At 52.4% G+C, this 138298-nt stretch overlaps 5 protein-coding genes across 8 annotated transcripts in view; 4 read left to right on the top strand and 1 right to left on the bottom strand.

The window, feature by feature from the left end:
- Positions 1-17913: 17913 nt before the first annotated feature.
- Positions 17914-33142, top strand: LOC137358228 (NF-kappa-B essential modulator-like). Of its 3 annotated transcripts, XM_068024112.1 has the most exons (13): positions 17942-18026; positions 21485-21619; positions 21968-22102; positions 22633-22694; positions 23562-23636; positions 24704-24857; positions 25420-25538; positions 30163-30315; positions 30700-30790; positions 31420-31560; positions 31744-31886; positions 31997-32061; positions 32416-33142. In XM_068024112.1, exons 2-13 carry the CDS (start codon positions 21551-21553, stop codon positions 32580-32582), a joined length of 1374 nt encoding a protein of 457 aa, XP_067880213.1. In that variant the 5' UTR covers positions 17942-18026; positions 21485-21550; the 3' UTR covers positions 32583-33142. The 3 variants fall into 3 exon arrangements, with proteins under 3 accessions (XP_067880215.1, XP_067880213.1, XP_067880214.1); XM_068024114.1 differs by lacking the exon at positions 21485-21619 and having other exon boundaries at positions 17914-18026; XM_068024113.1 differs by lacking the exon at positions 21968-22102.
- Positions 33143-41703: 8561 nt separating this feature from the next.
- LOC137358229 (selenide, water dikinase 1-like) lies at positions 41704-48201 on the bottom strand. The gene is made up of 8 exons (XM_068024115.1): positions 47940-48201; positions 46413-46516; positions 46055-46162; positions 44322-44476; positions 44054-44144; positions 43839-43938; positions 43298-43510; positions 41704-43175 (listed from the first exon to the last, which is right to left on the bottom strand). Exons 1-8 carry the CDS (start codon positions 47950-47952, stop codon positions 42949-42951), a joined length of 1011 nt encoding a protein of 336 aa, XP_067880216.1. The 5' UTR covers positions 47953-48201; the 3' UTR covers positions 41704-42948.
- Positions 48202-49559: 1358 nt separating this feature from the next.
- On the top strand, positions 49560-65195 carry LOC137358243 (immunoglobulin superfamily member 3-like). Of its 2 annotated transcripts, XM_068024138.1 has the most exons (6): positions 49560-49946; positions 51806-52219; positions 53779-54189; positions 55429-55845; positions 56142-56250; positions 65052-65185. In XM_068024138.1, the coding sequence occupies exons 1-6, from the start codon at positions 49889-49891 to the stop codon at positions 65089-65091; spliced, it is 1449 nt and encodes a 482-aa protein (XP_067880239.1). In that variant the 5' UTR covers positions 49560-49888; the 3' UTR covers positions 65092-65185. The 2 variants fall into 2 exon arrangements, with proteins under 2 accessions (XP_067880239.1, XP_067880240.1); XM_068024139.1 differs by lacking the exon at positions 56142-56250 and having other exon boundaries at positions 65052-65195.
- A 635-nt stretch (positions 65196-65830) lies between these two features.
- On the top strand, positions 65831-80212 carry ndufb11 (NADH:ubiquinone oxidoreductase subunit B11). Its single transcript, XM_068024338.1, has 3 exons — positions 65831-66062; positions 67852-67982; positions 79935-80212. The coding sequence occupies exons 1-3, from the start codon at positions 65868-65870 to the stop codon at positions 80062-80064; spliced, it is 456 nt and encodes a 151-aa protein (XP_067880439.1). The 5' UTR covers positions 65831-65867; the 3' UTR covers positions 80065-80212.
- Positions 80213-122959: 42747 nt separating this feature from the next.
- Positions 122960-138298, top strand: part of LOC137358373 (caM kinase-like vesicle-associated protein) — a 32114-nt gene continuing 16775 nt past the window's right edge. The window contains exons 1-6 of the mRNA XM_068024313.1: positions 122960-123067; positions 123700-123831; positions 124273-124347; positions 124876-125014; positions 128396-128516; positions 132665-132740. Of these exons, the coding sequence (XP_067880414.1) occupies positions 122973-123067; positions 123700-123831; positions 124273-124347; positions 124876-125014; positions 128396-128516; positions 132665-132740 (638 nt within the window). The 5' untranslated portion in view covers positions 122960-122972. The remainder of the gene's footprint in view (positions 123068-123699; positions 123832-124272; positions 124348-124875; positions 125015-128395; positions 128517-132664; positions 132741-138298) is intronic.

Raw genomic sequence — 138298 nt, 5'->3', positions numbered from 1 at the left:
TGGGGAGTGTGTCAGTATTTACAGGGGGGTTCCCGGGGAGTGTGTCAGTATTTACAGGGGGGTCCCGGGGGAGTGTGTCAGTATTTACAGGGGGGTTCCCGGGGAGTGTGTCAGTATTTACAGGGGGGTCCCGGGGGAGTGTGTCAGTATTTACAGGGGGGTCCCGGGGAGTGTGTCAGTATTTACAGGGGGTTCTGCGGGGAGTGTGTCAGTATTTACAGGGGGGCCCGGGGGAGTGTGTCAGTATTTACAGGGGTTCCCCGGGGAGTGTGTCAGTATTTACAGGGGGTCCCCGGGGAGTGCGTCAGTATTTACAGGGGGGTCCCGGGGGAGAGTGTCAGTATTTACAGGGGGGTCCCGGGGGAGTGTATCAGTATTTACAGGGGGTTCTGCGGGGAGTGTGTCAGTATTTACAGGGGGGTCTGCGGGGGAGTGTGTCAGTATTTACAGGGGGTTCTGCGGGGAGTGTGTCAGTATTTACAGGGGGGGTCTGCGGGGAGTGTGTCAGTATTTACAGGGGGTTCCCGGGGGAGTGTGTCAGTATTTACAGGGGGTTCTGCGGGGAGTGTGTCAGTATTTACAGGGGGTTCTGCGGGGAGTGTGTCAGTATTTACAGGGGGGTCCCCGGGAGAGTGTGTCAGTATTTACAGGGGTGTCCCCGGGGAGTGTGTCATTATTTACAGGGGGTCCCCGGGGAGTGTGTCAGTATTTACAGGGGGTCCCGGGGGAGTGTCTCAGTATTTACAGGGGGGTCTGCGGGGAGTGTGTCAGTATTTACAGGGGGTTCTGCGGGGGAGTGTGTCAGTATTTACAGGGGGGTCCCGGGGGAGTGTGTCAGTATTTACAGGGGGGGTCCCCGGGGAGTGTGTCAGTATTTACAGGGGGTTCTGCGGGGAGAGTGTCAGTATTTCCAGGGGGGTCTGCGGGGAGTGTGTCAGTATTTACAGGGGGTTCCCCGGTGGAGTGTGTCAGTATTTACAGGGGGTTCCCGGGGGAGTGTGTCAGTATTTACAGGGGGGTCTGCGGGGAGTGTGTCAGTATTTACAGGGGGTTCTGCGGGGGAGTGTGTCAGTATTTACAGGGGGGGCCCGGGGGAGTGTGTCAGTATTTACAGGGGGGTCTGCGGGGAGTGTGTCAGTATTTACAGGGGGGTCTGCGGGGGAGTGTGTGAGTATTTACAGGGGGGTTCTGCGGGGGAGTGTGTCAGTATTTACAGGGGGGTCCCGGGGAGTGTGTCAGTATTTACAGGGGGGTCCCGGGGGAGTGTGTCAGTATTTACAGGGGGTCCGGGGGAGTGTGTCAGTATTTACAGGGGGTCTCCGGGGGAGTGTGTCAGTATTTACAGGGGGGTCTGTGGGGAGTGTGTCAGTATTTACAGGGGGTCCGGGGAGTGTGTCAGTATTTACAGGGGGGTCTGCGGGGAGTGTGTCAGTATTTACAGGGGGTTCCCGGTGGAGTGTGTCAGTATTTACAGGGGGTCCCCGGGGTGTGTGTCAGTATTTACAAGGGGGTCCCGGGGGAGTGTGTCAGTATTTACAGGGGGGTCCCGGGGGAGTGTGTCAGTATTTACAGGGGGTTCCGGGGGAGTGTGTCAGTATTTACAGGGGGGTCCCGGGGGAGTGTGTCAGTATTTACAGGGGGTCTGCGGGGAGTGTGTCAGTATTTACAGGGGGGTCTGCGGGGAGTGTGTCAGTATTTACAGGGGGGTCTGCGGGGAGTGTGTCAGTATTTACAGGGGGTTCCCGTGTTCCCGGGGGAGTGTGTCAGTATTTACAGGGGGGTCCCGGGGGAGTGTGTCAGTATTTACAGGGGGTCTGCGGGGAGTGTGTCAGTATTTACAGGGGGTTCTGCGGGGAGTGTGTCAGTATTTACAGGGGGGTCTGTGGGGAGTGTGTCAGTATTTACAGGGGGGTCTGTGGGGAGTGTGTCAGTATTTACAGGGGGGTTCCCGGGGAGTGTGTCAGTATTTACAGGGGGTCCCGGGGGAGTGTGTCAGTATTTACAGGGGGTTCCCGGGGAGTGTGTCAGTATTTACAGGGGGGTCCCGGGGGAGTGTGTCAGTATTTACAGGGGGGTTCCCGGGGAGTGTGTCAGTATTTACAGGGGGGTCCGGGGGAGTGTGTCAGTATTTACAGGGGGTTCCCGGGGAGTGTGTCAGTATTTACAGGGGGTCCCGGGGAGTGTGTCAGTATTTACAGGGGGTCCGGGGAGTGTGTCAGTATTTACAGGGGGGTCTGCGGGGAGTGTGTCAGTATTTACAGGGGGGTCCCAGGGGAGTGTGTCAGTATTTACAGGGGGTTCTGCGGGGAGTGTGTCAGTATTTACAGGGGGGTCCCGGGGAGTGTGTCAGTATTTACAGGGGGGTCTGCGGGGAGTGTGTCAGTATTTACAGGGGGGTCTGCGGGGAGTGTGTCAGTATTTACAGGGGGTTCTGCGGGGAGAGTGTCAGTATTTACAGGGGGGTCTGCGGGGAGTGTGTCAGTATTTACAGGGGGGTCCCGGGGGAGTGTGTCAGTATTTACAGGGGGGTCTGCGGGGAGTGTGTCAGTATTTACAGGGGGTTCTGCGGGGAATGTGTCAGTATTTACAGGGGTTCTGCGGGGAGTGTGTCAGTATTTACAGGGGGTCCCGGGGGAGTGTGTCAGTATTTACAGGGGGTTCTGCGGGGAGTGTGTCAGTATTTACAGGGGGGTCCCGGGGGAGTGTGTCAGTATTTACAGGGGGTTCTGCGGGGAGTGTGTCAGTATTTACAGGGGGGACAGTGGGGAGTGTGTCAGTATTTACAGGGGGTTCTGCGGGGAGAGTGTCAGTATTTACAGGGGGGTCTGTGGGGAGTGTGTCAGTATTTACAGGGGGGTCCCCGGGGAGTGTGTCAGTATTTACAGGGGGTTCTGCGGGGAGTGTGTCAGTATTTACAGGGGGGTTCTGTGGGGAGTGTGTCAGTACATACAGGGGGTTCTGCGGGGAGTGTGTCAGTATTTACAGGGGGTCCCGGGGAGTGTGTCAGTATTTACAGGGGGTCTCCGGGGGAGAATGTCAGTTTTTACAGGGGGTCTCCGGGGGAGTGTGTCAGTATTTACAGGGGGTTCTGCGGGGAGTGTGTCAGTATTTACAGGGGGTTCTGCGGGGAGTGTGTCAGTATTTACAGGGGGTACTGCGGGGAGTGTGTCAGTATTTACAGGGGGTCCCCGGGGAGTGTGTCAGTATTTACAGGGGGTCCCCGGGGAGTGTGTCAGTATTTACAGGGGGTCCCGGGGGAGTGTGTCAGTATTTACAGGGGTTCCCGGGGAGTGTGTCAGTATTTACAGGGGGGGCCCGGGGGAGTGTGTCAGTTTTTTCAGGGGGTGCCCGGGGAGTGTGTCAGTATTTACAAGGGGGGCCCGGGGGAGTGTGTCAGTATTTACAGGGGGTTCTGCGGGGAGTGTGTCAGTATTTACAGGGGGTTCTGCGGGGAGTGTGTCAGTATTTACAGGGGGGGCCCGGGGGAGTGTGTCAGTATTTACAGGGGGTTCTGCGGGGAGTGTGTCAGTATTTACAGGGGGTTCTGCGGGGAGTGTGTCAGTATTTACAGGGGGGTCCCGGGGGAGTGTGTCAGTATTTACAGGGGGGTCCCGGGGGAGTGTGTCAGTATTTACAGGGGGGTCTGCGGGGAGTGTGTCAGTATTTACAGGGGGGTCCCGGGGAGTGTGTCAGTATTTACAGGGGGTTCTGCGGGGAGTGTGTCAGTATTTACAGGGGGGTCCCGGGGGAGTGTGTCAGTATTTACAGGGGGGTCTGCGGGGAGTGTGTCAGTATTTACAGGGGGGTCTGCGGGGAGTGTGTCAGTATTTACAGGGGGTTCTGCGGGGAGAGTGTCAGTATTTACAGGGGGGTCTGCGGGGAGTGTGTCAGTATTTACAGGGGGGTCCCGGGGGAGTGTGTCAGTATTTACAGGGGGTCTGCGGGGAGTGTGTCAGTATTTACAGGGGGTTCTGCGGGGAATGTGTCAGTATTTACAGGGGTTCTGCGGGGAGTGTGTCAGTATTTACAGGGGGTCCCGGGGGAGTGTGTCAGTATTTACAAGGGGGGACAGTGGGGAGTGTGTCAGTATTTACAGGGGGACAGTGGGGAGTGTGTCAGTATTTACAGGGGGTTCTGCGGGGAGAGTGTCAGTATTTACAGGGGGGTCTGCGGGGAGTGTGTCAGTATTTACAGGGGGGTCCCGGGGAGTGTGTCAGTATTTACAGGGGGGTCCCCGGGCAGTGTGTCAGTATTTACAGGGGGGTCCCCGGGGAGTGTGTCAGTATTTACAGGGGGTTCTGCGGGGAGTGTGTCAGTATTTACAGGGGGGGTCTGTGGGGAGTGTGTCAGTATTTACAGGGGGTTCTGCGGGGAGTGTGTCAGTATTTACAGGGGGTCCCGGGGGAGTGTGTCAGTATTTACAGGGGGTCTCCGGGGGAGAATGTCAGTTTTTACAGGGGGTCTCCGGGGGAGTGTGTCAGTATTTACAGGGGGGTCTGCGGGGAGTGTCAGTATTTACAGGGGGTCCCGGGGGAGTGTGTCAGTATTTACAGGGGGTTCTGCGGGGAGAGTGTCAGTATTTACAGGGGGGTCTGCGGGGAGTGTGTCAGTATTTACAGGGGGTACTGCGGGGAGTGTGTCAGTATTTACAGGGGGTCCCCGGGGAGTGTGTCAGTATTTACAGGGGGTCCCCGGGGAGTGTGTCTGTATTTACAGGGGGGGCCCGGGGGAGTGTGTCAGTATTTACAGGGGTTCCCGGGGAGTGTGTCAGTATTTACAGGGGGGGCCCGGGGGAGTGTGTCAGTTTTTTCAGGGGGTGCCCGGGGAGTGTGTCAGTATTTACAGGGGGGGCCCGGGGGAGTGTGTCAGTATTTACAGGGGGTTCTGCGGGGAGTGTGTCAGTATTTACAGGGGGTTCTGCGGGGAGTGTGTCAGTATTTACAGGGGGTTCTGCGGGGAGTGTGTCAGTATTTACAGGGGGTTCCCGGGGGAGTGTGTCAGTATTTACAGGGGGTTCTGCGGGGAGTGTGTCAGTATTTACAGGGGGTTCTGCGGGGAGTGTGTCAGTATTTACAGGGGTTCCCCGGGGAGTGTGTCAGTATTTACAGGGGGGGCCCGGGGGAGTGTGTCAGTATTTACAGGGGGTTCTGCGGGGAGTGTGTCAGTATTTACAGGGGGTCCCCGGGGAGTGTGTCAGTATTTACAGGGGTTCCCGGGGAGTGTGTCAGTATTTACAGGGGTTCCCGGGGAGTGTGTCAGTATTTACAGGGGGTCCCCGGGGAGTGTGTCAGTATTTCCAGGGGGGTCCCGGGGGAGAGTGTCAGTATTTAAAGGGGGGGCCCGGGGGAGTGTGTCAGTATTTACAGGGGGTTCTGCGGGGAGTGTCAGTATTTACAGGGGGGTCCCGGGGGAGAGTGTCAGTATTTACAGGGGGTCCCCGGGGAGTGTGTCAGTATTTACAGGGGGTCCCCGGGGAGTGCGTCAGTATTTACAGGGGGGTCCCGGGGGAGAGTGTCAGTATTTACAGGGGGGGCCCGGGGGAGTGTGTCAGTATTTACAGGGGGTTCTGCGGGGAGTGTGTCAGTATTTACAGGGGGTTCTGCGGGGAGTGTGTCAGTATTTACAGGGGGTTCTGCGGGAGTGTGTCAGTATTTACAGGGGGTCCCCGGGAGAGTCTGTCAGTATTTACAGGGGTGTCCCCGGGGAGTGTGTCATTATTTACAGGGGGTCCCCGGGGAGTGTGTCAGTATTTACAGGGGGTCCGGGGGAGTGTGTCAGTATTTACAGGGGGTTCCCGGGGGAGTGTGTCAGTATTTACAGCGGGTTCTGCGGGGACTGTCTCAGTATTTACTGGGGGTCCCGGGGGAGTGTGTCAGTATTTACAGGGGGGTCCTGGGGGAGTGTGTCAGTATTTACAGGGGGGTCTGCGGGGAGTGTGTCAGTATTTACAGGGGGGTCTGCGGGGAGTGTGTCAGTATTTACAGGGGGGTCTGCGGGGAGTATGTCAGTATTTACAGGGGGGTCCCGGGGGAGTGTGTCAGTATTTACAGGGGGGTCTGCGGGGAGTGTGTCAGTATTTACAGGGGGGTCTGCGGGGAGTGTGTCAGTATTTACAGGGGGTCTGCGGGGAGTATGTCAGTATTTACAGGGGGGTCCCGGGGGAGTGTGTCAGTATTTACAGGGGGTCCCCGGGGAGTGTGTCAGTATTTACAGGGGGTTCTGCGGGGAGTGTGTCAGTATTTACAGGGGGGTCCCCGGGAGAGTCTGTCAGTATTTACAGGGGTGTCCCCGGGGAGTGTGTCATTATTTACAGGGGGTCCCCGGGGAGTGTGTCAGTATTTACAGGGGGTCCCGGGGGAGTGTGTCAGTATTTACAGGGGGTTCCCGGGGGAGTGTGTCAGTATTTACAGCGGGTTCTGCGGGGACTGTCTCAGTATTTACTGGGGGTCCCGGGGGAGTGTGTCAGTATTTACAGGGGGGTCCTGGGGGAGTGTGTCAGTATTTACAGGGGGGTCTGCGGGGAGTGTGTCAGTATTTACAGGGGGGTCTGCGGGGAGTGTGTCAGTATTTACAGGGGGGTCTGCGGGGAGTATGTCAGTATTTACAGGGGGGTCCCGGGGGAGTGTGTCAGTATTTACAGGGGGGTCTGCGGGGAGTGCGTCAGTATTTACAGGGGGGTCTGCGGGGAGTGTGTCAGTATTTACAGGGGGGTCTGCGGGGAGTGTGTCAGTATTTACAGGGGGTTCTGCGGGGAGTGTGTCAGTATTTACAGGGGGTTCCCGGGGGAGTGTGTCAGTATTTACAGGGGGGGTCCCCGGGGAGTGTGTCAGTATTTACAGGGGGTTCTGCGGGGAGAGTGTCAGTATTCCCAGGGGGGTCTGCGGGGAGTGTGTCAGTATTTACAGGGGGTTCTGCGGGAGTGTGTCAGTATTTACAGGGGGTTCCCGGGGGAGTGTGTCAGTATTTACAGGGGGGGTCCCCGGGAGTGTGTCAGTATTCCCAGGGGGGTCTGCGGGGAGTGTGTCAGTATTTACAGGGGGTTCTGCGGGAGTGTGTCAGTATTTACAGGGGGTTCCCGGGGGAGTGTGTCAGTATTTACAGGGGGTCCCCGGTGGAGTGTGTCAGTATTTACAGGGGGTCCCCAGGGGAGTGTGTCAGTATTTACAGGGGGTCCCGGGGGAGTGTGTCAGTATTTACAGGGGGGTTCTGCGGGGAGTGTGTCAGTATTTACAGGGGGGGCCCGGGGGAGTGTGTCAGTATTTATAGGGGGGTCTGCGGGGAGTGTGTCAGTATTTACAGGGGGGTCTGCGGGGGAGTGTGTGAGTATTTACAGTGGGGTTCTGCGGGGGAGTCTGTCAGTATTTACAGGGGGGTCCCGGGGAGTGTGTGAGTATTTACAGGGGGGTCCCGGGGGAGTGTGTCAGTATTTACAGGGGGTCCGGGGGAGTGTGTCAGTATTTACAGGGGGGTCTGCGGGAGTGTGTCAGTATTTACAGGGGGGTCTGCGGGGAGTGTATCAGTATTTACAGGGGGTCTGCGGGGAGTGTGTCAGTATTTACAGGGGGGTCTGCGGGGAGTGTGTCAGTATTTACAGGGGGTTCTGCGGGGAGTGTGTCAGTATTTACAGAGGGGACAGTGGGGAGTGTGTCAGTATTTACAGGGGGGTCCCCGGGGAGTGTGTCAGTATTTCCAGGGGGTTCTGCGGGGAGTGTGTCAGTATTTACAGGGGGGGGTCTGTGGGGAGAGTGTCAGTATTTACAGGGGTTCTGCGGGGAGTGTGTCAGTATTTACAGGGGGTCTCCGGGGGAGTATGTCAGTTTTTACAGGGGGTCTCCGGGGGAGTGTGTCAGTATTTACAGGGGGGTCTGCGGGGAGTGTGTCAGTATTTACAGGGGGTTCTGTGGGGAGTGTGTCAGTATTTACAGGGGGTTCTGCGGGGAGTGTCAGTATTTACAGGGGGTCCCGGGGGAGTGTGTCAGTATTTACAGGGGGTTCTGCGGGGAGTGTGTCAGTATTTACAGGGGGTTCTGCGGGGAGTGTGTCAGTATTTACAGGGGGTCCCCGGGGAGTGTGTCAGTATTTACAGGGGGTCCCCGGGGAGTGTGTCAGTATTTACAGGGGGTCCCCGGGGAGTGTGTCAGTATTTACAGGGGGGTCTGCGGGGAGTGTGTCAGTATTTACAGGGGGTCCCCGGGGAGTGTGTCAGTATTTACAGGGGGTCCCCGGGGAGTGTGTCAGTATTTACAGGGGGAGCCCGGGGGAGTGTGTCAGTATTTACAGGGGTCCCCGGGGAGTGTGTCAGTATTTACAGGGGTTCCCAGGGAGTGTGTCAGTATTTACAGGGGGGACCCGGGGGAGTGTGTCAGTATTTACAGGGGGTTCTGCGGGGAGTGTGTCAGTTTTTTCAGGGGGTGCCCGGGGAGTGTGTCAGTATTTACGGGGGGGCCCGGGCAGTGTGTCAGTATTTACAGGGGGTTCTGCGGGGAGTGTGTCAGTATTTACAGGGGGTTCTGCGGGGAGTGTGTCAGTATTTACAGGGGGGTCCCGGGGGAGTGTGTCAGTATTTACAGGGGGTTCCCGGGGGAGTGTGTCAGTATTTACAGGGGGTTCTGCGGGGATTGTGTCAGTATTTACAGGGGGTTCTGCGGGGAGTGAGTCAGTATTTACAGGGGGGTCTCCGGGGGAGTATGTCAGTTTTTACAGGGGGTCTCCGGGGGAGTGTGTCAGTATTTACAGGGGGGGCCCGGGGGAGTGTGTCAGTATTTACAGGGGGTTCTGCGGGGAGTGTGTCAGTATTTACAGGGGGTCCCCGGGGAGTGTGTCAGTATTTACAGGGGGGTCTGCGGGGAGTGTGTCAGTATTTACAGGGGGTCCCCGGGGAGTGTGTCAGTATTTACAGGGGGGTCTGCGGGGGAGTGTGTGAGTATTTACAGGGGGGGCCCGGGGGAGTGTGTGAGTATTTACAGGGGGGGCCCGGGGGAGTGTGTGAGTATTTACAGGGGGGTCTGCGGGGAGTGTGTGAGTATTTACAGGGGGGTCTGCGGGGAGTGTGTCAGTATTTACAGGGGGTTCTGCGGGGAGAGTGTCAGTATTTACAGGGGGTCCCCGGGGAGTGTGTCAGTATTTACAGGGGGTCCCCGGGGAGTGTGTCAGTATTTACAGGGGGGGCCCGGGGGAGTGTGTCAGTATTGACAGGGGTTCCCGGGGAGTGTGTCAGTATTTACAGGGGGGGCCCGGGGGAGTGTGTCAGTTTTTTCAGGGGGTGCCCGGGGAGTGTGTCAGTATTTACAGGGGGGGCCCGGGGGAGTGTGTCAGTATTTACAGGGGGTTCTGCGGGGAGTGTGTCAGTATTTACAGGGGGTTCTGCGGGGAGAGTGTCAGTATTTACAGGGGGTCCCCGGGGAGTGTGTCAGTATTTACAGGGGGTCCCCGGGGAGTGTGTCAGTATTTACAGGGGGGGCCCGGGGGAGTGTGTCAGTATTGACAGGGGTTCCCGGGGAGTGTGTCAGTATTTACAGGGGGGGCCCGGGGGAGTGTGTCAGTTTTTTCAGGGGGTGCCCGGGGAGTGTGTCAGTATTTACAGGGGGGGCCCGGGGGAGTGTGTCAGTATTTACAGGGGGTTCTGCGGGGAGTGTGTCAGTATTTACAGGGGGTTCCCGGGGAGTGTGTCAGTATTTACATGGGGTTCTGCGGGGAGTGTGTCAGTATTTACATGGGGTTCTGCGGGGAGTGTGTCAGTATTTACAGGGGTTCCCCGGGGAGTGTGTCAGTATTTACAGGGGGGGCCCGGGGGAGTGTGTCAGTATTTACAGGGGGTTCTGCGGGGAGTGTGTCAGTATTTACAGGGGGGCCCCGGGGAGTGTGTCAGTATTTACAGGGGGTCCCGGGGAGTGTGTCAGTATTTACAGGGGGTCCCCAGGGAGTGTGTCAGTATTTACAGGGGGTCCCGGGGAGTGTGTCAGTATTTACAGGGGGTCCCCGGGGAGTGTGTCAGTATTTACAGGGGGTCCCGGGGAGTGTGTCAGTATTTACAGGGGGTCCCCGGGGAGTGTGTCAGTATTTACAGGAGGTCCCCGGGGGGAGTGTGTCAGTATTTACAGGGGGTCCCCAGGGAGTGTGTCAGTATTAACTGGTTGTCCCTGGGGAGTGTGTCAGTATTTACAGGAAATCCCCGGGGAGTGTGTCAGTATTTACAGGGGGTCCCGGGGAGTGTGTCAGTATTTACAGGGGGTCCCGGGGAGTGTGTCAGTATTTACAGGGGGGCCCTGGGGAGTGTGTCAGTATTTACAGGAGGTCCCCGGGGAGTGTGTCAGTATTTACAGGAGGTCCCCGGGGGAGTGTGTCATTATTTACAGGGGGGCCCCGGGGAGTGTGTCAGTATTTACAGGGGGTCCCGGGGAGTCTGTCAGTATTTACAGGGGGGTCTGCGGGGAGTGTGTCAGTATTTACAGGGGGGTCCCGGGAGAGTGTGTCAGTATTTACTGGTTGTCCCTGGGGAGTGTGTCAGTATTTACAGGGGGTCTGCGGGGAGTGTGTCAGTATTTACAGGGGGTTCTGCGGGGAGTGTGTCAGTATTTACAGGGGGTTCTGCGGGGAGAGTGTCAGTATTTACAGGGGGGTCTGCGGGGAGTGTGTCAGTATTTACAGGGGGTACTGCGGGGAGTGTGTCAGTATTTACAGGGGGTCCCCGGGGAGTGTGTCAGTATTTACAGGGGGTCCCCGGGGAGTGTGTCAGTATTTACAGGGGGGGCCCGGGGGAGTGTGTCAGTATTTACAGGGGTTCCCGGGGAGTGTGTCAGTATTTACAGGGTGGTCCCCGGGGAGTGTGTCAGTATTTACAGGGGTTCCCGGGGAGTGTGTCAATATTTACAGGGGGGGCCCGGGGGAGTGTGTCAGTTTTTTCAGTGGGTGCCCGGGGAGTGTGTCAGTATTTACAGGGGGGGCCCGGGGGAGTGTGTCAGTATTTACAGGGGGTTCTGCGGGGAGTGTGTCAGTATTTACAGGGGGTTCCCGGGGGAGTGTGTCAGTATTTACAGGGGGTTCTGCGGGGAGTGTGTCAGTATTTACAGGGGGGGCCCGGGGAGTGTGTCAGTATTTACAGGGGGTTCTGCGGGGAGTGTGTCAGTATTTACAGGGGGTTCTGCGGGGAGTGTGTCAGTATTTACAGGGGGGGCCCGGGGGAGTGTGTCAGTATTTACAGGGGGGGCCCGGGGGAGTGTGTCAGTATTTACAGGGGGTTCTGCGGGGAGTGTGTCAGTATTTACAGGGGGTCCCCGGGGAGTGTGTCAGTATTTACAGGGGGGTCTGCGGGGGAGTGTGTGAGTATTTACAGGGGGGGCCCGGGGAGTGTGTGAGTATTTACAGGGGGGGCCCGGGGGAGTGTGTCAGTATTTACAGGGGGGTTTGCGGGGGAGTGTGTGAGTATTTACAGGGGTGTCTGCGGGGGAGTGCGTGAGTATTTACAGGGGGTTCTGCGGGGAGTGTGTCAGTATTTACAGGGGGTCCCGGGGGAGTGTGTCAGTATTTACAGGGGGTTCTGCGGGGAGTGTGTCAGTATTTACAGCGGGTTCTGCGGGGAGAGTGTCAGTATTTACAGGAGGGTCTGCGGGGAGTGTGTCAGTATTTACAGGGGGTCCCCGGGGAGTGTGTCAGTATTTACAGGGGGGGCCCGGGGGAGTGTGTCAGTATTTACAGGGGTTCCCGGGAGTGTGTCAGTATTTACAGGGGGTTCTGCGGGGAGTGTGTCAGTATTTACAGGGGTTCCCCGGGGAGTGTGTCAGTATTTACAGGGGGGCCCGGGGGAGTGTGTCAGTATTTACAGGGGGTTCTGCGGGGAGTGTGTCAGTATTTACAGGGGGTCCCCGGGGAGTGTGTCAGTATTTACAGCGGGGTCTGCGGGGGAGTGTGTGAGTATTTACAGGGGGGGCCCGGGGGAGTGTGTGAGTATTTACAGGGGGGGCCCGGGGGAGTGTGTGAGTATTTACAGGGGGGTCTGCGGGGGAGTGTGTCAGTATTTACAGGGGGTTCTGCGGGGAGAGTGTCAGTATTTACAGGGGGGTCTGCGGGGAGTGTGTCAGTATTTACAGGGGGTACTGCGGGGAGTGTGTCAGTATTTACAGGGGGTCCCCGGGGAGTGTGTCAGTATTTACAGGGGGTCCCTGGGGAGTGTGTCTGTATTTACAGGGGGGGCCCAGGGGAGTGTGTCAGTATTTACAGGGGGTCCCTGGGGAGTGTGTCAGTATTTACAGGGGGTCCCCGGGGAGTGTGTCAGTATTTACAGGGGGGGCCCAGGGGAGTGAGTCAATATTTACAGGGTGTCCCCGGGGAGTGTGTCAGTATTTACAGGGGGGTCTGCGGGGAGTGTGTCAGTATTTACAGGGGTTCCCGGGGCGTGTGTCAGTATTTACAGGGGGGGCCCGGGGGAGTGTGTCAGTTTTTACAGGGGGATCCCCGGGGAGTGTGTCAGTATTTACAGGGGGATCCCCGGGGAGTGTGTCAGTATTTACAGGGGTTCCCGGGGAGTGTGTCAGTATTTACAGGGGGGTCCCCGGGGAGTGTGTCAGTATTTACAGGGGTTCCCGGGGCGTGTGTCAGTATTTACAGGGGGGGCCCGGGGGAGTGTGTCAGTATTTTCAGGGGGTGCCCGGGAGTGTGTCAGTATTTACAGGGGGGGCCCGGGGGAGTGTGTCAGTATTTACAGGGGGTTCCCGGGGGAGTGTGTCAGTATTTACAGGGGGTTCTGCGGGGAGTGTGTCAGTATTTACAGGGGGGGCCCGGGGGAGTGTGTCAGTATTTACAGGGGGTTCTGCGGGGAGTGTGTCAGTATTTACAGGGGGTTCCCGGGGGAGTGTGTCAGTATTTACAGGGGGTTCTGCGGGGAGTGTGTCAGTATTTACAGGGGGGGCCCGGGGGAGTGTGTCAGTATTTACAGGGGGTTCTGCGGGGAGTGTGTCAGTATTTACAGGGGTTCCCCGGGGAGTGTGTCAGTATTTACAGGGGGGGCCCGGGGGAGTGTGTCAGTATTTACAGGGGGTTCTGCGGGGAGTGTGTCAGTATTTACAGGGGGTCCCCGGGGAGTGTGTCAGTATTTACAGGGGGGTCTGCGGGGGAGTGTGTGAGTATTTACAGGGGGGGCCCGGGGGAGTGTGTGAGTATTTACAGGGGGGGCCCGGGGGAGTGTGTGAGTATTTACAGGGGGGGCCCGGGGGAGTGTGTCAGTATTTACAGGGGGGTCTGCGGGGGAGTGTGTGAGTATTTACAGGGGGGTCTGCGGGGGAGTGTGTGAGTATTTACAGGGGGTTCTGCGGGAGTGTGTCAGTATTTACAGGGGTTCTGCGGGGAGTGTGTCAGTATTTACAGGGGGTCCCCGGGGAGTGTGTCAGTATTTACAGGGGGGGTCTGTGGGGAGTGTGTCAGTATTTACAGGGGGGTCTGCGGGGGAGTGTGTGAGTATTTACAGGGGGGGCCCGGGGGAGTGTGTGAGTATTTACAGGGGGGGCCCGGGGGAGTGTGTGAGTATTTACAGGGGGGGCCCGGGGAGTGTGTGAGTATTTACAGGGGGGGCCCGGGGGAGTGTGTCAGTATTTACAGGGGGGTCTGCGGGGGAGTGTGTGAGTATTTACAGGGGGGTCTGCGGGGGAGTGTGTGAGTATTTACAGGGGGTTCTGCGGGGAGTGTGTCAGTATTTACAGGGGGTTCTGCGGGGAGTGTGTCAGTATTTACAGGGGGTCCCTGGGGAGTGTGTCAGTATTTACAGGGGGGGCCCGGGGAGTGTGTTAGTATTTACAGGGGGGGCCCGGGGGAGTGTGTCAGTATTTACAGGGGTTCCCGGGGAGTGTGTCAGTATTTACAGGGGGGTTCTGCGGGGGAGTGTGTCAGTATTTAGTAGAGGTGGGTGGGTGGGCACATTCCCCTGCACCCTTTAACCGGGGTGGGGGTGGAAATGTCTTCCTGCATCGTCCTGTTGTCGGAACCAGTAACGAAAGTGAAAGTTCGGATGTGACTGCATCACTCGGTCTCTGTTTGCACCTTGGAAATCGCGACCGGGCCGCGGGCTGCCCCAAGGAGAGAAGCGGGTGAAGGACACAGAGTTGCGGGGTCGGTCAACCGAGGGAGGAGCAGGTAACCTGGGGGGGGGGCGGTGGTGGGCGAGAGAACGGGCGCCCGGAGCTGCTGCCTCGGCCATTGAGAAATTTCCAGCCCCGGATACATTGTAGCGCGTAATTGACACAATGTGTCTGTTTCTCCCGGGCAACGTTCTATCCCTCCCGGGCAACGTTCTATCCCTCCCGGGCAACGTTCCATTCGTTCGGCCGCGTGTTATTTGCAACATTTGACCCATTTCTTGCTCTCTCTCTCTCTCTCTGTGCCTCCTGCTCCTTCCGGATTGCCTTTTCTTTTTGCTTCTGTCTCGTTTGCAGGCCTTCTCTCCCGCGCCCGTCCTTCCATTCTCTTCCCCCTTTTGTTTTGTGTTGCAAGTTTCTACTGAGTTTTAACGGGCGGGGGGGGGGGGGGGGGGAGAAGAAAGAAAAATCCCCAAAGCAAACGCCTTTCCTCAAATGGAGACTTGCTGTGTGTGTGTGTGTGTGTGTGGGGAGAGAGTTGCTGTGCTGGAATAGCTGTTGCAATTGCCCTTGGTCCTCTCCTGGCAGGCATTGGAAAGATTGCCAGCGATGCTGTTGACCTCCCTCACATCCAGTTGCACCCGCCATCTTAATATGCCACCCCTCCGGCTGTCTCGTCCCCCTCGCAAGTGCTGCTGTCGACACGGGGGCCTCAATGGGCCCATGTTGTCAGTATTTTAACCCTATGTGTGGGTGTGGGGCGGTGCATGGTAATATTTCCATTCCCTAATCCTGTCCAAATGCCCCTTGTTACCGATTCAGGCGAATTGGGGGCAGGAGCTGGCCACAGGGCTCCTCGGCCAGGCAATAAGATCATGGCTGGACTGATGGTAACCTGGGCTCCACAGTTCTGCTGACCCCCGATAACCTTTCACCCCTCCCCCCGATGCTTGTTGTTGGAGCTGCACCCATCCAGGCAAGTGGAGAGTATTCCATCATACTCCTGACTTGTGCCTTGTAGATGGTGGACAGGCTTTGGGGAGTCAGGAGGTGAGTTACTCGCTGCAGGATTCCCAGCCTCTGACCTGCTCTTGTAGCCACAGTATTTATATGGCTGGCCCAGTTCAGTTCCTGGTCAATGGTGACCCCCAGGATGTTGATAGTGGGGGATTCAGCGATGGTAATGTCATTGAATGTCAAGGGGAGATGGTTAGATTCTCTCTTGTTGGAGATGGTCATTGCCTGGCACTTGTGTGGCGCGAATGTTACTTGCCACTTATCAGCCCAAGCCTGGATATTGTCCAGGTCTTGCTGCATTTCTACACGGACTGCTTCAGTATCTGAGGAGTCACGAATGGTGCTGAACATTGTGCAATCATCAGCGAACATCCCCACTTCTGACCTTATGATTGAAGGAAGGTCATTGATGAAGCAGCTGAAGATGGTTGGGCCGAGGACACTATCCTGAGGAACTCCTGCAGTGATGTCCTGGAGCTCAGATGATTGACCTCCAACAACCACAACCATCTTCCTTTGCGCTAGGTACAACTCCAACCAGTGGAGGGTTTTCCCTCTGATTCCCATTGACTCCAGTTTTGCTGGAGCTCCTTGATGCCATACTCGGTCAAATGCTGCCTTGACGTCAAGGGCAGTCACTGTCACCTCACTTCTTGAGTTCAGCTCTTTAGTCCATGTTTGGACCAAGGCTGTAATGAGGTCAGGAGCTGAGTGGCCCTGGCGGAACCCAAACTGAGCGTCACTGAGCAGGTTATTGCTAAGCAAGTACCGCTTGATGGCACTGTTGATGACACCTTCCATCACTTTACTGATGATCGACAGTAGGCTGATGGGGCGGTAATCGGCCGGGCTGGACTTGTCCTGCTTTTTGTGTACAGGACATAACTGGGCAATTTTCCACATTGCTGGGTAGATGCCAGTGTTGTAGCTGTACTGGAACAGCTTGGCTAGGGACACGGCAAGTTCTGGAGCACAGGTCTTCAGTACTATTGCCGGAATATTGTCAGGGCCCATAACCTTTGCAGTATCCAGTGCCTTCAGTCGTTTCTTGATATCACGCGGAGTGAATCGAATTGGCTGAAGACTGGCATCTGTGATGCTGGGGACTTCAGGAGGAGGCCGAGATGGATCATCAACTCGGCACTTCTGGCTGAAGATTGTTGCAAATGCTTCAGCCTTATCTTTTGCACTGATGTGCTGGGCTCCCCCATCATTGAGGACGGGGAAATTTGTGGAGCCACCTCCTCCAGTTAGTTGTTTAATTGTCCACCGTTCACAGCTGGATGTGGCAGGACTGCAGAGCTTAGATCTGATCCGTTGGTTATGGGATCGTTTAGCTTTGTCTATTGCATGCTGCTTACGCAGTTTGGCATGCAGGTAGTCCTGTGTTGTAGCTTCACCAGGCTGACACCTCATTTTGAGGTATGCCTGGTGCTGCTCCTGGCATGCCCTCCTGCACTCTTCATTGAACCAGGGTTGGTCTCCTGCCTGGATGGTAATGGTAGAGTGGGGGATATGCCAGGCCATGAGGTTACAGATTGTGGTTGAGTACAATTCTGCTGCTGCTGTTGGCCCACAGCGCCTCATGGATGCCCAGTTTTGCATTGCTAGATCTGTTCGAAATCTATCCCATTTAGCACGGTGATAGTGCCAAACAACACGATGGAGGGTATCCTCAATGTGAAGGCAGGACCTAGTCTCCACAAGGACTGTGCGGTGGTCACTCCTACCAATACTGTCATGGACAGAAGCATCTGCGGCAGGCAGATTGGTGAGGACGAGGTCAAGTATGTTTTTCCCTCTTGTTGGTTCCCCCACCACCTGCCGCAGACACAGTCTAGCAACTATGTCCTTTAGGACTCGGCCAGCTCGGTCAGTAGTGGTGCTACCGAGCCACCCTTGGTGACGGACAATGAAGTCCCCCACCCAGAGCACATTCTGTGCCCTCGCCACCCTCAGTGCTTCCTCCAAGTGCAGTTCAACATGGAGGAGTACTGACTCATCAGCTGAGGGAGGGCGGTAGGTGGTAATTAGCAGGAGGTTCCCTTGCCCATGTTTGACCTGATACCATGAGACCTCATGGGGTCCGGAGTCGATGTTGAGGACTCCCAGGGCAACTCCCTCCCGCCTGTATACCACTGTGCTGCCACCTCTGGTGGGTCTGTCCTGCCGGTGGGAGAGGACATACCCGGGGATGGTGATGGCGGTGTCTGGGACATTGTCTGTAAGGTATGATTCCTGACTATGTAAAAGTCAACCACATTGCTGTGGGTCTTATATGTTTCATTGACCATCTCCCCGTTTCCTCCTTCAGGTTGGCCACTTTTTTTTGCGGACCCACCCACATGTCTCGGAGTCAGGGGGCGTCACTTGCAGCGATGGTTCAGCCCAGCGGGAGCCTGAGCAACGACTCGGAGGCGACTGGCGATGAGGGGTCGCTGGGCAACCGGCCGAGGGGGGCCCTCAACATGACCTGCTCCCAGGGGCCCGACCTCAACAGCCTGGGAGGCGCCCTGCAGCTCAACCGCGACCTCCAGTCGGAAAACGCCAACCTCCGAGGTAAAGTGGGGGGGGAGTGGTTGAAATGAACCTCGAGCGATACGTGGAGTGAGGGGGAGAAGGTGGGGGTCGAGGGAGGTGAACAGTGACCTTTATTGAATGGCGGACCTGCCCCTTTAAAGGGTGAGGTCTTTTGTCAAGGTGTAGCTAACAGCTCTGTCAAGGTGTAGCTAACAGCTCTTGCTGTTCTGACAGAGGCGATTCGACAGAGTAACCAGGCCCTGAAGGAGAGATGCGAGGAGCTGCAGCAATTCCAACTGAAAAACCGGGAAGAGAAGGTATTCCTGGCCCGGAAGTTCCAGGAGGCCAGAGCCCCTGGTGGAGCAGCTCAGGGCAGCGAACAGCGACCTGCAGAGACGTGCAGAGGGAGAATATGAGGAGGGAAAGGTACCTACTGTCTGCTACAGCCGACACCCTCCGCTACAGCCCCTCTAAACCCTCCGACACCTACACTCACCTCCCCCCCCCCCCCCCGCTACACCCTCCTATCCCCTCTATCTCCATCCCTCCACCCCCCTCCTACATCCTGTACCAACTCGACCCGCGCCACATCCTACTGCCCCTTACACCCTCCCTCCCCCTTCCCGTCCCCTCACCTCCCCTCCCTCTTCCGTCCCCTCACCTCCCCTCCCTCTTCCCGTCCCCTCACCTCCCCTCCCTCTTCCGTCCCCTCACCTCCCCTCCCTCTTCCCGTCCCCCTCACCTCCCTCCCTCTTCCGTCCCCACCTCCCCTCCCTCTTCCCCGTCCGCTCACCTCTCTCCCCCGCAGCCCTCCCTCTTCCCGTCCGCTCACCTCTCTCCCCCGCACCCCTCCCTCCTCTCTCTCTCTCCCCCGCACCCCTCCCCTCCTCTCTCTCTCTCTCCCCCGCACCCCTCCCTCCTCTCTCTCTCTCTCCCCCGCACTCCCTCCTCCTCTCTCCTCTCTTCCCCCGCACCCCTCCCTCCTCTCTCTCTCTCTCTCCCCCGCACCCCTCCCTCCTCTCTCTCTCTCTCTCCCCCGCACCCCCCCCTCCTCTCTCTCTCTCCCCCGCACCCCTCCCTCCTCTCTCTCTCTCTCCCCGCACCCCTCCTCCTCTCTCTCTCCTCTCCCCCCGCACCCCTCCTCTCTCTCTCTCTCCCCCGCACCCCTCCCTCCTCTCTCTCTCTCTCCCCCGCACCCCTCCCTCCTCTCTCTCTCTCTCCCCCCCGCACCCCTCCCTCCTCTCTCTCTCCCCCCCGCACCCCTGCCTCCCTCCTCTCCCCCCCCCCGCACCCCTGCCTCCCTCCTCTCCCCCCCCCGCACCCCCCCCTCCTCTCTCCCCCGCACCCCTCCCTCCCTTCTGTCTCCCCCGCACCCCTCCCACCTCTCCTCCGCACCCCTCCCACCTCTCCTCCGCACCCCTCCCTCATCTCTCTCTCTCTCCCGCACCGCTCCCTCATCTCTCTCTCTCTCTCCCCCGCTTCGCTCCCTCCTCTCTCTCTCTCTCCCCTGCACCCCTCCCTTCTCTCTCTCTCTCTCTCCCCCGCATTGCTCCCTCCTCTCTCTCCCCCCCGCATCGCTCCCTCCTCTCTCTCTCCCCCCCGCATCGCTCCCTCCTCTCTCTCTCCCCCCCGCATCGCTCCCTCCTCTCTCTCTCTCTCTCCCCCGCATCGCTCCCTCCTCTCTCTCTCTCTCTCTCTCTCCCCCGCATCGCTCCCTCCTCTCTCTCTCCCCCCCGCATCGCTCCCTCCTCTCTCTCTCCCCCCCGCATCGCTCCCTCCTCTCTCTCTCTCTCTCCCCCGCATCGCTCCCATCCTCTCTCTCTCTCTCTCTCCCCCGCATCGCTCCCTCCTCTCTCTCTCTCTCTCCCCCGCATCGCTCCCTCCTCTCTCTCTCTCTCTCCCCCGCATCGCTCCCTCCTCTCTCTCTCTCTCCCCCGCATCGCTCCCTCCTCTCTCTCTCTCTCCCCCGCATCGCTCCCTCCTCTCTCTCTCTCTCTCTCTCCCCCGCATCGCTCCCTCCTCTCTCTCTCTCTCTCTCTCTCCCCCGCATCGCTCCCTCCTCTCTCTCTCTCCCCCGCATCGCTCCCTCCTCTCTATCTCCCCCGCATCGCTCCCTCCTCTCTCTATCTCCCCCGCACCCCTCCCTCCTCTCTATCTCCCCCGCACCCCTCCCTCCTCTCTATCTCCCCCGCACCCCTCCCTCCTCTCTATCTCCCCCGCACCCCTCCCTCCTCTCTATCTCCCCCGCACCCCTCCCTCCTCTCTATCTCCCCCGCACCCCTCCCTCCTCTCTATCTCCCCCGCACCCCTCCCTCCTCTCTATCTCCCCCGCACCCCTCCCTCCTCTCTCTCTCTCTCCCCCGCATCGCTCCCTCCTCTCTCTCTCTCTCCCCCGCACCCCTCCCTCCTCTCTCTCTCTCTCTCTCTCTCCCCCCGCACCCCTCCCTCCCTCCTCTCTCTCTCTCTCTCTCTCTCCCCCGCACCCCTCCCTCCTCTCTCTCTCTCTCCCCCCGCACCCCTCCCTCCTCTCTCTCTCTCTCTCTCCCCCGCACCCCTCCCTCCTCTCTCTCTCTCTCTCTCCCCCGCACCCCTCCCTCCTCTCTCTCTCTCCCTCCCCCGCACCCCTCCCTCCTCTCCCTCCCCCGCACCCCTCCCTCCTCTCCCTCCCCCGCACCCCTCCCTCCTCTCTCTCCCCCGCACCCCTCCCTCCCCCGCACCCCTCCCTCCTCTCCCTCCCCCGCACCCCTCCCTCCCCCGCACCCCTCCCTCCTCTCCCTCCCCCGCACCCCTCCCTCCTCTCTCTCCCCCGCACCCCTCCCTCCTCTCTCTCCCCCGCACCCCTCCCTCCTCTCTCTCTCTCTCTCTCTCCCCCGCACCCCTCCCTCCTCTCTCTCTCTCTCTCTCTCCCCCGCACCCCTCCCTCCTCTCTCTCTCTCTCTCTCCCCGGCACCCCTCCCTCCTCTCTCTCTCTCTCTCTCTCCCCCGCACCCCTCCCTCCTCTCTCTCTCTCTCCCCCGCACCCCTCCCTCCTCTCTCTCTCCCCCGCACCCCTCCCTCCTCTCTCTCTCTCTCTCTCTCCCCCGCACCCCTCCCTCCTCTCTCTCTCTCTCTCTCCCTCTCCCCCGCACCCCTCCCTCCTCTCTCTCTCTCTCTCTCCCCCGCACCCCTCCTCCCTCCTCTCTCTCTCTCTCTCCCCCGCACCCCTCCTCCCTCCTCTCTCTCTCTCTCTCTCTCCCCCGCACCCCTCCTCCCTCCTCTCTCTCTCTCTCTCTCCCCCGCACCCCTCCCTCCCCCGCACCCCTCCCTCCTCTCCCTCCCCCGCACCCCTCCCTCCCCCGCACCCCTCCCTCCTCTCCCTCCCTCCCCCGCACCCCTCCCTCCTCTCCCTCCCCCGCACCCCTCCCTCCTCTCCCTCCCCCGCACCCCTCCCTCCTCTCCCTCCCCCGCACCCCTCCCTCCTCTCCCTCCCCCGCACCCCTCCCTCCTCTCTCTCCCCCGCACCCCTCCCTCCTCTCTCTCCCCCGCACCCCTCCCTCCTCTCTCTCCCCCGCACCCCTCCCTCCTCTCTCTCCCCCGCACCCCTCCCTCCTCTCTCTCCCCCGCACCCCTCCCTCCTCTCTCTCCCCCGCACCCCTCCCTCCCTCCTCTCTCTCTCCATGCCCCCACCTCTGCACATCCTGCCTCCGTGGCTCGCTAGTTTGCTCACTCGGTCTTGCCATCTTGTCTCTCTCTCTCGGAGTTTGACCACTCTTGCTTAACTCAGTGCTTGTGCCCGGGTCGAGTTCTATTAACTCTCCCCCTAACCCTGCCCCCTCCTCAAGGCCTGGGTCCCCGGGGTCTCCACCCCACCCCGGTTTCTGACTGGTTGCTTTGTGCCTGTGCAGGCGGCCGGGCTACAGGTTGGCAGTGCCAGGAGCTCCCTTGCCTCCTACACCACCATCAGTCAGAGCATGTTCGCCAATGTGGTCGGCCAGGGCCTGGAGGAGGGGCCATCGGATCAAGTGACGGGTGGAGCCCAGGTGAGCTGGCGTATGGGGCGGGGGCAGGGTGGAAGGTCTGAGATGTGGGTGAGATTTGACCCGGCCACATCATTTCCCCGGAAACTCCACGGGGAGGGGGGGGGAGGGGGGGGGGCGCCACAGCGGCCACCATTGCTCCCTCTAGTGGCCAGGGTTGCGAACTGCATCACCAGCCCAGACAACCTGGATGAGATAGGGCACTCGGTGAGTGGCACACCCTGCCCCCTCTTCCTTCTCTCCCTGTATCTTTCCACTTCCTCTTTTTCATTATTAAACTGAACAAAGGTGTGTTTCCCCGCCTGCTCCCCCTCACCGGCACTCAGTCTCGCTCCGTGTTGTTCGCTTCAGATCGAGGGTAATGAGTTCCTGCTGCTGCTGAGGGCTCGGAAGGAGGAGCTGGAGGAAGTCCTGAAGACGTTGCGGGCGGAGAACCAGGAATTGCGGCGCAAGCTGGCGGTGGCGGGGTCCCTCGTTGTTATACAGGTGGGCGGCCGACTTCTGGAGAGAGGAGATGCCCAGTGCCTCACACCCCCTGCCATCCCCTCGATGACCCCTCCATCGGCCCTCGCAGGTTCTGTCCAGGGAGCGATGGCACAGTATATTGTCACATAAACCCGTTGTCTTGAAGTGTAGATATTATAGCACGTCAGGGAGCCAATCCAGCACCTGGACTCTCGCACTACTCCCGACAGCGCGGCGCTCCCTCGGCACTGACCCTCCGACAGCGCGGCGCTCCCTCGGCACTGACCCTCCGACAGCGCGGCTACCTTCGGACTCTGAGGGCGGGAGTGACCCCACGGAGGCACGGCCAACACACTTACTCCAGTGAGAGCTGAAGGAAGAGAAAGAAAAGGGAAAGTTGGGGGTGGGGGGGTGGGATTTTGACTTGTTGATTTGGGGGAGGAGAGGTAATGCCTGACCCAGTGTCTCTGCGACTGTTGTCCGCACCGAGCCCTGCTTGTGTCCAAGGAGACCCCCGCCCCCCTCCGACACTAACACACCCTGTCTTTCAGGAGAGGAACGAGGAGCAGGGACCAGAGGCACAGCAGCAAGCAGCAGTGGCATCCCCAGTCAGGTACATATCCTCAAAGGCTACCGGCCTGTGTCCCTATCCGCCTGTTACTCTCTTCTTGTGTGTCTGTCTCTCTTTATCTTTCTCCAACTCTTGTCTCTCTCTTCCTCCCTCTCTTCCTGTCTGCTCTATCTCTATCATCTGTTCTAGCACGCTCCCTCTCTCTCCTCTCACTCTATCTCTGTCTCACTCTGCATTTCTCTCACTTTGTCTTTCTTTTCCTCTTGCTCTGTCTCTCCCTTTCTGTCACTTCCTCTCGGTCACTCTCTGCCTCTCTCTCTCACTCTCTGTCTTTATCTCTGTCTCTCTGGCGTCACAGTTATTTTGGGAAAATGTACGTTTTCACTGATCCAATGCGTAACATTATATGCTCCCACTGCCGCCCTGAAACAGATCTGAGTGGATCGAGGAGTTCCGATTTTCAACTAGGCCAGGGTCTGTTAATTGCACATCATTTGTGTTGAGCATTAACTGAGGATTCACTCGTGCTCCTACAAATAGGAACAGACTGAAAACTGTGGTGGTCGGGTTAGGAGTACATGTTTGTAATGTGTACCTCTGTAGATAATTAAAAGTGCGTGCCCTTGATAACAGAGTGTCTTGCCCGGCCATTTCAGAGGGCAGTTAAGAGACAACCACATTGCTGTGGATCTGGAGTCACATGGAGGCCAGACCAGGTGAGGACGGCAGATTTCCTTCCCTGAAAGACATGAGTGAACCAGATTGGCTTTTTTTTTTTTAATTCCAGATTTATTGAATTTAAATTCAATGGGATTTTAAACCCATGTCTCTGGGGCATTAGTCGGGGAATCTCGATCGCGAGTCCAATAAAGTAACTCATTGCCGTCTGCTTCACCCTCCCGCCCACAGCTCAAGTCCGGCCAATACAGCTGTCGAGATCAAACTGGAGGACGGGATGAGCAAACTGAAGATTGCGGAGAGCGAGTGAGTTTGAGATCGGTGGGGGGGGGGGGGCGGGGGGTTGGTGGGCGGGGGGTTGGTGGGATATTCAGCTACAGGGGGCTTCGCATCCGAGCCCAGATCCTGCCCTCACCCGACAACCGAAGCTCCCCAACTCGTGATTTCCTGTTGTGATGAGGAAGCTGGGCTGATTATCTTTTTCCTAAACCCCTCCACCTGACCACCCCCCCCCCCCACTTTTCAACAATGTGCACAGCAAGATCCCAAAAACAGCCAATGAGTTGCATGACCGACTATAATGTATTTTCCAGTTTGAGGTTGGTCGAGGGATACATATCGGCTTCAGGACACCAGGGAGAGCGCCCCACTTCCGCTCCCCCCCCACCCCCCACAGGCTCCAATAGCGTCCGTGGGATCTTTTACATCCACCTGAGAGGGCAGACCGGGGCCTCGGGTTTGACGTCTCATCCTGAAAGACGGCAACTCCGACAGTGCAGCACTCCCTCAGTACCGCCCCTCTGACAGTGTGGCGCACCCTCATTGGGAGTGTCGGCCTGGATTATGAAGGAAGGTTTGTACAGTTGGGCCGAATGGCCTGTTTCAGTGCTGGGAAGCTCTATAATTACTGGCTGACGAGTCAGAATTGAATCATTTGGCGACGTAGGGAGACTGGGAGAAGCTGGGATTGTTCTCCTTCGAGCAGAGAAGGTTAAGGGGAGATTTAATCGGGGCGTTCAGAATCAGGAAGGGTTTCGATGCAATAAATCAGGAGAAACTGTTTCCAGTGGCGGGAGGGCCGGTAACCAGAGGGACACAGATTTACGATAATGGGGAAAAGAACCAGAGGGGGAAGACGATTCCCGTCGCTCCATCCATTGGCCGCCGTGCCTTCAGCTGCCTGGGGCCCTAAGCTCTGGAATTCCCACCCTAACCCTCCCGCCTCTCCCTCTCCTCCTTAAAACCGACCTCTTTGACCGAGCTTTCGGTCGCCCGTCCCTGATGTGGCTCGGGGTCAGAAGTTGTGACTATTTGCGAGCGCCTTGTGCCGTTATAGTTGCTGGATAAATGTGAGTTGTTTATTCTGCCTGTAGGAAATCGGACCTGCAGCACAAACTGACTTTGGTGCAGACGCGAATCGCGCAGTTCGAGCAGTCGCAGGAGAGGCTCAGACGGCAGGAGGCAGAGCTGCAAGAACAGAAAGTGGCCAGCGAGCAAAAGCTGCAAGGCCTCAGCAAGCAGCTCGAGGTGAGGCAAGTGGCCCGGGCCCCGGGAGGAGGTAGCACAGGAGGAGGAGAGTACTACACCGAGTCCCGTTTCCCCAGGGCCTTTCACCGCTTCCAGACGTCCCAAAGCGCCTGCTGTAGCAAACGTGGCAGCCAATTATCACACAGCAAGATCCCATAAACAACAGGGTAACAAATGCCACATCATCCGCTTTGGTGATGTCGGTTGAGGGATAAATATCGGTCCCAGGACACCGTGGAGAACTCCTCCTGCTCTTCCAATAGTGGCCATGGGATCCTTTACATCCACCTGAGGGGGCAGGCGGGGGCCTCGGGTTTAACGTCTCATCTTGAAAGAGGCAGCTCCGACAGTGCGGCACTCCTTCAGTACTGACCCTCCGACAGCGTGGTGCTCCCTCAGTACAGAGAGGAGTGTGGGATACATCAGAGTGTTACAGTGATGGGTGTGGGATATAACAGAGTGTTACAGTGAGGGGTGTGGGATATATCAGAGTGTTACAGTGAAGGTTGTGGGGTATATCTGTTGAATATTATCGATTGATAGAAGTTGTGCTGTCTTGCAGCAAATGACTGAGGACCAGGCCTCTCTCAAGGCACAGGTGACGTCTCTCCTGGCCGAATTGCAGGACAGCCAGAACAGTCTGGAGGTGAAGACCCAGCAGTGCTCGGAGATCGAGCAGAAGTGAGTGTGGCACCACGTTTAGATTGAGTGTCTGCGCCTGTCCAGGGCGGCACGGGTAATCCATTGGGGAGAATCGGAACAATGGGGGGAAGGGGTGACAGCTAATCCCTCTTCCCAACTCTCGCCATGGTAAGACGAAGACAGTCCAAATCCCCATCTTTGACATGGCCAGCACCCACCGGACGGTGCGTGCTTGAACAGGATGATCGACCATGGGGTGAATCGCAGTGGATTTCGGTCCCGCTCTTCCCCTGGACGTTCGCTGGCCCTTCACGCCGGTCGTTGCTCATTGAGCAACAGTTGCATTCATATAGCGCCATTAACGCAGTAACAAGTCCCCAGGTGCTTCATAGACCAGACAGAACTTGACCCCAAGCTGCATAAGGAGATCGTCGGGGATAGGCAGCTGAAAGCTTAGTCAAAGAGGTCGGTTTTCACAGAATAATACAGTGCAGAAGAGGCCCTTCAGCCCATCGAGTCTGCACCGATGCATTAAAACACCTGACCTGTCTACCTAATCCCATTTGCCAGCACTTGGCCCATAGCCTTGAATGTTATGACGGGCCAAGTGCTCATCCAGGTACTTTGTAAAAGGATGTGAGGCAACCTGCCTCTACCACCCTCCCACGCAGTGCATTCCAGACCGTCACCACCCTCTGGGTAAAAAAGTTCTTCCTCAAATTCCCCCTTAAACCTCCCGCCCCTCACCTTAAACTTGTGACCCCTCGTAACTGACCCTTCAACTAAGGGGAACAGCTGCTCCCTATCCACCCTGTCCATGCTCCTCATAATCTTGTACACCTCGATCAGGTCACCCCTCAGTCTTCCCTGCTCCAGCGAAAACAATCAATGTTCCATCCCAGGCAACATCCTGGTGAATCGCCTCTGCACCCCCTCCAGTGCAATCACATCCTTCCTATAATGTGGCGACCAGAATTGCACACAGTACTCCAGCTGTGGCCTTACCAAAGTTCTGTACAACTCCAACATGACCTCCCTGCTTTTGTAATCTATGCCTCGATTGATAAAGGCAAGTGTCCCATATGCCTTTTTCACCACCCTATTAACCTGCCCTTCTGCCTTCAGAGATCTATGGACAAACACGCCAAGGTCCCTTTGTTCCTCGGAACTTCCCAGTGTCAGGCCATTCATTGAATACTTCCGTGTCACATTACTCCTTCCAAAGTGTATCACCTCACACTTTTCAGGGTTAAATTCCATCTGCCACTTTTCTGCCCATTTGACCATCCCGTCTATATCTTCCTGTAACCCAAGACACTCAACCTCACTGTTAACCAATCGGCCAATCTTTGTGTCATCTGCGAACTTACTGATCCTACTCCCCACATTGTCATTTATATAAACGACATAGATGACTAAAAATAGGGGACCCAGCACAGATCCCTGTGGTACGCCACTGGACACTGGCATCCAGTCACTAAAACAGCCGTCTGTCATCGCTCTGTCTCCGACAGCTAAGCCAATTTTGAATCCATCTTATCAAGTTACCCTGTATCGCATGTGCATTTGCTTTCTTGATAAGTCTCCCATGTGGGACCTTGTCAAAGGCTTTGCTGAAATCCATGTAAACTACATCAACTGCACTCCCCTCATCTACACACCTGGTCACATGCTCAAAAAATTCAGTAAAATTTGTTAGGCATGACCTCCCTCTGACAAAGCCATGCTGACTATTCCTAATCAAATTTTACCTCTCCAAGCGGAGATAGATTCTCTCCTTCAGAATTTTCTCCAAGTTTCCCTACCACTGACGTGACGTGAGGTCAGTAGTTCCCTGGCTTATCTCTACAACCTTTCTTAAATAGTAGGACCACATTAGCTGTTCTCCAGTCCTCTGGCACCTCCCCCGTAGCCAGAGAGGAATTAAAAATTAGGGTCAGAGCCCGTGCAATCTCCACCTTCGCCTCCCACAGCATCCTGGGACACAAATCGTCCAGACCTGGAGATTTGTCCACTTTTAAGCCTTCCAAAACCTCCAATACCTTGTCACTCCCTATGACAATTTGCTCAAGAACCTCACAGTCTCTCTCTCTCTCCAAGTTCCATATCTACATCCTCTTTCTCTTGGGTGAAGACAGATGTGAAGTATTCGTTCAACACCGTACCGATGTCCTCTGGCTCCATCCACAAATTTCCCCCTTGGTCCCTAATGGGTCCTACTCTTTCCCTGGTTATCTTCTTCCCATTGATATACTTATAGAATATCTTGGGATTTTCCCTACTTTTACCAGCCAGAGCTTTCTCATATCCCCTCTTTGCTCTCTTAAGCTCCACCCTACACTTTCTGTATTCCACTAATGCTTCCATTGATTTGCTCTCCTTGTATTTGCTAAAAGCCTCTCTTTTCCTTCTCATCGTACCCTGAATGTTTCTGGTCATCCATGGTTCTCTGGGCTTGTTGCTCCAACCTATTACCCTAGAGGGAACATGTTGGGCCTGTACCCTCCCCATATCCTTTTTGAATGCCCCCCACTGCTCTTCTGTAGATTTCCCGACAAGTAACTCTTTCCAGTCTACCATGGCAAGATCCTGCTCATTTTACTAAAGTTCGCTCTCCCGCAATCCAAAACCTTTTTTTGCAACTTGTCTATTTCTTTCTCCAGAACAAGCTTAAATTGTACCATGTTGCGGTCGCTATCACCAAAATGCTCCCCCACCAACACATCAACCACCTGTCCGGCTTCATTCCCCAGAATTAGGTCCAGCACTGCACCCTCCCTTGTTGGATCCTCTACATATTGAGCTAAAAAGTTCTCCTGTATACATTTTAAGAACTCCACTCCATCTAAGCCCTTAACACGATGACTATCCCAATGAATGTTGGGAAAGTTGAAATCACCTAATATAATTACCCTATTGTTTTTACACACCTCTGCAAATTGTGCACATATTTGCTCCTCAATTTCCCGCTGACTATCTGGGGGTCTATAATAAACACCTAGCAATGTGGCTGTCCCTTTTATATTCCTAAACTCTACCCATAAAGCTTCATTTGATGCCCCCTCCAAGATATCATCTCTCCTTACTGCAGTAACTGGGTCCTTAACTAATATTGCAATGCCCCCTCCTCTGTCTCGCCTGAAGATTCTATATCCCGGGATATTGAGCTGCCAATCCTGCCCCTCCCTCAACCATGTCTCCGTGATGGCTACTATATCACAATTCCACGTGTCAATCCTTGCCCTTAACTCATCTGTTTTACCTGTAATACTCCTGGCATTAAAGTAGAGGCCTTCTATCCTGGTCTTACTCTTCTGAAACTCCCTTGAAGCTTACTTCTGCTGTATTCCCTCTGACTTGTTTGCTTTCCTGTGTTTAGTTGTGTCCCTATTCTGCTAGGAGTCTGCATCCCCTCCCCCTGCCAAATTAGTTTAAACTCCTCCCAACAACACTAGCAAACCATCCAGCAAGGATGTTAGTCCCCCTCTGGTTCAGATGTAGACCATCCCGCTTGTACAGGTCCCGCCTTCCCCAGAAACGGTCCCAGTGGTCCAGGAATCTAAAACCCTCCCTCCTGAACTCCCTGAATTCTTGATGCAAGACCTCATCCCTCTTTCTACTTATGTCATTGGTACCAACATGTACCATGACCTCTGCCTTATCACCCTCCCCCTTCAGTATGCCCTGCAGCCGTTCAGTGACATCCCGGACCCTGGCACCAGGGAGGCAACACACCATCCTGGAGTCATGTTGATGGCCACAGTAGCGCCTATCTGTTCCCCTAACTATAGAATCCCCTATTACTATTGCTCTTCCTCTCTTTCCCCCTTCCTGTACAGACAGACTGCTTGTGGTGCCAGAAGCCTGGCTCTGTCCGCACTCCCTGGAGGAACCAGCCTCATCAGCCTCCAAACTGGAATACCGATTTGCAAGCGGGACCCCAGGGGACTCCTAAACTACCTGCCTGATTCTCTTGGACTGCCTGGTGGTCATCCATTCCCTTCCTTCAAGTCCCTTCAGCTGCGGTGTGACCACCTCTCTATACGTGCTATCCACAATGCTCTCAGACTCACGGATGCTCCACTGTGTTTCCAGCCGCCGTTCCAGCTCTGAAACCCCGAGCTTCCAGGAGCTGCAGCTGGACACACTTCCTGCGCACGTGCTGGTCCCGGGGACTGGAAATGATCCCGGATTCCCACATGCAGCAAGAGGAGCAAACCACAGCTTCAAGCTCTCCTGCCATGACTAAACCCTTTAAATTTAAAACTTTAGAAGATAATAATTTAATAAAAACTAAGTCTTGCTAAAACAATGACTTACAATTCAATCCACTTTGAAAAATACCCACCAGGACTTACTCACCAGTTCAGCTGTGCTCTTTGGAAACTCTCAGCTCCCCTCACTCTGAGGACAGGTAGGAAATTAAAGGAGCTCCTCGCTCCCTCCTCACCGAACTTCCTCAGTCACCAAACTTCCACTTTAACACTCTAATGCAACCCAAGTCAGCACTCCAGTGCAAACAACTGGGATTTATGGGATGCTTGCCACCCTGCAGGGGTTAAACGCTGTCTGCAGGACACCGAAGCTTTGCGGCCACTCTCTCTCACCACCCTCTCCTCCACTGTTCCCCCACCCCCTTCCTTGGATTTCCGCCCGCGTGCAGGTGCCGGAGGACGGAGGAGAAACTGCGGGTGTTGGAGCAGGAGATGGAACTGCAGAAGAAGCAGTCCAGTGTGACTGTCGATCAGCTGCGAATCGCGGTGCACAGCTACGAGTCCGCACTCAAAACCGAACGGCAGAACGCATCCGAAGACAAGTGAGTATCGTCGGATTCCTGAAGGGATTAAACCTTCCCCCCCCCACCCCCGATTAGATTCCAGTCTGTAACTCACTCCCGGGTATCTGTTATTCTATATATAAACCCCCTGAACCCCTCGATTAGATTCCAGTCTGTAACTCACTCCCGGGTATCTGTTATTCTATATATAAACCCCCCAAACCCCTCAATTAGATTCCAGCCTGTAACTCACTCCCGGGTATCTGTTATTCTATATATAAACCCCCCAAACCCCTCGATTAGATTCCAGTCTGTAACTCACTTCAGAATAGCTGTGATTCTGGGTGATATTCTGTACGTGCTGCCCCGGGGAGCGTTCAGGCCTACGAGACTAGATTACCGTGTCATCTCTCTGATCGACAGACGGAAGCTTGCACAGCTACAGGCCGCCTACCATCAGCTATTCATGGATTACGACGTCATGGCAAACAACGTGGATGGCAAGAACAACAAAGTAAGTCCGAGTTCTGCTCCCCCGCCGACATAGAAACGATCACCATGTAGCCGGAGGCGGTGGGCGCACAGCAAGATCCCAGAAACACGGCCAGTTTCCGGCGGAGTGGGGGTTGGTGTTAGATCAAGGGAGCAATTCTAGCCCCTGGTCATCACTCCTTACTCACCTTCTGCCTGTGGTTGTAGGTAGACTGGGCCCCCTACCACAGGGCGGATCTATTAGTCATGAAAGGGGGTGCAGTGTGGATTCACCTGAATGATACCCGGAGGTGGGGAGGGCTAAATTCCGAGGACAGCACCTTAAAATTCGCGCCAGGGGTGATTTCAGGAAGCACGTGTTCGCACAAAGGGGGAGTGGAAATCTGTAACTCTTGTGCCCCAGAAAAGCTGTCAAGGCCACCGGGGAGGGCAGAGTGTAGGGGGTGGTTGGTGGGTAATCAGTTGAAAATTTCAACACTGAGATGGAGAGATTTTTTTGTTCGGTAAAGGGGTCAAGGGTTACGGGACCGAGGCGGGTGAATGGGCCTCCTCCTGTTCCTAACGCTCGGCGTAACGGTTTGTCCGGCTACCCCCTCCAAACCCACCCAAAAGGCGATGCTCACCATGCGCGTGGGATTGTTCCTGCTCCAGATTCAGGTGGACGAAGTCATGCAGCAGCTGAGGGAGGCGGAGGACGCCCTGGTGATGAAGCAGGAGCTGATTGACAAGCTGAAGGAGGACGCGGAGAGGATGAAGACCGAGCTGGAGACCATTCCGGTCCTCAACGCCCAGGTACGCAGTGGCGGAGGGCGGTGGCGCGAGGCGAGGGGGGGGTATGCTTGGCGTGGTGAGTTGAGGGGGTTTGGGGGAGAAAGAGGTGTGCAGGGCTTGTTGTGTGGGGGCGGGGAGGAGAGAGAGCAGGCGCGCCTCGTTCCTCTCTCTCTTTCTCTGAACACGATGTCTTTGTGTCGGCAGGCGGAGGTTTTCAAGGCCGATTTCCTCGCTGAGCGTTCAGCGCGCGAGAAGTTGCACGAACAGAAGGAACTCCAGCAGGAACGGCTGCTGGTACTGCAGGCGGAGTACAATAAGCTGCGCGCAGATCAGGAGGACGCCGCACGGTAGGTCTGCCAAGTACCTGCCAAGGTCAAACCTGCCCTCCGCGCACGCTCGTGACCCACTGGTGTTTCCCTTCCGTTTAAGAACCCTCTCTTCTTTGCCCCTTTCTCAGGGCACATATCGAAGAAATGCAGAGGCGGCACAACGACAGCCTCCGCGCACCGATGTCCAGCCCAGGTGAGTGCTCCGGATACATCCTGACCTGTTCTGCAGGGGCCGGGGAGTGCGCGGGGTGGGGGAGAAACTGCTCGGGCAGACCAAGGAGGCCTCTGGAAGAGTGTTGGGCAGAGGGTCGGGTGGGGGAGGGGGTGGTGGGGAATGTTCTGCCTGGTGTCCTGGGTCCAATATCTATCCTTCAACCGCTGATCCGGAGTCATCATGTCCCTGTTCGTGGGATCTTGCCATGTGCAAATCAGCTGCCGCGTTTTCTACAGCCAAGAAAAAAAAAAGTCCTTCGTTGGCTCGGAGGCGCTTTGGGATGTCCCGAATTGCAGAGGGGCTGTTTGTTCACTTTTTCCTCCCCTTCCACAGGCAATTATGTCCAGAGTGGAAACACGATCCCGTTCAACGCTCCCGCTGAGCCGTCGTCCCGCCGCAGCATCCCGGATGAGCAGCCAGACTTCCGCTGCCCCAAGTGCCAGTACCTGGCGCCCGACATGGACACGCTGCAGATTCACGTCATGGACTGTATCCAGTGACGGGCTGAGGGGGCCGCCCCCCCCCCCCCACCGTTCCTCGGCACAGAGAGCGAGCGAGCGAGCTGGCTGAAGAGTTTGATTCCTTCGAAGAAAAAAAATGCTTCCTCATCAAAACTGACAGGACCGAGGCACGCTTTGAGATCGAAGACGCACCGTTATGCCAACAACGCTGTCGCGAGTGGGCCAGCTGGAGAACGCATGGAGGGCTGAATCTTTTATCGAGCAAGCCAGTCGCTTTCTTCCGTCCTCTGGGTTTCTCACTGCGGACACAAACATCTCACTTTTGCGATTTCTGCTCTGCATTTTCCCTTGCCCCACTGACTGCGTCAACTTGCGGTGGGGCTTCAGTCAGGTCTTTACTGGAAAGCACTGTGAAACCCAGGGGCCCCTTGTCCACACACCAACTCATACCATTGCAACAGCCCCTGCTGAGAGTAATTAGTGTTCAACTGCAGACTTAATCTCAATCAGCTCTGTAATGTCTCACTGAAAACAGCAACTGAACGAATGAATGTTTAATATCTCACAAATATTCTTCTAATAAATTGATCGGAAATATTCCTGTGCTTGTACATTGGGGTGATATCTGTACACTGACTGGTGTCTTAGTCCCTCTCTCTCAGGGTGATATCTGTACACTGACTGGTGTCTTAGTCCCTCTCTCTCAGGGTGATATCTGTACACTGACTGGTGTCTTAGTCCCTCTCTCTCAGGGTGATATCTGTACACTGACTGGTGTCTCTCAGTCCCTCTCTCTCAGGGTGATATCTGCACAGTGACTGGTGTCTTAGTCCCTCTCTCTCAGGGTGATATCTGTACACTGACTGGTGTCTCAGTCCCTCTCTCTCAGGGTGATATCTGTACACTGACTGGTGTCTCTCAGTCCCTCTCTCTCAGGGTGATATCTGTACACTGACTGGTCTCTCAGTCCCCTCTCTCTCAGGGTGATATCTGTACACTGACTGGTGTCTTAGTCACTGTCAGGGTGATATCTGTACACTGACTGGTGTCTCTCAGTCCCCTCTCTCTCAGGGTGATATCTGTACACTGACTGGTGTCTTAGACCCTCTCACTCAGGGTGATAACTGTACACTGACTGGTGTCTCTCAGTCCCTCTCTCTCAGGGTGATATCTGTACACTGACTGGTGTCTTAGTCCCTCTCTCTCAGGGTGATAACTGTACACTGACTGGTGTCTTAGTCCCCTCTCTCTCAGGGTGATATCTGTACACTGACTGGTGTCTCTCAGTCCCCTCTCTCTCAGGGTGATATCTGCACACTGACTGGTGTCTCTCAGTCCCTCTCTCTCAGGGTGATATCTGTACACTGACTGGTGTCTCTCAGTCCCTCTCTCTCAGGGGGATATCTGTACACTGACTGGTGTCTCTCAGTCCCCTCTCTCTCAGGGTGATATCTGTACACTGACTGGTGTCTCAGTCCCTCTCTCTCAGGGTGATATCTGGACACTGACTGGTGTCTTAGACCCTCTCTCTCAGGGTGATAACTGTACACTGACTGGTGTCTCTCTGTCCCTCTCTCTCAGGGTGATATCTGTACACTGACTGGTGTCTTAGTCCCTCTCTCTCAGGGTGATATCTGTACACTGACTGGTGTCTTAGTCCCCTTTCTCTCAGGGTGATATCTGTACACTGACTGGTGTCTCTCAGTCCCCTCTCTCTCAGGGTGATATCTGTACACTGACTGGTGTCTCTCAGTCCCTCTCTCAGGGTGATATCTGTACACTGACTGGTGTCTCTCAGTCCCTCTCTCTCAGGGGGATATCTGTACACTGACTGGTGTCTCTCAGTCCCCTCTCTCTCAGGGTGATATCTGTACACTGACTGGTGTCTCTCAGTCCCCTCTCTCTCAGGGTGATATCTGTACACTGACTGGTGTCTTAGTCCCTCTCTCTCAGGGTGATATCTGTACACTGACTGGTGTCTTAGTCCCTCCCTCTCAGGGTGATATCTGTACACTGACTGGTGTCTTAGTCCTTCTCTCTCAGGGTGATATCTGTACACTGACTGGTGACTCTCAGTCCCTCTCTCTCAGGGAGATATCTGTACACTGACTGGTGTCTTAGTCCCTCTCTCTCAGGGTGATATCTGTACACTGACTGGTGTCTCTCAGTCCCCTCTCTCTCAGGGTGATATCTGTACACTGACTGGTGTCTTATCCCTCTCTCTCAGGGTGATATCTGTACACTGACTGGTGTCCCTCAGTCCCTCTCTCTCAGGGTGATATCTGTACACTGACTGGTGTCCCTCAGTCCCTCTCTCTCAGGGTGATATCTGTACACTGACTGGTGTCTCTCAGTCCCCTCTCTCTCAGGGAGATATCTGTACACTGACTGGTGTCCCTCAGTCCCTCTCTCTCAGGGTGATATCTGTACACTGACTGGTGTCTCTCAGTCCCCTCTCTCTCAGGGTGATATCTGTACACTGACTGGTGTCTCTCAGTCCCCTCTCTCTCAGGGTGATATCTGTACACTGACTGGTGTCTTAGTCCCTCTCTCTCAGGGTGATATCTGTACACTGACTGGTGTCTTAGTCCCTCTCTCTCAGGGTGATATCTGTACACTGACTGGTGTCTTAGTCCCTCTCTCTCAGGGTGATATCTGTACACTGACTGGTGTCTCTCAGTCCCTCTCTCTCAGGGAGATATCAGTACACTGGTGTCTCTCAGTCCCTCTCTCTCAGGGTGATATCTGTACACTGACTGGTGTCTTCGTCCCTCTCTCTCAGGGTGATATCTGCACACTGACTGGTGTCTCTCTGTCCCTCTCTCTCAGGGTGATATCTGTACACTGACTGGTGTCTCTCAGTCCCTCTGTCTCAGGGTGATATCTGTACACTGACTGGTGTCTCTCAGTCCCCTCTCTCTCAGGGTGATATCTGCACACTGACTGGTGTCTCTCTGTCCCCCTCTCTCAGGGTGACATCTGTACACTGACTGGTGTCTCAGTCCCTCTCTCTCAGGGTGATATCTGTACACTGACTGGTGTCTCTCAGTCCCTCTCTCTCAGGGTGATATCTGTGCACTGACTGGTGTCTCTCAGTCCCTCTCTCTCAGGGTGATATCTGTACACTGACTGGTGTCTCTCAGTCCCTCTCTCTCAGGGTGATATCTGTACACTGACTGGTGTCTTAGTCCCTCTCTCTCAGGGTGATATCTGTACACTGACTGGTGTCTCTCAGTCCCCTCTCTCTCAGGGTGATATCTGTACACTGACTGGTGTCTTAGTCCCTCTCTCTCAGGGTGATATCTGTACACTGACTGGTGTCTTAGTCCCTCTCTCTCAGGGTGATATCTGTACACTGACTGGTGTCTTAGTCCCTCTCTCTCAGGGTGATATCTGTACACTGACTGGTGTCTCTCAGTCCCTCTCTCTCAGGGAGATATCAGTACACTGGTGTCTCTCAGTCCCTCTCTCTCAGGGTGATATCTGTACACTGACTGGTGTCTTAGTCCCTCTCTCTCAGGGTGATATCTGCACACTGACTGGTGTCTCTCTGTCCCTCTCTCTCAGGGTGATATCTGTACACTGACTGGTGTCTCTCAGTCCCTCTGTCTCAGGGTGATATCTGTACACTGACTGGTGTCTCTCAGTCCCCTCTCTCTCAGGGTGATATCTGCACACTGACTGGTGTCTCTCTGTCCCTCTCTCTCAGGGTGACATCTGTACACTGACTGGTGTCTCAGTCCCTCTCTCTCAGGGTGATATCTGTGCACTGACTGGTGTCTCTCAGTCCCCTCTCTCTCAGGGTGATATCTGTACACTGACTGGTGTCTCTCAGTCCCCTCTCTCTCAGGGTGATATCTGTACACTGACTGGTGTCTTAGTCCCTCTCTCTCAGGGTGATATCTGTACACTGACTGGTGTCTTAGTCCCCTCTCTCTCAGGGTGATATCTGTACACTGACTGGTGTCTCTCAGTCCCTTCTCTCTCAGGGTGATATCTGTACACTGACTGGTGTCTCTCAGTCCCTCTCTCTCAGGGTGATATCTGTACACTGACTGGTGTCTCTCAGTCCCTCTCTCTCAGGGGGATATCTGTACACTGACTGGTGTCTCTCAGTCCCCTCTCTCTCAGGGTGATATCTGTACACTGACTGGTGTCTCTCAGTCCCTCTCTCTCAGGGTGATATCTGTACACTGACTGGTGTCTTAGTCCCTCTCTCTCAGGGTGATATCTGTACACTGACTGGTGTCTTAGTCCCTCTCTCTCAGGGTGATATCTGTACACTGACTGGTGTCTCTCAGTCCCTCTCTCTCAGGGTGATATCTGTACACTGACTGGTGTCTTAGTCCCTCTCTCTCAGGGTGATATCTGTACACTGACTGGTGTCTTAGTCCCTCTCTCTCAGGGTGATATCTGCACACTGACTGGTGTCTCTCTGTCCCTCTCTCTCAGGGAGATATCAGTACACTGACTGGTGTCTTAGTCCCTCTCTCTCAGGGTGATAACTGTACACTGACTGGTGTCTTAGTCCCCTCTCTCTCAGGGTGATATCTGTACACTGACTGGTGTCTCTCAGTCCCCTCTCTCTCAGGGTGATATCTGCACACTGACTGGTGTCTCTCAGTCCCTCTCTCTCAGGGGGATATCTGTACACTGACTGGTGTCTCTCAGTCCCCTCTCTCTCAGGGTGATATCTGTACACTGACTGGTGTCTCAGTCCCTCTCTCTCAGGGTGATATCTGTACACTGACTGGTGTCTTAGACCCTCTCTCTCAGGGTGATAACTGTACACTGACTGGTGTCTCTCTGTCCCTCTCTCTCAGGGTGATATCTGTACACTGACTGGTGTCTTAGTCCCTCTCTCTCAGGGTGATATCTGTACACTGACTGGTGTCTTAGTCCCCTTTCTCTCAGGGTGATATCTGTACACTGACTGGTGTCTTAGACCCTCTCTCTCAGGGTGATAACTGTACACTGACTGGTGTCTCTCTGTCCCTCTCTCTCAGGGTGATATCTGTACACTGACTGGTGTCTTAGTCCCTCTCTCTCAGGGTGATATCTGTACACTGACTGGTGTCTTAGTCCCCTTTCTCTCAGGGTGATATCTGTACACTGACTGGTGTCTCTCAGTCCCCTCTCTCTCAGGGTGATATCTGTACACTGACTGGTGTCTCTCAGTCCCTCTCTCAGGGTGATATCTGTACACTGACTGGTGTCTCTCAGTCCCTCTCTCTCAGGGGGATATCTGTACACTGACTGGTGTCTCTCAGTCCCCTCTCTCTCAGGGTGATATCTGTACACTGACTGGTGTCTCTCAGTCCCCTCTCTCTCAGGGTGATATCTGTACACTGACTGGTGTCTTAGTCCCTCTCTCTCAGGGTGATATCTGTACACTGACTGGTGTCTTAGTCCCTCCCTCTCAGGGTGATATCTGTACACTGACTGGTGTCTTAGTCCTTCTCTCTCAGGGTGATATCTGTACACTGACTGGTGACTCTCAGTCCCTCTCTCTCAGGGAGATATCTGTACACTGACTGGTGTCTTAGTCCCTCTCTCTCAGGGTGATATCTGTACACTGACTGGTGTCTCTCAGTCCCCTCTCTCTCAGGGTGATATCTGTACACTGACTGGTGTCTTAGTCCCTCTCTCTCAGGGTGATATCTGTACACTGACTGGTGTCCCTCAGTCCCTCTCTCTCAGGGTGATATCTGTACACTGACTGGTGTCTTAGTCCCTCTCTCTCAGGGTGATATCTGTACACTGACTGGTGTCCCTCAGTCCCTCTCTCTCAGGGTGATATCTGTACACTGACTGGTGTCCCTCAGTCCCTCTCTCTCAGGGTGATATCTGTACACTGACTGGTGTCTATCAGTCCCCTCTCTCTCAGGGAGATATCTGTACACTGACTGGTGTCCCTCAGTCCCTCTCTCTCAGGGTGATATCTGTACACTGACTGGTGTCTCTCAGTCCCCTCTCTCTCAGGGTGATATCTGTACACTGACTGGTGTCTCTCAGTCCCCTCTCTCTCAGGGTGATATCTGTACACTGACTGGTGTCTTAGTCCCTCTCTCTCAGGGTGATATCTGTACACTGACTGGTGTCTTAGTCCCTCTCTCTCAGGGTGATATCTGTACACTGACTGGTGTCTTAGTCCCTCTCTCTCAGGGTGATATCTGTACACTGACTGGTGTCTTAGTCCCTCTCTCTCAGGGTGATATCTGTACACTGACTGGTGTCTTAGTCCCTCTCTCTCAGGGTGATATCTGTACACTGACTGGTGTCTCTCAGTCCCTCTCTCTCAGGGAGATATCAGTACACTGGTGTCTCTCAGTCCCTCTCTCTCAGGGTGATATCTGTACACTGACTGGTGTCTTAGTCCCTCTCTCTCAGGGTGATATCTGCACACTGACTGGTGTCTCTCTGTCCCTCTCTCTCAGGGTGATATCTGTACACTGACTGGTGTCTCTCTGTCCCTCTCTCTCAGGGTGATATATGTGCACTGACTGGCGTCTCTCAGTCCCTCTGTCTCAGGGTGATATCTGTACACTGACTGGTGTCTTAGTCCCTCTCTCTCAGGGTGATATCTGTACACTGACTGGTGTCTCTCAGTCCCCTCTCTCTCAGGGTGATATCTGTACACTGACTGGTGTCTCTCAGTCCCCTCTCTCTCAGGGTGATATCTGTACACTGACTGGTGTCTCAGTCCCTCTCTCTCAGGGTGATATCTGTACACTGACTGGTGTCTTAGTCCCTCTCTCTCAGGGTGATATCTGTACACTGACTGGTGTCTTCGTCCCTCTCTCTCAGGGTGATATCTGTACACTGACTGGTGTCTTAGTCCCTCTCTCTCAGGGTGATATCTGCACACTGACTGGTGTCTCTCTGTCCCTCTCTCTCAGGGTGATATCTGTACACTGACTGGTGTCTCTCAGTCCCTCTGTCTCAGGGTGATATCTGTACACTGACTGGTGTCTCTCAGTCCCTCTCTCTCAGGGTGATATCTGTACACTGACTGGTGTCCCTCAGTCCCTCTCTCTCAGGGTGATATCTGTACACTGACTGGTGTCTATCAGTCCCCTCTCTCTCAGGGAGATATCTGTACACTGACTGGTGTCCCTCAGTCCCTCTCTCTCAGGGTGATATCTGTACACTGACTGGTGTCTCTCAGTCCCCTCTCTCTCAGGGTGATATCTGTACACTGACTGGTGTCTCTCAGTCCCCTCTCTCTCAGGGTGATATCTGTACACTGACTGGTGTCTCTCTGTCCCTCTCTCTCAGGGGGATATCTGGACACTCACTGGTGTCTCTCAGTCCCCTCTCTCTCAGGGTGATATCTGTACACTCACTGGTGTCTTAGTCCCTCTCTCTCAGGGTGATATCTGTACACTGACTGGTGTCTTAGTCCCTCTCTCTCAGGGTGATATCTGTACACTGACTGGTGTCTCTCAGTCCCCTCTCTCTCAGGGTGATATCTGTACACTGACTGGTGTCTCTCAGTCCCTCTCTCTCTCTCAGGATGACATCTGTACACTGACTGGTGTCTTGGTCCCTCTCTCTCTCAGGGTGATATCTGTACACTGACTGGTGTCTCTCAGTCCCCACTCTCTCAGGGTGATATCTGTACACTGACTGGTGTCTCTCAGTCCCCTCTCTCTCAGGGTGATATCTGTACACTGACTGGTGTCTCTCAGTCCCTCTCTCTCAGGGAGATATCAGTACACTGGTGTCTCTCAGTCCCTCTCTCTCAGGGTGATATCTGTACACTGACTGGTGTCTTAGTCCCTCTCTCTCAGGGTGATATCTGCACACTGACTGGTGTCTCTCTGTCCCTCTCTCTCAGGGTGATATCTGTACACTGACTGGTGTCTTCGTCCCTCTCTCTCAGGGTGATATCTGTACACTGACTGGTGTCTCTCAGTCCCTCTGTCTCAGGGTGATATCTGTACACTGACTGGTGTCTCTCAGTCCCTCTCTCTCAGGGTGATATCTGTACACTGACTGGTGCCTCTCAGTCCCTCTCTCTCAGGGGGATATCTGTCCACTGACTGGTGCCTCTCAGTCCCTCTCTCTCAGGGGGATATCTGTACACTCACTGGTGTCTCTCAGTCCCCTCTCTCTCAGTGTGATATCTGTACACTCACTGGTGTCTCTCAGTCCCCTCTCTCTCAGTGTGATATCTGTGCACTCACTGGTGTCTCTCAGTCCCCTCTCTCTCTCCGGGTGATATCTGTACACTGACTGATGTCTATCAGTTTCCCCCCCCACCCCCCTCCGCTCTCTCTCATTTTCAACGCAGGGTTTTAATGGAAGCAGTGAGAACATTGCAGATTTTCTACACCTAATCTGCAAAGTTCTGTTGCTTTGGGAAGCATTCATTTATTTTGGAAATCTGTGCTCGTCACTGCTATTTAAGAAAGGGGAGAGGGGGAAACCAGGGAATTATAGACCAGTTAGCCCAACATCTGCTGTCAGGAAATTACTAGTGTCTACAATTAAGCATCGAGTGACTGAAAATTTCCAGCAGATCAGAGAGAGCCAGCATGGATTTGCAAAGAGTAGGTCATCCCTGATGAATCTGATTGATTAAAGTATTGGACCGGGGAACGTCTCAATGTAATTTATATGGACTTCCAGAAGGCATTTGATAAAGCCCCTCAGAAGAGGCAGATAGTGAAAATAGAAGCTCATGGAAACTGTTCCTTCGCTGTCCATTTGAAGTATCAGTGACTTTAATGCACTTATCCTGAAGGCTGTGGCACATTACTGGGTTTCCCTGGGGGCTGTGCACCTATATGAGCAGAGGGGTGTTGGGGGAGGGTGGCGCGGAGGGTTAAAGGGGCAGAAAAACTCAGCTCTTCCTCTAACCCTTTCCTCCAGCATTGGAGTGCAGCCAGGAGTAGGAACCCTAGCTGGTTTATCTGTCTGCTGGAAAGCTATTAGCAGGGAGACGAACGAACGAACGCACGCTCGGCAGGCTGGACACTGAGCCCCAGGACCTTCAGTGAACTGAACCCTTCAATATATTGTGAACCGCACTTGGCTAAAAACACACAGAGCACCCTGGCCTGCTGCGGACAGAATTACAGGATTCACAGACGGTGCCGCGGCCTGCGCATAGGGTCTGGCTTGTCAGGCAATGAGGACGCGACAGATGCGGAGCTAGTAGAAACTTCCTTTATTGGTACGTGATGTCAGATTCACAGTGAAAGGGAGCCAGCCCACTGGTTCCCCCCCTGGGGTCGGACCCGCCCACCCTCTGGGACCGGTGATCCGCCAGACCCCCCGGGCCCACTGCGGGCCTTTGAAGGGGGAGGCTTCATGTGCAGAGGGTGGGCCGATGCCCCGAGGCCAGTGGCGGCTGGCTCTGCCGCTCGCGCCCGCCCTTCCTCCCAGCGCCCCTGCCCGTGCTGCTCAATCCAGGGGCTGGGACGAGTTGGGAGGCCGGGCGGTGCCGGAAAACGGAATTTGGGAAGAGAGAGAGAAAACAAAACAAAAACACGCACACTGGGGAGGTGGGGGCAACAATGGAACCCTGTACAAAGACTCGGAAACCCCCCCTGATTTCAAATTTACAGTAGGATACGATCCTATCGATGATAATTAACACTGCACTAGCGGATAAAATCACAGGTAGATCAATGATTCCGGGTATGCCAACTACAGAACGAGACCCAGGCTCGTCACACCTGCAGGGGCCCGGGTACAACACTGGAACCCCAGTGACAGAAAAACGCAACAGAGGCCGCACGAACAAAACACCAGGCAGCTTTCGACTGCAAATGCGGGGGGTGGGGGGGGGGGGTGGAAGGAGCAAATATGGTACCCCACAACCCAGTTCCGACACACACACACACACCATCCAGCGGGTCTCAACAGGCAAGTAATGTGGAACAGGGACCCCACCCCAAGGAAAAAAAAAAAGGCCAACAAGAACACTTAGCTCGAGACGGATGAGTGACCAGCTCAGTAGTGTTAGCAAGGTTGCCCATTCCCTCTAAAGCTCCTGCTGGTGGCTGGACACGGATGATCACAAGGCCCAGTCGAGTGTGTAAAGTCTGTGCAGCAACCGCAGAGAGAGAGAGAGAACATGAGCTGGGGTACCCCGCTCTTTTGGATGTGGGCCCCGCACCGAGATAAAAACAGCGTCAACCAGAGGGGTTTTAAGAAGAAAACCCGTTTAAACAGCACCACCCAGAGTTGGAGGTGGGGGGTGGGGGGGGGCAGGAGAGACAGAGAGAGAGAGAGATATGGTTCGCACTGCAGGGGACACACAACACCTTCCCTGTAGCAGATAACTCCGGTTTCAGGTGGGACCGCGCCCGTCTAAAGCGGGCCGCGCGGATTTTACAGTCTGCTTCGAGCGCCCGCCCCTTACCCCCGACCCAGCATCGCGGCGGGCGCCGTTCTACGAGGGGGTCTCGGGACTGGCGCTGGAGTTGTTGTCCTGGGGCGAGGAGGCCCCGCGGGGGGCCACCTCGATGATCCTGGGCTTGTCGATGATGCGCGCCGTCCTGTTGCCCTTCTCCACGATGCCGATGATCCAGGCCTGGTGGCCCTCGCCGTACTTGGGAGACTTGATCTCGGCGCAGAAGCGGGCCGCTTGCTCCCGGGGCAGGCAGATCAGTAAGCCACCTTCCAAAACAAAACAAAACAGAGGCCGCTTTAACATTTCCGAAGGGGAAAAAAGAAAAAAAAAAAAAGACAGGCACGCTTGCAGCCAGCCGCGCAGCCCCACAGGGCGACCGCTCGCTCACCTGACGTCTCGGCTGAGGTGCCGTGCAGCAGCCCGAACATGTTGCCGCAGGCCTTGCTGATGGCCGCCATCTTGGCGATGATCGGCAGGTTGTGGATGACAAAGGAGACCTCGTTGCGCTGCTGCTTGGCAAGGTTCTGGGCGTGGCCGAGGATGCCGAAGCCGGTGATGTCCGTGGCCGCGTGGGCGTTGAAGGTGTGCATCAGTCCGGCGGCTGGAGACGGAGAGGAGCGGGAGGGGGTTAGTCCTGTCAGACGCTAAAAAAACCTCCCCGCACCTCAGCCGCCAATGGTGCCCACCGGCCTGTAACTTCCGCGGGTGCCAACTGCCAGCCCAGCCCCACTCTGCTCTAACCCACCGTACTGCCATGCATGCACATTGCAGGACCACCAGACAGCACGCAGAAGGAACGCCAACCCATACCTTCTCTCCCCAGCCCCTGGATGGACTTGCGAGGGTGGTGGGTGGGGGGGGGGGGGGGGGGGGAGAAGGTAGGTTTGGCGACCGGGGGTGGGGGAAAGAGTTTCCTGCTGCTGCTTTACCTGTGCGGTTCAGCCGGGCCATGTTGAACATGGCCTCCTGATAGGCCAACTCCACGTCCTCGTGCGAAACCACCAGTTTGATCTTGTTCCATTTCTCCGGCTGCCGGGAGAGGGGGGGGGGGGGTGGGAGGGGCGAAAATCAGAGTTAGGGTTCAGGGTATAACAGCAGCCCGCGCGATCCCTTAAGAGCAATCGCCCCCACCCACAGCACTTACATTTTCTAGCCACTGGTGGCTGTTGACTGCGACCTGCGTTCCCAATGGTTTTGTTAACACCAACACATCCCCTGGAACTGCGTTGTCTGGCCTTTGGCAGAGAAACGGGGGGAATGAAAAAAAAATAAAAATAAAAATCACAGCACAGAGTGAAAAGCTCACGGACTGGGGCGGGGGTGCTCACCTGAACCGCGATCGGAATCACAAGTAACGACAGGCCCCGCGCCCCGTTTGGCAATCTATCGCCGGCCCCGCTTCTGGTACTCACATGATGAACTCATTGGGCTGACACACGACTGTCGCCACCCCTCCGATGATGATCCACGGGTTCACCACCGTCTGCCCGCCCGTCACCGAGGTGCCACCTTCCTCCGCCGTGTCCTTGAAGCCGCGGATCATGAGTGGAACCACCTTGTCGCGCTCCTGTCAGTACAAGCAACAGGAGAGTCAGCTGGGGGCCCCACGCTCCCTACCTCGCCGAGCCACGGGCCACTCACACCGCTTGAAGGCCCATTCTCCGATCGCCGTCGCGTTGCTCGTTGCGGGATCTTGCTGTGCATAAAATGGCTGCCACGTTTGCTACTTTACTTTGGTGACTGCGCTTCAAGATGTATCGTAAAGAGTTCCCCTCGCGACTCGACTATCCTCGCGCACTCCTGGCTGCTCTCCCACACGCCACCCTCCGCAAACATCATCTCATCCGAAACTTAGCCGCTCCCCTTGTCCTAACTCGCACCGAGTTCTGTTCACCCGTCATCCCCTCTGTGCTCACTGACCGACACTGGCTCCTGGTCCAGCGATGCCTCCATTTTAAAATTCTCATCCTTGTGTTCAAATCCCACCATGTCTCCCTCGTTCCCCCACCGTAACCTCCTCCAGCCCCTACGACCCTCCGAGATCTCTGCCCTCCTCCAATTCCGTCCTCTTGAACATCCCCCGATTCCCATCGCTCCACCATTGGCGGCCGTGCCTTCAGCTGCCTAGGGCCCCAAGCTCTGGAACTCCCTCCCTAAACCTCTCCGCCTCTCTCTCTCTCTCCTCCTTTAAGCTGCTGCTTAAAACCGACCTCTTTGACCGAGCTTTTGGTCGCCTGTCCCCGACATCTCCTGATGTGGCTCGGGGTCAAATTTTGGTTTGAAAACGCTCTGAAGCCTCTTGGTTGTGTTTCTAGCTACATTACAGGCGCTATATAAATGCAAATTGTTGTACTTCATCGGCTTTGAACTGCTTCGAGATGTCTCGAAGTTAGATTACATGTTGTATAAATACAGGTCACTCTGTCTTAGCTCTGTGATGTCGCGTCTGTAAAGCTATCCACTTTTCTCGGCAAAATTAAATGGAGAGAGACTGGGAAGAGAGACTCTGTTTGCATTCAGAGGGACCTGGGTGTCCTTGTACACGAATCCCAGCAAGTTCACATGCAGGTACAGCAGCAGTTAGGAGGCTACCTGGTATGTTCGCCTTTATTATAAAAGGGATTGGAGTACAAGAGTAAAGAAGTCTTACTGCAATTATACAGGGTACTGGTGAGAACACACTTGGAGTACTGTGGGCAGTTTTGGTCTCCTTACCTAAGGAAGGACATATCTGCTCTAGAGAGCGTGCACGGGAGGTTCAGTACACTGGTTCCTGGGATTGGTTTGGGGGGGGGGGGGGAATAAGGGGATTGTCCAATGAGGAGAGACTGAGTAGACTAGGCCTATATTCCCTGCAGTTTAGAAGAATGAGAGGCGATCTCATTGAAACGTATAAAATTCCCAAGGGGTTTGACAGGGTGGATACGAAGATGCTGTTCCCCACAGGTTGGAGAGTCTCGAACACGGGGTCACAGTCTCAGGATAAGAGGGCCGGCCATTTCGGATGGAGACGGGGAGAAACTTCTTCACGTGGAGGGTTAGGAATCTTTGGAATGTCTTCCCCCCCCAACCCCCCAGAGAGCCCTGGACGCTCAGTCATCGAGGAGTTGCCTTCCACGCACGGGTTCCACCGTCGCTGACTCACCTTTTCGGTCATTTTCTGACTCACGCTCAGTAACATCAGCATGTTGTCACATTCGGTGATGCCCATAGCGTAGAGGTCACTGAGGACGTTGGCGCAGGCAATCCGCCCCTGGTTGGCATGAGAAAAAAAAAAACAATACACAAGCGTCAGGCACAACACATTCAGCAGGCCCCACCAGAGCTCACCGCGGCCGAGAAGGGACAGCAATCGCTCTACCAGACAGAACTGACGCAGAGGCCATCCCAAGTCAGCTTTGTACGAGTCGTGGCGGGGCGCCGTGTGCAGGGAATGAACACGCTCGAGGCTGATTCAACACCTCTGGGTAACGTAAAACCGCGTCCACGAGCTCAGAACATACCATCATATACGGGTCGTCGACTAACGGGTAGAAGAAGTCTGTCGTCTGCACGAGAGAGAGCCCCCCGTGCCGCAGCGGGATCACGCACGAGTCCATGCCGATCCCTGAAAAAAAAAAGAGACAGGATACGTTAACTCTGGTTAAAGCCTCCCGGTCCACAGCGAGACACACGGAGCTGCACCAGGGCAGACCAGCAGGTTTCTCCCAGTTCCCCGTTTTAATCACCAGCGGTTGATGCTTTTCACCGCGGAATCGGTGGGTCGCACTGTCACCGCCGCGTGGAAGAGTGCGCGTCTCAAACCAGAGACTTCAAAAGCTATTTGCAAAGGGGGAAGTCATGTTGAGTGAACCTAGTTGATGTTTTTGTACTGAGGAGATTACTACTTGTAGTCGTTAAGGGAGAGTCTGTAGTTATATGCACCGTTACACCAAAAATGACTTGAATGAAAGAGGAGAGATCGGTATATCCAAGTTTGCTGAAAACCGGTGCCACATTACATAGTCTAAATGGTAGCAGTAGGCTCAAAAGGAACATTGATAGATTAAGCGAGCTGGCAGACGGTTGCAAAAAAGCTGTTTAAAAGGCGAGTGGAATCTTGGCCTTTAGTTTGAGTCCAGAACAAGGGGGCAGAACCTTAAAATTTGAGCCAGGCGTTCAGGGGTGATAGTGTCATAGAGAGATACAGCAAGACGTGGAATCCAAGGAACAAGAGAGCACGGTGACACCCCCTGGCCGGGTGTTGTGCTCCTCACACCTCTCCCGAGCTGGCAGGAGCAGCAACTGGGGTGGGGCGGGGAGAGATGGGGAAGTAAGGAGACATTTGCTGCACAATTTTGCTCTCAATTGCCCTCAGCACCCCAGTGTTTTGGGTGGGGTGAATCCGCCAAGGCTCAGGCTGCTGAAAACTGCCTGGCGAGTGCCGCTGCAAAGCACAAGGGCAAAGGGATTTGCAGCAAAGAGGGAATCAGGCTCGGCCGCGATGCCCCCCACAGTTGAATAGCCCACCAATATTCACTCTCTCTCTTTGGTCATGCCATTGGGCGCAGATACCAGACAACCACCTGCAGACCCCAAACCCAAGCAAATACCAGGGTCAGAAAGAGAGGGAGGGAGAGGGTCCTTTAAACCCACAACAGGCTATGCTGGAGCCGTGTCAATTCCCGCCCCTTCCCCCTCCAGCCCCTGATTGGCGGAGGCGTGCGTCAATCAAATAGCCCCGAACACCCGCCCCCTGGATCCTTGCCGTGACCAGGGCAGACGGGCATCGATCATTGGCCGGGGCGGCCATCCATCAACTAGCACCACCCAATGGCAAAGAAGCATCCACCGATTGGTCAGGCCCGGGTGCTCATCAAACGGGCGCCATCCAATAAGCAGCGGCGCCCTGCTCGCCAATTGGCGGGCGCCGTCAGGAGTGGGCCTGTCGCTGATTGGCCGGGCCAACCGTCAGTCAGTCAGAGATCGAGGAACCGCCCGCCCCGGCCTAGCAACTCGGCGCCGCTGGCAGCCGCCCCGACCTCGCGTACCGATCCGCGGCATGACGGTGCCCAGGAACTGGTTCTCGTCGTCGCCGCCACCGCCAGCGTCGGGCTGCGGCTCCGGGCCGAGTCCCTGCAGGAGTTTGAGCAGCACCTCCTGCGGGACCTTACAGCCTCATCCCTTCATCTCGGACAGGGCGGTCAGGCGAAAGCCCTTATCCAACTCATGGTCCTCGGGGTCGAACGAGCGGTAGAAGGCGGCCGCCATTTTCCCAAATGAGTCGCAGTGGGGCGGGGCCCAACCGCACATGCGCACACCTGCGGCCCCGCCCACCCGTCGGGAAATTTGAATCCCAACGGCTCCAAATGTCGCCGTCTGGGCCTGCGCGTTGCGCGGGGGCGGGCTCCGCTTCCTTCCAGCCCGCGCGGCGGACGAATCCATTCGGTTCGGAGATATGGGGGGGGGGGTGTTGTTGAGGATTTTGGGGACTCGAAAGAGACGGAACTGAATCCAATCAGGAGCAAAACATCGAATAATTGATCTGAAGTAGAAAGTATTTATTGATGCTTGGATAAGCTTCAAGCCATTTGCGCTGGATATATTTGACTTTTACACATATCCCCCCCACCTAGCCTGAGTATAGTTCAGCCTGCCGCCCTGAGCGCATGTTCATGAATATTGATGAGACGCTTCATTAATATGTGCATATTAATTAACCAGCCCCCTTTCCCTCCACCATGGCCATGGCTGACTGCTGATTTGGCCATTGGCCCCTGAAGAAAAATCTTGCAATGTCTCCCTGTCCCATTGTTATAAATATTAATGCATGTATTAATTAACGGCATGAGCAAGGACATTGCTTTGGAGTGCCACTTTGGCGTCTGCCGCCGCCGCTCATGTTGACATCTTGTGCACAGCAGGATCCCACGAACGGCCAAGTCAATGCGGCTTTGGCAGCAAATGGGCGGCAGGGCCTTCTTCCTCCCCCGCCTGTCTCCCTTTCCCCCTCCCGCCATGGGGTGGGGGTTCCGCAAAAAAAAAAAACCAACAACCCTCGACATCCTACCCCGCCCCCCACCCTGTATCTTTGCGAACCTCCGCGCCCCCCCCCCCCTCCACACCCACCTCCAACCACCCCGCCCCAAACCTCTCGAGCGGGCCCCCGTCGCCTCCCAAATCCGTGCCCGTCTCTCCCGGGTCGCCATCTTGGAACCCCTCCAGTTGGGTTTCGAGCCCCACCCACCGCCCCAGAACTGAAACGGCCCTCATCAAAGTCACAAATGGCCTCCTACGGGACCGCGACAAATGTTGACTCTCCCTCAATTGGAGGGTGGTGCGGCGATGACGGGGGGAGGGTTGTCCTACGACGAGAGGCCGAGGAAATTGAGCCCGCACCCTCTGGAGTTTAGAAGAATGAGAGGCGATCTCATTGAGACGTACAAGATTGTGAAGGGGCTGGATAGGGTTGAGAAATTGTCTCCGCTCGTCGGGGAGTCTAAAACACGGGGGCACAGTCTCAGGATAAGGGGCCGATCATTCAGGACCGAGAGGAGGAGAAATGACCCCACCCGCCCCCCCCCCCCTCGCTAACCATCCGAAGCTGACCCCAGACAGCTCGACGCCTCGTTGGAGCCCGCTTCGCCCCCAGGCCTTCGGTTCCTCCGTTGCTCCCCAGTTAGGCCGGGGCAAAGCTCCCCCACTGGACGTGGGATCTCTCGGCTTCAGCAGATGGGATAACGCCCCCAGATCTGTATCTTCGACACACCGATTGTGAGCTCACAAGGGGTAATTACCGTTGTGACAACAGATCCCATCACCTTGGAGACGCAACCCTTTCAGATGGCATCCAACAGTTGTTCCAGTCAGCCTGATTGGGACAACGAAACCTGTTCTCATTCATCGATGCCAAGAGCTGGGAGGAGATAGGAGCACGACGCAGGGGGAACTCGACACCTCGGCGTGATCAGGGAGTCCCGTCCGACCGCCACGCCCAGTCATGTACCTCTATATCTGGCTCACTGTGGCTATGCTACAGGTCTCCTTTGCAGAATTGGGTACGTGGGGAATCTAGATTCTCCCCCGCCCCCCGCGAACGCACTGCAAGATCCCGCTGCAGGAGCGCCGCGCTGTCGGAGGGGCAGTGCTGAGGGGGAGCCGCACTGTCAGAGGGTCAGTACTGAGGGAGTGCCGCACTGTCTGAGGGTCAGTACTGAGGGAGAGCCGCGCTGTCGGAGGGTCAGTACTGAGGGAGCGCCGCGCTGTCGGAGGATCAGTACTGAGGGAGCGCCGCACTGTCTGAGGGTCAGTACTGAGGGAGCGCCGCACTGTCTGAGGGTCAGTACTGAGGGAGAGCCGCACTGTCGGAGGGTCAGTACTGAGGGAGCGCCGCACTGTCGGAGGGTCAGTACTGAGGGAGTGCCGCACTGTCTGAGGGTCAGTACTGAGGGAGCGCCGCACTGTCTGAGGGTCAGTACTGAGGGAGCGCCGCGCTGTCAGAGGGTCAGTACTGAGGGAGCACCACGCTGTTAGAGGGTCAGTACTGAGGGAGAGCCGCGCTGTCGGAGGGTCAGTACTGAGGGAGCGCCACGCTGTTAGAGGGTCAGTACTGAGGGAGCGCCGCACTGTCGGAGGGTCAGTACTGAGGGAGCGCCACGCTGTTAGAGGGTCAGTACTGAGGGAGCGCCACGCTGTTAGAGGGTCAGTACTGAGGGAGCGCCGCACTGTCGGAGGGTCAGTACTGAGGGAGAGCTGCACTGTCGGAGGGTCAGTACTGAGGGAGCGCCGCACTGTCGGAGGGTCAGTACTGAGGGAGAGCTGCATTGTCGGAGTGTCAGTACTGAGGGAGCGCCGCACTGTCGGAGGGTCAGTACTGAGGGAGAGCTGCACTGTCGGAGGGTCAGTACTGAGGGAGTGCCGCACTGTCGGAGGGTCAGTACTGAGGGAGTGCCGCACTGTCGGAGGGTCAGTACTGAGGGAGCGCCGCACTGTGGGAGGGTCAGTACTGGGGGAGCGCCGCACTGTCGGAGGGTCAGTACTGAGGGAGCGCCGCACTGTCGGAGGGTCAGTACTGAGGGAGAGCTGCATTGTCGGAGTGTCAGTACTGAGGGAGTGCCGCACTGTCGGAGGGTCAGTACTGAGGGAGAGCTGCATTGTCGGAGTGTCAGTACTGAGGGAGCGCCGCACTGTCGGAGGGTCAGTACTGAGGGAGCGCCGCACTGTCGGAGGGTCAGTACTGAGGGAGAGCTGCATTGTCGGAGTGTCAGTACTGAGGGAGCGCCGCACTGTCGGAGGGTCAGTACTGAGGGAGCGCCGCACTGTCGGAGGGTCAGTACTGAGGGAGCGCCGCACTGTCGGAGGGTCAGTACTGAAGGAGTGCCGCACTGTCGGAGGGTCAGTACTGAGGGAGAGCTGCATTGTCGGAGTGTCAGTACTGAGGGAGTGCCGCACTGTCGGAGGGTCAGTACTGGTATCAGTAACGGGGCCGTGAAACCATCACAGATTTGTCGTGGAAACCCATCTGGTTTGCCCACGCCCTTTCGGGACAGAAATCTGCCGAGCTTACCCGGGTCTGGCCGACATGTGACTCCGGATCCCACAGCAATGTGGTTCACTCTGAACTGCCCCCTGAAAATGGGCAAGGGACGACGAGGGACGGGGAGCAAACGCTGGCCTGGTCAGCGATGCCCGCGTCCCGTGAAAGAATAAAGGGGAACAGATGATCTGGCTCATTGTCACGGGGGTGGTGGGGGTGCTGTTTGTGGGATCTTGCTGTGCACAAATTGGCTGCTGCGCTGCCTACATTACAACGGTAAGTGCACTTCGGAATAAAAAGCCAAGTGCATCATTGGCCCTGAGGTGCCCTGGGGCACCCTGCTGTAGTTTTGTCAACCTCCTCTTCCTCTTTTGTTTGCAGACTTTGTGCAGGTTTTCGACATCCTGATCACAGCCGAGAGCAGCAACTCCTCGTTCCACCCGGAAATTCTCTTCCTCAATGCCTCAGGGTTTGTCCTCGCCAAACTCGGTGAGCCAGCCACACTTTACTGCCGTATAATGCTGGTCAAAGACAGTCCCAATGCCAAGTACAAGGTGCACTGGGAGGCGGGGCGGTTCCCCGACCTGATTGTGGCGCAGATTGACCAGAGCACGGACACAGCCCCGATTATCAACCCCCGCTACCGCGACCGGGTCTCCCTGATCTCCCAGGGACCCGAGAACCACCTGCACTTCAGGTCTGTCCAGGAGCAGGACTTTGGGGAGTATCTCTGCAAGGGCGAGATTGTGGGCCAGGAGGGGGAATCCTTCTCCTCCCTGTCAGTGCTGGCCGAGGGTAAGTGTCTTCCCGGGAAAACTGGCTCGGACACGGGGGATCGATCCAATAGGTCGTGGGGGGGTGGTGGGGGGGATTGAGGGCTGGAGAGATGGTGGGACGGAGATATACTGGGATGGAGAGACAGAGAAAGGGATGGAAAGAGAAAGGGATGGAGAGGTAGTGAAAGATATGGAGAGAGAGGAATGAAGAGACAGAGAGAGGGATGAAGAGACAGAGAGGGCTGGAGAGGTGGAGATATGGAGAGAGGGATGGAGAGATGGTGGGACGGAGAGATACTGGGATGGAGAGACAGAGAAAGGGATGGACAGGATAAAGAGGTGGAGAGGTAAAGGATGGAGGGAGGGAGAGAGTCGGTTGGAGAAATATTGAGAAAGTGGGATGGAGAGACAGAGAGAGGGATGGAAAGAGAAAGGGATGGAGAGGTAGTGAAAGATATGGAGAGAGAGGAATGAAGAGACAGAGAGAGGGATGAAGAGACAGAGAGGGCTGGAGAGGTGGAGATATGGAGAGAGGGATGGAGAGATGGTGGGACGGAGAGATACTGGGATGGAGAGACAGAGAAAGGGATGGACAGGATAAAGAGAGGGATGGAGAGGTAGTGAGAGATATGGAGAGAGAGAGGAATGAAGAGACAGAGAGAGGGATGGAGAGAGAGGGATGAAGGGATAGCGAGAGATGTGGAGAGAGAGGGATGAAGAGGTAGAGATATGGAGAGAGAGGGATGAAGCGACAGAGAAGGATTGAGAGATGGAAAGAGAGGGATGGACAGATAGGGATAGAAAGACAGAGAGAGTGATGAAGAGACTGAAAGAGGGATGGAGAGATAGTGAGAGATATGGAGAGAGAGAGGGATGGAGAAACAGAGAGAGATATGGAGAGAGAGAGAGAAATAGAGGGGAATGGACAGAGGCAGAAGAATGGATGGAGGTTAGATGGAGAGAGAGAGAGAGGGATGGAGAGATAGTGAGAAAGAGAGGGATGGAGAGATAGTAAGAGATTTGGAGAGGGAGGGATGAAGAGACTGAAAGAGAGATGGAGAGATAGAGAGCAGGATGGAGAGACAGGGAGAGATATAGACAGAGAGAGGGATGGACAGACGGAGAGAGGGATGGATGGAGATTAGTTGGAGAGACAGAGAGAGGGACGGAGAGACAGAGGGACGGAGAGACAGAAAGGGGGCTGGAGAGACAGAGCAGGATGGAGAGACAAGGTGAGATATGGAGAGAGAGAGAGGATTGGACAGCCAGAGAGAGGGATGGAGAGAGATTAGACGGAGCGACAGAGAGAGGGATGGACAGACAGAGAGAGGGTTGGAGAGAGAGAGGGAGGGAGAGACAGAGAGAGTGATGGAGAGATAGCGATATGGAGAGAGAGGGTTGGAGAGAGAGGAATAGACAGACAGATGGATGGATGGAGATTTGATGGAGAGACAGAGGGAGGGATGGAGAGAGAGGGATGGATGGATGACGATTAGATGGAGAGATAAGAGGGATGAAGAGAGAGAGGGATAGACAGACAGACAGACGGAGGGACTAACGTTCTGCCTCTATTTGCAGATACCCACATGGAACTGGACCTCCTGACCTCAGAGAGCAACAACGAGTCTCTGGTGGCTGAGATTCAGTCCCTCAATACCTCAGGCCGAGTGAGAGCCAGGCTGGGAACCTCAGCCCAGCTGGACTGCCGCATCGAGGCCCTGCATGGGGGTCCCAGCACCAGGTACAGCGTGCAGTGGGAGGCGGTGAACGGAGGCAACCTGACCCTGGCCCGCCTCGACCAGGGCCAGGAGGGCACCAACTACCTCGACCCTGCCTACCGGGAGCGTCTGAGTGTCAGCTCGCTGGACACTGCCACGCACCTGACTATCCACCAGGTCAAGAAGGAGGATTACGGAGAGTACCTGTGCAAGGCCTGGGTGTTAGGGCACCCTGAGGGCATGGCAGTGGCCTCGGTCACTCTGGAGGAAGGTAAGGCGGAGTGACGGAGGGAGGAGGGCAGAGAGGAGCGGGGGTGGGGGGGGTAGGGGTTGGGGCGGTGAGTGTAAAGAAAGGACACAGATAAAGGACAAACATTTCCCCCCACCACCTTTCACCTGCTCGGGAGGTCCCAGAGCGCCTGGACTTTCTGAAGTGCGGTCACTGCTGTCGAAAATGTGGCCGACGATTTGCGCACAGCAAGATCCCACTCACAGCCATGAGGTAGTGACCCAGATCATCAGTACTGAGGGAGCGCTGCACTGTCGGAGGGTCAGTACTGAGGGAGCGCTGCAATGTCGGAGGGTCAGTACTGAGGGTGCGCCGCACTGTCGGAGGGTCAGTACTGAGGGTGCGCCGCACTGTCAGAGGGTCAGTACTGAGGGTGCGCCGCACTGTCGGAGGGTCAGTACTGAGGGAGCGCCGCACTGACGGAGGGTCAGTACTGAGGGAGCGCCGCACTGACGGAGAGTCAGTACTGAGTGTCCTGGGGCCATACAGGATATCCCTCAAAGCAACGTCAGCAAAAAAAAACACAGACGATCTGCTCCTTCTCACATTGCGGGTCTGTGGGATCTTGCTGTGCGCAGATTGGCTGCCGCCTTTCCCACGTGGCGAAAGTCCCTCATTGGCCATGTGGCGCGTCGGGGTTCCTGCGTTGGGGGTGAAAGGCGCTGGAGGGGTGCGAGTCTGTTTTTAGAGGGTGTGGGATTGATGTCCCAGGGATGATTGCAGCACCGGGGGGGGGGGGGGGGCCATTCGGCCCGCCAGGGCCCTGCTGGCCCTCTACAAGGGAAACGCTACCTTTCCCATTCTCGGCCCCCTCCCCTGAAGGGACCAAACTGGATTCAGTGGAAATGATCATCTTGTTTTGTCGGCTGTGTGGTGACTGGGGTGGGTTTTGGGCTGCTGTCGTGTTGCCCAGTGTGCAGCAGAGGCTGTGAGACTCGGCCGGGTTTACAGAGCAGTGGCAGAGGACGTGAAATAAAGGGCCACCTCGTTTCAAGATGTGCCCTCATCTTCGAAATCTCCATCCCTCCCTCCAGCCCCTCGGCCATGCTGGATCTGACATAAGAAACCGGAGCAATTGATATGCTGAAGGGAGGATGGAATGGAAGGATACGTTGATGGGGTGAGGTGGGGAAGGGGCTGGCAGAGACCAGCTGGGCCGAACTGCCTGTGTCGTCAATCCGATGTAACTCCTTGTGTCTCTCTCTCTCGCTTTCCATCCAGATGTGGTCACTGACGTGCCCCCGTCCGCGGTGCCCGCCGTCCGGGCGCAGACCCAGCTCCGACCCGAGATCCTGGCCCTCAACACCTCGGAGAAGGTGAAGGCCCACGTGGGGTCCCCGGCCACCCTGAGCTGCCGCATCGTGGCGCTGCACGCGGGCCCCGAGACCCGCTACCGCGTGCGCTGGTCGTCGCCGCGCAGCCCCAACCTCACCCTGGCGCAGATCGACCAGGGCACCGACCGGGCCTCGCGGGTCCACCCCAGCTACCGCGACCGGGTCACCCTGACCTCCCGGGGGCCCGACAGCGAGCTCCACTTCCGCGTCGTCAAGGAGGAGGACCCCGGCGAGTACCTGTGCGAGGCTGGCATCTCCGGGAGGGCGGGCGAGGACATCTCCTCCCCCATCTTCTTGATCAAGGGTAGGTGTGCGGGCGTGTGCGTGGGCATAGGAGGGGCCAGGGATTCCCCAACACCAGTAGTTGAATATCCTGTGATGCCCCATGTAGTTGAACATCCCACTTTTGTTTCCCTGAAGGTTAGGTGCAAGAGGTGGGGTGGGAGAGGTGCGGGGGTTGGGAGGATCCCAGTAGCTGTGCCTTGGATGGGTGGAATTAGCCCTGGGCCCCATCTCTCCCGTCGGTGGTTGGGAAAGTGGCTTTGACTGTCACTCGCTAACGTCTCTATTCCTGTGTCTCCTCATCTTCTTCCCCCACAGCGAAACAGAAGGTGTTGCCGGCGTCGTCGGAGACCGCCATACTATGGCTCATCCTCCACTTCTTTGTTGTCCTGTTCGCCATGGCGATCGGGATAGGGTCCTGCTTCCTGTGAGTACCAGTCGGCCACGGGTGTGCCTGCGCCGAGCAGGGTCCCAGCAACCGGAAGCAGAGACTTTGATCAGTGTGTTTCCCATTTCAGAGTCAACCACAATCCCAATGGACCCAAACCCCTTCCCGTTCACTCCCACCGTACACAATCCCAATGGACCCAAACCCCTTCCCGTTCACTCCCATTGTACACAATCCCAATGGACCCAAACCCCTTCCCGTTCACTCCCATTGTACACAATCCCAATGGACCCAAACCCCTTCCCGTTCACTCCCACTGTACACAATCCCAATGGACCCAAACCCCTTCCCGTTCACTCCCACTGTACACAATCCCAATTGACCCAAGCCCCTTCCTGTTCACTCCCATTGTACACAATCCCAATGGACCCAAACCCCTTCCCATTCACTCCCACTGTACACAATCCTAATGGACCCAAACCCCTTCCCATTCACTCCCACTGTACACAATCCCAATGGACCCAAACCCCTTCCCGTTCACTCCCATTGTACACAATCCCAATGGACCCAAACCCCTTCCCGTTCACTCCCACTGTACACAATCCCAATGGACCCAAACCCCTTCCCATTCACTCCCACTGTACACAATCCCAATGGACCCAAACCCCTTCCCGTTCACTCCCACTGTACACAATCCCAATGGACCCAAACCCCTTCCCGTTCACTCCCATTGTACACAATCCCAATGGACCCAAACCCCTTCCCGTTCACTCCCACTGTATACAATCCCAATGGACCCAAACCCCTTCCAGTTCACTCCCACTGTACACAATCCTAATGGACCCAAACCCCTTCCCATTCACTCCCATTGTACACAATTCCAATGGACCCAAACATTGACTCTGGACCCCATGAAGTCTCATGGCATCAGGTCAAACAGGGGCAAGGTAACCTCCTGCTAATTACCACCTACCGTCCTCCCTCAGCTGATGAGTCAGTACTCCTCCATGTTGAACAGCACCTGGAGGAGGAACTGAGGGTGGCGAGGGCACAGAATGTACTCTGGGTGGGGGACTTCAAAGTCTATCACCAAGAGTGGCTCGGTAGCACCACTACTGACCGAGCTGGCCGAGTCCTAAAGGACATAGCTGCTAGACTGGGTCTGCGGCAGGTGGTGAGGGAACCAACAAGAGGGAATACTTGACCTTGTCCTCACCAATCTGCCTGCCGCAGCCCTTGTGGAGACAAAGTCCCGTCTTCACATTGAGGATACCCTCCATCGTGTTGTGTGGCACTATCACCGTGCTAAATGGGATAGATTTCGAACAGATCTAGCAATGCAAAACTGGGCATCCATGAGGCACTGTGGGCCATCAGCAGCAGCAGAATTGTACTCAACCACAATCTGTAACCTCATGGCCCGGCATATCCCCCACTCTACCATTACCATCAAGCCAGGAGACCAACCCTGGTTTCAATGAAGAGTGCAGGGGGGCATGCCAGGAACAGCACCAGGCATACCTCAAAATGAGGTGTCAGTCTGGTGAAGCTACAACACAGGACTACCTGCGTGCCAAACTGCGTAAGCAGCATGCAATAGACAGAGCGAAGCGATCCCATAACCAACGGATCAGATCTAAGCTCTGCAGTCCTGCCACATCCAGTCGTGAATTGTGGTGGACAATTAAACAACTAACTGGAGGAGGTGGCTCCACAAATATCCCCATCCTCAATGATGGGGGAGCCCAGCACATCAGTGCGAAAGATAAGGCTGAAGCATTTGCAACAATCTGCAGCCAGAAGTCCTGAGTTGATGATCCATCTCGGCCTCCTCCTGAAGTCCCCAGCATCACAGATGCCAGACTTCAGCCAATTCGATTCGCTCCACGTGATATCAAGAAATGACTGAAGGCACTGGATACTGCAAAGGTTATGGGCCCTGACAATATTCCGGCAATAGTACTGAAGACCTGTGCTCCAGAACTTGCCGCGCCCCTAGCCAAGCTGTTCCAGTACAGCTACAACACTGGTATCTACCCTGCAATGTGGAAAATTGCCCAGTTATGTCCTGTACACAAAAAGCAGGACAAGTCCAACCCGGCCGATTACCGCCCCATCAGCCTACTGTCGATCATCAGTAAAGTGATGGAAGGTGTCGTCGTCAGTGCTATCAAGTGGTACTTGCTTAGCAATAACCTGCTCAGTGACGCTCAGTTTGGGTTTCGCCAGGGCCACTCAGCTCCTGACCTCATTACAGCCTTGGTTCAAACACGGACAAAAGAGCTGAACTCCAGAAGTGAGGTGAGAGTGACTGCCCTTGACGTCAAGGCAGCATTTAAACGAGTATGGCATCAAGGAGCTCCAGCAAAACTGGAGTCAATGGGAATCAGGGGGAAAACCCTCCACTGGCTGGAGTCATACCTAGCGCAAAGGAAGATGGTTGTGGTTGTTGGAGATCAATCATCTGAGCTCCAGGACATCACTGCAGGAGTTCCTCAGGGGAGTGTCCTCGGCACAACCATCTTCAGCTGCTTCATCAATGACCTTCCGTCAATCATAAGGTCAGAAGTGGGGATGTTCGCTGATGATTGCACAATGTTCAGCACCATTCGTGACTCCTCAGATACTGAAGCAGTCCGTGTAGAAATGCAGCAAGACCTGGACAATATCCAGGCTTGGGCTGATAAGTGGCAAGTAACATTCGCGCCACACAACTGCCAGGCAATGACCATCTCCAACAAGAGAGAATCTAACCATCTCCCCTTGACATTCAATGACATTACCATCGCTGAATCCCCCACTATCAACATCCTGGGGGTCACCATTGACCAGGAACTGAACTGGACCAGCCTTATAAATACTGTGGCTACAAGAGCAGGTCAGAGGCTGGGAATCCTGCTGTGAGTAACTCACCTCCTGACTCCCCAAAGCCTGTCCACCATCTACAAGGCACAAGTCAGGAGTGTGATGGAATACTCTCCACTTGCCTGGATGGGTGCAGCTCCAACAACACTCAAGAGGTTCGACACCATCCAGGACAAAGCAGCCCGCTTGATTGGCACCCCATCTACAAACATTCACTCCCTACACCACTGACACACAGTGGCAGCAGTGTGTACCATCTACAAGATGCACTGCAGCAATGCACCAAGGCTCCTTAGACAGCACCTTCCAAACCCGCGACCTCTACCAACTAGAAGGACAAGGGTAGCAGACACATGGGAACACCACCACCTGCAAGTTCCCCTCCAAGCCACACACCATCCTGACTTGGAACTATATTGCCGTTCCTTCACTGTCGCTGGGTCAAAATCCTGGAACTCCCTTCCTAACTGCACTGTGGGTGTACCTACCCCACACGGACTGCAGCGGTTCAAGAAGGCAGCTCACCACCACCTTCTCAAGGGTCAATTATGGATGGGCAATAAATGCTGGCCTGGCCAGCGATGCCCACATCCCATGAAATGAATAACAAAAAAAATCCCAATGGACTCAAACCCCTTCCCTTTCACTCCCATTGCACACACTCCCAATGGACCCAACCCTTTCCCATATAGAATTCCAGAATCAGCCATAATTCATGCGGGGTATTGCAGAGGGAGCTTTACTCTGTATCTAACCCCCGTACTGTACCTGTCCTGGGAGTGTTTGATGGGACAGTGTAGAGGGAGCTTTACTCTGTATCTAACCCCCGTACTGTACCTGTCCTGGGAGTGTTTGATGGGACAGTGTAGAGGGAGCTTTACTCTGTATCTAACCCCCGTACTGTACCTGTCCCGGGAGTGTTTGATGGGGACAGTGTAGAGGGAGCTTTACTCTGTATCTAACCCCATGCTGTACCTGTCCTGGGAGTGTTTGATGGGGACAGTGTAGAGGGAGCTATACTCTGTTTCTAACCCCGTTTTTTTTTGCTTTACTCTGTTTCTAACCCCGTTTTTTTTTGCTTTACTCTGTATCTAACCCCGTTTTTTTTTGCTTTACTCTGTATCTAACCCCGTTTTTTTTTTGCTTTACTCTGTATCTAACCCCGTTTTTTTTTTGCTTTACTCTGTATCTAACCCCGTTTTTTTTTTTCTTTTTAGGTGGCCTTTATTCCTCAGGCCCCTTTTATATTTTTTCATGTCGAGGGGGCCTTTATTCCTCAGGCTCCCTTTATATACATATTTACATTTTAAAAATAACTTTATTAAAAACAGAAAAATAACAAAAAACTCAAATTAAAATGCCATTCTCGGCGTCGACAATGCACTCCAGTCCCTGCAGTGCCCACCGGCCCCAGAAGGCCTCGAGTGTACCGGCGGACACCGCATGCTCCTTCTCCAGGGACACCCGGGCGTGTACGTAACCGCGGTAGAGGGGCAGGCAATCGGGGAGGACGGAACCCCCGACGGCCCGCAGCCTGGACCTGTGAATTGCCACCTTGGCCAGGCCCAGGAGCAGACCGACGAGGAGATCCTCCTCCCGGCCCATGCCCCTCCGCACCGGGTGCCCAAAGATCAGGAGCGTGGGACTGAAGTGCAGCCAGAACTTGAGGAGCAGCCCCTTCAGATACTCAAATAGGGGCTGCAACCTCGCACACTCCGTATAGATGTGAAACACGGACTCGTCCAGGCCGCAGAAAGTACAGGCGGCCGGGGAGTCCGTGAACCTACTTAAAGGTCTATTGCACGGGACTGCCCTGTGCAACACCCTCCACCCCAGGTCCCCGATGTAAAGGGGGAAGACTCTCGTGTAGAGAGACCTCCATTGGGGTTTCCCCTCGCCGCCAGATGGCAACGCGGACCGCCTGGGCGTGTCCGGCCGGCTGACGAGGGCGAGGAAGTGCAGAGTGTGCAGGAGCAGCCCGTACAGGTAACTCCTCCGTGCCATTCGGGACCCTCCTCCTCCAGACCTCCACGTGAAGGCGCTGGAGTCGGGATGGAGATTCGCCAGACGTCCACCAAATTAAGGGAGCTGATCAGCCCCTCAACTTCTCCACTGACGCTTGGCCGCGCTGGGAACCAGAGCGATCCCCCACCTCGAGGGTGCAGTTAAAATCCCCCCCGAGGATGATGTACTCACCGCTATTGATAGAGCTCAAGAGAGCGGACACTTCTTCAAAGAAGCGCGCTTGCAACGCGCCGGGCCTGGGCGCATACACGTTCACTAGGTGGAGCGGCACGCTACCCAGGCGAACGGCGAGGTGGAGCAAGCGGCCCGGCACTAGCTCTTTGACCCCCAAATCTCCAGCTGAAAAGTCGGGGCCAACAAGGTAAACCACCCCACTAGAAATAGAGGTGAGGTGACTCATGTAGTAACCCACCCTGGCACTCCAGGAGCCAGGTGGCTTTGTTTCCCAGAACGGTGTGGGTTTCCTGCAGAAAGCTCACCGCATATTTCCCTTCCCTGAGGACTGAGAGATTGTGAAATCTGCGGTGAGACCCCCTGCTGCCATTGATGTTGAGGCTGGCTATGGTTATCTTCATGTCAAAGGTACTTAAAACCCATCACCAACAGCTCACTGTGAGGAGGGAGTGGAAGTGCACCTCGCCTTCCACTCCCCCAGCAACCCATTGAGGAACGCATTAAACCGGCGCCTCTCAACCAGTTTCACGCCCGCACCCTTGCCCGCTTTCTTGCGGGTGGCACGGACGGACTGAATAATCAGCACCAGACTCGACCAACGGCCAAGGGCCAGCTGAACTTTATTGCGGCAGCCCCTGCAAGCCGCGAGGAAATCCCGGAGTTCCGCGGTGGGATGAGGGGAGACCCGGTGGGAGGCACGAGGGACTCCACCACCTCACTGGCGATGGATTCAAAGTCATCCTCCGTGCCCCACACCGAGTCCCAATCTTCCTCTGGGTCATCACCGCCAGCGGCTGACAAAGCCACTGCGCAATGTGGGGCGGACGTCCTGGCCGCACCAGCTGGTCCCACCTCGGTCACGATCCCACCCCCAGGATCAATGGCGAAGGGGTCCTCTCTGGGTTCTAGAATGGACCTGGAGCCTGTGGGTACCAGCAGTTCAGGACCCCCCTCCACCTCCGTCCCCAGGCCAATGAGTGGTCCAGGGGAGATGGAAGTTCCCGACTCCGGAAATCCAGCCGGAGCCGAGACCGGAGGCGGAGAGAGGAGGCCATCTCCCGCCCCACCAGCGCCCACAGACCCAGCAGACGGGGCAGCATTTACACCAATAATCGGGTCAGGTACATCCTGGTCAGGAGTGGATTTTGGTTGGGAGGGCCGACCCTCCACTCAGGGCACCCGACCCAGTGGCAGACGGGAAAGTTTCTCCAGGAGCGTCCCCAGGTTCCCCCACCAAAAGCTGGGCGCCACTTGCTCCTTCAGGAGGGGCCGCATGTGCAGGGGTCTCGCCCTTCCCTCCATCCTGAGGGGTAGGGAGCTCCTGCCCTGGTTTTACAGTCTTGTTAGTGGTGGTGACAGGGGGAACCTGGGGACCCGAACCAGGAGACAGCTCCCCTCCAACAGATGGGCTGTGCACCTCAGGGCCCTGTGTTACCTCCGTTGAGGGGTGCCTTCTCCTCTTTTTCCCACTCGGGCATGGAGAGTCAGAGGCCTCCACCTCTGCACCCTACTTTTGCTTGGTTGCCCTGGGCCTGAGCCCAGCCCTGGGGCAGGTGGGTTCCCCGGGACCGGGCCTTGGGCTGAGCTCAGGCTCGGGTTGTGCCACGGTGTCTAAGGGATGTGCCTTTCAGTGGTTTTTTCCCTCCGCGTCCTCCATCCATTCAGACAGGCATCCCCTCCCCACCGGAGGCTGTGAAAATCACAGCCTCCAGAACCAACTGACCAGTGTCTTTAGGATATGTAGGGGGAGTGGGAGGAGATGCTGTGGCGCCACCCTAGGCTGCCAAGGTGGAGTTGGCGGCCGGGAGGTTGGGGCAGTTCTTACGAACATGCCCCACCCCCTTGCAGACATGGCACTGCGCCCCGTCCGAGGTCCAGACGATGCAGTAGGCCGTCCCCTGGAACTCTACATCGAAATGGCCCTCCAAGACCTCCTCCCGAGCCAGCTGCATAAATAGCTGGCGGCGGAAGGAGTAGACATGTTGGAGGCAGTTCTCCCGAAGACCGAGCGGGATTGGGCTGATCCCTGACCTCACCTCCCCCAGATGGTGCAGATGGGGGAGGAGGAGCTCACTGGGAATGAAGGACGGGACATTCGATAGCAGTACCCGCTGCGCAGTGGCCCCCAGAGGGTCCACCGGCAGGAAAGTCCCGCCCACAATGAGCCCCTTACTCGGGGCCCGGGACACCGCCCGCTCGGCCTTCAGGAAGAACACAGCCTTCCCGTACATTTTTGAGGCTGCCACAGTGGCCGAGGGGCCGAGAACCTCGGCCATTGCCTTTACACAGGCCTCTATAGACATATTGGGGTGAGGATAGCTCTTTGCCCCATGGCCAGACGTTATTAATTAAAAGGGTGACGGGGTCACATGAGCAGTCACAGAGGCGACAGCCGCATAGGTATGGGAGGGCCCTGTCACCGGTGAAGATGGGCTTGCCATGGATTCAAGAACCAAACCCACCCCAAGTTGTAGGCTTGCAAAAAAACAACAAACAAACAAACAAACGAAAGTTTGCAAGAAATAACTTACAAACAGGTAGTAGGTTCGGGGAGAGTCTGAGGGTATACAGGAAAGGGGAAAGACAGGCTGTAAGTGATGACTTTGCTTTAAGGGTGGGACACAGTGCACTCTAAACAGTCCTGAGTAACATTCCTGGGTCTTCTGGTTGTGGGAGGGGTCTTCACCTGGGTCAGCCGAAAGCTGCCCAGGCTCTAGTTCGATCCTTATGTCTCTATTAGCCAGGCAGCTTCAGCTGACCCGGGCTGGGCAATTGGGGTGGGGAGGGAGCTTCCTTGTGTATTCAATGCAATTGCACAGCTCCCTGTAGAATTATACAGCCCCCACCCCTTGTTGTTCCGGCCTCTTCCACCTCCCACAACAGTCCAAATGAAATAAAAGTCTGGTGCTCGACACCCACCTCCAAATACAGCCTTATTCCCAAGGTCTTTTCCTCCGCTGCAGTGCCCACCCATCGTGGAAGGCCTCAAGCGTACCGGCGGACACCGCATGCTCCTTCTACAGGGACACCCGGGCACGAACGTAACCGCGGAAGAGGGGCAGGCAATCAGGGAGGACGGAACCCCCCCCCCCCCCCCCGAAGGCCCGCAACCTGGACCTGTGAAGTGCCACCTTGGCCAGGCCCAGAAGCAGACCGATGGGGAGATCCTCCTCCCGGCCCACACCCCTCCGCACCGGGTGCTCAAAGATCAGGAGGGTGGGACTGAAGTGCAGCCAAAACCTGAGGAGCAGCCCATTCAAATACTCAAAGAGGGGCTGCAACCTCGCACACTCCATATATACATGGAACACGGACTCGTCCAGGCCGCACAAAGTACAGGCGGCCTGGGAGTCCGTGAACCTACTTAAAAGTCTATTGCACGGGACTGCCCTGTGCGGCACCCTCCACCCCAGGTCCCCGACGTAAAGGGGGAGACTCCCGCGTAGAGAGACCTCCATCGGGGTTCCCCCTCGCCGCCAGAAGGCAACGGGGACCGCCTGGGCGTGTCCTGCCGGCTGACGAGGGCGTGGAAGTGGAGAGTGTGCAGGAGCAGCCCGTACAGGAAACCCCTCCGCGCCGATCGGAATGGCACGGAGGGCATTTCCGAGAGGCGGCTCGGGTAATGCGGGACTGGCTCCCGAGGAGGGTTTCAGGGGCCAGCCAACCCAGTGTGCCCTGGGAGGTTTTGATGGGGACATTGTAGAGGGAGCTTTACTCAGACGCGTGCTGCTCCCAGGGCCTGTGACACTCAAGTTTGTGAATTGTGTTTTAAACAGGACTGGATCCAAGAACCGAATCCTACCAGAACATGTCTGAGGAATGGGAGGAAGCAGCAAGGGACGTGGGGAACTGCAGAGAAATTTCTGAGATAATAATTGAATTTTTTTTTAAATGAAAGCACTTCGTAATAATAAAGAGTCAGAACACAGAGAAAGCCCGGTGTGTCCATTTTATTTCTCTGATGTCACCCGTCCGGGGTCGGAAATAATCGACTCATAACCCGGGCGCCCCAGGAAGGCAGTTCAGGATTGCGAGTGGACGGTTGACTCGTTCGGGATGCTTGGCAGCAGACCGATGGAAAATGCCAGGATCTGCCCCCTCCCCTCACAACCTACCACCCTCCCTCCCCCTATCCGCCACCCGGTCTCTCTTTCTTTAGGGGGAAATGTGGGTTCACATGGATAGCCGGTGATGCCCCCCATGGCCAAATAGCCCACCCCACTTTCCACTCAGAGCCCGCGTGCGGTTGGAGCTTGTACGAGGTACCACTGGGTGGGGGGGGGATCTTCCTCCCCCACCCACTCAGGTCCCAAAGCAAAAATTATGCCATTAGCCTTGACAAAATGACCCGCCCACTCACCACCGTTTTTCTTATCGGCGAAAAGTTAATTCGCCCGCCGGGATCAAGGGGGGGGGGACCTGCGCCTTTAAGGACGTGCGACGTGTGACGGCGCAGCCCCGCCTCCGCCGGGCGCCCATTGGCGGGCGGGAGGGCGGGCCCGACTGTGATTGGGCACGCCGGCTGTCGGTCAAGGGAAGAAGCGGAGCATTTTAAAGGGGAGGGGCCCGGAGCCCAGACACTCGGCCTGAAGATGGCGGCGCTGGCGGGTGTCCTCCTGAGGCGCTGCTGCCGCGGCCCCCGACTCCGGCTCCCGACGCGGGCCTCCTGCAGGCCCCTCACTAACACCGGCTCGGCCCCAGGCTCTGCCTCGGCCCTGGCCGGCGCCCAGGATCACCCGGTCGGTTACGGCGATGCCCAGCACCCGGAGGTCAACCTGTACGACAAGGTGAGGGGGGACGGGGCAGAGACACAGGGTGAAATAAATACCCCCGCCCCCATGCCTACGGACAGGCTGGGGGGTGTTGGTGATTCCTCAGGGTGTCGAATATCCGTGACGAGGTGATGCCTTCTGCAGTTGATCAGCTCAGTGTGTTTCGGCATCAGGTGATGCCCCACGGTGTCGAATATCCGCAATCAGGAGGCGACGACGGCGGCCCTTCACAGTTGACTGGAAGCCCAGTTCGTGACTGGTGCCCGGCGATGCCCCACTGTGCCCAATATCTAATTGGGTGATGCCCTCCACAGTTGACTGTCTGTTGACGACTGGGCTTCCGGTGATTCCACGTTCTTTCCCACCCCCCCCCCCCCCCCCCCCGCATTGCGTCAGATGTTGAATGAGGTGACGGCCCCCATCGTTGATCAGCTGTCTGGGCTCCTGGTGGTGATACCACTCACCACCCCCCCCCCCCCCCCCCCACCTCCCAGCCTTTGCATCGAATATGAGGCCAGATGCTGAGGCCCACGTAGTCGCGGTTGGGCTTCTGGCAATGCCCCGCGGTGTCAAATACCTGCCATCCCACTACGCCACGAGGCCTTCCGTCGCTGAATAGCCCGTCACGGTTGGGGGTCTGGGCGCTCGTGGGGGACGCACATCTGTAAACGGTGATGCCTTCCGTAATTGATTGTCTGATTGTGATTGGGTGGGTGGGTGGGTGGGGGGGGGCGGTGCGGGTGTACGGGTGAGGTTTGCACTTGTACCTGTACCCCCCGAGTTATTGGGGGGGGGGGGGGGGGGGGGTGATGGGCGGGTAAGTCAGGATGTGCGCTAATCCCCAAAAGCCAAAAAACTCCTGACAGGTCTGGCTTTAATTTTTAGACCCTGCTCCAGAATCCCCTGTTTGTTCCCTGCATTACAAGTGCTTCCATTTCTTTTTTGTTAAATTTATGATGATTTGTGTGTTAAAACTGAAAAAAAATTCCGTAGGTTCTGGAACTTTGTGTTTTTTGAAAAAAATGAGGCCATTAGAATGTCTTTTGGACTGAGCTTATGTAAAAAAGTTACTGGAAGAATCGAAGAGTGCTTAAAAACAAGCCCTGACTTCAGATAATTACCCAGCAGGGTTTTTTTTTTGACTTGGGGAAAGATGTTTACAAAGAAGTGACAGGTCAAGATTTATAGGGGTCGGGAGGCTTGACTCTTGTGACATTGTTTTTGGTTTTGCTCTGGTAAGTGAGTTGAGATATGGACAGTGTAAAAGAGACAGTTGGAGAAAACTTGCCAAGGGAGCAAACCCCAACTCGGCTTGTTCCATCTCTTTTTAAAAAAAAAAGCCCGCCAACTTTTCCATCTCTTTGAGAAGCGGTGAGAAACAAGTGTAAGAAACTGCCTGAAACCTCTGTTGCTGCATTTTTCCTGGAAAGCCTACCCAAACTGATCTTCGTCGTCTGAAAAGAACTGTTCTAGGAAGATCCCGGTGCCAACCGTCTACGTGTATTTGGAACCAAAACAAAGGACATCTGACATCTTTCAGTATCTTCTGTTTTTCCCTTCAAGAATTGGCAACTATTTGGCCAAAATATTCTTTTTGTCTGTTTTTATTTTTGTAATAGAGCTCTGAAGAGTAAATCTTTCTATTTTTTTCGGTTAACCGGTGTATATGTGTGTGTGAGGGGCTACGGTAAAAAGGGAACTTTTATGTTTCAATCTGTGTGTTTATGTAAAAAAGCAAGTGCACTGCTCCCGCCTTGGTCGTAACACAATGGTCTCAATCACCCATTCCGTCTCTCTCCTGCAGAATCCCGACTACCATGGCTTCAGCTCGGACCCTACAGTCGACGTCTGGAACATGCGGCTGGCGTTTTTCTTCGGGATCTCGCTGGCGATCGTGGTGGGCTCCATTTTCGTCCACTATCTGCCCGATCGCGGGTAAGGTGTCCTTCGCTCAGTACTGCACTGGGAATGTCAGCCTGGATCTCTGTGCTCTAGACTGGGGCTCCAACCTGCCGACTCGGAGGCGAGAGTGATGCCTGTTGAGACGCACCTGACCGTGCTAATTGGCAGACCGTGGTGCTCGATCTCCAGCAGTGATCTGGCCTTGAATTAAATGTGTGTTGCTCAGTTCCTTCAGTGAAAAAGCGCACAGTTTGACAGCTGTATGCTTTAAATAGCTGCACATTCCATCATTTCTCCCTAACAATGCTCACCCCTGTCAGGCCATCAGGTGTCTTTTCGTACTTGCGGTGTGACAACCGCAGAACTCTACTGCGTCATAGTTTACGGAGAAGTGAAGCCGAGGTCTGAATAACTAGAATGTTGTGAAGAAACCCATTTATCACCTGGACAGCAAGTCGGGTAAAATTAGGCTTTCAGCTCCTCCACCCGACCCTGCCTTGCCCCCGGCAGCACTCTGGTACCGAAGCTCCATTTGCGAGCCCTGTTTCGGTCGGCTGGGGCAGGCATCGCAGCCGAGCCCGTTCCCCGTTTTTCCCCCTGGCCGCACGCGTCTTTGTCAGCAGAGGTTACTGGATCGGAAACTTGGGTTTGTTTAATTTTATTTATTTTTGATTCCTTTTCGCTCCTTGCCCCTGAAAACACTGCAGCTCAACTGACTCTCCACAGGCTGGAATTGAAACTTGGTCAGGGGGCAGTGTTGGGGGGGGGTGGTGCCGAGGGTGGGGCAGTGGTGGGGGGGGGGGGGGGGTGGTGCCGAGGGTGGGGCAGTTCTTCACCCTCCACATGGCTCAATGACGCACTAGGTGCAGCATTTCCCCCACTGAGGCACTGGGGGCCGTGGCAGGGCCTGATAAGTGGCAAGTAACATTCGTGCCACACAAGTGCCAGGCAATGACCATCTCCAACAAGAGAGAATCTAACCATCTCCCCTTGACAGTCAATGGCATTACCATCGCTGAATCCCCCACTATCAACATCCTAGGGGGTTACCATTGACCAGAAACTGAACTGGGCCAGCCATATAAATACTGTGGCTACAAGAGCAGGTCAGTAACTCACCTCCTGACTCCCCAAAGCCTGTCCACCATCTACAAGGCACAAGTCAGGAGTGTGATGGAATACTCTCCACTTGTCTGGATGGGTGCAGCTCCAACAACACTCAAGAAGCTCGACACCATCCAGGACAAAGCGGCCCGCTTGATTGCAACCCATCCACAAACATTCACTCCCTACACCACCGATGCACAGTGGCAGCAGTGTGTACCATCTACAAGATGCACTGCAGCAATGCACCAAAGCTCCTTAGCAGCACCTTCCAAACCCGCGACCTCTACCAACTAGAAGGACAAGGGCAGCAATTGCATGGGAACACCACCACCTGCAAGTTCCCCTCCAAGTCACACACCATCCTGACTTGGAACGATAGCGCCGTTCCTTCACTGTCGCTGGGTCAAAATCCTGGAACTCCCTTCCTACCCCACATGGACTGCAGCGGTTCAAGAAGGCAGCTCACCACCACCTTCTCAAGGGGCAATTAGGGATGGGCAATAAATGCTGGCCTGGCCAGTGAATGTTGCTGGATAACACTGCGGTACAGTACAGGTGGGGACAGGTCTGTCACTGTATATCACTGGGGTACAGTACTGGTGGGGACAGGTCTGTCACTGTATAACACGGGGGTACAGTACTGGTGGGGACAGGTCTGTCACTGTATAACACTAGGGTACAGTACTGGTGGGGACAGGTCTGTCACTGTATAACACTGGGGTACAGTACTGGTGGGGACAGGTCTGTCACTGTATAACACTGGGGTACAGTACTGGTGGTGACAGGTCTGTCACTGTATAACACTGGGGTACAGTACTGGTGGGGACAGGTCTGTCACTGTATAACACGGGGGTACAGTACTGGTGGGGACAGGTCTGTCACTGTATAACACTAGGGTACAGTACTGGTGGGGACAGGTCTGTCACTGTATAACACTGGGGTACAGTACTGGTGGGGACAGGTCTGTCACTGTATAACACTGGGGTACAGTACTGGTGGGGACAGGTCTGTCACTGTATAACACGGGTACAGTACTGGTGGGGACAGGTCTGTCACTGTATAACACTGGGGTACAGTACTGGTGGGGACAGGTCTGTCACTGTATAACACGGGGGTGCAGTACTGGTGGGTACAGGTCTGTCACTGTATAACACTGGGGTACAGTACTGGTGGGGACAAGTCTGTCACTGTATAACACGGGGGTGCAGTACTGGTGGGGACGGGTCTGTCACTGTATAACACTGGGGTACAGTACTGGTGGGGACAGGTCAGTCACTGTATACCACTGGGGTACAGTACTGGTGGGGACAGGTCTGTCACTGTATAACACGGGGGTGCAGTACTGGTGGGGACAGGTCTGTCACTGTATAACACGGGGGTGCAGTACTGGTGGGGACAGGTCTGTCACTGTATAACACTGGGGTACAGTACTGGTGGGGACAGGTCTGTCACTGTATAACACTGGGGTGCAGTACTGGTGGGGACAGGTCTGTCACTGTATAACACTGGGGTACAGTACTGGTGGGGACAGGTCTGTCACTGTATAACACTGGGGTACAGTATTGGTGGGGACGGGTCTGTCACTGTATAACACTGGGGTGCAGTACTGGTGGGGACAGGTCTGTCACTGTATAACACTGGGGTGCAGTACTGGTGGGGACAGGTCTGTCACTGTATAACACTGGGGTACAGTACTGGTGGGGACAGGTCTGTCACTGTATAACACTGGGGTACAGTACTGGTGGGGACAGGTCTGTCACTGTATAACACTGGGGTACAGTACTGGTGGGGACAGGTCTGTCACTGTATAACACTGGGGTACAGTACTGGTGGTGACAGGTCTGTCATTGTATAACACTGAGGTACAGTACTGGTGGGGACAGGTCTGTCACTGTATAACACTGGGGTACAGAACTGGTGGGGACAGGTCTGTCACTGTATAACACTGGGGTACAGAACTGGTGGGGACAGGTCTGTCACTGTATAACACTGGGGTACAGTACTGGTGGGGACAGGTCTGTCACTGTATAACACAGAGGTACAGTACTGGTGGGGACAGGTCTGTCACTGTATAACACTGGGGTACAGTACTGGTGGGGACAGGTCTGTCACTGTATAACACTGAGGTACAGTACTGGTGAGGACAGGTCTGTCACTGTATAACACTGGGGTACAGTACTGGTGTGGACAGGTCTGTCGCTGTATAACACTGGGGTACAGTACTGGTGGAGACAGGTCTGTCACTGTATAACACTGGGGTACAGTACTGGTGGGGACAGGTCTGTCACTGTATAACACTGAGGTACAGTACTGGTGGAGACAGGTCTGTCACTGTATAACACTGGGGTACAGTACTGGTGGGGACAGGTCTGTCACTGTATAACACTGGGGTACAGTACTGGTGGGGACAGGTCTGTCGCTGTATAACACTGGGGTACAGTACTGGTGGTGACAGGTCTGTCACTGTATAACACTGGGGTACAGTACTGGTGGGGACAGGTCTGTCACTGTATAACACTGGGGTACAGTACTGGTGGGGACAGGTCTGTCACTGTATAACACTGGGGTACAGTACTGGTGAGGACAGGTCTGTCACTGTATATCACTGGGGTACAGTACTGGTGGGGACAGGTCTGTCACTGTATAACACTGAGGTACAGTACTGGTGGGGACAGGTCTGTCGCTGTATAACACTGGGGTACAGTACTGGTGGTGACAGGTCTGTCACTGTATAACACTGGGGTACAGTACTGGTGGGGACAGGTCTGTCACTGTATAACACTGGGGTACAGTACTGGTGAGGACAGGTCTGTCACTGTATATCACTGGGGTACAGTACTGGTGGGGACAGGTCTGTCACTGTATAACACTGAGGTACAGTACTGGTGAGGACAGGTCTGTCACTGTATAACACTGGGGTACAGTACTGGTGGGGACAGGTCTGTCACTGTATAACACTGGGGTACAGAACTGGTGGGGACAGGTCTGTCACTGTATAACACTGGGGTACAGTACTGGTGGGGACAGGTCTGTCACTGTATAACACAGAGGTACAGTACTGGTGGGGACAGGTCTGTCACTGTATAACACTGAGGTACAGTACTGGTGGGGACAGGTCTGTCACTGTATAACACTGAGGTACAGTACTGGTGGGGACAGGTCTGTCACTGTATAACACTGGGGTACAGTACTGGTGGGGACAGGTCTGTCGCTGTATAACACTGGGGTACAGTACTGGTGGTGACAGGTCTGTCACTGTATAACACTGGGGTACAGTACTGGTGGGGACAGGTCTGTCACTGTATAACACTGGGGTACAGTACTGGTGGGGACAGGTCTGTCACTGTATAACACTGGGGTACAGTACTGGTGGGGACAGGTCTGTCACTGTATAACACTGAGGTACAGTACTGGTGAGGACAGGTCTGTCACTGTATAACACTGGGGTACAGTACTGGTGAGGACAGGTCTGTCACTGTATAACACTGGGGTACAGTACTGGTGGTGACAGGTCTGTCACTGTATAACACTGGGGTACAGTACTGGTGGTGACAGGTCTGTCACTGTATAACACTGAGGTACAGTACTGGTGGGGACAGGTCTGTCACTGTATAACACTGGGGTACAGTACTGGTGGGGACAGGTCTGTCACTGTATAACACTGAGGTACAGTACTGGTGAGGACAGGTCTGTCACTGTCTAACACTGAGGTACAGTACTGGTGAGGACAGGACTAATGCTGGTTTTGGAATTGTTCTGAATTAAGGGTGCTGACCAATTGATTAAACTGTTGTGTGTTGCTAAATATACTCACAGACGACTGAAGAACCCCAAACCTGTTGTTAAACATTGATGAGACACCAGTCAGAACACACTGGCGCCCATTCTCACGCTCTCTCTCCCTCTCTCTCTCCCTCCCTCTCTCTCTCTCTCTCTCTCTCGTCACCTGACATCCTGCCTGAAGCTTTCCCTCAGCAGAACTGATTCTCTCTCTCCTGTGTTGATGGTGTGGTGACTGTGTTGTGGTGCCTGTCCTGTATTGAGCCCTCCATCAGTCTCCTTGACCTTGGCAGATGGTAACACTAATCCTCTGCTGTCCATATGCTTTTGTTGATGTCAAGCCCTGTCCATTTGCATTGCTCCTGGCGAGTAACTCACCTCCTGTCTCCCCAAAGCCTGTGCACCATCTACAAGGCACAAGTCAGTAGTGTGATGGAATACTCTCCACTTACCTGGATGGGTGCAGCTCAGTAAAGTATCTGTGAGCACAGCTCTGCCTCCTTGTGTAGGTGGGGGTTGCCCATTTTCTAGCCACCTGCTCGCTGACCCATCGCCCCCTTCCCCCCCCCCCCCCCCCCCATGTCGTGTGGCCCGATCTTTAGCCTCCAGTCTTTGCCGACTCCGCATCAATCAATAAGCAATTGCTTTTTATGTCCTGTGCTAAACAGATACGGCAGGACGGAGCCTCCGTGGTATGACTGCTGCAGTCCTGTGTTCACAGCTGCTGGGACTGCTCGAGCACCCCAGCCCCCGGCCGCACTTCGGGACCTCAAAACTCCCCCCCCCCCCCCCCCCCCACCAGTCAGCCAGCGAATGCTTGTGGCAATCTTAAATGGACTGCACAGTGCAGCAAATGTTCGAACAATCTCGACCGCAGCCACACACACTAATCCGGGGCTGGTGTAGCTCAAACTATCAAGCTAACCATGCAGATTGTGATGTATAAAGCTATCTTGCTGCAGTCGTTTCGACCCTGGTTTTAAATCATTGTGTCTGTACTTATTTCTGTTCCCCATTAACTTGACAGCTGGCCGTGTCGATCCAGCAATATTCAACATGGGTCCAATACAGAAAGAGACTCCCATTTCTCCAGCACCGTTTCCCCACCTCGGGACGTCCCAGAACGCCTCCCCGCCAGTGAGGGAGATTTTTCTTTTTGAAGTGTAGTCACTGTTGTAATGTAGGAAATGTACTGACCCTCCGACAGTGCGGCGCTCCCTCAGTACTGACCCTCCGACAGTGCGGCGCTCCCTCAGTACTGACCCTCTCGACAGTGCGTTGCTCCCTCAGTACTGACCCCCCCGACAGTGCAGCGCTCCCTCAGTACTGACCCTCCGACAGTGCGGCGCTCTCTCAGTACTGACCCTCCGACAGTGCGGCGCTCTCTCAGTACTGACCCTCCGACAGTGCGTCGCTCCCTCAGTACTGACCCTCCGACAGTGCGTCGCTCCCTCAGTACTGACCCTCCGACAGTGCGTCGCTCCCTCAGTACTGACCCTCCGACAGTGCGTCGCTCCCTCAGTACTGACCCTCCGACAGTGCGTCGCTCCCTCAGTACTGACCCTCTGACAGTGCGGCGCTCCCTCAGTACTGACCCTCTGACAGTGCGGCGCTCCCTCAGTACTGACCCTCTGACAGTGCGGCGCTCCCTCAGTACTGACCCTCTGACAGTGCGGCGCTCCCTCAGTACTGACCCTCTGACAGTGCGGCGCTCCCTCAGTACTGACCCTCTGACAGTGCGGCGCTCCCTCAGTACTGACCCTCCCACACTGCGGCGCTCCCTCAGTGCTGACCCTCCGACAGTGCGGCGCTCCCTCAGTACTGACCCTCCGACAGTGCGGCGCTCCCTCAGTACTGACCCTCTGACAGTGCGGCGCTCCCTCAGTACAGACCCTCTGACAGTGCGGCGCTCCCTCAGTACTGACCCTCTGACAGTGCGGCGCTCCCTCAGTACTGACCCTCTGACAGTGCGGCACTCCCTGAATGCTGCATTGGGTGTGTCAGCGTAGGTTTTTGTGCTCAAGTTTCTGGAATGGGAATTGCACCCTTGACCTCCTCACTCAGAGGCCAAAATACCATCAATTCAACCATGGCTGACACAGTATTGCTCCCTCAACACTGTCCCCATCAAACACTCCCAGGACAGGGACAGCACGGGGGGTTAGATACAGAGTAAAGCTCCCTCTACACTGTCCCCATCAAACACTCCCAGGACAGGTACAGTACGGGGGTTAGATACAGAGTAAAGCTCCCTCTACACTGTCCCCCATCAAACACTCCCAGGACAGGTACAGCACGGGGGTTAGATACAGAGTAAAGCTCCCTCTACACTGTCCCTCTCAAGCTGGAAGGTAGCCTATATCCTAAAGCGATTCTGACTCCCAGAATGCTTTTATTTTTAAGTGTGTCACAGGGTGAGGAGCACAGTGTGTATTGGGATGTGTCCTACATAAGCAGCTCCCCAGTGCTCCACATTGGCACGCTGCATGACATTGAGGAGTTTTGATGAATGAATGTGGAACAACTCTGTGTGTGTGTGTGTGTGTGTGTGTGTGTGTCTCTCTCTCTCTGTGTCTCTCTCCCTCCGCTCTCCCTCCCTCCCTCTGCTCTCTCCCTCCCTCCCCTCCTCCCTCTGCTCTCCCTCTCTCCCCCCGCCTCCCCCCCTCTCTCTCTTTCCCCCTCCCTCTGCTCTCTCAACCCCCACCCTCCCTCACTCCCTCCCTCTGTTTCCGTCCCTCTCTGTGCTTGACAGGAAGAGCTCTCCACAAACGGGAGTGGTTCCGTGATCAGTCAGTCCCACTGAGGGACCTCTGGTCCCAAGGATTTCAGTGGTGCTGGACTGAGTTGTCCAGTGGCCGAATTTCTCCGCAACTTGCTCCTTTTATGCAGGACGAGCTGGTGGTGGTGGGGGCTAAGCCCCGTGCACGTGGAAGATCCCAGGCAGGGCAAGGGCAGGCTCCAGGGTGACGGTGAAGGCATCCACAGAGGAATGGCTTGAGAACAGGCTGCCCCTTCAGCCGTCCGCACCTGGCGGAGGTGACTGCGATTGGCTGTGGCGGAAACCACGGCCTCAGCGGGAATCAGTGCCCAGGAGGGTACTGGGGGGGTGGTGGGGGATAGAGGACATAAATGCTTAACATGCTTCCAGGCAATGGTCCCTCAGTGTACTTCCTGGCAGTAAAACAGCTGTGGAGCTGTGACTATATTATTTATGATCCATCTCGTCTCTCAGGGGAACTCACCGTTGACAGAACCCTCACACTGTCACTCAGTAACCCCTCTCCCCCCAGCGCCCTGTGTTACTGACTGTATCTCTACTGATGTTAATCCAGCTCCCTCAGACTGTCACTCAGTAACCCCTCTCCCCCCAGCGCCCTGTGTTACTGACTGTATCTCTACTGATGTTAATCCAGCTCCCTCACACTGTCTCTCAGTAACCCCTCTCCCCCCAGTGCCCTGTGTTACTGACTGTATCTCTACTGATGTTAATCCAGCTCCCTCACACTGTCACTCAGTAACCCCTCTCCCCCCAGTGCCCTGTGTTACTGACTGTATCTCTCCTGATGTTAATCCAGCTCCCTCACACTGTCACTCAGTAACCCCCCTCCCCCCAGCACCCTGTGTTAATGACTGTATCTCTACTGATGTTAATCCAGCTGCCTCTCGCTGTCAAGGAGATCGTCAGTGGTCTCAGTCCTGGACCATCTGGGTCCTGAGGCAAAGTGTTGACAAAAAGTGATCTACTTTCACAACAGTGACTTGCATTTATCTAGTGGCTTTAACAAAAAAAAAATCCCCAAGAAGCTTCATGTGAGGATAAATCAGCCCCCGAGCCACATCAGGAGATATCAGGGACGGGCGACCAAAAGCTCGGTCAGAGAGGTTGGTTTTAAGCAGCGTCTTAAAGGAGGAGAGAGAGAGAGGCGGAGAGGTTTAGGGAGGGAATTCCAGAGCTTAGGACCCCAGGCAGCTGAAGGCACGGCCGCCAATGGTGGAGCGATGGGAATCGGGGGATGGTCAAGAGGCCGGAATGGGAGGAGCGGAGAGATCTCGGAGGGTTGTCGGGGCTGGAGGAGGTTACAGAGATAAGGAGGGTTGTAGGGACTGGAGGAGGTTAGAGATAGGGAGGGTTGTAGGGGCTGGTGGAGGTTAGAGATGGGGAGGGTTGTAGGGGCTGGAGGAGGTTAGAGATGGGGAGGGTTGTAGGGACTGGAGGAGGTTACAGAGATAGGGAGGGTTGTAGGGACTGGAGGAGGTTACAGAGATAGGGAGGGTTGTTGGGGCTGGAGGAGGTTACAGAGATAGGGAGGGTTGTTGGGGCTGGAGGAGGTTACAGAGATAGGGAGGGTTGTAGGGACTGGAGGAGGTTACAGAGATGGGGAGGGTTGTAGGGACTGGAGGAGGTTACAGAGATGGGGAGGGTTGTAGGGGCTGGAGGAGGTTACAGAGATAGGGAGGGTTGTAGGGACTGGAGGATGTTACAGAGATGGGGAGGGTTGTAGGGACTGGAGGAGGTTACAGAGATGGGGAGGGTTGTAGGGACTGGAGGAGGTTACAGAGATGGGGAGGGTTGTAGGGACTGGAGGAGGTTACAGAGATGGGGAGGGTTGTAGGGACTGGAGGAGGTTACAGAGATGGGGAGTGTTGTAGGGACTGGAGGAGGTTACAGAGATGGGGAGGGTTGTAGGGGCTGGAGGAGGTTAGAGATGGGGAGGGTTGTAGGGACTGGAGGAGGTTACAGAGATGGGGAGGGTTGTAGGGACTGGAGGAGGTTACAGAGATGGGGAGGGTTGTAGGGACTGGAGGAGGTTACAGAGATGGGGAGGGTTGTAGGGGCTGGAGGAGGTTAGAGATGGGGAGGGTTGTAGGGACTGGAGGAGGTTACAGAGATGGGGAGGGTTGTAGGGGCTGGAGGAGGTTAGAGATGGGGAGGGTTGTAGGGACTGGAGGAGGTTACAGAGATGGGGAGGGTTGTAGGGACTGGAGGAGGTTACAGAGATGGGGAGGGTTGTAGGGACTGGAGGAGGTTACAGAGATGGGGAGGGTTGTAGGGGCTGGAGGAGGTTAGAGATGGGGAGGGTTGTAGGGACTGGAGGAGGTTACAGAGATGGGGAGGGTTGTAGGGACTGGAGGAGGTTACAGAGATGGGGAGTGTTGTAGGGACTGGAGGAGGTTACAGAGATGGGGAGGGTTGTAGGGGCTGGAGGAGGTTAGAGATGGGGAGGGTTGTAGGGACTGGAGGAGGTTACAGAGATGGGGAGGGTTGTAGGGACTGGAGGAGGTTACAGAGATGGGGAGGGTTGTAGGGGCTGGAGGAGGTTAGAGATGGGGAGGGTTGTAGGGACTGGAGGAGGTTACAGAGATGGGGAGGGTTGTAGGGACTGGAGGAGGTTACAGAGATGGGGAGGGTTGTAGGGGCTGGAGGAGGTTAGAGATGGGGAGGGTTGTAGGGACTGGAGGAGGTTACAGAGATGGGGAGGGTTGTAGGGACTGGAGGAGGTTAGAGATGGGGAGGGTTGTAGGGACTGAAGGAGGTTACAGAGATGGGGAGGGTTGTAGGGACTGGAGGAGGTTACAGAGATGGGGAGTGTTGTAGGGACTGGAGGAGGTTACAGAGATGGGGAGGGTTGTAGGGGCTGGAGGAGGTTAGAGATGGGGAGGGTTGTAGGGACTGGAGGAGGTTACAGAGATGGGGAGGGTTGTAGGGACTGGAGGAGGTTACAGAGATGGGGAGGGTTGTAGGGACTGAAGGAGGTTACAGAGATGGGGAGGGTTGTAGGGACTGGAGGAGGTTACAGAGATGGGGAGTGTTGTAGGGACTGGAGGAGGTTAGAGATGGGGAGGGTTGTAGGGACTGGAGGAGGTTACAGAGATGGGGAGTGTTGTAGGGACTGGAGGAGGTTACAGAGATGGGGAGGGTTGTAGGGACTGAAGGAGGTTACAGAGATGGGGAGGGTTGTAGGGACTGGAGGAGGTTACAGAGATGGGGAGTGTTGTAGGGACTGGAGGAGGTTACAGAGATGGGGAGGGTTGTAGGGGCTGGAGGAGGTTAGAGATGGGGAGGGTTGTAGGGACTGGAGGAGGTTACAGAGATGGGGAGGGTTGTAGGGACTGGAGGAGGCCGGATATTCATGTAATTATTAACTATGATTTGTACAGTTTCAAACTGCTTTGTGAAAATATTAATTTATTGAAGTGATTGCCTACATTTGCAGGTGATAAATTCAGAGGGGGAGATGGCGTAGTTCTGCTTTATTCTGGTTGCCAGCCTGTTGCTAATTTATGCTGCTTCCCGAAATAGATATCAGAGGCGATATTTCTGTAACCTGCTTTACTGAGCTTGTGTTGGTGCCTCTCTCTATGTCCATTCCTCTCTGCCAGGGCCCAGAGGACTCGTCTGAACGGTCCGCAGCCCTACGCTAGCGCTTGTCGGGCTCGCAATCCCTCGCAGGGTTGCGAGTGGGGGGGGGGGGGTTGCTGATCGACTGCAGGGGGCCTCACTGGCAAGCCTTGCCCTGTCTCACTGCCCAACACTCCCAAGCGTGCGCGGGCGCACAGACTCTCTCCCATCGCTTTCTCTCTCAGGCTCGTGCATCCTCTCACTCTGTCTCCCACTTGCCATCTCCGCATCGCACTTGCTTCCTTCCGAGGGAGCCAAGCAGCGGGGGCAGGGACCCAGGCTGCCACCGATTGATGGTTTATTAACTCACTTCCCCACTCAGTCTCACCTCGGTACTGACCCTCCGACAGTGCGGCGCTCCCTCGGTACTGACCCTCCGACAGTGCGGCGCTCCCTCGGTACTGACCCTCCAACAGTGCGGCGCTCCCTCAGTACTGACCCTCCGACAATTTCCCACTCCCTATCTCACTCCCAGTAAACACCCTTGCCTCCAGCCCCCCCCCCCCCACCTTCAGCTGGAAAGCACGCAATGGTTTGGAGATGGAACAGGGCTGCGATGCCCCATGTGGTCGAATAGCCCTCCGTTGCCGCTCTTTTTCGGCACCCTCCCTTTGGGATGGGGGAGGGGTGTTTAAAATCCACTTTCTCTCAAAACTCTGGATTAAAGAATTCCCTTTTTTTTCCTTCACTGTTGGCAGGATGCGACAGTGGGCACGGAGGGAGGCAGAGCGAAGGCTGAAACTCTACGAGGCCCAGGGACTGCCCCCGATTGGCGAAAACTACTTCGACGCGGACAAGATCGTCCTCCCTCCTCCGGACGCAGAGTGAGGAGGAGGTGGAGGAAGCCCTCGCAATGCACCAAACCACCTCAAACCGCACCCCCCCCCCTGACGCCCCGGTCTCGGTTTGCTTGCTGCTGTTGCAGACTCGTTCTCTGCCTCTTTGGGAATAAAGCGTTAAAACGATTTCACCTCTACTGACCGTGTCCCGTCGCCTTTATTTCACGGCAACCCACAGTGTGAGCGGGTTCGGCGAGGGGCGGGTGCGAGAGGACCGCAAGCTGATTGGAGGGAGCGGGTGGGGAGGAGACGAATGGTTTGTCGTTTAGTGGCCCACACATAGTGCCCCAGTGTTTGTCCCTCGGCCGAATGGCCAGCCGCCATTCCATCTCCACCTAGAAGCAAGTATAAATAATGGTGTCAAAACACCCAGGAATATTCCTGCAGCACACGGGAGATAAATCTACCATCTGTCAGGTGGAACCAGTGCAGCTGTCACGAAAGGCAGTCTGCACGCGTCCCCCGAATTATTTTCTTCCTTAATTCTGCTCCGTCAGTGCATCGGGCATAACCAGGCAGGTTAGATACAGAGTAAAGCTCCCTCTACACTGTCTCCATCAAACACTCCCGGGACAGGCACAGCGCAGACCAGGAGCAGGAACACAGGCTTGCTCTGTCTCCTCCAGCTCGCCCACCTTCCATTACTCAGGGCACTGAGGCCAAGATTGCCTCCAGCTGCAATCAGCTAAGATGGGCTCTGGGCGGAGGGGAGGGGTGAGGTGCAGTCTGTCCGGTGTCAGCAGCCCACTAAACAGTACGTTTGCCTGGTGAGGTGGGGGCACTGTGAAACTGATGACATTTCCCCTTTAAATCTGAAATGGTGGGGCCCACGCGAGAGTCAGCACATCAGTCAGACCCCTTGGGCATTTTCAGGTATTGTTTTCAAATCGGTGCGGGGATATCTGTTTCCCTTTTAAGTGTTTGAGTGTCTGCCGCACCTCCTGCTCTACTCTATCTCTCTCACTCCATCTCAAGCACCAGCACACACTCTCTTTCTCTCTCTCTCTCTCTCTCGCTCTCGCTCTCGTTTCCAGACACTCGAGCCACAGCTTACTTCTGAGTTCGGGAAAGGATAATTTCGCTGTGAAAACAGGTACGGGTTTGGGGATGGGGGTTGTGGGGCTGGATTGAGCCTCGTATTCTGGTGTGTGAGTGAATTGTATGTGTTGGACTAAAATTAAGCCAGCCCCCAGTTTCAAAACAGATCCTCCCCAAAACGCTCGAGCTTAAAAAGAAAAATCCAGCAGAAAGTGACTGACTGAGTGCGAGGTCGGGTATCTTCCTGTTAAAATGTTGACTCGTCTGTTCAAACGAATGATGCTCCCAAAATGTTGACTGCACTGGTAGACGGTAATTAAAAATCTTAAGGTTTTTTAGAAAGCCCACTCGGTTGGGGTTGACCTGAGTGTGGCTTCAGCTGGTTTTCCGCTTCCCAAACTTGCAGCCAGTGCATTAAGTGGAAATTTTCCGAAGCTCACTTCCACCCCCACCCCCCCCTCCCCATTTCTGTTCCTTCATTTGCTCCCAATTCTCTGTGGGGATTTTATATTTTGCGAGTGATTAAATTGCAAGAATTGTGATTTCTGACATATGTTCTGTTTGCTCGTGGGGTGAGAGTACTGACAGAGAGAGAGACACACACACTCAGAAACACTGACAGATGTAGAGACATTAACAGAGACACACACACACACAGAAACCCTGACAGACAGACATACTCACACACACAAACATTGACAGATACATAGAAACAGTGACAGATGTGGAGACATTAACAGAGATACACACACACCCTGACAAACGCACACACCCCGAAACAATGACCGAGACAAACAGGCACACACACAAACACACACTGGACTGAGAAACCTCAAGACCCACAGAGACAGAGTTAAAAATATATGTACAGACATGCACTCATGTAGAGACAGGCAGAGAGAGAGAGACATGGAGAAAGAATATGAGGGAGGATGGGAGACGGTGAGACACACACAGAGTGAGCGAGAGGCAGTGGCAGTGAGAGACGGAGAGAGAGAAAGCTAAATGCAGACTGTGAGGGGGATTCAGATAAAGCGGCGAGGGATAAAGTTACAGAGGAGATGAACATGAGATTGAGACAGAGAGAAATAAGACAAGCCTTGAGATAGGCACACAAAGGGTTAAAGGCAATGAAGGAGAGAGAGGGGGGGGTCAGTCAAACAGTGAGATGGCTGCCCAATCCATTTGGAAGTGCAGGACCCGTTGTCCGAGTGGGAGATGGCAAAGGAGGCATGAACAAAAGGCTGACTGTGAACTACTGATCATTAATTCACACCAAGGTGTGGTGCCTGCTCTCCTCAGCGAGAAAAAGCACCTTGTGGTCAGAAACCATCAGCACCCCAGCTCAGCCCCAAATTATTCTGAGAGAGCTCCGCAGCCCCCTCTTCGGCCTGCTCTGGATGGCTGGGAGGTTCATCCACCGCACTCACCCCGGGCGCACAGCAGGCTGACAGCCCCACAGAAACCCTCCCCTTCACTGTGGGCTATTCGACTGCAGGGGGCATCGCTTTACTCTGTATCTAACCCCCGTGCTGTACCTGTCCTGGGGAGTGTTTGATAGGGACAGTGTAGAGGGAGCTTTACTCTGTATCTAACCCCCGTTGCTCGACGCTGAAACTGCTTCCCTCGAAGGCAGTCTATTGCCCGCACAGAGAGAAGACATGAAGTGGGCTGCCTTGTTCGGGGGAATATAGATGTGATACTGCAGTCAAGCACACGCTGTTCGATGGCAGAACAGGGGGATATGACGGAGAAAGTTGCACCTCAGTTTGTGCGAGGGATGCGTTGGGAGGCTGGAGAGACGGGAGAGAATTGGATTCCTTCCGTAAAGACGTGAGGACATGTCCTGACGTGGGAGAAGATACTGAACGAACGCAGCCGTTGCAGGCGGTCATCGTCAACTGATTCCCACTGGAGGTTGAGAGGAAATTACAGCAGGTCTGGACATCTCCCAATTCCAATCGTCCTCTGCAAAACTATCTCGCCCACTAACCAATCCCCTCCTGGTGCTAACCAGGTACAGTTGGTAGCATCCTTCCTTCTGGGTGGGTACTGAGGGAGCGCCGCACTGTCGGAGGGTCAGTACTGAGGGAGCGCCGCACTGTCGGAGGGTCAGTACTGAGGGAGCGCCGCACTGTCGGAGGGTCAGTACTGAGGGAGCGCCGCACTGTCGGAGGGTCAGTACTGAGGGAGCGCCGCACTGTCGGAGGGTCAGTACTGAGGGAGCGCCGCACTGTCGGAGGGTCAGTACTGAGGGAGCGCCGCACTGTCGGAGGGTCAGTACTGAGGGAGCGCCGCACTGTCGGAGGGTCAGTACTGAGGGAGCGCCGCACTGTCGGAGGGTCAGTACTGAGGGAGCGCCGCACTGTCGGAGGGTCAGTACTGAGAGAGCGCCGCACTGTCGGAGGGTCAGGACTGAGGGAGTGCCGCACTGTCGGAGGGTCAGTACTGAGGGAGTGCCGCACTGTCGGAGGGTCAGTACTGAGAGAGCGCCGCACTGTCGGAGGGTCAGTACTGAGAGAGCGCCGCACTGTCGGAGGGTCAGTACTGAGGGAGTGCCGCACTGTCGGAGGGTCAGTACTGAGGGAGTGCCGCACTGTCGGAGGGTCAGTACTGAGGGAGTGCCGCACTGTCGGAGGGTCAGTACTGAGGGAGTGCCGCACTGTCGGAGGGTCAGTACTGAGGGAGTGCCGCACTGTCGGAGGGTCAGTACTGAGGGAGTGCCGCACTGTCGGAGGGTCAGTGCTGAGGGAGTGCCGCACAGTCGGTGGGGAATCGTGGACAGCCCGGAGATTGAGAGCGAGAAGCCGATGCCCTCCTCATGCGATCAGCTATCTGAAATCTGGGGATGTGGTCCTTTTCAGTGAAATGCTTGTTGAACTGGGAGGGACGGGACAAGGAAAAAGATTTACTCTAAAATATCCAAGCTTAAAGGATTAGCCGAGTGGTCGGATAAAGGATTAGAGACTGACCATCCAGAGCAATTCTGCTGTCTGCTCCATTGATAATTACCCCACGACCCCTTTCCACCCGCCTAGCGATCTTCCGATCTCTCTCTGTACAGTAATGTAACAGGGTACACTCTGTACTCACTCTCTGTACAGTAATGTAACAGGGTACACTCTGTACTCTCTCTCTGTACAGTAATGTAACAGGGTACACTCTGTACTCTCTCTCTGTACAGTAATGTAACAGGGTACACTCTGTACTCTCTCTCTGTACAGTAATGTAACAGGGTACACTCTGTACTCTCTCTCTGTACAGTAATGTAACAGGGTACACTCTGTACTCTCTGTATAGTAATGCAACAGGGTACACTCTGTACTCTCTCTCTGTACAGTAATGTAACAGGGTACACTCTGTGCTCTCTGTATAGTAATGTAACAGGGGACACTCTGTACTCACTCTCTCTCTGTACAGTAATGTAACAGGGTACACTCTGTACTCTCTCTCTGTACAGTAATGTAACAGGGTACACTCTGTACTCTCTCTCTGTACAGTAATGTAACAGGGTACACTCTGTACTCACTCTCTGTACAGTAATGTAACAGGGTACACTCTGTACTCTCTGCATAGTAATGCAAAAGGGTACACTCTGTACTCACTCTCTGTACAGTAATGCAACAGGGTACACTCTGTACTCTCTCTCTGTATAGTAATGTAACAGGGGACACTCTGTACTCACTCTCTCTCTGTACAGTAATGTAACAGGGTACACTCTGTACTCTCTCTCTGTACAGTAATGTAACAGGGTACACTCTGTACTCTCTCTCTGTACAGTAATGTAACAGGGTACACTCTGTACTCACTCTCTGTATAGTAATGCAAAAGGGTACACTCTGTACTCACTCTCTGTACAGTAATGTAACAGGGTACACTCTGTGCTCTCTCTCTCTCTGTACAGTAATGCAACAGGGTACACTCTGTGCTCTCTCTCTCTGTATAGTAATGTAACAGGGTACACTCTGTACTCACTCTCTCTGTACAGTAATGCAACAGGGTACACTCTGTACTCACTCTCTGTACAGTAATGTAACAGGGTACACTCTGTACTCTCTCTCTGTACAGTAATGTAACAGGGTACACTCTGTACTCTCTCTCTGTACAGTAATGTAACAGGGTACACTCTGTACTCTCTGTATAGTAATGCAACAGGGTACACTCTGTACTCACTCTCTGTACAGTAATGTATCAGAGTACACTCTGTACTCTCTCTGTATAGGAATGTAACAGGGTACACTCTGGACTCACTCTCTCTCTGTACAGTAATGTAACAGGGTACACTCTGTACTCACTCTCTGTACAGTAATGTAAAAGGGTACACTCTGTACTCTCTCTCTCTCTCTGTTCAGTAATGTAAAAGGGTACACTCTGTACTCACTCTCTGTCTGTGCAGTAATATAACAGGGTACACTCTGTGCTCTCTCTCTCTCGGTGCAGTTATGTAACAGGGTACACTCTGTGCTCTCTCTCTCTGTACAGTAATGTAACAGGGTACAGTCTGTGCTCTCTCTCTCTCTGTACAGTAATGTAACAGGGTACACTCTGTGCTCTCTCTCTCTCTGTACAGTAATGTAACAGGGTACACTCTGTGCTCTCTCTGTACAGTAATGTCACAGGGTACAATCTGTGCTCTCTCTCCCTCTCTCTGTACAGTGATGGAACAGGGTACACTCTGTGCTCTCTCTCCCTCTCTCTGTACAGTAATGTAACAGGGTACACTCTGTGATCTCTCTCTTTCTCTGTACAGTAATATAACAGGGTACACTCTGTGCTCTCTCTCCCTCTCTCTGTACAGTAATGTAACAGAGTACACTCTGTGATCTCTCTCTCTCTCTCTGTAGAGTAATGTAACAGGGTACACTCTGTGCTCTCTCTCTCTGTGTACAGTAATGTAACAGGGTACACTCTGTGCTCTCTCTCTCTCTCTGTACAGTAATGTAACAGGGTATACTCTGTGCTCTCTCTCTCTGTAAAGTAATGTAACAGGGTACGCTCTGTGCTCTCTCTCTCTGTACAGTAACATAACAGGGTACACTCTGTGCTCTCTCTCTCTCTCTGTACAGTAATATAACAGGGTACACTGTGCTATCTCTCTCTGTACAGTAATGTAACAGGGTACACTCTGTGCTCTCTCTCTCTCTGTACAGTAATGTAACAGGGTACACTCTGTGCTCTCCCTCTCTCTCTCTCTGTATAGTAATGTAACAGGGTACACTCTGTACTCACTCTCTCTGGACAGTAATGTAACAGGGTACACTCTGTGCTGTCTCTCTCTCTGTACAGTAATGTAACAGGGTACACTCTGTGCTCTCCCTCTCTCTGTACAGTAATGTAACAGGGTATTCTCTGTGCTCTCTCTCTCTCTGTACAGTAATGTAACAGGGTACACTCTGTGCTCTCTCTCTCTCTCTACAGTAATGTAACAGGGTACACTCTGTACTCACTCTCTCTCTCTCTGTACAGTAATGTAACAGAGTACACTCTGTGTTCTCTCTCTCTCTGTCCAGTAATGTAACAGGGTACACTCTGTGCTCTCCCTCTCTCTGTACAGTAATGTAACAGGGTACACTCTGTGCTGTCTCTCTCTCTGTACAGTAATGTAACAGGGTACACTCTGTGCTCTCTCTCTCTACAGTAATGTAACAGGGTACACTCTGCACTCACTCTCTCTCTCTCTGTACAGTAATGTAACAGAGTACACTCTGTGCTCTCTCTCTCTCTGTCCAGTCATGCCACAGGCTACACTCTGTGCTCTCTCTCTCTCTGTACAGTAATGTAACAGGGTACACTCTGGCTCTCTCTCTCTCTTTCTGTACAGTAATGTAACAGGGTACACTCTGTACTCACTCTCTCTCTCTCTGTACAGTAATGTAACAGAGTACACTCTGGGCTCTCTCTCTCTCTGTCCAGTAATGTAACAGGGTACACTCTGTGCTCTCTCTCTCTCTCTGTACAGTAATGTAACAGGGTACACTCTGTGCTGTCTCTCTCTCTGTACAGTAATGTAACAGGGTACACTCTGTGCTCTCTCTCTGTACAGTAATGTAACAGGGTACACTCTGTGCTCTCTCTGTACAGTAATGTCACAGGGTACAATCTGTGCTCTCTCTCCCTCTCTCTGTACAGTGATGGAACAGGGTACACTCTGTGCTCTCTCTCCCTCTCTCTGTACAGTAATGTAACAGGGTACACTCTGTGATCTCTCTCTTTCTCTGTACAGTAATGTAACAGGGTATACTCTGTGCTCTCTCTCCCTCTCTCTGTAGAGTAATGTAACAGGGTACACTCTGTGCTCTCTCTCTCTGTGTACAGTAATGTAACAGGGTACACTCTGTGCTCTCTCTCTCTCTGTACAGTAATGTAACAGGGTATACTCTGTGCTCTCTCTCTCTGTAAAGTAATGTAACAGGGTACGCTCTGTGCTCTCTCTCTCTGTACAGTAACGTAACAGGGTACACTCTGTGCTCTCTCTCTCTGTACAGTAATATAACAGGGTACACTGTGCTATCTCTCTCTGTACAGTAATGTAACAGGGTACACTCTGTGCTCTCTCTCTCTCTGTACAGTAATGTAACAGGGTACACTCTGTGCTCTCCCTCTCTCTCTCTCTGTATAGTAATGTAACAGGGTACACTCTGTACTCACTCTCTCTGGACAGTAATGTAACAGGGTACACTCTGTGCTGTCTCTCTCTCTGTACAGTAATGTAACAGGGTACACTCTGTGCTCTCCCTCTCTCTGTACAGTAATGTAACAGGGTATTCTCTGTGCTCTCTCTCTCTCTGTACAGTAATGTAACAGGGTACACTCTGTGCTGTCTCTCTGCACAGTAATGTAACAGGGTACACTCTGTGCTCTCTCTCTCTCTCTACAGTAATGTAACAGGGTACACTCTGTACTCACTCTCTCTCTCTCTGTACAGTAATGTAACAGAGTACACTCTGTGTTCTCTCTCTCTCTGTCCAGTAATGTAACAGGGTACACTCTGTGCTCTCCCTCTCTCTGTACAGTAATGTAACAGGGTACACTCTGTGCTGTCTCTCTCTCTGTACAGTAATGTAACAGGGTACACTCTGTGCTCTCCCTCTCTGTACAGTCATGTAACAGGGTACACTCTGTGGTCTCTCTCTCTCTGTACAGTAATGTAACAGGGTACACTCTGTGCTCACTCTCTCTGTACAGTAATGTAACAGAGTACACATTGTGCTCTCTCTCTCTCTGTACAGTAATGTAACAGGGTACACTCTGTGCTCTCTCTCTGTACAGTAATGTAACAGGGTACACTCTGTACTCACTCTCTCTCTATACAGTAATGTAACAGGGTACACTCTGCTCTCTCTCTCTGTACAGTAATGTAACAGGGTACACTCTGTGCTCTCTCTCTCTGTACAGTAATGTAACAGGATACACTCTGTGCTCTCTCTCTCTCTCTGTACAGTAATGTAACAGAGTACACTCTGTGCTCTCTCTCTGTGTCCAGTAAGCTTTCAGGGTACACTCTGTGCTCTTTCTCTCTGTACAGTAATGTAACAGGGTACACTCTGTGCTCTCTCTCTCTGTACAGTAATGTAACAGGGTACACTCTGTGCTCTCTCTCTCTGTAAAGTAATGTAACAGGGTACGCTCTGTGCTCTCTCTCTCTGTACAGTAATGTAACAGGGTACACTCTGTGCTCTCTCTCTCTGTACAGTAATATAACAGGGTACACTGTGCTATCTCTCTCTGTACAGTAATGTAACAGGGTACACTCTGTGCTCTCTCTCTCTCTGTACAGTAATGTAACAGGGTACACTCTGTGCTCTCCCTCTCTCTCTCTCTGTACAGTAATGTAACAGGGTACACTCTGTGCTCTCCCTCTCTCTCTCTCTGGACAGTAATGTAACAGGGTACACTCTGTGCTCTCTCTCTGTACAGTAATGTAACAGGGTACACTCTGTGCTCTCTCTCTGTACAGTCATGTAACAGGGTACACTCTGTGCTCTCTCTCTCTGTGCAGTAATGTAACAGGGTACACTCTGTACTCACTCTCTCTGTACAGTAATGTAACAGGGTACACTCTGTGCTCTCTCTCTCTGTACAGTAATGCAACAGGGTACACTCTGTACTCACTCTCTCTGTACAGTAATGTAACAGGGTACACTCTGTGCTCTCTCTCTCTGTACAGTAATGTAACAGGGTACACTCTGTACTCACTCTCTCTCTCTCTCTCTGAACAGTAATGTAACAGAGTACACTCTGTGATCTCTCTCTCTCTGTACAGTAATGTAAAAGGGTACACTCTGTGCTCTCTCTCTGTGTACAGGAATGTAACAGGGTACACTCTGTGCTCTCTCTCTCTCTCGGTACAGTTATGTAACAGGGTACACTCTGTACTCTCTCTCTCTGTACAGTAATGTAAAAGGGTACACTCTGTGCTCTCTCTCTGTGTACAGGAATGTAACAGGGTACACTCTGTACTCTCTCTCTCTCTGTACAGTAATGTAAAAGGGTACACTCTGTGCTCTCTCTCTCTCTGTACAGTAATGTAACAGGGTACACTCTGTGCTCTCTCTCTGTACAGTAATGTAACAGGGTACACTCTGTACTCACTCTCTCTCTATACAGTAATGTAACAGGGTACACTCTGTGCTCTCTCTCTCTGTACAGTAATGTAACAGGGTACACTGTGCTCTCCCACTCTCTCTCTCTCTCTCTATAGTAATGTAACAGGGTACACTCTGCACTCACTCTCTCGCTATACAGTAATGTAACAGGGTACACTCTGTGCTCTCTCTCTCTGTACAGTAATGTAACAGGGTACACTCTGTGCTCTCTCTCTGTACAGTAATGTAACAGGGTACACTCTGTGCTCTCTCTCTCTCTGTGCAGTAATGTAACAGGGTACACTCTGTGCTCTCCCTCTCTCTGTACAGTAATGTAACAGGGTACACTCTGTGCTCTCTCTCTCTCTGTACAGTAATGTAACAGGGTACAATCTGTGCTCTCTCTCTCTGTACAGTAATGTAACAGGGTACACTCTGTGCTCTCTCTCTCTCTGTGCAGTAATGTATCAGGGTACACTCTGTGCTCTCTCTCTCTGTACAGTAATGTAACAGGGTACACTCTGTGCTCTCTCTCTGTGTACAGGAATGTAACAGGGTACACTCTGTGCTCTCTCTCTGTGTACAGGAATGTAACAGGGTACACTCTGTACTCTCTCTCTCTCTGTACAGTAATGTAAAAGGGTACACTCTGTGCTCTCTCTCTCTGTACAGTAATGTAACAGGGTACACTCTGTATTCACTCTCTCTCTGCACAGTAATGTAACAGAGTACATACTGTGCTCTATCTCTCTCTGTACAGTAATGTAACAGGGTACACTCTGTGCTCTCTCTCTCTCTGTACAGTAATGTAACAGGGTATACTCTGTGCTCTGTCTCTCTCTCTCTGTGCAGTAATGTAACAGGGTACACTCTGTGCTCTCTCTCTCTGGACAGTAATGTAACAGGGTACACTCTGTGCTCTCTCTCTCTGTACAGTAATGTAACAGGGTACACTCTGTGCTCTCTCTCTCTCTGTACAGCAATGTAACAGGGTACACTCTGTGCTCTCCCTCTCTCTGTACAGTAATGTAACTGGGTACACTCTGTGCTCTCTCTCTCTCTGTCCAGTAATGTAACAGGGTACACTCTGTACTCTCTCTCTCTCTGTACAGTAATGTAAAAGGGTACACTCTGTGCTCTCTCTCTCTCTCTGTACAGTAATGTAACAGGGTACACTCTGTGCTCTCTCTCTGTACAGTAATGTAACAGGGTACACTCTGTACTCACTCTCTCTCTATACAGTAATGTAACAGGGTACACTCTGTGCTCTCTCTCTCTCTCTCTGTACAGTAATGTAACAGGGTACACTCTGTGCTCTCTCTCTCTCTGTACAGTAATGTAACAGGGTACACTGTGCTCTCTCTCTCTCTGTGTACAGTAATGTAACAGGGTACACTCTGTACTCACTCTCTCTGTCCAGTAATGTATCAGGGTACACTCTGTGCTCTCTCTCTCTGTACAGTAATGTAACAGGGTACACTGTGCTCTCCCTCTCTCTCTATAGTAATGTAACAGGGTACACTCTGCACTCACTCTCTCTCTATACAGTAATGTAACAGGCTACACTCTGTGCTCTCTCTCTGTACAGTAATGTAACAGGGTACACTCTGTGCTCTCTCTCTGTACAGTAATGTAACAGGGTACACTCTGTGCTCTCTCTCTCTGTGCAGTAATGTAACAGGGTACACTCTGTGCTCTCCCTCTCTCTGTACAGTAATGTAACAGGGTACACTCTGTGCTCTCTCTCTCTCTGTACAGTAATGTAACAGAGTACACTCTGTGCTGTCTCTCTCTGTACAGTAATGTAACAGGGTACACTCTGTGCTCTCTCTCTCTCTCTGTACAGTAATGTATCAGGGTACACTCTGTGCTCTCTCTCTCTGTACAGTAATGTAACAGGGTACACTCTGTGCTCTCTCTCTCTGTACAGTAATGTAACAGGGTACACTCTGTATTCACTCTCTCTCTGCACAGTAATGTAACAGAGTACACACTGTGCTCTCTCTCTCTCTGTACAGTAATGTAACAGGGTACACTCTGTGCTCTCTCTCTCTCTGTACAGTAATGTAACAGGGTACACTCTGTGCTCTGTCTCTCTCTCTCTGTGCAGTAATGTAACAGGGTACACTCTGTGCTCTCTCTCTGGACAGTAATGTAACAGGGTACACTCTGTGCTCTCTCTCTCTGTACAGTAATGTAACAGGGTACACTCTGTGCTCTCTCTCTCTCTGTACAGTAATGTAACAGGGTACACTCTGTGCTCTCCCTCTCTCTGTACAGTAATGTAACAGGGTACACTCTGTGCTGTCTCTCTCTCTCTGTACAGTAATGTAACAGAGTACACTCTGTGCTCTCTCTCTCTGTACAGTAATGTAACAGGGTACACTCTGTGCTCTCTCTCTCTCTCTCTGTACAGTAATGTAACAGAGTACACTCTGTGCTCTCTCTCTCTCTGTACAGTCATGTAACAGGGTACACTCTGTGCTCTCTCTCTCTCTGTACAGTAATGTAACAGGGTACACTCTGTGCTCTCTCTCTCTCTGTACAGTAATGTAACAGGGTACACTCTGTGCTCTCTCTCTCTGTACAGTAATGTATCAGGGTACACTCTGTGCTCTCTCTCTCTGTACAGTAATGTAACAGGGTACACTCTGTGCTCTCTCTCTCTGTACAGTAATGTAACAGGGTACACTCTGTGCTTACTCTCTCTGTACAGTAATGTAACAGAGTACACTCTGTGCTCTCTCTCTCTCTGTACAGTAATGTAACAGGGTACACTGTGCTCTCTCTCTCTCTGTACAGTAATGTAACAGGGTACACTCTGTGCTCTCTCTCTGTACAGTAATGTAACAGGGTACACTCGACTCACTCTCTCTCTATACAGTAATGTAACAGGGTACACTCTGTGCTCTCTCTCTCTGTCGAGTAATGTAACAGGGTACACTGTGTGCTCTCTCTCTCTGTGCAGTAATTTAACAGGGGACACTCTGTACTCACTCTCTCTGTACAGTAATGTAACAGGGTACACTCTGTGCTCTCTCTCTCTGTACAGTAATGTAACAGGGTACACTCTGTGCTCTCTCTCTGTACAGTAATGTAACAGGGTACAGTCTGTACTCACTCTCTCTCTATACAGTAATGTAACAGGGTACACTCTGTGCTCTCTCTCTCTCTGTACAGTAATGTAACAGGGTACACTCTGTGCTCTCTCTCTCTGGACAGTAATGTAACAGGGTACACTCTGTGCTCTCTCTCTCTCTCTGTACAGTAATGTAACAGAGTACACTCTGTGCTCTCTCTCTCTGTACAGTAATGTAACAGGGTACACTCTGTGCTCTCTCTCTCTCTGTACAGTAATGTAAAAGGGTACACTCTGTGCTCTCTCTCTCTCTCTGAATAGTAATGTAACAGGGTACACTCTGTGCTCTCTCTCTGTACAGTAATGTAACAGGGTACACTCTGTACTCACTCTCTCTCTATACAGTAATGTAACAGGGTACACTCTGTGCTCTCTCTCTCTCTGTACAGTAATGTAACAGGGTACACTCTGTGCTCTCTCTCTCTGTACAGTAATGTAACAGGGTACACTCTGTGCTCTCTCTCTCTCTCTGTACAGTAATGTAACAGAGTACACTCTGTGCTCTCTCTCTCTGGACAGTAATGTAACAGGGTACACTCTGTGCTCTCCCTCTCTCTCTCTCTCTGTAGTAATGTAACAGGGTACACTCTGCACTCACTCTCTCTGTATACAGTAATGTAACAGGGTACACTCTGTGCTCTCTCTCTGTACAGTAATGTAACAGGGTACACTCTGTGCTCTCTCTCTGTACAGTCATGTAACAGGGTACACTCTGTGCTCTCTCTCTCTGTGCAGTAATGTAACAGGGTACACTCTGTACTCACTCTCTCTGTACAGTAATGTAACAGGGTACACTCTGTGCTCTCTCTCTCTGTACAGTCATGTAACAGGGTACACTCTGTGCTCTCTCTCTGTACAGTAATGTAACAGGGTACACTCTGTGCTCTCTCTCTCTGTACAGTAATGTAACAGGGTACACTCTGTGCTCTCTCTCTCTCTGTGCAGTAATGTAACAGGGTACACTCTGTGCTCTCTCTCTGTGTACAGTAATGTAACAGGGTACACTCTGTACTCACTCTCTCTGTACAGTCATGTAACAGGGTACACTGTGCTCTCTATCTCTGTACAGTAATGTAACAGGGTACACTCTGCTCTCTCTCTCTCTCGGTACAGTTATGTAACAGGGTACACTCTGTACTCTCTCTCTCTGTACAGTAATGTAACAGGGTACACTCTGTTCTCTCTCTCTGTGTACAGGAATGTAACAGGGTACACTCTGTGCTCTCTCTCTGTGTACAGGAATGTAACAGGGTACACTCTGTACTCTCTCTCTCTCTGTACAGTAATGTAAAAGGGTACACTCTGTGCTCTCTCTCTCTCTCTGAATAGTAATGTAACAGGGTACACTCTGTGCTCTCTCTCTGTACAGTAATGTAACAGGGTACACTCTGTACTCACTCTCTCTCTATACAGTAATGTAACAGGGTACACTCTGTGCTCTCTCTCTCTCTGTACAGTAATGTAACAGGGTACACTCTGTGCTCTCTCTCTCTGTACAGTAATGTAACAGGGTACACTCTGTGCTCTCTCTCTCTCTCTGTACAGTAATGTAACAGAGTACACTCTGTGCTCTCTCTCTCTGGACAGTAATGTAACAGGGTACACTCTGTGCTCTCTCTCTCTGTACAGTAATGCAACAGGGTACACTCTGTACTCACTCTCTCTGTACAGTAATGTAACAGGGTACACTCTGTGCTCTCTCTCTCTGTACAGTAATGTAACAGGGTACACTCTGTACTCACTCTCTCTCTCTCTGAACAGTAATGTAACAGAGTACACTCTGTGATCTCTCTCTCTCTGTACAGTCATGTCACAGGCTACACTCTGTGCACTCTCTCTCTCTACAGTAATGTAACAGGGTACACTCATTGCACTCTCTCTCTCTGTACAGTAATGTAACAGGGTACACTCTGTGCTCTCTCTCTCTCTCGGTACAGTTATGTAACAGGGTACACTCTGTACAGTAATGTAAAAGGGTACACTCTGTGCTCTCTCTCTGTGTACAGGAATGTAACAGGGTACACTCTGTACTCTCTCTCTCTCTGTACAGTAATGTAAAAGGGTACACTCTGTGCTCTCTCTCTCTCTGTACAGTAATGTAACAGGGTACACTCTGTGCTCTCTCTCTGTACAGTAATGTAACAGGGTACACTCTGTACTCACTCTCTCGCTATACAGTAATGTAACAGGGTACACTCTGTGCTCTCTCTCTCTCTCTGTACAGTAATGTAACAGGGTACACTCTGTGCTCTCTCTCTCTCTGTACAGTAATGTAACAGGGTACACTGTGCTCTCTCTCTCTCTGTACAGTAATGTAACAGGGTACGCTCTGTGCTTTCTCTCTCTCTGTCCAGTAATGTATCAGGGTACACTCTGTGCTCTCTCTCTCTGTACAGTAATGTAACAGGGTACACTCTGTGCTCTCTCTCTCTGTACAGTAATGTAACAGGGTACACTGTGCTCTCCCTCTCTCTCTCTCTCTATAGTAATGTAACAGGGTACACTCTGCACACACTCTCTCTCTATACAGTAATGTAACAGGGTACACTCTGTGCTCTCTCTCTGTACAGTAATGTAACAGGGTACACTCTGTGCTCTCTCTCTGTGTGCAGAAATGTAACAGGGTACACTCTGTGCTCTCCCTCTCTCTGTACAGTAATGTAACAGGGTACACTCTGTGCTCTCTCTCTCTCTGTACAGTAATGTAACAGGGTACAATCTGTGCTCTCTCTCTCTGTACAGTAATGTAACAGGGTACACTCTGTGCTCTCTCTCTCTCTGTGCAGTAATGTATCAGGGTACACTCTGTGCTCTCTCTCTCTGTACAGTAATGTAACAGGGTACACTCTGTGCTCTCTCTCTCTGTACAGTAATGTAACAGGGTACACTCTGTATTCACTCTCTCTCTGCACAGTAATGTAACAGAGTACATACTGTGCTCTCTCTCTCTCTGTACAGTAATGTAACAGGGTACACTCTGTGCTCTCTCTCTCTGTACAGTAATGTAACAGGGTATACTCTGTGCTCTGTCTCTCTCTCTCTGTGCAGTAATGTAACAGGGTACACTCTGTGCTCTCTCTCTCTGGACAGTAATGTAACAGGGTACACTCTGTGCTCTCTCTCTCTGTACAGTAATGTAACAGGGTACACCCTGTGCTCTCTCTCTCTCTGTACAGCAATGTAACAGGGTACACTCTGTGCTCTCCCTCTCTCTGTACAGTAATGTAACTGGGTACACGCTGTGCTCTCTCTCTCTCTGTCCAGTAATGTAACAGGGTACACTCTGTACTCTCTCTCTCTCTGTACAGTAATGTAAAAGGGTACACTCTGTGCTCTCTCTCTCTCTGTACAGTAATGTAACAGGGTACACTGTGCTCTCTCTCTGTACAGTAATGTAACAGGGTACACTCTGTACTCACTCTCTCTCTATACAGTAATGTAACAGGGTACACTCTGTGCTCTCTCTCTCTCTCTCTGTACAGTAATGTAACAGGGTACACTCTGTGCTCTCTCTCTCTCTGTACAGTAATGTAACAGGGTACACTGTGCTCTCTCTCTCTCTGTACAGTAATGTAACAGGGTACGCTCTGTGCTCTCTCTCTCTGTCCAGTAATGTATCAGGGTACACTCTGTGCTCTCTCTCTCTGTACAGTAATGTAACAGGGTACACTCTGTGCTCTCTCTCTCTGTACAGTAATGTAACAGGGTACACTGTGCTCTCCCTCTCTCTCTATAGTAATGTAACAGGGTACACTCTGCACTCACTCTCTCTCTATACAGTAATGTAACAGGGTACACTCTGTGCTCTCTCTCTGTACAGTAATGTAACAGGGTACACTCTGTGCTCTCTCTCTGTACAGTAATGTAACAGGGTACACTCTGTGCTCTCTCTCTCTGTGCAGTAATGTAACAGGGTACACTCTGTGCTCTGCCTCTCTCTGTACAGTAATGTAACAGGGTACACTCTGTGCTCTCTCTCTCTCTGTACAGTAATGTAACAGGGAACACTCTGTGCTGTCTCTCTCTGTACAGTAATGTAACAGGGTACACTCTGTGCTCTCTCTCTCTTTCTGTACAGTAATGTATCAGGGTACACTCTGTGCTCTCTCTCTCTGTACAGTAATGTAACAGGGTACACTCTGTGCTCTCTCTCTCTGTACAGTAATGTAACAGGGTACACTCTGTATTCACTCTCTCTCTGCACAGTAATGTAACAGAGTACACACTGTGCTCTCTCTCTCTGTACAGTAATGTAACAGGGTACACTCTGTGCTCTCTCTCTCTCTGTACAGTAATGTAACAGGGTACACTCTGTGCTCTGTCTCTCTCTCTCTGTACAGTAATGTAACAGGGTACACTCTGTACTCACTCTCTCTCTATACAGTAATGTAACAGGGTACACTCTGTGCTCTGTCTCTCTCTCTCTGTACAGTAATGTAACAGGGTACACTCTGTACTCACTCTCTCTCGATACAGTAATGTAACAGGGTACACTCTGTGCTCTCTCTCTCTCTGTACAGTAATGTAACAGGGTACACTCTGTGCTCTCTCTCTCTGTACAGTAATGTAACAGGGTACACTCTGTGCTCTCTCTCTCTCTCTGTACAGTAATGTAACAGAGTACACTCTGTGCTCTCTCTCTGGACAGTAATGTAACAGGGTACACTCTGTGCTCTCCCTCTCTCTCTCTCTCTATAGTAATGTAACAGGGTACACTCTGCACTCACTCTCTCTGTATACAGTAATGTAACAGGGTACACTCTGTGCTCTCTCTCTGTACAGTAATGTAACAGGGTACACTCTGTGCTCTCTCTCTGTACAGTCATGTAACAGGGTACACTCTGTGCTCTCTCTCTCTGTGCAGTAATGTAACAGGGTACACTCTGTACTCACTCTCTCTGTACAGTAATGTAACAGGGTACACTCTGTGCTCTCTCTCTCTGTACAGTAATGCAACAGGGTACACTCTGTACTCACTCTCTCTGTACAGTAATGTAACAGGGTACACTCTGTGCTCTCTCTCTCTGTACAGTAATGTAACAGGGTACACTCTGTACTCACTCTCTCTCTCTCTGAACAGTAACGTAACAGAGTACACTCTGTGATCTCTCTCTCTCTGTACAGTCATGTCACAGGCTACACTCTGTGCACTCTCTCTCTCTACAGTAATGTAACAGGGTACACTCATTGCACTCTCTCTCTCTGTACAGTAATGTAACAGGGTACACTCTGTGCTCTCTCTCTCGGTACAGTTATGTAACAGGGTACACTCTGTACTCTCTCTCTCTGTACAGTAATGTAACAGGGTACACTCTGTGCTCTCTCTCTGTACAGTAATGTAACAGGGTACACTCTGTACTCACTCTCTCTCTATACAGTAATGTAACAGGGTACACTCTGTGCTCTCTCTCTCTCTCTGTACAGTAATGTAACAGGATACACTCTGTGCTCTCTCTCTCTCTGTACAGTAATGTAACAGGGTACACTGTGCTCTCTCTCTCTCTGTACAGTAATGTAACAGGGTACGCTCTGTGCTCTCTCTCTCTCTCTGTACAGTAATGTAACAGAGTACACTCTGTGCTCTCTCTCTCTGTACAGTAATGTAACAGGGTACACTCTGTGCTCTCTCTCTCTCTCTGTACAGTAATGTAACAGGATACACTCTGTGCTCTCTCTCTCTCTGTACAGTAATGTAACAGGGTACACTGTGCTCTCTCTCTCTCTGTACAGTAATGTAACAGGGTACACTCTGTGCTCTCTCTCTCTCTCTGTACAGTAATGTAACAGAGTACACTCTGTGCTCTCTCTCTGGACAGTAATGTAACAGGGTACACTCTGTGCTCTCCCTCTCTCTCTCTCTCTATAGTAATGTAACAGGGTACACTCTGCACTCACTCTCTCTGTATACAGTAATGTAACAGGGTACACTCTGTGCTCTCTCTCTGTACAGTAATGTAACAGGGTACACTCTGTGCTCTCTCTCTGTACAGTCATGTAACAGGGTACACTCTGTGCTCTCTCTCTCTGTGCAGTAATGTAACAGGGTACACTCTGTACTCACTCTCTCTGTACAGTAATGTAACAGGGTACACTCTGTGCTCTCTCTCTCTGTACAGTAATGCAACAGGGTACACTCTGTACTCACTCTCTCTGTACAGTAATGTAACAGGGTACACTCTGTGCTCTCTCTCTCTGTACAGTAATGTAACAGGGTACACTCTGTACTCACTCTCTCTCTCTCTGAACAGTAACGTAACAGAGTACACTCTGTGATCTCTCTCTCTCTGTACAGTCATGTCACAGGCTACACTCTGTGCACTCTCTCTCTCTACAGTAATGTAACAGGGTACACTCATTGCACTCTCTCTCTCTGTACAGTAATGTAACAGGGTACACTCTGTGCTCTCTCTCTCTCTCGGTACAGTTATGTAACAGGGTACACTCTGTACTCTCTCTCTCTGTACAGTAATGTAACAGGGTACACTCTGTGCTCTCTCTCTGTACAGTAATGTAACAGGGTACACACTGTACTCACTCTCTCTCTATACAGTAATGTAACAGGGTACACTCTGTGCTCTCTCTCTCTCTCTGTACAGTAATGTAACAGGATACACTCTGTGCTCTCTCTCTCTCTGTACAGTAATGTAACAGGGTACACTGTGCTCTCTCTCTCTCTGTACAGTAATGTAACAGGGTACGCTCTGTGCTCTCTCTCTCTCTCTGTACAGTAATGTAACAGAGTACACTCTGTGCTCTCTCTCTCTGTACAGTAATGTAACAGGGTACACTCTGTGCTCTCTCTCTCTCTCTGTACAGTAATGTAACAGGATACACTCTGTGCTCTCTCTCTCTCTGTACAGTAATGTAACAGGGTACACTGTGCTCTCTCTCTCTCTGTACAGTAATGTAACAGGGTACACTCTGTGCTCTCTCTCTCTCTCTGTACAGTAATGTAACAGAGTACACTCTGTGCTCTCTCTCTGGACAGTAATGTAACAGGGTACACTCTGTGCTCTCCCTCTCTCTCTCTCTCTATAGTAATGTAACAGGGTACACTCTGCACTCACTCTCTCTGTATACAGTAATGTAACAGGGTACACTCTGTGCTCTCTCTCTGTACAGTAATGTAACAGGGTACACTCTGTGCTCTCTCTCTGTACAGTCATGTAACAGGGTACACTCTGTGCTCTCTCTCTCTGTGCAGTAATGTAACAGGGTACACTCTGTACTCACTCTCTCTGTACAGTAATGTAACAGGGTACACTCTGTGCTCTCTCTCTCTGTACAGTAATGCAACAGGGTACACTCTGTACTCACTCTCTCTGTACAGTAATGTAACAGGGTACACTCTGTGCTCTCTCTCTCTGTACAGTAATGTAACAGGGTACACTCTGTACTCACTCTCTCTCTCTCTGAACAGTAACGTAACAGAGTACACTCTGTGATCTCTCTCTCTCTGTACAGTCATGTCACAGGCTACACTCTGTGCACTCTCTCTCTCTACAGTAATGTAACAGGGTACACTCATTGCACTCTCTCTCTCTGTACAGTAATGTAACAGGGTACACTCTGTGCTCTCTCTCTCTCTCGGTACAGTTATGTAACAGGGTACACTCTGTACTCTCTCTCTCTGTACAGTAATGTAACAGGGTACACTCTGTGCTCTCTCTCTGTACAGTAATGTAACAGGGTACACTCTGTACTCACTCTCTCTCTATACAGTAATGTAACAGGGTACACTCTGTGCTCTCTCTCTCTCTCTGTACAGTAATGTAACAGGATACACTCTGTGCTCTCTCTCTCTCTGTACAGTAATGTAACAGGGTACACTGTGCTCTCTCTCTCTCTGTACAGTAATGTAACAGGGTACACTCTGTGCTCTCTCTCTCTCTCTGTACAGTAATGTAACAGAGTACACTCTGTGCTCTCTCTCTGGACAGTAATGTAACAGGGTACACTCTGTGCTCTCCCTCTCTCTCTCTCTCTATAGTAATGTAACAGGGTACACTCTGCACTCACTCTCTCTGTATACAGTAATGTAACAGGGTACACTCTGTGCTCTCTCTCTGTACAGTAATGTAACAGGGTACACTCTGTGCTCTCTCTCTGTACAGTCATGTAACAGGGTACACTCTGTGCTCTCTCTCTCTGTGCAGTAATGTAACAGGGTACACTCTGTACTCACTCTCTCTGTACAGTAATGTAACAGGGTACACTCTGTGCTCTCTCTCTCTGTACAGTAATGCAACAGGGGACACGCTGTACTCACTCTCTCTGTACAGTAATGTAACAGGGTACACTCTGTGCTCTCTCTCTCTGTACAGTAATGTAACAGGGTACACTCTGTACTCACTCTCTCTCTCTCTGAACAGTAACGTAACAGAGTACACTCTGTGATCTCTCTCTCTCTGTACAGTCATGTCACAGGCTACACTCTGTGCACTCTCTCTCTCTACAGTAATGTAACAGGGTACACTCATTGCACTCTCTCTCTCTGTACAGTAATGTAACAGGGTACACTCTGTGCTCTCTCTCTCTCTCGGTACAGTTATGTAACAGGGTACACTCTGTACTCTCTCTCTCTGTACAGTAATGTAACAGGGTACACTCTGTGCTCTCTCTCTGTACAGTAATGTAACAGGGTACACTCTGTACTCACTCTCTCTCTATACAGTAATGTAACAGGGTACACTCTGTGCTCTCTCTCTCTCTCTGTACAGTAATGTAACAGGATACACTCTGTGCTCTCTCTCTCTCTGTACAGTAATGTAACAGGGTACACTGTGCTCTCTCTCTCTCTGTACAGTAATGTAACAGGGTACGCTCTGTGCTCTCTCTCTCTCTGTCCAGTAATGTATCAGGGTACACTCTGTGCTCTCTCTCTCTGTACAGTAATGTAACAGGGTACACTCTGTGCTCTCTCTCTCTGTACAGTAATGTAACAGGGTACACTGTGCTCTCCCTCTCTCTCTCTCTCTATAGTAATGTAACAGGGTACACTCTGCACACACTCTCTCTCTATACAGTAATGTAACAGGGTACACTCTGTGCTCTCTCTCTCTGTACAGTAATGTAACAGGGTACACTCTGTGCTCTCTCTCTGTACAGTAATGTAACAGGGTACACTCTGTGCTCTCTCTCTGTGTGCAGTAATGTAACAGGGTACACTCTGTGCTCTCCCTCTCTCTGTACAGTAATGTAACAGGGTACACTCTGTGCTCTCTCTCTCTCTGTACAGTAATGTAACAGGGTACAATCTGTGCTCTCTCTCTCTGTACAGTAATGTAACAGGGTACACTCTGTGCTCTCTCTCTCTGTACAGTAATGTAACAGGGTACACTGTGCTCTCCCTCTCTCTCTATAGTAATGTAACAGGGTACACTCTGCACTCACTCTCTCTCTATACAGTAATGTAACAGGGTACACTCTGTGCTCTCTCTCTGTACAGTAATGTAACAGGGTACACTCTGTGCTCTCTCTCTGTACAGTAATGTAACAGGGTACACTCTATGCTCTCTCTCTCTGTGCAGTAATGTAACAGGGTACACTCTGTGCTCTGCCTCTCTCTGTACAGTAATGTAACAGGGTACACTCTGTGCTCTCTCTCTCTCTGTACAGTAATGTAACAGGGTACACTCTGTGCTGTCTCTCTCTGTACAGTAATGTAACAGGGTACACTCTGTGCTCTCTCTCTCTCTCTGTACAGTAATGTATCAGGGTACACTCTGTGCTCTCTCTCTCTGTACAGTAATGTAACAGGGTACACTCTGTGCTCTCTCTCTCTGTACAGTAATGTAACAGGGTACACTCTGTATTCACTCTCTCTCTGCACAGTAATGTAACAGAGCACACACTGTGCTCTCTCTCTCTGTACAGTAATGTAACAGGGTACACTCTGTGCTCTCTCTCTCTCTGTACAGTAATGTAACAGGGTACACTCTGTGCTCTCTCTCTCTGTACAGTAATGTAACAGGGTACACTCTGTACTCACTCTCTCTCTCTCTGAACAGTAACGTAACAGAGTACACTCTGTGATCTCTCTCTCTCTGTACAGTCATGTCACAGGCTACACTCTGTGCACTCTCTCTCTCTACAGTAATGTAACAGGGTACACTCATTGCACTCTCTCTCTCTGTACAGTAATGTAACAGGGTACACTCTGTGCTCTCTCTCTCTCTCGGTACAGTTATGTAACAGGGTACACTCTGTACTCTCTCTCTCTGTACAGTAATGTAACAGGGTACACTCTGTGCTCTCTCTCTGTACAGTAATGTAACAGGGTACACACTGTACTCACTCTCTCTCTATACAGTAATGTAACAGGGTACACTCTGTGCTCTCTCTCTCTCTCTGTACAGTAATGTAACAGGATACACTCTGTGCTCTCTCTCTCTCTGTACAGTAATGTAACAGGGTACACTGTGCTCTCTCTCTCTCTGTACAGTAATGTAACAGGGTACGCTCTGTGCTCTCTCTCTCTCTCTGTACAGTAATGTAACAGAGTACACTCTGTGCTCTCTCTCTCTGTACAGTAATGTAACAGGGTACACTCTGTGCTCTCTCTCTCTCTCTGTACAGTAATGTAACAGGATACACTCTGTGCTCTCTCTCTCTCTGTACAGTAATGTAACAGGGTACACTGTGCTCTCTCTCTCTCTGTACAGTAATGTAACAGGGTACACTCTGTGCTCTCTCTCTCTCTCTGTACAGTAATGTAACAGAGTACACTCTGTGCTCTCTCTCTGGACAGTAATGTAACAGGGTACACTCTGTGCTCTCCCTCTCTCTCTCTCTCTATAGTAATGTAACAGGGTACACTCTGCACTCACTCTCTCTGTATACAGTAATGTAACAGGGTACACTCTGTGCTCTCTCTCTGTACAGTAATGTAACAGGGTACACTCTGTGCTCTCTCTCTGTACAGTCATGTAACAGGGTACACTCTGTGCTCTCTCTCTCTGTGCAGTAATGTAACAGGGTACACTCTGTACTCACTCTCTCTGTACAGTAATGTAACAGGGTACACTCTGTGCTCTCTCTCTCTGTACAGTAATGCAACAGGGTACACTCTGTACTCACTCTCTCTGTACAGTAATGTAACAGGGTACACTCTGTGCTCTCTCTCTCTGTACAGTAATGTAACAGGGTACACTCTGTACTCACTCTCTCTCTCTCTGAACAGTAACGTAACAGAGTACACTCTGTGATCTCTCTCTCTCTGTACAGTCATGTCACAGGCTACACTCTGTGCACTCTCTCTCTCTACAGTAATGTAACAGGGTACACTCATTGCACTCTCTCTCTCTGTACAGTAATGTAACAGGGTACACTCTGTGCTCTCTCTCTCTCTCGGTACAGTTATGTAACAGGGTACACTCTGTACTCTCTCTCTCTGTACAGTAATGTAACAGGGTACACTCTGTGCTCTCTCTCTGTACAGTAATGTAACAGGGTACACTCTGTACTCACTCTCTCTCTATACAGTAATGTAACAGGGTACACTCTGTGCTCTCTCTCTCTCTCTGTACAGTAATGTAACAGGATACACTCTGTGCTCTCTCTCTCTCTGTACAGTAATGTAACAGGGTACACTGTGCTCTCTCTCTCTCTGTACAGTAATGTAACAGGGTACACTCTGTGCTCTCTCTCTCTCTCTGTACAGTAATGTAACAGAGTACACTCTGTGCTCTCTCTCTGGACAGTAATGTAACAGGGTACACTCTGTGCTCTCCCTCTCTCTCTCTCTCTATAGTAATGTAACAGGGTACACTCTGCACTCACTCTCTCTGTATACAGTAATGTAACAGGGTACACTCTGTGCTCTCTCTCTGTACAGTAATGTAACAGGGTACACTCTGTGCTCTCTCTCTGTACAGTCATGTAACAGGGTACACTCTGTGCTCTCTCTCTCTGTGCAGTAATGTAACAGGGTACACTCTGTACTCACTCTCTCTGTACAGTAATGTAACAGGGTACACTCTGTGCTCTCTCTCTCTGTACAGTAATGCAACAGGGGACACGCTGTACTCACTCTCTCTGTACAGTAATGTAACAGGGTACACTCTGTGCTCTCTCTCTCTGTACAGTAATGTAACAGGGTACACTCTGTACTCACTCTCTCTCTCTCTGAACAGTAACGTAACAGAGTACACTCTGTGATCTCTCTCTCTCTGTACAGTCATGTCACAGGCTACACTCTGTGCACTCTCTCTCTCTACAGTAATGTAACAGGGTACACTCATTGCACTCTCTCTCTCTGTACAGTAATGTAACAGGGTACACTCTGTGCTCTCTCTCTCTCTCGGTACAGTTATGTAACAGGGTACACTCTGTACTCTCTCTCTCTGTACAGTAATGTAACAGGGTACACTCTGTGCTCTCTCTCTGTACAGTAATGTAACAGGGTACACTCTGTACTCACTCTCTCTCTATACAGTAATGTAACAGGGTACACTCTGTGCTCTCTCTCTCTCTCTGTACAGTAATGTAACAGGATACACTCTGTGCTCTCTCTCTCTCTGTACAGTAATGTAACAGGGTACACTGTGCTCTCTCTCTCTCTGTACAGTAATGTAACAGGGTACGCTCTGTGCTCTCTCTCTCTCTGTCCAGTAATGTATCAGGGTACACTCTGTGCTCTCTCTCTCTGTACAGTAATGTAACAGGGTACACTCTGTGCTCTCTCTCTCTGTACAGTAATGTAACAGGGTACACTGTGCTCTCCCTCTCTCTCTCTCTCTATAGTAATGTAACAGGGTACACTCTGCACACACTCTCTCTCTATACAGTAATGTAACAGGGTACACTCTGTGCTCTCTCTCTCTGTACAGTAATGTAACAGGGTACACTCTGTGCTCTCTCTCTGTACAGTAATGTAACAGGGTACACTCTGTGCTCTCTCTCTGTGTGCAGTAATGTAACAGGGTACACTCTGTGCTCTCCCTCTCTCTGTACAGTAATGTAACAGGGTACACTCTGTGCTCTCTCTCTCTCTGTACAGTAATGTAACAGGGTACAATCTGTGCTCTCTCTCTCTGTACAGTAATGTAACAGGGTACACTCTGTGCTCTCTCTCTCTGTACAGTAATGTAACAGGGTACACTGTGCTCTCCCTCTCTCTCTATAGTAATGTAACAGGGTACACTCTGCACTCACTCTCTCTCTATACAGTAATGTAACAGGGTACACTCTGTGCTCTCTCTCTGTACAGTAATGTAACAGGGTACACTCTGTGCTCTCTCTCTGTACAGTAATGTAACAGGGTACACTCTATGCTCTCTCTCTCTGTGCAGTAATGTAACAGGGTACACTCTGTGCTCTGCCTCTCTCTGTACAGTAATGTAACAGGGTACACTCTGTGCTCTCTCTCTCTCTGTACAGTAATGTAACAGGGTACACTCTGTGCTGTCTCTCTCTGTACAGTAATGTAACAGGGTACACTCTGTGCTCTCTCTCTCTCTCTGTACAGTAATGTATCAGGGTACACTCTGTGCTCTCTCTCTCTGTACAGTAATGTAACAGGGTACACTCTGTGCTCTCTCTCTCTGTACAGTAATGTAACAGGGTACACTCTGTATTCACTCTCTCTCTGCACAGTAATGTAACAGAGCACACACTGTGCTCTCTCTCTCTGTACAGTAATGTAACAGGGTACACTCTGTGCTCTCTCTCTCTCTGTACAGTAATGTAACAGGGTACACTCTGTGCTCTGTCTCTCTCTCTCTGTACAGTAATGTAACAGGGTACACTCTGTACTCACTCTCTCTCTATACAGTAATGTAACAGGGTACACTCTGTGCTCTGTCTCTCTCTCTCTGTACAGTAATGTAACAGGGTACACTCTGTACTCACTCTCTCTCTATACAGTAATGTAACAGGGTACACTCTGTGCTCTCTCTCTCTCTGTACAGTAATGTAACAGGGTACACTCTGTGCTCTCTCTCTCTGTACAGTAATGTAACAGGGTACACTCTGTGCTCTCTCTCTCTCTCTGTACAGTAATGTAACAGAGTACACTCTGTGCTCTCTCTCTCTGGACAGTAATGTAACAGGGTACACTCTGTGCTCTCCCTCTCTCTCTCTCTCTATAGTAATGTAACAGGGTACACTCTGCACTCACTCTCTCTGTATACAGTAATGTAACAGGGTACACTCTGTGCTCTCTCTCTGTACAGTAATGTAACAGGGTACACTCTGTGCTCTCTCTCTGTACAGTCATGTAACAGGGTACACTCTGTGCTCTCTCTCTCTGTGCAGTAATGTAACAGGGTACACTCTGTACTCACTCTCTCTGTACAGTAATGTAACAGGGTACACTCTGTGCTCTCTCTCTCTGTACAGTAATGCAACAGGGTACACTCTGTACTCACTCTCTCTGTACAGTAATGTAACAGGGTACACTCTGTGCTCTCTCTCTCTGTACAGTAATGTAACAGGGTACACTCTGTACTCACTCTCTCTCTCTCTGAACAGTAATGTAACAGAGTACACTCTGTCATCTCTCTCTCTCTGTACAGTCATGTCACAGGCTACACTCTGTGCACTCTCTCTCTCTACAGTAATGTAACAGGGTACACTCATTGCACTCTCTCTCTCTGTACAGTAATGTAACAGGGTACACTCTGTGCTCTCTCTCTCTCTCGGTACAGTTATGTAACAGGGTACACTCTGTACTCTCTCTCTCTGTACAGTAATGTAAAAGGGTACACTCTGTGCTCTCTCTCTGTGTACAGGAATGTAACAGGGTACACTCTGTACTCTCTCTCTCTGTACAGTAATGTAACAGGGTACACTCTGTGCTCTCTCTCTCTGTACAGTAATGTAACAAAGTACACTCTGTGATCACTCTCTCTCTGTACAGTAATGTAACAGCGTCCTCTCTGTGATCTCTCTCTCTCTCTCTGTACAGTAATGTAACAGGGTACACTCTGTGCTCTCTCTCTCTGTACAGTAATGTAACAAAGTACACTCTGTGATCACTCTCTCTCTGTACAGTAATGTAACAGCGTCCTCTCTGTGATCTCTCTCTCTCTCTCTGTACAGTAATGTAACAGGGTTCACTCTGTGCTCTCTCTCTCTCTGTACAGTAATGTAACAGGGTACACTCTGTGCTCTCTCTCTCTCTGTACAGTAATGAAACAGAGTACACTCTGTGATCTCTCTCTCTCTGTACAGTAATGTAACAGGGTTCACTCTGTGCTCGCTCTCTCTCTGTACAGTAATGTAACAGGGTACACTCTGTGCTCTCTCTCTCTCTCTCTCTGTACAGTAATGTAACAGAGTACACTCTGTGCTCTCTCTCTCTCTCTGTACAGTAATGTAACAGGGTACACTCTGTGCTCTCTCTCCCTCTGTACAGTAATGTAACAGGGTACACTCTGTACTCACTCTCTCTCTGTACAGTAATGTAACAGGGTCCACTCTGTGCTCTCTCTCTCTCTGTACAGTAATGTAACAGGGTACACTCTGTGCTCTCTCTCTCTCTGTACAGTAATGTAACAGGGTACACTCTGTGATCTCTCTCTCTGTGTACAGTAATGTAACAGGGTACACTCTGTGATCTCTCTCTCTTTCTCTGTGCAGTAATGTAACAGGGTACACTCTGTGATCTCTCTCCATCTCTCTGTACAGTAATGTAACAGGGTACACTCTGTGCTCTCTCTCTCTGTACAGTAATGTAACAGGGTCCACTGTGCTCTCTCTCTCTGTACAGTAATGTAACAGGGTACACTCTGTGCTCTCTCTGTACAGTAATGTCACAGGGTACACTCTGTGATCTCTCTGTCTCTCTATACAGTAATGTAACAGGGTACAATCTGTGCTCTCTCTCCCTCGCTCTGTACAGTAATGTAACAGGGTACACTCTGTGCTCTCTCTCTCTGTACAGTAATGTAACAGGGTACACTCTGTGCTCTTTCTCTCTGTACAGTAATGTAACAGGGTCCACTCTGTGCTCCCTCTCTCTGTACAGTAATGTAACAGGGTACACTCTGTGCTCTCTCTCTCTGTACAGTAATGTAACAGGGTACACTCTTTGCTCTCTCTCTCTGTACAGTAATGTAACAGGGTACACTCTGTGCTCTCTCTCTCTGTACAGTAATGTAACAGGGTACACTCTGTGCTCTCTCTCTCTCTGTACAGTCATGTAACAGGGTACACTCTGTACTCACTCTCTCTGTACAGTAATGTAACAGGGTACACTCTGTACTCACTCTCTCTCTGTACAGTAATGTAACAGGGTACACTCTGTACTCACTCTCTCTCTGTACAGTAATGTAACAGGGTGCACTCTGTGCTCTCTCTCTCTCTGTACAGTAATTTAACAGGGTACACTCTGTGATCTCTCTCTCTTTCTCTGTACAGTAATGTCACAGGGTACACTCTGTGATCTCTCTCTGTCTCTCTGTACAGTAATGTAACAGGGTACACTCTGTGCTCTCTCTCTCTCTCTCTGTGCAGTAATGTAACAGGGTACACTCTGTGCTCTCTCTCTGTACAGTAATGTAACAGGGTACACTCTGTACTCACTCTCTCTCTGTACAGTAATGTAACAGGGTACACTCTGTGCTCTCTCTCTCTCTGTACAGTAATGTAACAGGGTTCACTCTGTGCTCTCTCTCTCTCTGTCCAGTAATGTAACAGGGTACACTCTGTGCTCTCTCTCTCTCTCTCTGTGCAGTAATGTAACAGGCTACACTTTGTACTCTCTCTCTCTGTACAGTAATGTAACAGGGTACACTCTGTGCTCTCTCTCTCTGTACAGTAATGTAACAGGGTACACTCTGTGCTGTCTCTCTCTGTACAGTAATGTAACAGGGTACACTCTGTGATCTCTCTCTCTCTGTACAGTAATGTAACAGCTTCCTCTCTGTGATCTCTCTCTCTCTGTACAGTAATGTAACAGGGTTCACTCTGTGCTCTCTCTCTCTCTGTACAGTAATGTAACAGGGTTCACTCTGTGCTCTCTCTCTCTCTGTACAGTAATGTAACAGGGTACACTCTGTGCTCTCTCTCTCTCTCTGTACAGTAATGTAACAGAGTACACTCTGTGCTCTCTCTCTCTCTCTGTACAGTAATGTAACAGGGTACACTCTGTGCTCTCTCTCCCTCTGTACAGTAATGTAACAGGGTACACTCTGTACTCACTCTCTCTCTGTACAGTAATGTAACAGGGTACACTCTGTGCTCTCTCTCTCTCTGTACAGTAATGTAACAGGGTACACTCTGTGCTCTCTCTCTCTCTGTACAGTAATGTAACAGGGTACACTCCGTGCTCTCTCTCTGTGCAGTAATGTAACAGGGTACACTCTGTGATCTCTCTCTCTCTCTGTACAGTAATGTAACAGGGTACACTCTGTGATCTCTCTCTCTTTCTCTGTGCAGTAATGTAACAGGGTACACTCTGTGATCTCTCTCCATCTCTCTGTACAGTAATGTAACAGGGTACACTCTGTGCTCTCTCTCTGTGTACAGTAATGTAACAGGGTACACTCTGTACTCACTCTCTCTGTACAGTAATGTAACAGGGTCCACTGTGCTCTCTCTCTCTCTGTACAGTAATGTAACAGGGTACACTCTGTGCTCTCTCTGTACAGTAATGTCACAGGGTACACTCTGTGATCTCTCTCTGTCTCTCTATACAGTAATGTAACAGGGTACAATCTGTGCTCTCTCTCCCTCGCTCTGTACAGTAATGTAACAGGGTACACTCTGTGCTCTCTCTCTCTGTACAGTAATGTAACAGGGTACACTCTGTGCTCTTTCTCTCTGTACAGTAATGCAACAGGGTCCACTCTGTGCTCCCTCTCTCTGTACAGTAATGTAACAGGGTACACTCTGTGCTCTCTCTCTCTGTACAGTAATGTAACAGGGTACACTCTTTGCTCTCTCTCTCTGTACAGTAATGTAACAGGGTACACTCTGTGCTCTCTCTCTCTGTACAGTAATGTAACAGGGTACACTCTGTGCTCTCTCTCTCTCTGTACAGTCATGTAACAGGGTACACTCTGTACTCACTCTCTCTGTACAGTAATGTAACAGGGTACACTCTGTACTCACTCTCTCTCTGTACAGTAATGTAACAGGGTACACTCTGTGCTCTCTCTCTGTACAGTAATGTAACAGGGTACACTCTGTACTCACTCTCTCTCTGTACAGTAATGTAACAGGGTGCACTCTGTGCTCTCTCTCTCTCTGTACAGTAATTTAACAGGGTACACTCTGTGATCTCTCTCTCTTTCTCTGTACAGTAATGTCACAGGGTACACTCTGTGATCTCTCTCTGTCTCTCTGTACAGTAATGTAACAGGGTACACTCTGTGCTCTCTCTCTCTCTCTCTGTGCAGTAATGTAACAGGGTACACTCTGTGCTCTCTCTCTGTACAGTAATGTAACAGGGTACACTCTGTACTCACTCTCTCTCTGTACAGTAATGTAACAGGGTACACTCTGTGCTCTCTCTCTCTCTCTCTCTGTGCAGTAATGTAACAGGGTACACTCTGTGCTCTCTCTCTGTGCAGTAATGTAACAGGGTACACTCTGTGCTCTCTCTCTGTACAGAAATGTAACAGGGTACACTCTGTACTCACTCTCTCTCTGTACAGAAATGTAACAGGGTACACTCTGTGATCTCTCTCTCTCTCTCTGTACAGTAATGTAACAGAGTACACTCTGTGATCTCTCTCTCTCTCTCTGCACAGTAATGTAACAGGGTTCACTCTGTGCTCTCTCTCTCTCTGTACAGTAATGTAACAGGGTACACTCTGTGCTCTCTCTCTCTCTCTCTGTACAGTAATGTAACAGGTTACACTCTGTGCTCTCTCTCTCTCTCGGTACTGTTATGTAACAGAGTACACTCTGTGATCTCTCTCTCTCTCTCTGTACAGTAATGTAACAGAGTACACTCTGTGATCTCTCTCTCTCTCTCTGCACAGTAATGTAACAGGGTTCACTCTGTGCTCTCTCTCTCTCTGTACAGTAATGTAACAGGGTACACTCTGTGCTCTCTCTCTCTCTCTCTGTACAGTAATGTAACAGGGTACACTCTGTGCTCTCTCTCTCTCTCGGTACTGTTATGTAACAGGGTACACTTTGTACTCTCTCTCTCTGTACAGTAATGTAACAGGGTACACTCTGTGCTCTCTCTCTCTGTACAGTAATGTAACAGGGTACACTCTGTGCTCTCTCTCTCTGTACAGTAATGTAACAAAGTACACTCTGTGATCTCTCTCTCTCTGTACAGTAATGTAACAGCGTCCTCTCTGTGATCTCTCTCTCTCTCTCTGTACAGTAATGTAACAGAGTACACTCTGTGATCTCTCTCTCTCTCTCTGTACAGTAATGTAACAGGGTTCACTCTGTGCTCTCTCTCTCTCTGTACAGTAATGTAACAGGGTACACTCTGTGCTCTCTCTCTCTCTGTACAGTAATGAAACAGAGTACACTCTGTGATCTCTCTCTCTCTGTACAGTAATGTAACAGGGTTCACTCTGTGCTCGCTCTCTCTCTGTACAGTAATGTAACAGGGTACACTCTGTGCTCTCTCTCTCTCTCTCTCTGTACAGTAATGTAACAGAGTACACTCTGTGCTCTCTCTCTCTCTCTGTACAGTAATGTAACAGGGTACACTCTGTGCTCTCTCTCCCTCTGTACAGTAATGTAACAGGGTACACTCTGTACTCACTCTCTCTCTGTACAGTAATGTAACAGGGTCCACTCTGTGCTCTCTCTCTCTCTGTACAGTAATGTAACAGGGTACACTCTGTGCTCTCTCTCTCTCTGTACAGTAATGTAACAGGGTACACTCTGTGATCTCTCTCTCTGTGTACAGTAATGTAACAGGGTACACTCTGTGATCTCTCTCTCTTTCTCTGTGCAGTAATGTAACAGAGTACACTCTGTGATCTCTCTCCATCTCTCTGTACAGTAATGTAACAGGGTACACTCTGTGCTCTCTCTCTCTGTACAGTAATGTAACAGGGTCCACTGTGCTCTCTCTCTCTGTACAGTAATGTAACAGGGTACACTCTGTGCTCTCTCTGTACAGTAATGTCACAGGGTACACTCTGTGATCTCTCTCTGTCTCTCTATACAGTAATGTAACAGGGTACAATCTGTGCTCTCTCTCCCTCGCTCTGTACAGTAATGTAACAGGGTACACTCTGTGCTCTCTCTCTCTGTACAGTAATGTAACAGGGTACACTCTGTGCTCTTTCTCTCTGTACAGTAATGTAACAGGGTCCACTCTGTGCTCCCTCTCTCTGTACAGTAATGTAACAGGGTACACTCTGTGCTCTCTCTCTCTGTACAGTAATGTAACAGGGTACACTCTTTGCTCTCTCTCTCTGTACAGTAATGTAACAGGGTACACTCTGTGCTCTCTCTCTCTGTACAGTAATGTAACAGGGTACACTCTGTGCTCTCTCTCTCTCTGTACAGTCATGTAACAGGGTACACTCTGTACTCACTCTCTCTGTACAGTAATGTAACAGGGTACACTCTGTACTCACTCTCTCTCTGTACAGTAATGTAACAGGGTACACTCTGTGCTCTCTCTCTCTCTGTACAGTAATTTAACAGGGTACACTCTGTGATCTCTCTCTCTTTCTCTGTACAGTAATGTCACAGGGTACACTCTGTGATCTCTCTCTGTCTCTCTGTACAGTAATGTAACAGGGTACACTCTGTGCTCTCTCTCTCTCTCTCTGTGCAGTAATGTAACAGGGTACACTCTGTGCTCTCTCTCTGTACAGTAATGTAACAGGGTACACTCTGTACTCACTCTCTCTCTGTACAGTAATGTAACAGGGTACACTCTGTGCTCTCTCTCTCTCTGTACAGTAATGTAACAGGGTTCACTCTGTGCTCTCTCTCTCTCTGTACAGTAATGTAACAGGGTACACTCTGTGCTCTCTCTCTCTCTGTACAGTCATGTAACAGGGTACACTCTGTACTCACTCTCTCTGTACAGTAATGTAACAGGGTACACTCTGTACTCACTCTCTCTCTGTACAGTAATGTAACAGGGTACACTCTGTGCTCTCTCTCTCTCTGTACAGTAATTTAACAGGGTACACTCTGTGATCTCTCTCTCTTTCTCTGTACAGTAATGTCACAGGGTACACTCTGTGATCTCTCTCTGTCTCTCTGTACAGTAATGTAACAGGGTACACTCTGTGCTCTCTCTCTCTCTCTCTGTGCAGTAATGTAACAGGGTACACTCTGTGCTCTCTCTCTGTACAGTAATGTAACAGGGTACACTCTGTACTCACTCTCTCTCTGTACAGTAATGTAACAGGGTACACTCTGTGCTCTCTCTCTCTCTGTACAGTAATGTAACAGGGTTCACTCTGTGCTCTCTCTCTCTCTGTCCAGTAATGTAACAGGGTACACTCTGTGCTCTCTCTCTCTCTCTCTGTGCAGTAATGTAACAGGCTACACTTTGTACTCTCTCTCTCTGTACAGTAATGTAACAGGGTACACTCTGTGCTCTCTCTCTCTGTACAGTAATGTAACAGGGTACACTCTGTGCTCTCTCTCTCTGTACAGTAATGTAACAGGGTACACTCTGTGATCTCTCTCTCTCTGTACAGTAATGTAACAGCTTCCTCTCTGTGATCTCTCTCTCTCTGTACAGTAATGTAACAGGGTTCACTCTGTGCTCTCTCTCTCTCTGTACAGTAATGTAACAGGGTTCACTCTGTGCTCTCTCTCTCTCTGTACAGTAATGTAACAGGGTACACTCTGTGCTCTCTCTCTCTCTCTGTACAGTAATGTAACAGAGTACACTCTGTGCTCTCTCTCTCTCTCTGTACAGTAATGTAACAGGGTACACTCTGTGCTCTCTCTCCCTCTGTACAGTAATGTAACAGGGTACACTCTGTACTCACTCTCTCTCTGTACAGTAATGTAACAGGGTACACTCTGTGCTCTCTCTCTCTCTGTACAGTAATGTAACAGGGTACACTCTGTGCTCTCTCTCTCTCTGTACAGTAATGTAACAGGGTACACTCCGTGCTCTCTCTCTGTGCAGTAATGTAACAGGGTACACTCTGTGATCTCTCTCTCTCTGTACAGTAATGTAACAGGGTACACTCTGTGATCTCTCTCTCTTTCTCTGTGCAGTAATGTAACAGGGTACACTCTGTGATCTCTCTCCATCTCTCTGTACAGTAATGTAACAGGGTACACTCTGTGCTCTCTCTCTGTGTACAGTAATGTAACAGGGTACACTCTGTACTCACTCTCTCTGTACAGTAATGTAACAGGGTCCACTGTGCTCTCTCTCTCTCTGTACAGTAATGTAACAGGGTACACTCTGTGCTCTCTCTGTACAGTAATGTCACAGGGTACACTCTGTGATCTCTCTCTGTCTCTCTATACAGTAATGTAACAGGGTACAATCTGTGCTCTCTCTCCCTCGCTCTGTACAGTAATGTAACAGGGTACACTCTGTGCTCTCTCTCTCTGTACAGTAATGTAACAGGGTACACTCTGTGCTCTTTCTCTCTGTACAGTAATGCAACAGGGTCCACTCTGTGCTCCTTCTCTCTGTACAGTAATGTAACAGGGTACACTCTGTGCTCTCTCTCTCTGTACAGTAATGTAACAGGGTACACTCTTTGCTCTCTCTCTCTGTACAGTAATGTAACAGGGTACACTCTGTGCTCTCTCTCTCTGTACAGTAATGTAACAGGGTACACTCTGTGCTCTCTCTCTCTCTGTACAGTCATGTAACAGGGTACACTCTGTACTCACTCTCTCTGTACAGTAATGTAACAGGGTACACTCTGTACTCACTCTCTCTCTGTACAGTAATGTAACAGGGTACACTCTGTGCTCTCTCTCTGTACAGTAATGTAACAGGGTACACTCTGTACTCACTCTCTCTCTGTACAGTAATGTAACAGGGTGCACTCTGTGCTCTCTCTCTCTCTGTACAGTAATTTAACAGGGTACACTCTGTGATCTCTCTCTCTTTCTCTGTACAGTAATGTCACAGGGTACACTCTGTGATCTCTCTCTGTCTCTCTGTACAGTAATGTAACAGGGTACACTCTGTGCTCTCTCTCTCTCTCTCTCTGTGCAGTAATGTAACAGAGTATACTCTGTGATCTCTCTTTCTCTCTCTGTACAGTAATGTAACAGAGTACACTCTGTGATCTCTCTCTCTCTGTACAGTAATGTAACAGCTTCCTCTCTGTGATCTCTCTCTCTCTGTACAGTAATGTAACAGGGTTCACTCTGTGCTCTCTCTCTCTCTGTGCAGTAATGTAACAGGGTACACTCTGTGCTCTCTCTCTGTACAGTAATGTAACAGGGTACACTCTGTACTCACTCTCTCTCTGTACAGTAATGTAACAGGGTACACTCTGTGCTCTCTCTCTCTCTGTACAGTAATGTAACAGGGTACACTCTGTACTCACTCTCTCTCTGTACAGTAATGTAACAGAGTACACTCTGTGATCTCTCTCTCTCTCTCTGCACAGTAATGTAACAGGGTTCACTCTGTGCTCTCTCTCTCTCTGTACAGTAATGTAACAGGGTACACTCTGTGCTCTCTCTCTCTCTCTGTGCAGTAATGTAACAGGGTACACTTTGTACTCTCTCTCTCTGTACAGTAATGTAACAGGGTACACTCTGTGCTCTCTCTCTCTGTACAGTAATGTAACAGGGTACACTCTGTGATCTCTCTCTCTCTGTACAGTAATGTAACAGCGTCCTCTCTGTGATCTCTCTCTCTCTGTACAGTAATGTAACAGAGTACACTCTGTGATCTCTCTCTCTCTCTCTCTGTACAGTAATGTAACAGGGTTCACTCTGTGCTCTCTCTCTCTCTGTACAGTAATGTAACAGGGTACACTCTGTGCTCTCTCTCTCTCTCTGTACAGTAATGTAACAGAGTACACTCTGTGATCTCTCTTTCTCTCTCTGTACAGTAATGTAACAGAGTACACTCTGTGATCTCTCTCTCTGTACAGTAATGTAACAGGGTTCACTCTGTGCTCGCTCTCTCTCTGTACAGTAATGTAACAGGGTACACTCTGTGCTCTCTCTCTCTCTCTCTGTACAGTAATGTAACAGAGTACACTCTGTGCTCTCTCTCTCTCTGTACAGTAATGTAACAGGGTACACTCTGTGCTCTCTCTCCCTCTGTACAGTAATGTAACAGGGTACACTCTGTACTCACTCTCTCTCTGTACAGTAATGTAACAGGGTACACTCTGTGCTCTCTCTCTCTCTGTACAGTAATGTAACAGGGTACACTCTGTGCTCTCTCTCTCTCTGTACAGTAATGTAACAGGGTACACTCTGTGCTCTCTCTCTCTGTACAGTAATGTAACAGGGTACACTCTGTGATCTCTCTCTCTCTGTACAGTAATGTAACAGGGTACACTCTGTGATCTCTCTCTCTTTCTCTGTGCAGTAATGTAACAGGGTACACTCTGTGATCTCTCTCCATCTCTCTGTACAGTAATGTAACAGGGTACACTCTGTGCTCTCTCTCTGTGTACAGGAATGTAACAGGGTACACTCTGTACTCACTCTCTCTGTACAGTAATGTAACAGGGTACACTGTGCTCTCTCTCTGTGTACAGTAATGTAACAGGGTACACTCTGTGCTCTCTCTGTACAGTAATGTCACAGGGTACACTCTGTGATCTCTCTCTGTCTCTCTATACAGTAATGTAACAGGGTACAATCTGTGCTCTCTCTCCCTCGCTCTGTACAGTAATGTAACAGGGTACACTCTGTGCTCTCTCTCTCTGTACAGTAATGTAACAGGGTACACTCTGTGCTCTTTCTCTCTGTACAGTAATGTAACAGGGTCCACTCTGTGCTCCCTCTCTCTGTACAGTAATGTAACAGGGTACACTCTGTGCTCTCTCTCTCTGTACAGTAATGTAACAGGGTACACTCTTTGCTCTCTCTCTCTGTACAGTAATGTCACAGGGTACACTCTGTGCTCTCTCTCTCTGTACAGTAATGTAACAGGGTACACTCTGTGCTCTCTCTCTCTCTGTACAGTCATGTAACAGGGTACACTCTGTACTCACTCTCTCTGTACAGTAATGTAACAGGGTACACTCTGTACTCACTCTCTCTCTGTACAGTAATGTAACAGGGTACACTCTGTGCTCTCTCTCTGTACAGTAATGTAACAGGGTACACTCTGTACTCACTCTCTCTCTGTACAGTAATGTAACAGGGTGCACTCTGTGCTCTCCCTCTCTCTGTACAGTAATTTAACAGGGTACACTCTGTGATCTCTCTCTCTTTCTCTGTACAGTAATGTCACAGGGTACACTCTGTGATCTCTCTCTGTCTCTCTGTACAGTAATGTAACAGGGTACACTCTGTACTCACTCTCTCTCTCTCTGTACAGTAATGTAACAGGGTACACTCTGTGCTCTCTCTCTCTCTGTACAGTAATGTAACAGGGTACACTCTGTACTCACTCTCTCTCTGTACAGTAATGTAACAGAGTACACTCTGTGATCTCTCTCTCTCTCTCTGCACAGTAATGTAACAGGGTACACTCTGTGCTCTCTCTCTCTCTCTCTGTGCAGTAATGTAACAGGGTACACTTTGTACTCTCTCTCTCTGTACAGTAATGTAACAGGGTACACTCTGTGCTCTCTCTCTCTGTACAGTAATGTAACAGGGTACACTCTGTGCTCTCTCTCTCTGTACAGTAATGTAACAGGGTACACTCCGTGATCTCTCTCTCTCTGTACAGTAATGTAACAGCGTCCTCTCTGTGATCTCTCTCTCTCTGTCCAGTAATGTAACAGAGTACACTCTGTGATCTCTCTCTCTCTCTCTCTGTACAGTAATGTAACAGGGTTCACTCTGTGCTCTCTCTCTCTCTGTACAGTAATGTAACAGGGTACACTCTGTGCTCTCTCTCTCTCTCTGTACAGTAATGTAACAGAGTACACTCTGTGATCTCTCTCTCTCTCTCTCTATACAGTAATGTAACAGGGTTCACTCTGTGCTCTCTCTCTCTCTGTACAGTAATGTAACAGGGTACACTCTGTGCTCTCTCTCTCTCTCTGTACAGTAATGTAACAGAGTACACTCTGTGATCTCTCTTTCTCTCTCTGCACAGTAATGTAACAGAGTACACTCTGTGATCTCTCTCTCTCTCTCTGCACAGTAATGTAACAGGGTACACTCTGTGCTCTCTCTCTCTCTGTACAGTCATGTAACAGGGTACACTCTGTACTCACTCTCTCTGTACAGTAATGTAACAGGGTACACTCTGTACTCACTCTCTCTGTACAGTAATGTAACAGGGTACACTCTGTGCTCTCTCTCTGTACAGTAATGTAACAGGGTACACTCTGTACTCACTCTCTCTCTGTACAGTAATGTAACAGGGTGCACTCTGTGCTCTCCCTCTCTCTGTACAGTAATTTAACAGGGTACACTCTGTGATCTCTCTCTCTTTCTCTGTACAGTAATGTCACAGGGTACACTCTGTGATCTCTCTCTGTCTCTCTGTACAGTAATGTAACAGGGTACACTCTGTACTCACTCTCTCTCTCTCTGTACAGTAATGTAACAGGGTACACTCTGTGCTCTCTCTCTCTCTGTACAGTAATGTAACAGGGTACACTCTGTACTCACTCTCTCTCTGTACAGTAATGTAACAGAGTACACTCTGTGATCTCTCTCTCTCTCTCTGCACAGTAATGTAACAGGGTACACTCTGTGCTCTCTCTCTCTCTCTCTCTGTGCAGTAATGTAACAGGGTACACTTTGTACTCTCTCTCTCTGTACAGTAATGTAACAGGGTACACTCTGTGCTCTCTCTCTCTGTACAGTAATGTAACAGGGTACACTCTGTGCTCTCTCTCTCTGTACAGTAATGTAACAGGGTACACTCCGTGATCTCTCTCTCTCTGTACAGTAATGTAACAGCGTCCTCTCTGTGATCTCTCTCTCTCTGTACAGTAATGTAACAGAGTACACTCTGTGATCTCTCTCTCTCTCTCTCTGTACAGTAATGTAACAGGGTTCACTCTGTGCTCTCTCTCTCTCTGTACAGTAATGTAACAGGGTACACTCTGTGCTCTCTCTCTCTCTCTGTACAGTAATGTAACAGAGTACACTCTGTGATCTCTCTCTTTCTCTCTCTGTACAGTAATGTAACAGTGTACACTCTGTGCTCTCTCTCTCTCTGTACAGTAATGTAACAGGGTACACTCTGTACTCACTCTCTCTCTGTACAGTAATGTAACAGAGTACACTCTGTGATCTCTCTCTCTCTCTCTGCACAGTAATGTAACAGGGTACACTCTGTGCTCTCTCTCTCTCTCTGTGCAGTAATGTAACAGGGTACACTTTGTACTCTCTCTCTCTGTACAGTAATGTAACAGGGTACACTCTGTGCTCTCTCTCTCTGTACAGTAATGTAACAGGGTACACTCTGTGATCTCTCTCTCTCTGTACAGTAATGTAACAGCGTCCTCTCTGTGATCTCTCTCTCTCTGTACAGTAATGTAACAGAGTACACTCTGTGATCTCTCTCTCTCTCTCTCTGTACAGTAATGTAACAGGGTTCACTCTGTGCTCTCTCTCTCTCTGTACAGTAATGTAACAGGGTACACTCTGTGCTCTCTCTCTCTGTCTCTGTACAGTAATGTAACAGAGTACACTCTGTGATCTCTCTTTCTCTCTCTGTACAGTAATGTAACAGGGTACACTCTGTGCTCTCTCTCTGTGTACAGGAATGTAACAGGGTACACTCTGTACTCACTCTCTCTGTACAGTAATGTAACAGGGTACACTGTGCTCTCTCTCTCTGTACAGTAATGTAACAGGGTACACTCTGTGCTCTCTCTGTACAGTAATGTCACAGGGAACACTCTGTGATCTCTCTCTGTCTCTCTATACAGTAATGTAACAGGGTACAATCTGTGCTCTCTCTCCCTCGCTCTGTACAGTAATGTAACAGGGTACACTCTGTGCTCTCTCTCTCTGTACAGTAATGTAACAGGGTACACTCTGTGCTCTTTCTCTCTGTACAGTAATGTAACAGGGTCCACTCTGTGCTCCCTCTCTCTGTACAGTAATGTAACAGGGTACACTCTGTGCTCTCTCTCTCTGTACAGTAATGTAACAGGGTGCACTCTGTGCTCTCCCTCTCTCTGTACAGTAATTTAACAGGGTACACTCTGTGATCTCTCTCTCTTTCTCTGTACAGTAATGTCACAGGGTACACTCTGTGATCTCTCTCTGTCTCTCTGTACAGTAATGTAACAGGGTACACTCTGTACTCACTCTCTCTCTCTCTGTACAGTAATGTAACAGGGTACACTCTGTGCTCTCTCTCTCTCTGTACAGTAATGTAACAGGGTACACTCTGTACTCACTCTCTCTCTGTACAGTAATGTAACAGAGTACACTCTGTGATCTCTCTCTCTCTGCACAGTAATGTAACAGGGTACACTCTGTGCTCTCTCTCTCTCTCTCTGTGCAGTAATGTAACAGGGTACACTTTGTACTCTCTCTCTCTGTACAGTAATGTAACAGGGTACACTCTGTGCTCTCTCTCTCTGTACAGTAATGTAACAGGGTACACTCTGTGCTCTCTCTCTCTGTACAGTAATGTAACAGGGTACACTCCGTGATCTCTCTCTCTCTGTACAGTAATGTAACAGCGTCCTCTCTGTGATCTCTCTCTCTCTGTACAGTAATGTAACAGAGTACACTCTGTGATCTCTCTCTCTCTCTCTCTGTACAGTAATGTAACAGGGTTCACTCTGTGCTCTCTCTCTCTCTGTACAGTAATGTAACAGGGTACACTCTGTGCTCTCTCTCTCTCTCTGTACAGTAATGTAACAGAGTACACTCTGTGATCTCTCTTTCTCTCTCTGTACAGTAATGTAACAGAGTACACTCTGTGATCTCTCTCTCTCTGTACAGTAATGTAACAGGGTTCACTCTGTGCTCGCTCTCTCTCTGTACAGTAATGTAACAGGGTACACTCTGTGCTCTCTCTCTCTGTCTCTGTACAGTAATGTAACAGAGTACACTCTGTGCTCTCTCTCTCTCTCTGTACAGTAATGTAACAGGGTACACTCTGTGCTCTCTCTCTCTCTGTACAGTAATGTAACAGGGTTCACTCTGTGCTCTCTCTCTCTCTCTGTACAGTAATGTAACAGGGTACACTCTGTGCTCTCTCTCCCTCTGTACAGTAATGTAACAGGGTACACTCTGTACTCACTCTCTCTCTGTACAGTAATGTAACAGGGTACACTCTGTGCTCTCTCTCTCTCTGTACAGTAATGTAACAGGGTACACTCTGTGCTCTCTCTCTCTCTGTACAGTAATGTAACAGGGTACACTCTGTGCTCTCTCTCTCTGTACAGTAATGTAACAGGGTACACTCTGTGATCTCTCTCTCTTTCTCTGTACAGTAATGTAACAGGGTACACTCTGTGATCTCTCTCCATCTCTCTGTACAGTAATGTAACAGGGTACACTCTGTGATCTCTCTCTCTTTCTCTGTACAGTCATGTAACAGGGTACACTCTGTGCTCTCTCTCTCTGTACAGTAATGTAACAGGGTACACTCTGTGCTCTCTCTCTTTCTCTGTACGGTAATGTAACAGGGTACACACTGTGCTCTCTCTCTCTCTGTACAGTAATGTCACAGGGTACACTCTGTGCTGGGTAAACAGCTCGGAGCGGCTGATATCTGTGTGTGCTGCAGGAGGCGACCATCTGTCTCCCTCGTTGTGCATCTTGAGGAAGGCTCTGACCTGCATTGAGCCGCTGGGCCTTCCAGAGATCAGATCGAGGCGGACCCGAGTTTCTGATTTGTGGGAATAGCAAGGAGCTGGCAGGAGCCGTGCGAGTCACTGGGACAGTTGAACATCAGCCCGGACACCCAGGTCACAGTGCAGTGTCGTTCACCCCACCCCACCCCCCCACTGCCGGAAGGCAGGGATGTGATGGGCAGGAGATTAAGAGAGGCAGGGAGGATGGATGAGGGATGGAGGGAGCAGTGTTGGATGGAGTCAAGAGCTTTGGTCGCAGGGAGGGAGGGTGGATATAGGGGGGAGTGTTGGGGACGGAGTTGATCCCTCTCTCTCTTTCTTCCCCAGGATACAGGGATATTCCGCTATGCCATTCAGCTGCCTCAATCTCCGCAGCGGGAAATATTACAACACGTTGAGTGAACTGACTGACAAGTACACCATTGGGCAGCTGCTGCGCGCGTGAGTTATTGTCCCTCCCTTGCTGCACCTTCCTCCCTCACATGTTCCCCCCACAACTCCTCGAGTCTCTGTCTCCCACCGTTGCGAGCATTTCAACTGGATCGCAACGCACCCCCTGGCCAACTCGCCTGCTGTCCGACCCCTGCGACGGGGCCTTTGGTTCGTGGCCTGTGCCCCTCCCAGTCCCCCAGAGTCCTCACCCCCTCGCTCTGCCAAGTGCCAGCAGTGGCCCTCCCGAACTCGGCATTCAATGACTCTTGTTGGATCATTCTCTCCACCACCCCCCGACATCCTCCCACGGCTGGGGGGGTGGGGGGGGCGGGGCGGGCAAGTGACCCACCGGGCCAATTGGCCTTCGCGCCACTCCAGCCTGAAACAAGTGAGCATCAGCAGGCTACTCGGCCATGGGTTGCATCGCAGTGGAGCCCAGACACCTTTAAGATCCACTGATCAACCAACTCAACACTGGCCTGTGTGTGTGTCTATGTACACCATGGGTGGACCCACACCAACGTACAAACTGATCAACAAAGCGTCCTCACTTTCCAAAGCGCTCGCTGCTGCCGCCTGCAAAGTCCGATCCCAAAGTCACGGTCCATCTCTCTTCTCCCCGCCCACCCCCTCCACAACAGGAAGGAATTCTGCGAGATCTGCGTCGCCAGGGAGAAGCTGTCCGACAAGCTGTTCTCCTGCAAGAAATTTTCAAAGACGGATGGACGGAAAGTGCGGAGGGCAGCCAAGAATGAGATTGTCATTCTGAAGATGTGAGTGTGGTCGGAGGGAGCTTTACTCTGTATCTAACCCCCCGTGCTGTACCTGTCCTGGGGAGTGTTTGATGGGGGACAGTGTAGAGGGAGCTTTACTCTGTATCTAACCCCCCGTGCTGTACCTGTCCTGGGGAGTGTTTGATGGGGACAGTGTAGAGGGAGCTTTACTCTGTATCTAACCCCCCGTGCTGTACCTGTCCTGGGGAGTGTTTGATGGGGTCAGTGTAGAGGGAGCTTTACTCTGTATCTAACCCCCGTGCTGTACCTGTCCTGGGGAGTGTTTGATGGGGACAGTGTAGAGGGAGCTTTACTCTGTATAAACAGGATGAACCTTTGTTTAGTCCCAGACAAATAGCCCCACTGATGGTCAGTGACAAATGGGAAACCGGGCAGAGGGGAAAGGTTGAATGAGTAATTGCTGTCTGTTTTTTTTTTCAGGGTAAATCACCCAAATATCCTGCAGCTTATCGACACCTTTGAGACTCAGAAAGAATACTTCATCATTCAGGAGCTGTGAGTTTACCCGGTAGGGCCGGGCTGACAGAGACTTTCCCTTGTTAACCAGGCTGAGAGAACTGAGGCCCAACAAGGCCCGGGCTCCGCCTCCGGCCTGAGGCTCAGTTAGCCTGACCTCACCCTGGGGTTTGGGGGAAAGCTCTCAGCTGTCTCAGCGTCCCGTGGGAGCAAATGTCATCTGGGGAGTGGGGGGAGGGTGGGGGGGGGGGCAGAGGTCCTCCTTCTTCCGCTCGGGTGATTCCCTCTGCTAGAGAGACTGGGATGGAGCTCAGCCGTGATTCACCCCACAGTCGAATAGCCGGCACTGAAACTTTCCTATTCGCCCTGACAAACCCCCACCCCCGCCGAGCCCATTCTGCCAATCCACTTCCCACCCACTCACAAATAGTGTTCCCTGATATCCTCAACTTTCACCGAGTTCACCCGTCGCCCAGCTTCTCCCCACTATTGCCCTGCCCCCCGCTGCACCTCCCCCTCCCTGCCACGCCCTCCCTCAACCTAATCTCCATCCTTGACGTTTTCCAGGGCTACAGGAGGGGATCTCTTCGACTGGATTCTCGATCAGGGCTCGTACACCGAGAGGGACGCCAGCAACGTGATCCGACAGGTACTGGAGATGGTCTCGTACCTGCACTCTCTCTGCATTGTCCATCGTAACATTAAGGTAAGATCCAGTGTGACAGGCAGGGAGACATCTGTACACTGACTGGTGTCTCTCAGTCCCCTCTCTCTCAGTGTGATATCTGTACACTGACTGGTGTCTCAGTCCCTTCTCTCTCAGGGAGATATCTGTACACTGACTGGTGTCTCAGTCCCCTCTCTCTCAGGGTGATATCTGTACACTGACTGGTGTCTCTCAGTCCCCTCTCTCTCAGGGTGATATCTGTACACTGACTGGTGTCTTAGTCCCTCTCTCTCAGGGTGATATCTGTACACTGACTGGTGTCTTAGTCCCTCCCTCTCAGGGTGATATCTGTACACTGACTGGTGTCTCTCAGTCCCTCTCTCTCTGGGTGATATCTGTACACTGACTGGTGTCTCTCAGTCCCCTCTCTCTCAGTGTGATATCTGTACACTGACTGGTGTCTCTCAGTCCCCTCTCTCTCAGGGTGATATCTGTACACTGACTGGTGTCTTAGTCCCTCTCTCTCAGGGTGATATCTGTACACTGACTGGTGTCTTAGTCCCTCCCTCTCAGGGTGATATCTGTACACTGACTGGTGTCTCTCAGTCCCTCTCTCTCAGGGTGATATCTGTACACTGACTGGTGTCTCTCAGTCCCCTCTCTCTCAGGGTGATATCTGTACACTGACTGGTGTCTCTCAGTCCCCTCTCTCTCAGGGTGATATCTGTACTTGACTGGTGTCTCTCAGGGAGACATCTGTACACTGACTGGTGTCTCTCAGTCCCTCTCTCTCAGGGTGATATCTGTACACTGACTGGTGTCTCTCAGTCCCTCTCTCTCAGGGTGATATCTGTACACTGACTGGTGTCTCTCAGTCCCTCTCTCTCAGGGTGATATCTGGACACTGACTGGTGTCTCTCAGTCCCTCTCTCTCAGGGTGATATCTGTACACTGACTGGTGTCTCTCAGTCCCCTCTCTCTCAGGGAGACATCTGTACACTGACTGGTGTCTCTCAGTCTCTCTCTCTCAGGGAGATATCTGTACACTGACTGGTGTCTCTCAGTCTCTCTCTCTCAGGGAGACATCTGTTCACTGACTGGTGTCTCTCAGTCCCTCTCTCTCAGGGTCATATCTGTACACTGACTGGTGTCTCAGTCCCCTCTCTCTCAGGGAGATATCTGTACACTGACTGGTGTCTCTCAGTCCCCTCTCTCTCAGGGTGATCTCTGTACACTGACTGGTGTCTCTCAGTCCCTCTCTCTCAGGGTGATATCTGTACACTGACTGGTGTCTCAGTCCCCTCTCTCTCAGGGAGATATCTGTACACTGACTGGTGTCTCAGTCCCCTCTCTCTCAGGGAGATATCTGTACACTGACTGGTGTCTCTCAGTCCCCGCTCTCTCAGGGTGATCTCTGTACACTGACTGGTGTCTCAGTCCCCTCTCTCTCAGGGTGATCTCTGTACACTGACTGGTGTCTCAGTCCCCTCTCTCTCAGGGTGATATCTGTACACTGACTGGTGTCTCTCAGTCCCTCTCTCTCAGGGTGATATCTGTACACTGACTGGTGTCTCTCAGTCCCTCTCTCTCAGGGTGATATCTGTACACTGACTGGTGTCTCTCAGTCCCTCTCTCTCTCAGGGTGATATCTGTACACTGACTGGTGTCTCTCAGTCCCTCTCTCTCAGGGTGATATCTGTACACTGACTGGTGTCTTAGTCCCTCTCTCTCTCAGGGTGATATCTGTACACTGACTGGTGTCTCTCAGTCCCTCTCTCTCAGGGTGATATCTGTACACTGACTGGTGTCTCTGTCCCCTCTCTCTCAGGGAGATATCTGTACACTGACTGGTGTCTCAGTCCCCTCTCTCTCAGGGAGATATCTGGACACTGACTGGTGTCTCTCAGTCCCCGCTCTCTCAGGGTGATCTCTGTACACTGACTGGTGTCTCAGTCCCCTCTCTCTCAGGGAGATATCTGTACACTGACTGGTGTCTCAGTCCCCTCTCTCTCAGGGAGATATCTGTACACTGACTGGTGTCTCTCAGTCCCTCTCTCTCAGGGTGATATCTGTACACTGACTGGTGTTTTAGTCCCCCTCTCTCAGGGTGATATCTGTACACTGACTGGTGTCTTAGTCCCTCTCTCTCTCAGGGTGATATCTGTACACTGACTGGTGTCTCTCAGTCCCTCTCTCTCAGGGTGATATCTGTACACTGACTGGTGTCTCAGTCCCCTCTCTCTCAGGGAGATATCTGTACACTGACTGGTGTCTCTCAGTCCCTCTCTCTCTCAGGGTGATATCTGTACACTGACTAGTGTCTCTCAGTCCCCTCTCTCTCAGTGTGATATCTGTACACTGACTGGTGTCTCTCAGTCCCCTCTCTCTCAGGGTGATACCTGTACACTGACTGGTCTCTCAGTCCCTCTCTCTCAGGGTGATATCTGTACACTGACTGGTCTCTCAGTCCCTCTCTCTCAGGGTGATATCTGTGCACTGACTGGTGTCTCTCAGTCCCCTCTCTCTCAGGGTGATATCTGTACACTGACTGGTCTCTCAGTCCCTCTCTCTCAGTGTGATATCTGTACACTGACTGGTGTCTCAGTCCCCTCTCTCTCAAGGTGATATCTGTACACTGACTGGTGTCTCTCAGTCCCCTCCCTCTCAGGGTGATATCTGTACACTGACTGGTGTCTCTCAGTCCCCTCTCTCTCAGGGAGATATCTGTACACTGACTGGTGTCTCTCAGTCCTCTCTCACTCAGGGTGATATCTGTACACTGACTGGTCTCTCAGTCCCTCTCTCTCAGGGTGATATCTGTACACTGACTGGTGTCTCTCAATCCCTCTCTCTCAGGGTGATATCTGTACACTGACTGGTGTCTCAGTCCCCTCTCTCTCAGGGAGATATCTGTACACTGACTGGTCTCTCAGTCCCTCTCTCTCAGTGTGATATCTGTACACTGACTGGTGTCTCTCAGTCCCTCTCTCTCAGGGTGATATCTGTACACTGACTGGTGTTTCTCAGTCCCCTCTCTCTCAGGGTGATATCTGTACACTGACTGGTGTCTCAGTCCCCTCTCTCTCAGGGAGATATCTGTACACTGACTGGTCTCTCAGTCCCTCTCTCTCAGGGTGATATCTGTACACTGACTGGTGTCTCTCAGTCCCCTCTCTCTCAGGGTGATATCTGTACACTGACTGGTGTCTCTCAGTCCCTCTCTCTCAGGGTGATATCTGTACACTGACTGGTGTCTCTCAATCCCTCTCTCTCAGGGTGATATCTGTACACTGACTGGTGTCTCTCAGTCCCCTCTCTCTCAGGGAGATATCTGTACACTGACTGGTGTCTCTCAGTCCCCTCTCTCTCAGGGAGATATCTGTACACTGACTGGAGCCTCTCTCTGTTTTTATCTTTCAGTTGGAGAATCTGATGTATTACAGCCAACAGAAGCCTTCAAAGGTGGTGATTGGGGACTTCCACTTGTCGCGATTCGAGACTGGATCGATCTCCAATCCCTGTGGAACACCGGAATATCTGGGTAGGGAACCGGCCATCTCCCCTCACAGTGTGTCACGCTGCTCCCGGTCTGGGACTGAACCACCCGGCAATTACAGAGCAGGAAAGGCCTGGGCTCGATCCAAGGCCTGGTGCCCAGTTGGCCCAGTCTCACCAGGGTCGGGTTGAGAATGGGCGACAACTGGCCTCAGTGCCACCCGGCGTGGGGAAGAGGTAGGCTGGGGTTAAAATATGCTGCCGGTTGGGCTGGGGTGGGGGGGAGGGGTCACTGCCCCTGTTCGTTGGCCAACGATTCCCGCTGGGAACTGTGTCCAGACATTGACAAAAAGACAAAACTAAAGGCTCTGTATCCGAATGCACAAAGTGGACGAACTGATAGCACACATTGAAGTTATTAAATATGATCTGATAGCCATTGCGGAGACGTGGCTGCAGGATGACAAGGATTGGGTCCTGAATATTGATGGGTATATGACATTCAGGAAGAATAGGAAGCTAGGTAAAGGTGGAGGGGTAGCACTGTTAAGGATGGCTTCGGTGCAATAGTTAGACCTTGGTTCAGGAGATCAGGATGTAGATTTGGGTGGAGATGAGGAATAGTAGGGGAAAGAAGTCACTAGTGGGAGTGGTCTACAGGCCCCCGAACAGTAACCACATTGTAGGACTAAGTATCCAAAAAGAAATATTGGGTGCTTGTGATAAAGGGACAGCTATAATCATGGGTGATTTTAATCTACAGATAAACTGGAAAAATCAGATTGGCAATAGTACCCTGGATCAGGGGTTCATAGAATGTTTTTGAGATAGTTTCTTGGAGCAGCATGTTCTGGAACCAACCAGAGAACAGGTTCTATTGGACTTGGTATTGTATAACTTGACAGGATTAATTAATGACCTCAGAGTAAAGGCACCTCTAGGTAGCAGTGATCACAATATGACTGAATTTTACATCCAGTTTGAAAGAGAGGAGTGGATCGCAGACTAGTATTTTAAACTTAAATAAGGGCAACTATGTGGGCATGAAAGTTGAGCTAGCTGAAGTGAACTGGGTTACTAGGCTAGGAGAGAGATCAATAGAGAAGCAGTGGCAGACATTTAAGGGGATATTTCAGAAAATCCAGAATAAGTATATTCCGACTATAAAGAAAAATTCTAAGTGGCGGACCCACCATCTGTGGTTAACTAAAGAAGTTAAGGAAAGCATCAAACTTAAAGAAAAAGCATATAATTGCACAAAGATGAATGTCAGGTCAGATGATTGGGGTCAGAATATGAAGAACGGCAGAGAATGACTAAAAAGTTAATCAGGAGAAAGAAATTAGAGTATGTTATAGCAGGGCATTTAGAAAAATTCAAGGTAATCAGGCAGAATCAACATGATTGTGAAAGGGAAATCATGTTTAACCAATTTATTGGAGTTCTTTGAGAAAGTTACATGTGCTGTGGATGAAGGGGAACCGGTGGATGTATTGTACTTAGATTTCCAGAAGGCATTGGATAAGGTGCCAGATCAAAGGTTATTGCAGAAAGTAAAAGCTCATGGTGTAGGGGATAACATATTGGCATGGTTAGAAGATCAGTTAGCTAACAGGAAACAGAGAGTAGGCATAAATGGGTCATTTTCTGGTTGGCAAGATGTAATGAGTAGTGTGTCACAGGGATCAGTGCTGGGGCCTCAACTTTTTACAATTTATATAAATGACTTAGATAAAGGGACCGAAGGTATGGTTGCTAAATTTGCTGTTGACACAAAGATAAGTAGGAAAGTAACTTGTGAAGAGGACATAAGGAGGCTACAAAGGGATATAGATAGGTTAAGTGAGTGGACAAAGATCTGTCAAATGGAGTATAATGTGGGAAAGTGGGAAATTGTCCATTTTGGCAGGAAGAATAAAATAGCATATTATCTAAATGGTGAGAGATTGCGGAGCTCTGAGATGCAGAGGGATCTGGGTGTCCTAGTGCATGAATCACAAAAGGTTAGTATGCAGGTACAGCATGTAATTAGGAAAGCTAATAGAATGTTATCATTTATCGCGAGGGGAATTGAATATAAAAGTAGGGAGGTTATGCTTCAGTTATACAGGGCATTGGTGAGACCACATCTGGAGTACTGTGTACAGTACTGGTCTCCTTATTTAAGGATGTAAATGCGTTGGAGGCAGTACAGAGAGGATTTACTCGACTAATACCTGGAATGGGCGGGCTGTCTTACGAGGAAAGATTGTATCCTCTGGAATTTAGAAGGATAAGAGGCGACTTGATTGAAACATGCAAGATTCTGAGGGGTCTATTCAGGGTGGATGTGGAAAGGATGTTTCCCCTTGTGGGAGAATCTCAAACTAAGGGGTCACTGTTTAAAAATAAGGGGTCGCCAGTTAAGACAGAGATGAGGGGAAATTTTTTCTCTCAAGAGGGTCGTGAGTCTTTGGAATTCTCTTCCTCAAAAGGTGGTGGAAGCAGAGTCTTTGAATATTTTTAAGGCAGAGGTAGATAGATTCTTGATAAGCAAGGGGGTGGAAGGTTATCGGGGGTAGGTGGAAATGTGGATCAATCAGCCATGAACTTATTGAATGGTGGAGCAGGCTGGAGGTGTTGAGTGGCCTCTTCCTGCTCCTAGTTGGTATGAGAGGAAGCTGGCTAGAAATGTAAAAACGGATAGCAAGAGTTTCCATAGGTATTTAAAAAGGAAAAGAGTAAGTAAAGTGAGTGTTGGTCCTCCAGAGAATGAGAATGGGGAGTGAATAGTAGATAAGAAGGAAATGGCGGATGAAATGAACAAATATTTTTCTTCTGTCTTCAGACACGCAAAACATTCCAGTAATAGGTGTAAATCAGGAGGTGGAAGGAAGAGAGTAACCTGGTGAAATTACAATCAAAAGGGAAGCGGTAGTGAGCAAACTGATGGAGCTGCGGGCTGACAAGTCCCCGGGTCCTGAAGGGCTTCATCTTAGTGTCTTAAGAGAGGCGGGTAATGAGATAGTACATTTTTCAAAATTCACTATATTCTGGAAAGGTTCCATTAGACTGAAAGGTAGCAAATATCACCCCTCTATTCATTAAGGAGGTTATAGCTGGGCACTCACCTCAACCTTTTACAATTTATATCAAAGACTTAGATGAGGGGAGCAATGGCATGTTAGCTAAACTTGCAGATGACACAAAGATAGGTAGGAAAGTATGTTGCAAAGAGGATATAGGGAGGCTGCAGACTGATAAAGATAGGTTAAGTGAGTGGGCAAAAATCTGGCAGATTATGCGGGAAGATGTGAAGTTGTTCACTTTGGCAGGAAGAATAAAAAAGCAGAGTATTACTTAAACGGAGAATGACTTAATAATTCTGAGGTGCAGAGGGATCTAGGTGTTCTAGTGCAGGAGTCACAAAACGTTAGTACGCAGGGACAGCAGGTAATAAAGAAGGCGAATGGAATGCTATCCTTTATTATGAGAGGAATTGAAAATAAAAGTAAGGATGTTATGCTTCAGTTATACAGGGCATTGGTGAGACCACATCTCGAATACTGTGTGCAGTTTTTGGTCTCCTTATTTAAGGAAGGATGTGAATGCGTTGGAGGCGGTTCAGAGGAGGTTTACTAGATTGATACCTGGAATGAGCGGGTTGTCTTGTGAGGAAAGGTTGGACAAACTGGGCTTGTTTTCATTGGAGTTTAGAAGAGTGAGGGGAGAATTGATTGAAGTATATAAAATCCTGACCGGTCGGTCTTGACAAGGTGGATGTGGAAAGGATGTTTCCTCTTGTGGGCGAGCGGAGAACAAGGGGGGTGGGGGGCACTGTTTTAAAATAAGGGGGATAACAAAGATTATCGGGGGATAGTTGGGAGTGTGGAATTCGAAATACGAACAGATCAGCCACGATCTTATTGAACGGGGGAGCAGGCTCGAAGGGCTGAATGGCCTACTTCTGCTCCTAATTTGCACGTTCGTATGGAAGGGCAGAACTGGGCTCGGCTGCGATGCCCACCCAGGTCGAATTGCCGGTCTGAGTTCTTGCGTGAGGTATGGCCTCTTCACTGAAGTGGGGGGTGGGGAGGTCGCCTCTGGGTGAAAGACGCACCCCGGTGAGTGTGATCGGGTTGCTAACTTTCTCCATCCCCCTCTCTCTCTCTCGCTCTCTCTCTCTCTCTCTCGTTCTTTCCATCTCCCTTGCAGCTCCCGAGGTTGTCGCACGTCACAGGTACGGGCGTCCCGTCGACTGCTGGGCTGTCGGAGTGATCATGTACATCCTGTGAGTAAGCACCGCCCCCCTCGGGATGAAACGCCAATCCCAGCCCGAACCTTTCCTCTCCTCCCCTCCCTCCTGCTCTACTGGAAGACCCAGGATTCTCCCTAGAGTACAGGGGTTCCACTGGTGCCAGCTGGCTGCCGTCCTTCACCACCACCCCCCGCCCGACCCCACCACAACCTATCCTTCATGTTGGTGGGATATTCGACTGCAGAGGCATCGTGACAGAGACCGAACAAGCACAGCCTCCCACAGACACCTCCAGCAGGAGTTACTGGACTGTGATCAGAAAGCACAGAAACTGGGATGAATTTCTGTCCACACCCCACCCCCACCATGTACCCCACCCTCTGATGGCAGCTAATTCATCCGAGAATGGGAGGGAATGCAGCAATGTCCCAGTCAGTGCCAGTCGTTGCCCCTTGGTACTGACCCTCCGACAGTGCGGCACTCCCTCAGTACTGACCCTCCGACAGCACGGCTCCCCCTCGGTACTGAAACTCCGACAGCGCGGCACTCCCTCAGTACTGACCCTCCGACAGTGCGGCGCTCCCTCAGTACTGACCCTCCAACAGTGCGGCACTCCCTCAGTACTGACGCCTCCGACAGCGCGGCTCCCCCTCAGTACTGACCCTCCGACAGCGCGGCTCCCCCTCAGTACTGACCCTCCGACAGTTCAGCACTCCCTCAGTACTGACCCTCCAACAGCGCGGCGCTCCCTCAGTACTGACGCCTCTGACAGTGCGGCTCCCCCTCAGTACTGACCCTCCGACAGTGCGGCTCCCCCTCAGTACTGACACACCGACAGTGCGGCACTCCCTCAGTACTGACCCTCCGACAGCGCGGCTCCCCTCAGTGCTGACCCACCGACAGTTCAGCACTCCCTCAGTACTGACCCTCCGACAGCGCGGCTCCCCCTCAGTACTGACCCTCCGACAGTTCAGCACTCCCTCAGTACTGACCCTCCGACAGCGTGGCGCTCCCTCAGTACTGACCCTCCGACAGTGCGGCGCTCCCTCAGTACTGACCCTCCGACAGCGCAGCGCTACCTCAGTACTGACCCTCCTACAGTGCGGCACTCCCTCAGTACTGACCCTCCGACAGTTCAGCACTCCCTCAGTACTGACCCTCCGACAGCGCGGCTCTCCCTCAGTACTGACGCCTCTGACAGTGCGGCGCTCCCTCAGTACTGACCCTCCGACAGTGCGGCTCCCCCTCAGTACTGACCCTCCGACAGTTCAGCACTCCCTCAGTACTGACCCTCCGACAGTGCGGCACTCCCTCAGTACTGACCCTCCGACAGCGCGGCTCCCCCTCAGTACTGACCCACTGACAGTTCAGCACTCCCTCAGTACTGACCCTCCGACAGCGCGGCGCTCCCTCAGTACTGACGCCTCTGACAGTGCGGCTCCCCCTCAGTACTGACCCTCCGACAGTGTGGCTCCCCCTCAGTACTGACCCATCGACAGTTCAGCACTCCCTTAGTACTGACCCTCCGACAGCGATGCTCCCCCTCAGTACTGACCCTCCGACAGTTCAGCACTCCCTCAGTACTGACCTTCCGACAGCGCGGCGCTCCTTCAGTACTGACCCTCCGACAGTGCGGCGCTCCCTCAGTACTGACCCTCCGACAGCGCAGCGCTCCCTCAGTACTGACCCTCCTACAGTGCGGCACTCCCTCAGTACTGACCCTCCGACAGTTCAGCACTCCCTCAGTACTGACCCTCCGACAGCGCGGCTCCCCCTCAGTACTGACCCTCCGACAGTTCAGCACTCCCTCAGTACAGACCCTCCAACAGCGCGGCGCTCCCTCAGTACTGACGCCTCTGACAGTGCGGCGCTCCCTCAGTACTGACGCCTCTGACAGTGCGGCTCCTCCTCAGTACTGACCCTCCGACGGTGCGGCTCCCCCTCAGTACTGACCCACCGACAGTTCAGCACTCCCTCAGTACTGACCCTCCAACAGTGCGGCACTCCCTCAGTACTGACCCTCCGACAGTTCAGCACTCCCTCAGTACTGACCCTCCAACAGTGCGGCACTCCCTCAGTACTGACCCTCCGACAGCGCGGCTCCCCCTCAGTACTGACCCACCGACAGTTCAGCACTCCCTCAGTACTGACCCTCCGACAGCGCGTCTCCCCCTCAGTACTGACCCTCCGACAGTGCGGCGCTCCCTCAGTACTGACCCTCCGACAGCGCAGCGCTCCCTCAGTACTGACCCTCCTACAGCGCGGCTCCTCCTCAGTACTGACCCTCCAACAGTGCGGCACTCCCTCAGTACTGACCCTCCGACAGCGCGGCTCCCCCTCAGTACTGACCCACCAACAGTTCAGCACTCCCTCAGTACTGACCCTCCGACAGCTCGTCTCCCCCTCAGTACTGACCCTCCGACAGTGCGGCACTCCCTCAGTACTGACCCTCCGAAAGTTCAGCACTCCCTCAGTACTGACCCTCCGACAGCGCGGCGCTCCCTCAGTACTGACCCTCCGACAGTTCAGCACTCCCTCAGTACTGACCCTCCGACAGCGCGACGCTCCCTCAGTACTGACGCCTCTGACAGTGCGACGCTCCCTCAGTACTGACGCCTCTGACAGTGTGGCTCCTCCTCAGTACTGACCCACCGACAGTTCAGCACTCCTTCAGTACTGACCCTCCGACAGCGCGACGCTCCCTCAGTACTGACCCTCCGACAGTTCAGCACTCCCTCAGTACTGACCCTCCGACAGCGTGGCACTCCCTCAATACTGACGCCTCTGACAGTGCGGTGCTCCCTCAGTACTGACCCTCCGACAGCGCGACGCTCCCTCAGTACTGACCCTCCGACAATTCAGCACTCCCTCAGTACTGACCCTCCAACAGCGCGTCTCCCCCTCAGTACTGACCCTCCGACAGTGCGGCGCTCCCTCAGTACTGACCCTCCGACAGTTCAGCACTCCCTCAGTACTGACCCTCCGACAGCGCGACGCTCCCTCAGTACTGACGCCTCTGACAGTGCGACGCTCCCTCAGTACTGACCCTCCGACAGTTCAGCACTCCCTCAGTACTGACCCTCCGACAGCGTGGCACTCCCTCAATACTGACGCCTCTGACAGTGCGGTGCTCCCTCAGTACCGACCCTCCGACAGCGCGACGCTCCCTCAGTACTGACCCTCCGACAGTGCGGCGCTCCCTCAGTACTGACCCTCCAACAGCGCGTCTCCCCCTCAGTACTGACCCTCCGACAGCGTGGCACTCCCTCAATACTGACGCCTCTGACAGTGCGGTGCTCCCTCAGTACTGACCCACCGACAGTGCGGCGCTCCCTCAGTACTGACCCTCCGACAGTGCGGTGCTCCCTCAGTACTGACCCTCCGACAGCGCGACGCTCCCTCAGTACTGACTCTCCGACAGTGCGGCGCTCCCTCAGTACTGACCCTCCGACAGCGCAGCGCTCCCTCAGTACTGACCCTCCTACAGTGCGGCACTCCCTCAGTACTGACCCTCCGAAAGTTCAGCACTCCCTCAGTACTGACGCCTCTGACAGTGCGGCGCTCCCTCAGTACTGACCCTCCGACAGCGCGGCGCTCCCTCAGTACTGACCCTCCGACAGCGCGGCGCTCCCTCAGTACTGACACTCCGACACTGCGGCACACCCTCAGTACTGACCCTCCGACAGTGCGGCGCTCCCTCAGTACTGACCCTCCGACAGTGCGGCGCTCCCTCAGTACTGACGCCTCTGACAGTGCGGCTCCTCCTCAGTACTGACCCTCAGACAGTGCGGCTCCTCCTCAGTACTGACCCTCCGACGGTGCGGCTCCCCCTCAGTACTGACCCACCGACAGTTCAGCACTCCCTCAGTACTGACCCTCCGACAGCGCGACGCTCCCTCAGTACTGACGCCTCTGACAGTGCGGCTCCTCCTCAGTACTGACCCACCGACAGTTCAGCACTCCCTCAGTACTGACCCTCCGACAGTGCGGCGCTCCCTCAGTACTGACCCTCCGACAGTGCGGCGCTCCCTCAGTACTGACCCTCCGACGGTGCGGCTCCCCCTCAGTACTGACCCACCGACAGTTCAGCACTCCCTCAGTACTGACCCTCCGACAGCGCGACGCTCCCTCAGTACTGACCCTCCGACAGTTCAGCACTCCCTCAGTACTGACCCTCCGACAGTGCGACGCTCCCTCAGTACTGACCCTCCGACAGTTCAGCACTCCCTCAGTACTGACCCTCCGACAGCGTGGCACTCCCTCAATACTGACGCCTCTGACAGTGCGGTGCTCCCTCAGTACTGACCCTCCGACAGCGCGACGCTCCCTCAGTACTGACCCTCCGACAGTTCAGCGCTCCCTCAGTACTGACCCTCCGACAGCGCAGCGCTCCCTCAGTACTGACCCTCCTACAGTGCGGCACTCCCTCAGTACTGACCCTCCGACAGTGCAGCACTCCCTCAGTACTGACCCACCGACAGTTCAGCACTCCCTCAGTACTGACCCTCCGACAGCGCAGCGCTCCCTCAGTACTGACCCTCCTACAGTTCAGCACTCCCTCAGTACTGACCCTCCGACAGCGCGGCGCTCCCTCAGTACTGACGCCTCTGACAGTGCGGCTCCCCCTCAGTACTGACCCTCCGACAGTGTGGCTCCCCCTCAGTACTGACCCATCGACAGTTCAGCACTCCCTTAGTACTGACCCTCCGACAGCGATGCTCCCCCTCAGTACTGACCCTCCGACAGTTCAGCACTCCCTCAGTACTGACCTTCCGACAGCGCGGCGCTCCTTCAGTACTGACCCTCCGACAGTGCGGCGCTCCCTCAGTACTGACCCTCCGACAGCGCAGCGCTCCCTCAGTACTGACCCTCCTACAGTGCGGCACTCCCTCAGTACTGACCCTCCGACAGTTCAGCACTCCCTCAGTACTGACCCTCCGACAGCGCGGCTCCCCCTCAGTACTGACCCTCCGACAGTTCAGCACTCCCTCAGTACAGACCCTCCAACAGCGCGGCGCTCCCTCAGTACTGACGCCTCTGACAGTGCGGCGCTCCCTCAGTACTGACGCCTCTGACAGTGCGGCTCCTCCTCAGTACTGACCCTCCGACGGTGCGGCTCCCCCTCAGTACTGACCCACCGACAGTTCAGCACTCCCTCAGTACTGACCCTCCAACAGTGCGGCACTCCCTCAGTACTGACCCTCCGACAGTTCAGCACTCCCTCAGTACTGACCCTCCAACAGTGCGGCACTCCCTCAGTACTGACCCTCCGACAGCGCGGCTCCCCCTCAGTACTGACCCACCGACAGTTCAGCACTCCCTCAGTACTGACCCTCCGACAGCGCGTCTCCCCCTCAGTACTGACCCTCCGACAGTGCGGCGCTCCCTCAGTACTGACCCTCCGACAGCGCAGCGCTCCCTCAGTACTGACCCTCCTACAGCGCGGCTCCTCCTCAGTACTGACCCTCCAACAGTGCGGCACTCCCTCAGTACTGACCCTCCGACAGCGCGGCTCCCCCTCAGTACTGACCCACCAACAGTTCAGCACTCCCTCAGTACTGACCCTCCGACAGCTCGTCTCCCCCTCAGTA

This window comes from Heterodontus francisci, chromosome 49 (genome assembly GCF_036365525.1).
Source record: "Heterodontus francisci isolate sHetFra1 chromosome 49, sHetFra1.hap1, whole genome shotgun sequence".
NCBI lineage: Eukaryota > Metazoa > Chordata > Chondrichthyes > Heterodontiformes > Heterodontidae > Heterodontus > Heterodontus francisci.
The sequence above is the reverse complement of the archived record's forward strand: the minus strand, read 5'-3'. Positions and strand labels throughout refer to the sequence as shown.

Excerpts from the sequence above, each read along its gene's own strand:
- ndufb11 (XM_068024338.1), top strand. The coding sequence starts at position 65,868 with ATGGCGGCGCTGGCGGGTGTCCTCCTGAGGCGCTGCTGCCGCGGCCCC. Across the intron at positions 66,063-67,851 it reads AGGTCAACCTGTACGACAAG|AATCCCGACTACCATGGCTT; the intron begins GTGAGGGGGGAC and ends TCTCTCCTGCAG. Across the intron at positions 67,983-79,934 it reads CACTATCTGCCCGATCGCGG|GATGCGACAGTGGGCACGGA; the intron begins GTAAGGTGTCCT and ends CACTGTTGGCAG.
- LOC137358229 (XM_068024115.1), bottom strand. Across the intron at positions 46,163-46,412 it reads TCGACGACCCGTATATGATG|GGGCGGATTGCCTGCGCCAA; the intron begins GTATGTTCTGAG and ends CATGCCAACCAG. Across the intron at positions 44,145-44,321 it reads CAGCCCAATGAGTTCATCAT|GCCAGACAACGCAGTTCCAG; the intron begins GTGAGTACCAGA and ends TCTCTGCCAAAG.
- LOC137358243 (XM_068024138.1), top strand. The coding sequence starts at position 49,889 with ATGTACCTCTATATCTGGCTCACTGTGGCTATGCTACAGGTCTCCTTT. Across the intron at positions 52,220-53,778 it reads CCTGTCAGTGCTGGCCGAGG|ATACCCACATGGAACTGGAC; the intron begins GTAAGTGTCTTC and ends CTCTATTTGCAG. Across the intron at positions 55,846-56,141 it reads CCCCATCTTCTTGATCAAGG|CGAAACAGAAGGTGTTGCCG; the intron begins GTAGGTGTGCGG and ends CTTCCCCCACAG.
- LOC137358228 (XM_068024112.1), top strand. The coding sequence starts at position 21,551 with ATGTTCGCCAATGTGGTCGGCCAGGGCCTGGAGGAGGGGCCATCGGAT. Across the intron at positions 21,620-21,967 it reads AAGTGACGGGTGGAGCCCAG|ATCGAGGGTAATGAGTTCCT; the intron begins GTGAGCTGGCGT and ends TGTTCGCTTCAG. Across the intron at positions 23,637-24,703 it reads CTGAAGATTGCGGAGAGCGA|GAAATCGGACCTGCAGCACA; the intron begins GTGAGTTTGAGA and ends TTCTGCCTGTAG.